The sequence below is a fragment of the Pongo pygmaeus genome, chromosome 8 (genome assembly GCF_028885625.2).
Source record: "Pongo pygmaeus isolate AG05252 chromosome 8, NHGRI_mPonPyg2-v2.0_pri, whole genome shotgun sequence".
NCBI lineage: Eukaryota > Metazoa > Chordata > Mammalia > Primates > Hominidae > Pongo > Pongo pygmaeus.
Window position 1 is genome coordinate 101,480,834 of NC_072381.2, and position 115,483 is coordinate 101,596,316.

Below are 115,483 nucleotides of genomic sequence, written 5' to 3' on the forward strand. Positions count from 1 at the left end.
CTAAAAATACAAAAAAATAGCCAGGCGTGGCAGCGTGCACCTGTAGCCCCAGCTACTCGAGAGGCTGAGGCAGGAGGATGGCGTGAACCCGGGAGGCGGAACTTGCAGTGAGCCGAGATCGCGCCGCTGCACTCCAGCCTAGGCGACAGAGCGAGAGTGTCTCAAAAAAAAAAAAAAAAAAAAAAAAAAGGATCAGGGAAAGAGACAAAGAACCTAGATAAAGCTACAGACATCCCTTGTGATCAGGAAGACTGTGCATGCTGAAGGCTGCCATCTCAGAGGACTGACCAGAGAGAACTTCTAAACTACAAGTTCCTGGCCAAATGCAGGGCAAACTTGTAAACTCCCTAAGTAGTGAAAGCAGTCTTCAAGCCATACATTAATTAGTCAAGCCAAGTCACTAAGGGAAGATGATCAGTATGCAGAGATCTGTTTTACCTAAAATGTCCAGTTTCAACACAAAAATTGAGATATGCAAAGAAACAGAAAAGTATGTGTCCTATATGACAGAGAAATGTAGGAAATATAAAGTTGTTTTGAGGGATACCAAATTTAGGATAAATGCTAAGCGGCTGTTATATGTTCAAAAGGCTGGGTGCAGTGGTTCATGCCTGTAATGCCAGCAGTTTGGGAGGCTGAGGTGGGTGGATCACTTGAGGCCAGGAGTTTGAGACCAGCCTGGCCAAAATGGTGAAACCCCGTCTCTACTAAAAATAAACTGGCCAAGCGTGGTGGTGGGCGCCTGTAGTCCCAGCTACTCAGAAGGCTGAGGCAGGAGAATCGCTTGAACTCAGGAGGCAGAGGTTGCAGTCAGCCGAGATTGCGCCATTGTTGTCCAGCCTGGGAGGCAGTGAGACTCCACCTCAAAATAAATAAATAAACCCAAAGGGCTAAAGAAAGCCAGATGTAAAGAATTAAGGAAAGTATTCTAATGTCTCACCAAGTAGAGAACATAGAGATAGAAATTTTTTTTAAAGAACTAAATGAAAATTCTGGAGTTGAAAAGTACAATAACTACAATTTTAAAAGTTACTAGAAAGGCTCAATACTAGATTTGAGATGGCAGAAGAATGAATCAGCAAACCTGCGGATAGATTGATAGAGGATGTGCAATCTGAAACTGAGGAACACTGAAGAAAAAGTGTTCCTCACACTATGTACTCAAAAATTAACTCAAAATGGATCATAGACCTAAATACAAGCAAAAACTGTAAAACTTACAAAAAATATAAGTATTTGTGATAATTCTCTAGGCAAAGCTTTCATAGCTATGACACGAAAAACAAAAAAGTGCAATAGATAATTTGTTTTAAAAGACAGCATTTTTATTACAGGAGATTGTAAAACTAGTCTGTTTTATCTCTTTCAGATTAACCTCAACTTAGTAATGAAAAATTTGCTCTGTATGCCTTCATTCTGCCCATGCTGTTATTGTCACAAACTACATCTTTATAATAATTATGTGTCCATCAACATAGTTTTTAATTATGCAGTTTTAAAAATCAGGTAGGAGGGAAGAACAAGAGTTACAAACAGATATACATTGTCTTGCTGCTCCAAAATCTGCAATGTAAAAGGCCCCATGCACAAGGGCGATGTGCTAATTCTGTTGGAGTCCTGAGTGAGAGGCCCAGAGGTTGCACCTCACTTGGCTGCTCACTGGGTCTTGGATGCAGGGTTCAACCACTTGGCCAGTGGGAATGGTGTGCCACGATCTGCTCCTTTATTTTATTTTTGCTCACCACACGGGAATTGCGATGCACCGTTAAATAAAGCATTTGTGTTCCAAGTTAAAAAAAAAAATACATTGTCTTATGTTTATTTGTGCTGGTGAATATATTTACCTTTCCAGTGGTTTTTTTTTTCCTTCATGTGAGTTCGAGTTACTGTCTAGGGTTCTTTCATTTTAGCTTGATACTCCCTTTAGCTTTTTTTTTTTCTTGTAGAGCAATTCTGCTAGCAACAAACTCAGCTTTTGTCTATCTATGAATATCTTAATTTTTCTTTTTGAAAGAATAGCTTTGCTGGATATAGAATTTTTGGTTGACAGGTTTTTTGTTTGTTTGTTTGTTTTTAATTTTCCATTCAACACTTCTAATATGTCATCCCACTGCCATCTGGCCTTTGTGATTTCTGATGAGAAATCAGCTGTTAATTCTCCTGGGGACCTTTGGATCTCACTTCTTTCTGTCTTGCTGCTTTCAAGATTCTCTTTTTGTCCTTGTCTTTCAACAGTGCGATTATGATGTGCCAGTATCCATAACTTTGAGTTTATGTTACTTGGAGGTTCTGGAGGTTTGTAGAATGGTAGATTAAGTTTCGTTAAATCTCATTTTTATTTCATTAAATTTGAGAGGTTTTCGGTTATTCAAATATTCTCCCTGATGAATTCTCTTTTTTTCTCTCTTTCTGAGACTCATCTTATGGGTATGCTGGTATTATTACTGACTTATCTATTTATTTTAGAGAGGCAGGTTCTTGCTCTGTTGCCCAGGCTGGAGTGCAGTGGTGCAGTCATAGCTCGCTGCAGCATTGAACTCCTAGACTCAAGCATTCCTTCCACCACAACCTCCCAAATAGCCCAGCTAACTTTTTAAGAAATTTTTGTAGAGATAGAATTTTACTGTGTTGCCCAGTCTGGTCTTGAACTCTTGGCCTCAAGGAATCATCCTTCCTTGGCCTCCCAAAACACTGTGATTACGGGTGTGAGCCACTGTGTTTGGCCATATGCTGATATTCTTCATGGTATCTTACAGATCTTTCAGGCTCTGTTCGTTTTTTGGTTTTCTTTCTATTTCTCAGACTGTATGTCAACTGATCAATCTTAGAGTTCACAGATTCTTTGTTTTGCTAGCTTATGTCTACTGTTGAGCCCCTTTATTGTATTTTTATTTCAGTTACTATGCTTTTCAACTGTAGAATTTCAATTTGTTTCTTTTAATAATTTCTATCCCTTTACTGATGTTCTCTATTTGGTTGAGCTGTAATTCTCTTTAGTTCTTTAAACATGGTTTCTTTTAGTTCTTTGAACATATTTAAGATAGCTGAGTTGAAGTCTTTGTTCAAAATGTACAGTGCCTTAGGGATAATTTCTACTGAATGCTTTTTTCTCTATGTATGGGTCATACTTTCCTCTTTGCATGTCTCATTTTTTTGTTGTTGTTGAAGAATTTAAAAGTATGAATTTTGTAATGTGACAACTGAAAATCAGATTCTCCCCTCCAACCTCTCAGGTTTGTTATTCTTACCGTGTTTTGTACTTGTTATCTAGTGACTTTTCTGAACTGATTTTGTAATGCTTGTATTCTTTGCCATTTGTGGCCATGAAAGTCTTTGTTCTGTGAGTTTAATGGTCAGCTAATAAGTAGACAGAGATAAACACCTGGAATGAATAAATCTTCCAGTGTTTGCTAAGGGACTTGTGTGTTTTCATGACACATCAACATTCAGCCAGGTGGCTTACAACTCTGCCTTCACCTTCAGCCTCCAGGTTGGCCATTGTGAGAGTTTAGTGCCTTCTCACATCTTTTCTAAGCACACATACAGCCCTGGGCATGAGTGTGACCTTCTAGATTCTCAGGAACATGTTAAAGCTTTACAAAGTCCCTATGGACATCTCATTTCCCGGCTTTTCTTCCAAGCTTTTTGGTTAGTCTGTTGCCTGCGCCAGTTGTTATCTGTCACCCCAGGCAGCAGCAAATAAAGCATTTGGCTGCTAATATTTTAAACATTACTGCTAGTCAGCAACTTTAGCTCTGGACCAACTCCAAGTTAGGCAAAATAAAGACCTTCTGAGCTGGCCTTCCAGGGAGCCACCAGACAGGTCAGTATAAATAGTTAAAGTATTTGTGATTGAAGACTCTTCTTCCTCTAGTACTGGGAATGAGGGCTGTTATTTTCAGTGCTGTTGCTGAGGTGAGGAGTGGAGAATGAGACTAGAGTAACTTAAAATACCACAAAGCTGTTGTTCTGAGATACAGTCATTTTTCTTGGATAAGCACTTCCTGGGATGCTAAAAGCTTTTGATTAGTTTCAAAAGTTCCAAAAAAGTTGATTGTGACAGTTTCTTTGCCAGACTTTTAATTGCTTTTATGTTAGGGCAGAATTTCAAAGTCTTTGCTATTTTCACTGACACCACATTATAGATAAATTTAACTTCATTGAAATTTGAAAAAAATTATTGCTTCAATGGATATCATCAAGAAAGTGAAAAGACAACCCACAGATTGGGAAGAAATGTTGTATATCATACATCTGATTATGCATTTTAATTTAGAGTAATGAACCCTTACAACTTAGAAGACGTAACCCAATTTAAAGTGGGCAAAAGATCTGAATAGCATTTTTCTAAAGAAGATATACAAATGGCCAAAAAGCACATGAAAAGATGCTCAACATCATTAATCATTAGGTAAATGAAAACCAAAACCATGTGAGGTACCATTTTTTACCCTCTTGGATGGGTATTAAAAAAAAAAAAAACCCCAGATAATGAGGCCAGGAAGAGTTTGGAACCCTCCTACACTGTTGGTGGGAATGCAAAATGGTACAGCCATCTTGGAAAACAGTATGGCACTTTCTCAATAGGTTACATGTAATGTTACCCTGTGGCCCAGAGCTGCTTCTCCTAAGTATATACCCCAAATAATTTAAAACAGGTGTTCACACAAAAATTTATACAAGGATGTTCGTAGTGGTATTATTCATAGTGGCCTTAAAGTGGAAACAACCCAAAGTCCAGCAACTGATGAATGCATACATAAATGTGATATATCTATACAATTGAATATTAATCATAAAAATAAATGAAATAGTAATTTATGCTACAACTTAGATGAATGTTGGAAACATTAGGTTAAGTGAAAGAAGCCAGTAACAAAAACATGAGTCCATTCATATGAAATGTCAAGAATAGGCACATTTACAGAGAATGAAAGTACATTAGTAGAGGTTGCTTAGAGCTAAAAGTGTTTAAAGGAAATACAGAGGGGACTGCTAAAGGACAAGGAGTGATAAAAATGTTCTAAAATTGTGATTGTTGTGTAATTCTGGGAATTCACTAAGAAACCATTGAAGTGAACATTTTATATGTGTGAATTATATGGTATGCAAATGATAGTAAGCACACATAGACACGTATAATGTGGGACACCATTAAGGGCAACATGTGTAATGAAAAATTTTTTAAGTAGTCAAAGAAATAATGACTAGAAACTTCCCAAGTTTGGTGAAAAACATATTTCCAGAAGCTCAACATACTCCAAGTAGGATAAATGCAAAGAGATTCAAAAGTAGGCATGTTATTGTCAGAATGTTGAAAGACAAAAAAAAATATTGAAATTATCATGAGAAAAATGATGCATGGAACCCCCAATAAGATTAATAGCTGACTTCTCAGCAAAACCAAGAAGGCTAAAGGGAAGTTGATAATATATTCAAAGTTTTGAAATAGAAACAAAACTGTCTTTCAAAATTGAAGGCAAAATGGATATTTCAAATAAGCAAAATGAGAATTCATTGGTTGCAAACCTACCTTTCAGCAAATACTAAAAGTTCTTAAGACTGAAAGCAAATGACACCAGACAATAATTTGAATTCACAGGAAAAAAGAAAGACATTATATGAAAGTAATTAAGTAAGTATAAAAAAGAATATAATTGCATCTTTATTTTCCTTTCTCTTAAAAGGCAATCAAATAAAACATTATGCATATAATTGTATTTTGGGGCCAATAGCAGAAATGTTATAACAACACAAGGAAAGTAGATGGGAACAAAGCTATTTTGCAGTAAGGAAATGACACCAGATAGTATCTCAAATCCACAGGAAGAAGTGAAAAGAATCATAATAGTAAATAAGAAGGCTCATATGAAAAACTCTATAAATGTATACTTGTTCTTTTTAAATTACCTTTAAAAGACAAAATTATTAATAAGTATAAGTTTATTCTCGGGTTTGTAACATATGTAAACCTATTGTGGGTAACAATAATAAGGTGGGGGAGGGAATAGAGCCATATAGTAGTAAAGTTTTGATATTTCACTGGAATTAAGTTTGTATTTATCTGAAATAGATTCTGATAAAGATGTATATTGTAAGCCCTAGAGCAACCACTAAGAAAATTCCTCAAAAATAAAACATCATTAAAGGGATTAAAATTTATTTTAAAATAGCCAAAGAAGACAGTAAATGAGAAACAAATTAACAAAAAAGGAATGAAACCTATAAAAAACAAAAGCACACTGGTAGACATAAATCCAGCCATATTAATATAACATTAAATGTGAATGGATTAAACAGTCCAATCAAAAGGCAGAAATTTTCAGACTGGATAAGTAAGATTCATGTGCAGTAAACTCTCCATGTCTGTGGGTTCTACATTTGCAGATTCAATCAATCATGGATCAAAAATGTAGTTAGGCTTATGATGATTGTGTCTGAACATGTACAGACTTTTTTCTTATTCCCTAAACAATACAGTATAACAACTATTTAGATAGCATTTGCATTGTATTAGGTATTATAAGTAATCTGGAGATTAAAATATACAGGAGGATATTTATAGGTTATGTGTGAATACTATGCCATTTTACGTAAGGGATTTGAACATCCGTAATTTTAGTTTCCACAACAGCTTCTAGAACCAGTCCCCCATGGAGGCTAAGAGACAACTGTTTATATTATGGAAATTGGCAACAGATACAAACCAGGGCTTTTTACCACCCCTGACCAAGAGAGCTGATTTCACCAGCACCCTCTGTGGAGATCACAGTTCTAGTTTTTGTCCCATGAATCTGAACAAATCATTCTGTCTACAGGAGCGACACTTTAGACTCAAAGATATTTAATAGGTTGAAATTTTAAAAATGGAAAAACATGTTGTTTCAGTCATTTTGGGCTGCCATAACAAAATACCATAGACTGAGGGGATGAAACAAAAAAAATTTATTTTCAAAAAACATTACTAACTATAAAGAGGGAAATTTATTAACAGTAAAAGTGTCAACTGATCAAGAAGCTATAACAATTTTAAACATATATGCACCTAATAACAGAACCACAAAATCCATGAAGCAAAAACTGACAGAATTGAAGGGAGAAGTAGACAAGTAAAGAATAATAGTTGGAGACTTTGATACTCCACTTTGCATAAATGAATAAAATAACAACAAAAGATTGGCAAGGAAATAGAAAACTTGAACAGCACTACAAACTAGATCTACTATGTTTATGAAATCCACTCCAAAACAGCAGAATAGATATTCTTTTCCAAAGTACATGGAACATTCTCCAGGATATACCATATAAAACAAGTCTCAATGAATTTGAGAGGATGGGAATGATACCAGGTATGTTCTCCAACCACAATAGAATTAAATTAGAACTTAAAGGAAATTTTGAAAATTCATAAATATATGGCAGTTGAACAATACTCATAAATAATCAATGAATCAAGTAACAAACTTTCTTGAGGTTAATAAAAGAAAAAACATAACCTACCAAATCTTGTGAGATGTGACTAAAGCAGTGCTTAGAGGGAAACTTATATCTGTGAGTACATTTAAAAAATAAAAAAACTTACTGCAACAGAACTGTACCCTTAAAAATGGCTAAAATTGTGACTTTTATGTATATTTACCACAATAAACAAGAAGAAAGATTTCAAATTAATAACAACTTTATAAGGAACAAGAAAATAAGCAAAGTAAACCCAAAGCAAGCCAAAGGAAGAAAATCATAAAAATGAGATGAAAGGAAATTGCATTGAGAATAGAAAGACAATAGAGAACATTAAGGAAACCAAAATTTGGTTCTTATCAAAGGTCAACAAAATTGACAAGCTTTAGCTAGACTGGCCAAGAAAATAAGAAGACTCAAATTACTAAAAACAGAAAGAAACAGTGGACAATACTACTGCTCTTACAAAATGAAAATGAATGTAAGGGAATACTATGAACAATTGAATGCCCAGTAGTTAGATGACCTAGATGAAATTGACAAATTCCTAGAAAGATAAACTATTAAAAAAAATGGCTTAAGAGGAAATATAAAATCGGAAGAAACCTATGACGAGTAAGGTATTGAAATGATACCACAAAAATTGTAAGAAAAACCCAGGTTTAGATGGCTTCAGAATACATTAGTAAATTCTACCAAAAAAATTATAGATAGATCGATGATAGATAGATAGATAGCAATTCTTTACAAACTTACAAAACATGGAATAGGTGTTATATGTTGAATGTTTGAGTCCCCCACTCCCCCAAATGCGTATGTTGGTGCTTTAACCTCCAATTAAGGTATTAGGATGTGGGGCCTTAGGGAGATACTTAAGTTTAGATGAGGTCATGAAGATAGAGCCCTCACAATGGAATTATTGCCGTTATAAGAAGAGTAAGAGACAGCATAATTTTTTTTCTCTGCCATGAGGATACAACAGGAAGTCCCCATTTGTAAGGCAGGAAGAGGGGCCTCACGAGAACCCATCTATCCTGGCCGCCTGGTCTCAAACTTCCCAGCTTCCATAACTATGGGAAATAAATGCCTGTTGTTTGAGCCACTCAGTCTATGATATTTTTGTTATAGCACCCAGAGCTGATTAAGAAATGTACACTTCCCAGCTCATTCTATGAGGCCAAAGACATCTAGAGAAAATTTCCTTATGAATATAGATGCACTAAAGACTAGTAAATCAAGCCTGGGGACATGTAAAAATAAATCACTGCAAGACATTAGTATCTGGGCCACCACTTTGTACTTGGGGCAATTCATGCCTTACATACCCACAGGATGGGTCCTGATTGCCAGCTGGGTGATGAGTAATCTGGTCCCAAAACCTCATCTTTACTTCCTGCTTTCTTGGACTACTTTAGGTACTAACTCTGTCAGTTGGGTCTTCTGGATAAGATGCTGACATGGAGTTTGGAATGCAAGAAGTTTATTGGGCAGTAATGCTTGGGAAAATTTAAAGGAGAGGGAGGAGGATTGAGTTTAAGCAAAGCCTGCAAACCATAAGGCAGGTCTGATAACTGGAGAAAGAAAGGGGTTGGTGAGTGGAAGCCGCATTGGTTATAGAGAGTCTCAAGATTGTCATGCATCTCATATACAGTCAGCCAACCCAATGGGTATTTCAGGTCAAAATCTGTCTTTTAGAAGAGTTCCATGTTGGGCAAAAATGTAGACTGAAGGGTGCTCAGGAAGACCATATATTTGTCTTGAATCCTGAGACAGATTCTGAAAGCCCTAATAGCTAGTGGCTGTCAACCTAATTGCACTCCTTGCAGCTGAATTACAAGTATTCCCTCCCTCCCTCCCTATCTCCCTCCCTCCCACCCTTCCTTCCTTCCTTTCTTTCCTCTTTCCTTTCTTTTGTTTTGTAGAGATAGGTCTTACTCTGTCTCTCAGGCTGGAGTGCAATGCAATCATTGTAACCTCAAATTCCTGGGCTCAAGCAATCCTGCCTTCTGAGTAGCTAGGACTTCAGGTGCATGGCACCCTGCTTGGTTATTATTATTTTTTAAGTTTTTGTAGAGACAGGGTCTGTGTTGCCCAGGCTGGTCTTAGACTCCTGGCCTCAATTGATCCTCCTGCCTTGGCTTACCCAAAGCAGTGTTATAGATGTGAGCCACTACACTCAGCCTATAAATTTTTTCTTGAAGGGAGATCCAAGCTGTACACTTCCATGAATGCCACACTATAGGGCAATATCAAGTAGTAAAACATTTATGTAACTGGAGTCCCAGAAAAGGAGGAGAAAAGGGAGAAAAAAAATATTTGAAGCAATAATAACTGAAAATTTTCCCTAAATTTTATGAAAATGATAAACCTAAAGGTCCAAGAAACTACGTGAAGCCCAAGCAGGAAAAGCATGAAGAAAACCATCCCAAACACATCATAATCACGTTTCTGGCTGAGTGCCTATAATCCCAGCATTTTGGGAGGCTGAGATGGGAGGATCACTTGAGCCAGAAGTTTCAGACTACCCTGGGAAACATAGTGAGACTTTGTCTCTACAAAAAACAAAACAAGGGTGGACACAGTGGCTCATGCCTGTAATCCCAACACTGGGAAGCCAAGGCAGGCAGATCACATGAGGTCAGGAGTTTGAGACCAGCCTGACCAACATGGTGAAACTCCATCTCTACTAAAAATACAAAAATTAGCTGGGCGTGGTGGCAGGCACCTGTCATCCCAGCTACTCAGGAGGCTGAGGCAGGAGAATCACTTGAACCTGGGAGGCAGAGGTTGCAGTGAGCTGAGATTGTGCCACTGCATTCCAGCCTGGGTGACAGAGTGAGACTCTGTCTCAAAACAAACAAACAAAAAGCAATAAAAACAACTTAGCTAGGTGTAGTTGTGCATGCCTGTAGTCCCAGCTACTTCAGCAGCTGCAGTGGGAGGATACTTGAGCCCATGAGGTTGAGGCTGCAGTGAGCCATGATCATGCCACACTGCACCCCAGCCAGGGCAACAGAGTGAGTCTCTGTCTCAAAAAAAAAAAAAAAAAAAAAAAAAAAAAAAAAAAAAAAATCACATTTCTGAAAGCAAGTGATAAAAAATTTAACAGAAGCCAGAGGAAGAAAGTACACATATGTGTTGAGAAACAAAGATAAGAATTACTGCAGACTTACATGAGAAACTATGCAATCCAGAAGATAGTGGAATGATATTTTAAAATATTGAAGGGAAAAATAAGTCATCCTAGAATTCTATATCTAGTGAAATCATCTTTCAAGAATGAAGACAAAACAAATACAGTTTAACATAAGAGAAATCTGAGATAATTCAGCACAACTGCGCTACCTTAAATATTAAGATAAATTTTTTAGATAGAAGAAAAATGGTATCTTATCTACACAAAGGAATTAAGAGCACTGGACTTTTCCCTCATTGTTTAATTTCTTTTAAAGAAAATCATTGAAAGCAAAAATAATAATATATTTTAGGGTTTATTACATGTAGAAGTAAAATGTATGACAACAGTAGCACAAAGGCAGGGAAGGGGAAATGGAGGAGTACTGTTGTATTTGAAGATAGACTGTGATAAGTCACATGTGTGTATTGTATAGCCTAGAGGAACCATTGTAAAAAACATGTAATTACTAAGAGAATATTGAAGATAAAATAGATTTTAAAACCTCAAGCCAACAGAAGGCACAAAATGGAAAACAAAAACTGGTGGGAAAATATAGAAAACAGAGATGGCAGCTTTAAACCCAATTATATCAATGTTATAAACACTCCTATTAAAAGGCAGAAATTTGTCAGGATAAAAAAATGTAGACCAGAAAAAAATGATACTAGGGATAAAAAGAAATACCTCAGTGATAAAGAGTTCCATTCATTAAGAAGATATGACAATCCTAAAAGTCTATGCATATAATACCAAAGCTTCTAAATACATGAAGTAAAAGCAACAGAACTATAGAGAGAAATTGACAAATCTACAATTATAGTTAGCTATTCCAATACTCCTCTCTCAGTAATTGATAGAACAACTAGGCAAAAAGAAATCAGTAATGACATAGAAGACTAGAGCCATATTATCAGTCAACTTGAACTAAACGATTTTACAGAACATTCCATCTGAAATTAGCAGACTATGCCTTCTTCGCAAGTCCATGTAGAACATCCACTAAATTTACAATTTTCAATAAATTTAAAAGGATTGACTTCATGAAGAGTATGTTATGTCCTTAACAGAATTCAATTAGAAATCAATCTCAGAACAATCCTTGGAAAATTCCTGAATACATGGAAATTAAACAGCCCTTTTATGATTAACCCATGAGTTAAAGAAGAAGTCACAGGGGAAATTTAGAAATATTTTTAAGTGAATGAAATTGAGAAATCTATATTACAATTCATTGAATGTTACTAAACCTGTGTTTGGAGGGACATTTTAAGTTTCAAATACTTGTATTAGAAAACAATAAAGGTTTATAGTCAATTATGTAAGCTTCCATCTTAAGAAAGTATGTAAAGAAGAGCAAATTAAACCCAAAATGAGCAGAAGAAAGGAAATAATAACATTATTTATGGTAGTCAATGAGTAGAAAACAGAAAAACAATAGGGAAAATTAACGAAATGAAAACTTGGTTCTTTGCAAAGGTCAATAAAATTGATAAACCTTTAGCTAGATGAATCAAGAGAAAAAAGTTAAAGAGGGGACATTACTACAGATCCAACATATCTTAAAAGCATTATATTAGAATATATATTAGACTATGTTATACAAATAAATTTGGTATCCTAGTTGAAATGGACAAATTCCTTGAAAGACAAATTAACAAAACAAAAATAGAAAATCACAATAGCCTATATCTATTAAAAAATTGAAATCATAATTGAAAACCTTCACACGAAGAAAGCTCCAGCCCAGATGGCTTCATTGGTGAACTCTATCAAATGTATTAGGAATAAATAATATCAATGCTGCACGAATTCTTTCAAAAAATAGAGAGGGGAACATTTTTATATCATTTTATGAGTCCAGCACTATCCTGATACTAAAATTTGATGAAGACATTGCAAGTAAAGAAAACTACAGACCAGTGTTCCCTATGAATGTCTATGTTAAAATCCTTAATATATTAGCATTAGAAACCCAGCAATATATAAAATGGATACTGTATGTTAAATAGGGTTTACTGAAGGCGAGAAAAATAAAATAATCACAATACCTATGTCTGTCAAGGGACTTATGTCTAGAAAATATAACATTTTTACCATTTAATAAAAAGACAACCTAATTTTTAAAATAGACAAAGGAACAGATTCCTCAAAAAAGAGGACATATGGGCACATGAAAAGATACTCAATATCATTAATCATCAAAAAATTGCTAATTAAAGCCACAATAAGATACTACTACACAGCTAGTAGAATGGCTAAAATTAAAACTGACAATATCAAGTACTGATTAGGGTGTAAAGCAACTGAACTCTCATACATTGCTGATGTATGAGATAAACATCATGTATGGGGTTTATGATGATAAACCCCATAGAGTTTATCCAAAGTACATCCACTTTATAAACATTTTGGCAGTTTCTTATAAACATGTACTTTCTATGTGATCCAGGATTATACTCCTAAATATTTTTTCTAAGAGGAATGAAAACACAGAAACTTCCACACAAAACCCTAACATACATACTGACAGACATACAGCAGGCTCAATAAATGTTCACTGGTTGAATGAAAAAATAACACTTTTGAATCTTTTACAATTCTTCTTCTCCTTCTTCTTCTTCCTCTTCTTTCTTCTTCTTCCTCTTCCTCTTCCTCTTCTTCTTCTTCTTTTCTTCTTTTTCTTCTTCCTCCTCCTCCTTCTCCTCTCCTCCTTCTCTTTCTCCTCCTCCTCCTTCTTCTTCTTTTCTTCTTTTTTTCTTCTTTCTTTCGTTTTTTTTTTTTTGACATGGAGTCTCGCTCTCTAGCTCAGGCTGGAGTGCAGTGGCACAACCTCGGCTCACTGCAACCTCTGCCTCCTGGGTTCAAGCGATTCTCCTTATTTGGCCTCCTGAGTAGCTGGAATTACAGGCACCTGCCATCATGCCTGGCTGATTTTTTGTATTTTTAGTAGAGAGAGGGTTTCACCCTGTTGGCCAGGTTGGTCTTGAACTCCTGACCTCAGGTGATCTGCCTGTCTTGGCCTCCCAAAATGCTGGGGTTACAGGCATGAACCACAGCTCTCAGCTTCTTTTTTTTTTTTTTTTTTTTTTTTTTTAAATAGAAATGAAGTGTTGTTATGTTGCCCAGCCTGGTCTCAAATTCCTGAATTCAAGTGATACTCTGCCTTGGTCTCCCAAAGTGCTAGAATTACAGGTGTGAGCCACTGCACCCAGCCTTGAGCTTTCGCAATTTTTTTCATCTTTTTTTTATATATATACTTTAAGTTCTAGGGTACATGTGCACAACGTGCAGGTTTGTTACGTATGTATACGTGTGCCATGTTGGTTTATTGCACCCATTAACTCGTCATTTACATTAGGTATTTCTCCTAATGCTATCCCTCCCCCATTCCCCCACCCCACAATAGGCCCCAGTGTATGATGTTCCCTGCCTGTGTCCAAGTGTTCTCATTGTTCACTTCCCACCTATGAGTGAGAACATGCGGTGTTAGGTTTTCTGTCCTTGTGATAGTTTGCTCAGAATGATGGGTTCCATCTTCATCCATGTCCCTACAAAGGACATGAACTCATCCTTTTTTATGGCTGCATAGTATTCCTTGGTGTATATGTGCCACATTTTCTTAATCCAGTCTATCATTGATGGACATTTGGGTTGGTTCCACGTCTTTGCTATTGTGAATAGTGCCGCAATAAACATACATGTGCATGTGTCTTTCTAGCAGCATGATTTATAATTCTTTGGGTAGATACCCAGTAATGGGATGGCTGGGACAAATGGTATTTCTAGTTCTAGATCCTTGAGGAATCGCCACACTGTCTTCCACAATGGTTGAACTAGTTTACAGTCCCGCCAACCGTGTAAAAGTGTTCCTATTTCTCCACATCCTCTCCAGCACCTGTTGTTTCCTGACTTTTTAATGATCGCCATTCTAACTGGTGTGAGGTGGTATGTCATTGTGGTTTTGATTTGCATTTCTCTGATGGCCAGTGATGATGAGCATTTTTTCACGTGTCTGTTGGCTGCATAAATGTCTTCTTTTGAGAAGTGTCTGTTCATATCCTTCACCCACTTTTTGATGGGGTTGTTTGATTTTTTCTTGTAAATTTGTTTAAGTTATTTGTAGATTCTGGATATTAGCCCTTTGTCAGATGGATAGATTGCAAAAATTTTCTCCCATTCTGTAGGTTGCCTGTTCACTCTGATGGTAGTTTCTTTTGCTGTGCAGAAGCTCTTTAGTTTAATTAGATCCCATTTGTCAATTTTGGCTTTTGTTGCCATTGCTTTTGGTGTTTTAGACATGAAGTCCTTGCCCATGCCTATGTCCTGAATGGTATTGCCTAGGTTTTCTTCTAGGGCTTTTATGGTTTTAGGTCTAACATTTAAGTCTTTAATCCATCTTGAATGAATTTTTGTATAAGGTGTAAGGAAGGGATCCAGTTTCAGCTTTCTACATACGGCTAGCCAGTTTTCCCAGCACCATTAAATAGGGAATCCTTTCCCCATTTCTTGTTTTTGTCAGGTTTGTCAAAGATCACATGGTTGTAGATGTGTGATGTTATTTCTGAGGCCTCTATTCTGTTCCATTGGTCTATCTGTTTTGGTACCAGTACAATGCCATTTTGGTTACTGTAGCCTTGTAGTATAGTTTGAAGTCAGGTAGCATGATGCCTCCAGCTTTGTTCTTTTTGCTTAGGACTGTCTTGGCAATGTGGGTTCTTTTTTGGTTCCATATGAACTTTAAAATAGTTTTTCCAGTTCTGTGAAGAAAGTCAGTGGTAGCTTGATGGGGATGGCATTGAATCTATAAATTACCTTGGGTAGTATGGCCATTTTCATGATATTGATTCTTCCTATCCGTGAGCATGGAATGCTCTTCCATTTGTTTGTGTCCTCTTTTATTTCGTTGAGCAGTGGTTTGTAGTTCTCCTTGAAGAGGTCCTTCACATCCCTTGTAAGTTGGATTCCTAGGTATTTTATTCTCTTTGAAGCAGTTGTGAATGGGAGTTCACTCATGATTTGACTCTCTGTTTGTCTGTTATTGGTGTATAGGAATGCTTGTGATTTTTGCACATTGATTTTGTATCCTGAGACATTGCTGAAGTTGCTTATCAGCTTAAGGAGATTTTGGGCTGAGACAATGGGGTTTTCTAAACATACAATCATGTCATCTGCAAACAGGGACAGTTAGACTTCCTAATTTCCTAATTGAATACCCTGTATTTCTTTGTCTTGCCTGATTGCCCTGGCCAGAACTTCCAACACTATGTTGAATAGGAGTGGTGAGAAAGAGGGCATCCCTGTCTTGTGCCAGTTTTCAAAGGGAATGCTTCCAGTTTTTGCCCATTCAGTATGATGGTGGCTGTGGGTTTTTCATAAATAGCTCTTATTATTTTGAGATACGTCCCATCAATACCTAGTTTATTGAGAGTTTTTAGCATGAAGGCTGTTGAATTTTGTTGCAAGCCTTTCTGCATCTATTGAGATAATTATGTGATTTTTGTCTTTTGTTCTGTTTATGTGATGGATTATGTTTACCGATTTGCGTATGTTGAACCAGCCTTGCATCCCACGTATGAAGCCAACTTGATCATGGTGGATAAGCTTTTTGATGTGCTGCTGGATTCAGTTTGCCAGTATTTTATTGAGGATTTTTGCATTGATATTCATCAAGAATATTGCTCTAAATTTCTTTTTGTTGTGTCTCTGCCAGGCTTTGGTATCAGGATGATGCTGGCCTCATAAAAAGTGTTAGGGAGGATTCCCTCTTTTTCTATTGATTGGAATAGTTTCAGAAGGAATGGTACCACCTCCTCTTTGTACCTCCGGTAGAATTCAGCTGTGAATCTGTCTGGTCCTGGACTTTTTTTGGTTGGTAGGCTATTAATTATTGCCTCAATTTCAGAGCCTGTTATTTGTCTATTCGGGGATTCACTTCTTCCTGGTTTAGTCTTGGGAGGGTATATGTGTCCAGGAATTTATCCATTTCTTCTAGATTTTCTAGTTTATTTGTGTAGCGGTTTTTATAGTATTCTCTGATGGTAGTTTGTATTTCTGTGGGATCGGTGGTGATATCCCCTTTATCATTTTTTATTGCATCTGTTTGATTCTTCTCTCTTTTCTTCTTTATTAGTCTTGCTAGTGTTCTATCAATTTTGTTGATCTTTTCAAAAAAACAGCTCCTGGATTCATTGATTTTTTGAAGGTTTTTTTGTGTCTCTATCTCCTTCAGTTCTGCTCTGATCTTAGTTATTTCTTGCCTTCTGCTAGCTTTTGAATATGTTTGCTCTTGCTTCTCTAGTTCTTTTAATTGTGATGTTAGGGTGTCAATTTTAGATCTTTCCTGCTTTCTCTTGTGGGCATTTAGTGCTATAAATTTCCCTCTACGCACTGCTTTAAATGTGTCACAGAGATTCTGGTACTTTGTGTCTTTGTTCTCATTCATTTCAAAGAACATCTTTATTTCTGCCTTCATTTTGTTATTTACCCAGTGGTCATTCAGGAGCAGGTTGTTCAGTTTCCATGTAGTTGAGCGGTTTTGAATGAGTTTCTTAATCCTGAGTTCTAATTTGATTGCACTGTGGTCTGAGAGACAGTTTGTTGTGATTTCTGTTCTTCTGCATTTGCTGAGGAGTGCTATACTTCCAACTATGTGGTCAATTTTGGAATAAGTGCGATGTGGTGATGAGAATAATGTATATTCTGTTTATTTGGGGTGGAGAGTTCTGTAGATGTCTATTAGGTCTGCTTGGTGCAGAGCTGAGTTCAAATCCTGGATATCCTTGTTAACCTTCTGTCTCATTGATCTGTCTAATATTGACAATGGGGTGTTAAATTCTCCCATTATTATTGTTGGGTATCTAAGTCTCTTTGTAGGTCTTTAAGGACTTGCTTTGTGAATCTGGGTGCTCCTGTATTGGGTGCATATATATTTAGGATAGTTAGCTCTTCTTGTTGAATTCATCCCTTTACCATTATGTAATGGCCTTTTTTGTCTCTTTTGATCTTTGTTGGTTTAAAGTCTGTTTTATCAGACTAGGATTGCATTTTTTGCTTCCCATTTGCTTGGTAGATCTTCCTCCATCCCTTTATTTTGAGCCTATGTGTGTCTCTGCACGTGAGATGGGTCTCCTGAATACAGCACACTGATGGGTCTTGACTCTTTATCCAATTTACCAGTCTGTGTCTTTTAATTGGGGCATTTAGCCCATTTACATTTAAGGTTAATATTGTTATGTGTGAATTTGATCCTGTCATTATGATGTTAGCTGGTTATTTTGCCCATTAATTGATGCAGTTTCTTCCTAGCATCGATGGTCTTTACAATTTGGCATGATTTTGCAGTGGCTGGTACTGGTTGTTCCTTTCCATGTTTAGTGCTTCCTTCAGGAGCTCTTGTAAGGCAGGGCTGGTGGTGACAAAGTCTCTCAGCATGTGCTTGTCTGTAAAGGATTTTATTTCTCCTTCACTTATGAAGCTTAGTTTGGCTGGATATGAAATTCTGGGTTGAAAATTCTTTTCTTTAAGAATGTTGAATATCAGCCCCCACTCTCTTCTGGCTTGTAGAGTTTCTGCTGAGAGATCTGCAGTTTGTCTGATGGGCATCCCTTTGTGGGTAACCCGACCTTTCTCTCTGGCTGCCCTTAATATTTTTTCCTTCATTTCAACCTTGGTGAATGTGACAATTATGTGTCTTGGGGTTGCTCTTCTTGAGGAGTATCTTTGTGGCATTCTGTGTATTTCCTGAATTTGAATGTTGGCCTGCCTTGCTAGGTTGGGGAAGTTCTCCTGGATAATATCCTGAAGAGTGTTTTCCAGCTTGGTTCCATTCTCCATGTCACTTTCAGGTACACCAATAAAATGTAGATTTGGTCTTTTCACGTAGTCCCATATTTCTTAGAGGCTTTGTTCATTTCTTTTTACTCTTTTTTCTCTATACTTCTCTTCTCACTTCATTTCATTCATTTCATCTTCAATCACTGATACCCTTTCTTCCCTTGATTGAATCAGCTACTGAAGCCTGTTCATGTGTCACGTAGTTCTCATGCCATGGTTTTCAGCTCCATCAGGTCATTTAAGGTCTTCTCTACACTGTTTATTCTAGTTAGCCATTCATCTAATCTTTTTTCAAGGTTTTTAGCTTCCTTGTGATGGGTTCGAACATCCTCCTTTAGCTCGGAGAAGTTTGTTATTACTGACCTTCTGAAGCCTACTTCTGTCAGTTCATCATAGTCATTCTCCATCCAGCTTTGTCCCGTTGCTGGCGAGGAGAGGAGCTGCAATCCTTTGGTGGAGAAGAGGCGCTCTGGCTTTCAAAATTTTCAGCTTTTCTGCTCTGGTTTCTCCCCATCTTTGTGGTTTTATCTACCTTTGGTCTTTGATGATGGTGACCTACAGATGGGGTTTTGGTGTGGATGTTCTTTTTGTTGATGCTGATGTTATTCCTTTCTGTTTGTTATTTTCCTTGAACAGTCAGGGCTCTCAGCTGCTGGTCTGCTGGAGTTTGCTGGAGGTCCACTCCAGACCCTGTTTGCCTGGGTATCGCCAGCAGAGGCTGCAGAACAGCAAATATTGCTGCCTGATCCTTCCTCTGGAAGCTTCGTCTCAGAGGGGCACCCGGCTGTATGAGGTGTCAGTCGGCCCCTACTGGGAGGTGTCTCCCAGTTAGGCTACATGGGGGATGTTTAAGTCTGCAGAAGTTTCTGCTGCCTTTTGTTCAGCTATGCCCTGCCCCCAGGGGTGGAGTCTACAGAAGCAGGCAGGCCTCCTTGAGCTGTGGTGGGTTCCACCCAGTTCGAGCTTCCAGGCTGCTTCATTTACCTATTCAAGCCTCAGCAATGGCAGACGCCCCTCCCCCAGCCAGGCTGCTGCCTTGCCGTTCAATCTCAGACTGCTGCACTAGCAGTGAGCAAGGCTCCGTGGGCGTGGGACCCGCTGAGCCAGGCGCCGGATATAATCTCCTGGTGTTCCATTTGCTAAGACCATTGGAAACGTGCACTATTTGGATGGCAGTGTCCCGATTTTCCTGGTACAGTCTGTCACAGCTTCCCTTGGCTGGCTAGGAAAGGGAAATCCCCTGACCCCTTGCACTTCCTGGGTGAGGCAATGCCCCAACTTGCTTTGGCTCGCCCTCCATGGGCTGCATTCCAACCAGTCCCAGTAAGATAAACCAGGTACCTCAATTGGAAATGCAGAAATCTCCTGTCTTCTGCATCGATCACACTGGGAGCTGCAGACCGGAGCTGTTCCTATTCGGCCATCTTGAAATGGACCAGCTTTTACAATTTTTAATATGCTCATGGAACAATAACATAAAGTAGGTTGCTTTTTTTGTTTGTTTTTGATGGAGTCTTTCTCTGTCACCAGGCTGGAGTGCAGTGGCATGATCTTGGCTCACTGCAACCTTCGCCTCCTGGGTTCAACTGATTCTTCTGCCTCAGCCTCCTGAGTAGCTTGGACTACAGGCATGTACTACCATGCCCAGCTAATTTTTGTATTTGTAGTAGAGATGGGATTTCACCATGTTGGCCAAGATGGTCTTGATCTCTTGACCTTATGATTCACCTGCCTTGGCCTCCCAAAGTGCTGGAATTACAGGTGTGAGCCACTGTGCCTGGCCTAGGTTGCATTATTATCTTCATTTTACAAATGGAGAAACCAAGACAAATAACTTTCCCAAGTTCACACAATCTGTTATTGGTCAAGCTGGGATTAGAATTATTGCAACTCACACCAAATAACTTGCGCTAAACCACAGCAATATCCTTCTCGTCTAATGGAGGAGTTACTTTTAGGGTCATTCACATATTTAGTAGAATAATATGTCCATCTTGATGCATCAAAGGTTAAGAAAAATGTTGAGCCCTTAGTCTTGGATGTTTGGATCTTTTGTCCATGGATAGGCCCCAGAGGCCCAGGAATCTCATGATATTTGATGTGAGTTCCCGTGTATATACATAAATGAATTTTTCCTCAGGCTGAAGACCCATAGTTCTCATCAGATTCTCAAGAATTTTGTAACTACTAAAAGATTAAGAACCACAGATGTAAAGAAAATATTTGAGATTTTCCTAATACACAATTATAATTACTAAATGTTCTAAAATATTTATAGATGGGTTCATTTGAAGAGTTATCCACAGATCACTTTTTATGTCTGCAAAGAAGATTTTGGTTAGGGGACTAGGAGGTAATGTTTATCAGGCACAACTAGCTTACTTTAGCTCTTGAATCATTACTGGAAAAATATTGTTTACCCTTACCTAGAAATAGAGGCTGAGTTATATGGTGTCTTAAGACCATTTTGAAGGAGAGGAATTCAGTCCTGTTTTAAGAACATGTCTCAGGTGGTGCTGGTTTTGCCTCACATCACTGAATTCTGTTCTCTGGGACTTCCTTTTAGGCAAGACTATCCCAGCTACTACAGTAAGAGTAGTTTAGCTCCCAGAGTGCAAGGTCCCCAAACCATTGCCCTGGCTAACTAATGATAACACAATTCAGGCTTGTGCTGGACACAGGCCTAGCTTTTTCATGTCTATTGTCCTTTTGAACAAACTTGAACAGCCTTCCTACTACCATAGCTGCAATCTACTTTGCAACAGAAGACAAGAACTGGGGTGTGTTTTTTTTTCCTTCTTCAGCTGCTACACATGTACTTCTTGACTAGTGTCTCCTATTCCACCACCTAGCTTGCCTGAAAATTTCTTTATGCAAAACCATTTGTTTGTCAGCCATTGAGACATTGAGATCACAGACAGGTGTTTTGAAATTTCTTATTTATTTATTTTGAGACAGAGTCTCACTCTGTGGCCAGGCCAGAGTGCAGTGGCATGATCTTGGCTCACTACAACCTCCGCCTCCCGGGTTCAAGTGATTCTCATGCCTCAGCCTCCTGAGTAGTAGCTGAAATTACAGGCAAGTGCCACCATGCCCAGTTAATTTTTTCTAGTTTTAGTAGAGACGGGGTTTCCCTGTGTTGACCAGGTTGGTCTTGAACTCCTGGCCTCAAGTGATCCACCTGCTTCGGCCTGCCAAACTACTGTGATTATAGGTGTAAGCCACCATGCCCAGCCTCTTAAAGACTTTTCTAATCTCACCAAGAATACCACCTGCAGAGATGGGCTTTAGAGAAGCAGGTGGGATCACCCTCAGTGGACTCTTCTGCAAGATGAGGGAAAAGACTGGCATGTTGGATTGGGTATTTCTCCCAGCTTTGGGGAGGAGTAGAGCCCTTAGCAAAGAATGGCCTATCTCTCAGAAATTCTCCCAGCCTCTGCTCCAAGAAATCCACCACACAGTACTGTATGTCAACCAACTGAGGATTAGTATAATCTTAACAGCTATGCTGATCACCTAGCTGGAGTAGGACACTTGGAGGAGGAGAGGAAGAATGAGGCAGAAGAGGTTGTTATAGAGCCAGGGTTGCTGTGGTAGCAGTGGGAATTAATGAGGATTTACTTAAATAGAAAATAATTCCATGTAACACTGAGGAAAACTGAAACTAGAGAGCTGATGCCACATACTACAAACAGTTGCTTTGCTTTACCAAAAAATTACCCCAGTTTCCCAGTTTAAATTGTGAGTCATCCTTTCTAGTACATTCAAAATGATTCAATGGTTTTCCTAAAAGGAGAAAAAAAACTTTCCATACAAAATTTCCCAAACCTCTATATACCTGAATGTAAAAAATGCATATAAATTTTATTAGGTTTCTATGGCCGTCATAATAAACTGGGTGGCTTAGAAGGCCAGAAATTTATTGTCTTCAAGTACTGGACACTCAAAGTCCAAAATCAAGGTGCCATCAGGGCCATGCTCCCTCTAAAACCTGGAGGGAAGTCTGTTCTTGCCTCTTCCTAGCTTATGATGGTTTGCAGGGAATCTTTGGCGCTCCCAGGCCTACAGATGCATCACTCCAGTCCCTCATCTTCATGTAGTAATCTTTTTTTTTCAATAGAAACCGTGCTACTTTATTAAAATGCCGAGTTTTAGTTCACATGTATATTTTTGTCTCCCCACCATTTCCATGTCTGACCACTGCTACTACTATGTCCTGTCATAACATTCCATACATATTTAAAACAAAGCAAAGGGTGGAGTTCCATCTTTAATAATGAAACAGGCATTTTGGACAACACATTCTTGGCAATGGAACCTGGACAACATTTATTAAACACGGTAGGGAAAGTTCTCACTCTGCATTATAGAAAGGACAGCCAGATATTGACTGTTACAGAAATGAAATAAGATGGAAAATTTTTAACAAATTGTTTAAACTATTTTCTTAAAGAGACTTCCTCCACTGCCAGGATCTTGAATAGCCTCCTGGTCAGTTGTCCGGAAGCAATTCTTCACATAATTGATGAACTTGGCTTCCACTTTGGGCAGAGAACCACCTTTTTCTATACTTCTTGCATTTTTGCTTTAATGTCTTCTACAGAACTAGGCCCTTTTGGTGTCTTACGAGTTTTTTCCTGTTTTTTGAAGGATTCTTGTCCTTTTGATCTTGGTGTTGATGATGGGTTTGAGTGTTTTCCATTCTGATTTGACTTTTGTACATTTTTGTCTGGAGTATCTCATATAGATTTCTTCACTGGTGCTTTTTCTTCAGTTTCCTCATCATCAAAATCATCATCATCATCATCATCAGCATCATCATCTTCATCAGCAGCAAGTTTTACTTTTATTCTCTGGAATCTTGCTACCACCTCCAGGGAAAGATCGCTTTCCAGATATCCTTAAGACTTTCACATCCTCCTCCTCTTCATCTTCTGACTGCATCTTCCTCCACAGCTACTAAGTGCTGTCCACTAATATGCACTGGCCCTGAACCATACTTCAACCATAAAAGCACTGGTGGTGTTATTTCAAAGCCCCCAAGGGAAACCGTTGGCTGTACACACATTTTCAAAGTTGCCAGTGTTACTTTAATTGGACTGCCTCTGCTTCAACAATATGCAATTCATCCTTTGCACCAGCCCCTAAGCTGACCATTCCTAAAGATAACTGGTGCTCATTTTCATCATTATCTATCTTAAAGTGATAACTTTTGTCAGCCTTTAGTTCACAACTGAAAAGATAGTTCTGGGCCTCAGGGGGCTCATGTCCATGTCCATCGAATCTTCCATCAGGTGGTGGCACACACTTAGGTGGGGGAGAAAGCAGACGGAGATAAACCACCACTGCTCAAGAGAACAGCCGTACAGGATGGAATCATGCCAGTAGTATTCTTCCTGTGTGTCTCTTCATATAGTCTTCTTTCTGTGCCTGCATCCAAATTTCCTATTTTTATAAGGACACCAGCCATTGTATTAAGGCCCACCCTACTGACCTCATCTTACCTTGACTACATCTGTAAAGACCTCATTCCCAAATAAGGTCACATTCTGAGATATATGGCCTTATGGATTAGGACTTCAACATATCTTTTTGGGGGGACCACAATTCAATCTCTAACATAGGTGGTAATTATGAAAGTGTATGACATTTAAATATACAATTATCTTTACAAGTGAGTCATGAGTTACCCAGAAATTATTACCTTCTGGCCTTTCAAAATACTTTCATAGATTGCTATCTTATGCAGTGGCCAAGTGTGTTCCCCATTTAATTATTAGACTTAATTAGCTGCTTTATCATTTCAGTGCTGTCTGAAGTACACAGTAGAAATAGATGACAAAGTATGATACATTTCTGGGATGATCTAAGACCTTGGACCTGATTCTCCATGATGGTATCTCTTTTATTCCTTGGCGTTCACCAATGTCTGCTTTTCTGCTCCTGTTTTGTGGGATATTTCTCTAGGAACTGGCTTTTAGTCTAGGTTTGCTGTCCTTCCACTTTGAAACTTGATATGGTTTGGCTGTGTCCTCACCCAAATCTCATCTTGAATTGTAGCTCCCATAATCCCCACGTGCCATGGGAGGGGCCTGGTGGGAGGTAACTGAATCATGGGGGCGGGTTTTCCCATGTTGTTGTGATAGTGAGTAAGTCTCATGAGATCTGATGGTTTTATAAAGGGCAGTTCCCCTGCACATGCTTTCTTGCCTGCCACCATGTAAAACATGCCTTTGCTTCTTCTTCGCCCTTTGCCATGATTGTGAGGCCTCCCCAGCCATGTGGAACTGTGAGTCCATTAAACCTCTTTTTTTTTTTTTTTTTGTAAATCACCCAGTCTCGAGTATGTCTTTATTAGCAGTGTGATAATGGACTAGTACAAACCTCATTCAAGTTTAGGTTCTATTTGATAGACATGCAGATCAAAGAGGGTATAATTATCTTTAGTAAGCAAAACTAACAGCATAATCCTAGACAAGAACTTATAGAAAGTTCATATCCATATATATTTCCCATGGTTGAGAGTGCTCACAAAAAGGAACCATTACATCCTTCTTGCCTGTACTTACAGATATCATACATTACCTGTAATACCTTATTTTCTACAAATTAAAATTTTAACCGAGACTTAATTGTCAAGCATTAGCAGTGGAGAGCCCAGCTACATTAGTGTACCAATGATCATTGCGGAGGTTTAAATTTCCAGCCACTTTGTTTTATGCAAGAGCATTATTATTTTGATAATATACTTTACACTTATTTTTAAAAATAAAGATATTTATTTGGAAAATATTAGTAGCATGATAACTCATCCTCACCAGATATTAACAGTTCATCAGGTCAGGCAATAGGTAGAACAAGTCCACGTGAGCTTCTTAAAAAGAAATGGATGACCACCTCAATAGCTGACTCTATCTTCCATTTTATTATTGGATGATTCATAATCCAAAATATGAAGTTTTGGGACTTTTTCTCAAAAGGAGAAACTTGGGGAAAGTGTCTGAAGCAATGGTATTGATCTCTTTTTTTTCCTTTATGAAACTTTAACTGCATACTTCAGTCTGGTGGAATCTTTTGTGTTATTCTGACTGTCAATAAGAACCAAAGGACTATGTTGATGATTCTTGATGATTTCAGCAACACTTCCAAAGTACTAGAGGAAGAAAACATAGATGAATTATACATTGGCATTTGTGTTAACTTTGAGCTCCACTCCTCCCATCTTCTCTCATTCTCAAGTTAGTAAAAGTTATTACGCCCCAGCTGACATTCTGCACAAAAAAATCTAGTTTAACAAAGGCTGTAACCTTCAAGGTGGCAGACCTTGGACTTTGCTGTATTAAGTACGAAGAAAAACACACTGACAGCCTCAATTAGCATAGCTACTTAGAGAGATTACTTCACTGAGTTATGATAAAATATTATAGTATATTGCTTTTTATTTACTGTTAAATGTAAAACTATCATACAACGCATTTTTCTACATTCTTTACAAAACATAGATCATCTCTTACTTTGCACAAGTCTCAGATTCAAGAATTGATGTAATAAATTAACCTTAGAATTTAGTACAAGGAAATAGTCATCTCCTAAACAAAATTATGTTTTGTTTTCTTTTTTAAACAAATAAAGCTTTATAAACCTTCATATTTCCATTTTTACTTGGTTCCTGGTAAGCTTAGAGTTAACTTAGTGCCTAATTAATAATGAAATTTCATGCTAGGCTCTCTCCATACATACTTATTTTTCCAAATTTTGATCCTGGTTGTCTATGGGTTTTAATTTAAAATTATCACAAATTTTGTTCTGAAAAATAATTAAAGTTTTGAAGGAAAGATAAAAACAAGTGTAACACAGATCATGGAATTAAATTCATTGAGTATACAAAAGTGCTACAAGTTCACACTCATTAAATGTATTTAGAATCACTTTTTTAAAGTGGTGATTGTTTTACAACAGTGCCATGAGTTTAGCAGTTACTATCAATTGATTTTATTTTCTCGATTTTTTAGATAAAGACAAACATCTGCAGTAACATTTTTAAGTGTTTATTAATTGTTTGGATGACTTCCAAGTATCTACATATTGAATAAAGTAAAATATTCAGAATATTGGCCAACATTTTCAAATGAAATACCAGTTGTCTTTTAGATAATTGGCTAGCTGAATATTGAGTCAGGGAGAGAGGTAAGAGACAGGGACTTTCAAATACCTTTAGTCTTTATTCTTTACTTGCTATTCAATCATTCAGCCATCTTGCAATTGCCAATGAAACTCTTTCATTATAAATCCCATTAAACATTCATTCTGCTTGTTTGGCATAATATGTTGCTAAACCAAATGCAGTTGAAAGTTAAAGTTATGGACTCAAGGGCCAGAAAATGAAATAGCACAATCTCTTTGAAGTGGATTACAAGGGAAAAAGTGTGTCCTGAACCTAGGAAGCATAGGAGAGGATTGCTGTACTTATACAAACAAATATCTCATTCCGTCCCTCTAGTCCCTGAATATTTGTGAGTATTGCCTTGTTGTGGTGTTTGGGGATTGAAGTGTTTGCAGTAGGGAGTTGAGCTGAGTTGAAACATTTGAAGTAGGGAATGAAGTTGAAGAATATTTGTGATTTAATTTAAAAAAGAATTGGGCGTAACATAGTTACAGCTTCCCTTCACTCTCCTTTTTTTCTGTTTTTATTAATTCAGTGTATTTGAGACAGATACATTCAGTGTATTTGTGGACAGAAAAACAACGTATTGGCCAATAAGATAAAGCAGACAGTTGTCAAAACTGTAAAATTACTCAATATTGTATCACACAATGCCAAAATAGCCGCATAAACAGTTAAATAGTTAATGAATTGGTTACTTTTTCTAGCCATATACACACAAATACACACAGACTTTTTAAAAAACATCCACATGATTGACATCATGTAACCAACACTTTTTTTCCATTCAGATGTTCAGTGTATAGAGGACATAATCTTTTTATTATAGATACTTTAAGTAAGAGTTTTAATTGACTGTCAGTACCTCCAGATGCTATTACAGTAATATATTACTTATTTTGGAATCCATAGGCTGAATATGTTGGAAGTGAGGTGAAGCTCTAGTCTATTCATTCTAAAGTGGAGATGAAGATTCATTAGGCCAAGAGGAATTCCTGTTTACCAGAGTTTCCTAGCAGGACAATGAAATCCAGAGCCCCTCAGGGAGTTCAAAATTTGTGAGAGAATTTCAGGGCCTCGAAATAGGACAGCTTCTTCACCCACCCTTAAGCCTCTTATGCTAGACTGCTGGAGAAGCTTTAGGATGTTAAATGATAATACAGTCTGCATTTTAAAACCAAAGATTGGTCTTGATTAGTGCCCTTAGATTCAAGAGTTTTGCATTTTAAAATTATCTGAGACTTTGTTAAAAGCAAAATAAAATTCCCCCATATAAAAATTCTAGAAGAAAATGTAGGGGGGAAACATCATGACACTGGATTTGGCAGTGATTTTTTGGATATGACATTAAAAGCATAGGCAAAAAAAGCAAAAATAGACAAGACAATATCAAGCTTAAAAGCTTTTGCTCAGCAAATAACACAATCAACAGAGTGGAAAGGTAACCTATGGAGTGGGAAAAATATTTGCAAATAATTTATCTGATAAAGGGTTAATATCCAGAAATATAAAGAACTCCTAAAACTCAGCAACAACAAAAATCAAATAACCTGATTATAAAATGGAATAGACATTTCTCTGAAGATGACCTACAAGTAGCCAAAAAAGCATATGAAAAATGTTCAACATCACTAATCATCAGAGAAATGCAAATTAAAACCACAATGAGCTATCACCTCACACCCATTTGGATGGCTACTATAAAACAACAACACAATTCAGAATATAATGAGTGCTAGTGAGGATGTGAAGAAGTTAAACACTCGTGTGCTGTTGGTGGAACTGTAAAATGGTGCAACTGCTATGGAAAAAAGTATGGGAGGTTCTCAAAAAATTAAAAATAGAATACCCATATCATCCAGCAATCCTACTTCTGGGTACATACCCCCAAATAATTGAAAGCAGTGTCCTGGAGAGATTTGCACACCCATGTTTATAGCAGCACTATTCACAATAGCCAAGAGGTAGAAGCAACACAAATGTCCACTGATGGATGTTAGACACACAAAATGTGGTATATAGATACAATGAGATACTATGCAGCCTTAAAAAGGAAGGAAATCCTGACACATGCTACAACATGGATGAGTCTCAAGGACATCATGCTAAGTTAAATAAGCTGGTCATAAAGGACAAATACTGTGTGATTCCACTTGTATAAGGTATCTAAAGTATTCAAATTCATAAAAATAGAACGTCATTGCTAGGGGCTGGAGGGAGGGGGAAAAGGGAAATTGTTGTTCAGTGGGTATAGGGTTTTAGTTCTATAAGATGAACAAGTTCTGGAGATGTGTTTCACAACAATGTAAATATACTTAACATTACTGAGCTGTACACTTAAAATGATTAAGATGGTAAATTTTATATGTGGTTTTTTAACCACAATTGTCTAAAAGGCAAAATAAAGAATACACATGACTTTTTCAGTTTGTTTTGCAAATGCTATTCTCCTGCCTGTAATCACTCAACCAAATCATTCAGTCACTTAATAATTATTTATCAAGTGTACACTGAAGCCAGTTACTGTGCTCTGATTCTGGAAATACAGAGATGAAAAGACATTGTCCTTGGCTTCATGCAGTGGGGAAGACAGACACTTCAGCAATCATGACACTTTCCAACAATTCAAATATTTTCTAGCAGGTGCTGAGTTTGGAATGGTGTCCCTTTTTCTGAAGGAATCTTGAAAGTAAATATTTCTTACCTTGAATTTGTTTATGCTATTTTCTCTGCATAGATTGTTCTTCCCATTTTTCTCCTTCTCCTTCCCTCCAACTTACATTCTACCCATTTAAATTCAACCCATAATTCAAAACCAGAATAAGTATCACTGTATTTCTAGACCATTCATGGGTTACTCCAGCTCATATTTCAGGGTTCATTTATAGAAGCAGGCTGGCTAAACTGAGATATGGTAAGCCTTGAGTTTGGTCCAGATTAAAGAGGCATTAAAGTTAATATTTGGTTAATATTTAAGACCCATGTGATTTTTTTTTCTTGCCCCAGGCCCATAAGCTCATTCTGGTACAAGGGCTATAGTCTAATGTTTTAACTCAAGTTTCTGCATCTCTTCTGGATCCTTCCCTAGTAACCTACCTTGGTACTTGAGTTGAGATTTTAGGTCTTGACTTTGGAGGTCTGGAACTTGACCTTAATTCTTACAACCTTAATTCAACTTGACATTTCAACTTTGATTTATATTTGCCCCTGGACTAAAATCTTGGGTCAGACTGACCTCATTAAATAACTGAATGAAAGGACTAGGATGTACATCACATAACTTTTTCCTTGTCTGTGTTCTTATAGGATATACTGCCTAAATATAGTATTTTATCTTGTTCTCTATGAAATTTATGCAAGCATTAGAACAAGTACTTTTGTATCCTTTCTCCTCATCTCTAGCATCTAATACAGTATTTGATGTCATTATACTCAATGCATAGTTATAGAATTGAATTTAAAAAGAAATCACTGACCTCTTCACCATTTTTCTTTCTGCCCAAGGCATATTGTTTCGTTGCTTCAATAAATCGCACAGGAATATTATATACTCGCTTATTAAAGAATACAACCAGTGTATATGGTTGTTTGGAATCATGGCCAGAGCTTTTCCGAATAAGAAATGATCCATCCTGTTTAATTTTTTTTAAAAACATAATTATGGTTAGTGTTACTTATATTTCTACAGGTTCAAAAAATCATTTTGTGAAGAACACCTATATTACATTCCAAAGGTAAATTATTTAGCTACATTATTTTTATTATTGATTAGCGCTTGTCCTCTTATTTTCTAAGAAAATAGTCCAGGAAAATATATACTCATAGAAAATCCCGAGTGAGATCAATGCTTGCCATTTTTTAAAAAAAGGTAATAATTAATTTATTATTTTTAGAAACAGTCTCACTTTGTTGCCCAGGCTGGGGTGCAGTGGTGCAGTCACAGTTCACTACAGCCTGGAACTCCTGAGTTCAAGCGATCCTCCCACCTCAGCCTCCTGAGTACCTGGGACTACTGGCATGCACCACCATGCCCAGCTAAATGCTAGCTTTTTAATGTGCTAAATGAGGTTTTATGTTTATAAAATTTAGAAATATGTGAAGGGACACATTAAGATCAAATCTAGAGGACTCTCTTGAACTGGGAACCATAGCCACCAGTTGTCTTTGAAAAAAATGTAGCAAACAAATTCCATTCATAAGTACTATAAGAAGAAAACAGAAGTTGGGAATCAAAACTTTCATTTTATATTTGCCCCTGGACTAAAATCTTGGGTCAGACTGATCTCATTATGAAAATTCTCTCCTCAAAGAACTTTTATAAGAAAAAAATCCCTAGCCGGGCATGGTAGCGGGCACCTGTAGTCCCAGCTACTCGGGAGGCTGAGGCAGAAGAATGGCGTGAACCCGGGAGATGGAGTTTGCAGTGAGCCAAGATCATGCCACTGCACTCCAGCCTGGGTGACAGAGCGAGACAACATAAAAAAAAAAAAAAAAAAAAAAAAAAAGAAAGAAAGAAAGAAAGAAAAAATCCCAAAACTGTAACACAGTAATTCAAATTTTATTAATTTTTTTATAAAAATATTTAGAGTCATAAAATAAAAAATTACGAACAAAAGATGGACAAAAAGCAGAATGAAATGCAACAAGAGTTGATCAAACTCAGGAAAGAAACTGAAGAAAAAGACAAGCCTATCTCAAAAAAGAAAAAATTATAAGATGTCCAAGGGACGAGAGCTTCAAATGAAGATTTAAGAAATGACACTTGAAGGAAGGTGTGGAAACAACCAGGAGAGAAAATGGGATTTAATAAAATAAATATCATAGAATCAAAGACAGTGATGAGAGAAAAAATGACAAAAAAGATCCAAAATGCATATAAATTGAGTGCTTGCAGAAGAAAAACAAATAAGGGAACAGAACAACCCTTTAAGACTACGATCTAAGAAAACTTACTGGATATAAGAGAAAACTTAAATCTACATATTGAAAGGGCTTCTGTCTACTTGAGAAAATTGATTTGGAATTATCAACTCAGATATATTCTGGTAAAATGATTAGACTTTAAAAACAAAAAGTCTGCAGAGCCACCAGACTAAAGTATCAAATTATATAGAAGGGCAAGAAATTCACACTGGTATCAGACTTCTCAAGAGCTTCATACAGAACAACACAATCTAGTGGAGCAACACTTTTCAAACTCAAATTAAGGATTTTATAGCCAGCCAAGATTTCTTCCAACTACTAGGATATGAGAAAACAGTTTTTTAACTCTCTCTTTTTATTCCCCCACAGCAGTCTCACTCTTGTTGCCCAGGCTGGAGAGCAGTGACACGATCTCAGCTCACTGCAACCTCCGCCTCCTAGGCTCAACCGATTCTCCTGCTTCAGCCTCCCGAGGAGCTGGGATTATAGGCGCCTGCCATCAATGCCTGGCTAATTTTTGTATTTTCAGTAGAGATGAGGTTTTGCCATCTTGGCCAGGCTGGTCTCGAACTCCTGACCTCAAGTGATCCACTCACCTCGGCCTCCCAAAGTGCTAGGGTTACAGGCATGAGCCACTGCGCCTGGCTGAGAAAATAGTTTTGAATGTGCAAGAACTCAGGGAATAATGTAAACACAGTTTTTCCTCAGAATCTACTACAGGTACACTTCATCAAAGGAAGGAGACAACGGTGGAAGTCCACCAAAGGACTGATGGAACACACTAATATATTTACTTGTAGAGCTAGGACTAAAACAAGGGTGAGGAAGAACAGTATGTAAATGCTATATATTCTGACAAAGTAGGGTTCAAGAAAACAAACAAACAAAAAAAAAGGGAGGAGAAGAGAGAAAGAAAAAGTGTCACTTTAATCTTGAATTGTCCAAGCTGTCCCTGGTGTTCCTACATGATTGAAGTTGGGCTCTCCAAACATTTACTTCCAGGTACTTTTTGTTTGTTTGTTTGTTTGCCATCTTGACTCAAATTTTTAATCCTGCACATTGATCCAAAATAGCCTGTCACTGTTCACTCCTCAGTGGAGCTCATGCAGCACCAAGCCTTCCATAGACCTCCCCTGGAGCTTTCTTCTCTCCCACTGTTTGGAGGGCAGTGGAGGCTGTGGGTCCTTGCAGAGATAAAAGGACAAGTAGAAATGAGATGGAGGAACTTGAAAGAGAGGAGGGGATAGCAGTTTCTCTTGAGTAAGTAAAGGAAAAAGATCCTTGCATCTACACTTGTTGCAATTATTTAATTAGCATATCATAAGGACGACAACTGTGTCTATTATAGGCTGAGGGCAAAACGTGTGATTTAAAAATGATCAGACCTTGGCCGGGCGCCGTGGCTCACGCCTGTAATCCCAGCACTTTGGGAGGACAAGGCCACCAGGCAGATCAACTGAGGTCAGGAGTTCGAGAGCAGCCTGGCCAATATGGTAAAACCCCGTCTCTACTAAAAATACAAAAATTAGCCAGGTGTGGGGGCACAGACATGTAATCCCAGCTACTTGGGAGGCTGAGGCATGAGAATCGCTTGAACTCGGGAGGCAGAGGTTGCAGTGAGCCGAGATCGAGCCACTGCACTCCAGTGAAACTGTGTCTCAAAACAAATAAATAAAATAAAATAAAATAAAAATAATAAATAATACAAATGATCAGACCTTGTTTGATCTGTGCAATGCCTCTTCAGCAGACTTTCGATCACAGGCTCCAGCATACCATGGCTTGCAGAGAACGCCAGCTTCCTGTGAAATGGAGGGCACTGGTCAGCGTGGGATGGTCCCTACTTAACTCTAATTTCTGTGTACTAGAAACAAAGACCTATTTGCATTACCAAGACAGGCCTCTACATTTAGACCAATAATTTTAAGATGAGTTTTATTTTTCCTTTGATCAAACACAAGGATTATACCATTAACTTGTTTTTTGTATTTTTTTTTATTTGGCCTTAGCTAGGTTCCTGAATTATTTCTTTCTTTCTCCTAAATAAGTAATAATCCCCCTTTCCATTGTGCTCTTATTGCTTAGTTTGTGGAGTGCTTTACAATTTCCAAAGCATTTTTACAAATATTATCTTATTTGATTCTTGCAAGAAAGGATATATGCCTTCTCTGAAGGCAAGAAAGACACATGCTATTATCCGTATTTTACATTTTTACATATATTTTTATGGAAACTTAGAAAGACTTGCCCAAGGGCACACAGAGTCCTTTCTCTGTCCCTTTATAAACTGTGCTGTCTTATATGTGATTTAATATTATCAGCCTCTACAGATGTATTTGGAGGAAATTACAAAGTTTAAATAAAATCTATGTGAGAGGAAGAATAATGAAAACACATTTCCTTGCTAGTTTTGAGGAAACATTAACTGGAGCAATGTCTTAGTCACTGAAAAAAAACAACTGGGTATTCTGTCTCTATCACCAAATGACAGTTCACATAATGATGTAAAATACAGTCTCTGTTCTCAAGGTTCACTCCAAGTGCCCTCTTCTCAGAAGACATGCTCTTTCCTGCAGTTTCCTGGTAACAATTTAGTGACATCAAGAGTTCATTTCATACCTGTTCTGAAATAGTGGAATTAGATGAAAAGCTGGGTAGGGGCCCATCCACAGTTGGGTTTCCCCCTTCTGTAAATCCTGAAAGGGATCAGAAAAGTCCTTCAATTAATCTTCATATTTCTTGAACTCTTTCTTTGCCTATACCCTAACACTGTACTAGGTGCTGCCGGGGACACATGCACCAAAAAAAATCCTTAAGGCAATGGTTCCAAAAGTGTGGTCCAAGGACCCCTGGAAATCCTGACAATCCTTTCAAGTGGTTCAAGAGGTGTTTTCTTTTCGAATTACCTATCACTATGAAACCCAATCTTCTTCATGTAGTTCCACCAGAAAAACATTGCAACAGATTAAATGTAGAAACAGAGATGAGAATCCAGCAGTCTCTGTTATGTTGCAGTAACATACATTAAAGAGATTTACAAAATGTAAACTAATGCCACTCTTTTCCCTAAATTGTTTTTGTTTGGAAAATATAGTTATTTTTCATAAAAATATTATTTATGTTAACATGTAATGAGTTTAATATTATTTTTTAATGGATTAATAAATGTTTTAAATGTCTCAGTTTTAATTCTTAAAATACTAGGTATCAACAGAAACATGTAAACCAAAGCTCTTTGGGTCTACAATTATTTTAAGAGTGTTAAAGTGGTTCTGAGACCAACATGTTTGAGAATTGCTGACTTCAGGCATCAACTCCCTCAAAGAGTTTACAGTCTAAATGTGGAAACATGTGAAATACGGAAAAGACTTATCTGCATTCATTCATTCATTCATTCATTCTTGTTTCTCTGCCGTGGGTCAAAGGCATTGGGGATATACAGCAGTTAACAAAACAGCAAAATGCCCTGCTCTCCTGGAACTTAAATTTTAATGGATTGAGATGGGCAATAAAGACATAAGTAAAAAATATGTATATAATATTAGAGGGTCATAAATGCTATGAAGAAAAATAAATCAGGAAAGGAAGAATATTTGGGTGAGTTCTGCAGGTGGAGAGGGAGGAGGCACTGGACATCCCAGGAAAGAATGTCCCGGGTAGAGGGAGCTGTGAAGGCAAGGCCTGGCATATCTAAGGAATAGCAAGGGCGCCACTGTGCCTGGAGTACAGTAAGAAAAGGGGAGAGGAATAAGAGAGACAGTCAGACAGGAGGCAATGAAGGGACCAGATTTATAGGACTTGGTGGACCCTTAACATGACTCAAGAGCCGTAATGAACATGATAAGGGACGCTTTTGGAGGGCTTTGAACGGGGGGTAACATGATCTGCCTGTCTTTTAACAGGGTCATTCCAGCTGCTGAGCTGGAAACAGAGGGTGGCAAGAGCAGAGTGGGGGAGGCCAGTTCGGTGTTCTTGCAGGAGATGACAGTGGCTTGGACAGATCACAGCAGTGGAAGTAGCGAGAGTAGTTGGATTCTGGATCTATTTTGAAGGAATAGCTGGAAGGCGTGTGAAGAAAGCAAGTGAGAAGTCAAGGGTGACTAAGGTTTTTGACAAGAGCAACCAGAGTTGTCCTTTATTAAGATGGGGAAATCTGCAGGAGAAAGAATTCTGGATAAACTAAGTGCTTCAGATAATTGTGCCCTGGATGTTCAGAGAAGGCAGCCACCATTGTAAGAGGAGGGGGCAGTGAGGGCTTGGCAGGCCCAACAAAGATGGGCCAAAAGGAAGGATATATTCTAATAGGAGGGGAACAGTACTCCCAGGTGAGAGCAGCAAAGGTGAGTGAGCAAACAGACTTTCCCTAGGTGCACAGTGCAGGGCGGTTGGTGGTTTCTGCAGTTCTGGCAGTTGGAAGAGTACCCATGGCTAATATTTTCTGACACCTGAATGTGCTAGGCCTATTCTGTTTTCAACATGTGCGCATCTCGTCCTTTCACCAGCTCTTTGTGGAATGACCTATTATTCCCATTTTATAGAATAGGCCTTCTCAGACCACCCTGTCTACAGCAGCAGCCCTCCCTGCCTCCGTTACTCTCCGCCACCCACCCCTGCTGCTGTGCTGTATTTTTCTTTATAGCACTTTAGCATTTACCTGATATGATATTATTTGTGCGTTTATTTTTACTCTCTGTCTCCTTCAATAGAATATAAGCTTCATGAGGACAGGGTCTTTATTTGTTTTGTTCATCCTTGTATCTCCTGTGCCTAGAACAATACCTGGCACATGGCATATGGTCACTAACAACTGAATGAATGACTTGGTTTGAAAAACGGTAAAAGGTATAATAAAGCTTTTTAAATAATGAAAAATAAATTTCTGTAGCCAAATCATTTTCACTTTGTGTTGTCAGAATTTTTTTAAAAAACTAGTAAAAGTTTCATTTATTTAAGATGAATATTATTAAAAATCTAAAAAGCCAATTTATGTTTAGTAAAAAAAATGCATATAAATTTTGCATGTGGACAATTACTGTTTATTTAAATGGATTTAAGCTTGATTATTTTGGAATATACCCCAAATTATCTATGTAAAGCAGAGTTTTTTTCTTCCTTTTTTCCCAGATTGAGTTGCAGGCAAATTAAGGTTTGGGCAGTTACGTTCTGTGAGCCTGACTTATCCGATTCATATATTTTTAGGGTGATGTTTGCCTTGGAAAAATTATCCAGATATTTGCTGTATCTTCTTTTTAAGGTACCTTTTGTAGATATATTTTGTGATCTTTAAAATGTATTTTGACTTAATTTAAATCGGGATTATTTGTTTAGAACCAAACACTATAGCTGGTGCTTCCCATATGTTGTTTTACTTGATCTTATTATTTTGAAAACAGCTGTATTGTTTTTGTAAAAAAAAAAAAAAAAAAAAAAGTTAAAAAAGGATGCATGATCAGTAAAATATTAAATCGCTACTAAAAAAAGTAAAAATTGCCTCAAATATATTTACTTTTCGAAACAACTCTGTGAAATAAACATTCTTGGCCCCATTTTACAGGTAAGGAAACAAGTGGGAGAAGATGCCAGGATAACGCAGCTGGAAGTGACAGTGCTGTGTTAGAACCCAGGCCTATCAGACTCTAGGATCCAGCCTTGACCACTCCTGATACACTGCATGGCTTCGTTGTACTTACTTGGCAGAGGTATGGGTTTCTGGTGGATTTGTCTGCAAGGAAGAATTTCAGATAATTAAAGGACAAAGCATAATATGAGTAAGTTCGACTTTTTGTTTACACTGATGATGCTGTGAACAGGCACATCACAAATAAATCAATATAAATGGCCAATAAAATGTATCTAAAGATAAAAGAGGCACCAGAACCTTAAAGATAAGTAAGAGTCTTTCTTTTAGTTTTGAAAAAGGAGGAAATCTTGACTAAAGTATTGTATTTTAGTCAAGTTCAATAATTAACCCAATTAGTAGGTCTCTGCAACTCTACACAGTTATTTTAAAGTTGCTTAACACCTATTAACATGTAACTGCAAAACAATGAAATGTTGGATTTTTACCTAGCACTACAAGTTGGTGTCACTGTGCAGTGAAACAATGCACATGTTAATTCCTGCAGCAACAAGAGGAAACTGATCTTTAAAGGAAAGGATTCTTACTTCTGGGCAGGAGGAAACACTGGTGACTGCACAGCTTCTTGTCTGTGACTTGACCCTCGGTGGCGTTCAGCAGGTATAGGTTTTTCTGGATCAGGAAAATTATCATATTAGGATTAGAGTGAAATGTCTGTCCTCATCCCAAAACCCAGCAACATCAGCTGAGAAGAACCAAATTTGATCAGAAGTCTTCCCGGGAACATGTCTTTTACTGAGATGGCATGGATCTGTGCACTTGCCAGTCTGTTGAAGTGGTTGTGCTATTAGGACCAGGACTCCCTCCCAGCGGTGTTACAGGTACATCCTACCACCTCTGCATTCATCCACTGGCAATGTACATAGAGACTGAACCCACAGGCCCTGAAACTTTAGGTGTGTGAGTATAGGTGGAAGCCAGAAGATGAGAACATTTTAGCCACCCTCGAAACAACTCACCCTCTACTTTCCATGTGGCCTCCACACAGGTGGAGACAACACCCTGGTGGGTCTTGATTAGTCATAAGACGTGGTATAAGCAGTGTGTTACTGATAAGAGGCACACTACTGAGTTCATAAATGATCTCTTTTTGCAAAATTAATTGGATCAAATTCAAGGTTATCCCTATAATAATGTAAATCTCACTTGCATTTCAGTGTTTTCCTGAGCAGAAGAGGAAAGGGTGGGAAATGAGCATAAACCTGAAGTGTAAGAAATTTATGTTGAAGCCCATAGTGAACTCTACTGCTGAACCATTAATACATGTGATCACAAATTATTTTAATATTTACTCTCCCTCAAATTTGTCCTTGGGGGATGGGGTGTGTTAAAATCTTGGTATGTTCATGTGTGAGTCTGCATGGAAGAAAGGCTGAGAACTACAGAAACCTCAAAGAAATAAAAGTAGTAAGAACTCAAAGATTCAAATAAATGGTAAGATAGACGTCAGGGTTTCTTGCCATTCAGTTGTGCACTAAAGCTTGGAAACCTTGACCCTCTGAAGATTGTATTTTGAATTTGTGGCAAGCTACTTCAAACCTCTATGTTAGATGTTTTGCTCATGACATTAAAACTTGGTAATTTCAGAAGGAGAAACAATGAACACCTTAGGTCTTGCCAGCCTATAAGCTTTGACCACACCTGCTCTGCCTCCGCCATCCCGATTCCTTCCTAGGCTAGTAGAGGCCACTCATTCACTTTGCGTTTGGATAGTAATTGCCTATGCTCTTGAAATAAATAACAAAGTTGGGGGCATGCCTGGCAGGCTCCTGTACTGGGAGCCCTTTGAGAATGAGGACACCTAAGCAGCAGGGGACATGCCTTGGGCCCCGCTTCTCTCCTGGGTTTTGGAGGCTCTTGTAGCCATGAAGTCCGCACAGGGTTGTACTTACTTCCTACAGATGCTCAGAGCCCCTGAAGTCACTATCACTCCACAACCCGGACTCAGCAGGTCTGAGAGGCTGCAAGGAATGGAAGGACAGAAAAGACAAAAGCCTCAAAGGGAAGGCAGAAGAAAGCAATACAGCAGAAAAGGGGTGATGCCTCAGAAATAGCCTAGGGAAGCAAGATATGGGAGACAGGATGAAAAAACCTAATGGCATCATTAAAGCAGAGAGGTGAGTTGTAGTGCATGCTGAGAAAAGATCCACTGTCCATCATCAGAGAAAGGAGAGTGCTTTATGTAGATATACGCACATCAACTCAGGGAAGAGGGAGAATACTCACTATATTTTTAACCCTGGGTATCTTCAAGTATGGAATTAAATGGGTACAGGGCATGAAATTCTATATAATGTTTTAAGTGCTGATATTATAGATGATTCTTCTATTTTTTTCCGGTAATTTCCAAACACAATTTTTTTTAACATGAGCAGTTTCTAAAAATATATATAAGATTTTTGAGTGATGATAAAGGAAGAAATTCTAAATTACCCAGGAGGCTGAGGCAGAAAGACAACTTGAGCCCAGGAATTTGAGGCTGCAGTGAGCTATAACTATGCACCACTGCACTCCAGTCTGGGCTACAAAGTGAGACCCTAACTCACAAAAAAAAAAAAAAAAAAAGGAAGAAAAGCAATTGAAGATGTACTAAGAAGACAGACATTTGAACTTTGAAAACGTTATCTTGAAAACTTAGCAAAAGAACTTGTTCAAATAAACAGATTTTTAAAATTTTCATTACTTTAAGTAAGCTATTAGTTCTAAAACATGTGACTGGCTCTACATTAGTTTTCACATCTATGTAAGGTCCTAGCACTATTGCCTGGCAAGTCATATCTGTCTGCCAACAGGCAGGTTTTTGCATGCATTCTGTAGCCTACTCTAAAGATGCTGAGGTTCTGAGCTAGTTTTGCTGTTCATTGCTCATTGCAAAAACTATTTTGTTTAGAAAATTGAGTTTCATGTTTACAATTGCCCCAAAAATAATGTAATAAATGTGTATATACAAACCCTTAATTAAAATAACTTTTAGAGGACATGCTTATCCTTCAAAATAATAGATTTTACCTTCACAAACACTTGAAGCATTCTGTTGAGAGGCAACTGGAGTCTATGTAAAAGAAAAAGAGGCAAGGATATTCAATATAGCAGAATGTGGAAATAAATGTCAGAGCAATATTATTAAAATAAATATTTTGGCAGCACTTTTCTTTGATGCATTGCTATTCTTTCAATCATGACAATTACAAACCCACAGTCCCTAGCCCAACCTTTGCATTAAGCAACAAACAGCCAGAAGTGTCCTATGAAGGAGCAATGTCACTGTGGTGCAGAAACCTCCCTGCCTTGTCAACAGGGTTGATGGAAATCATGACCCCCCAGCAGCTGCCACATAGTAGCCCATGTACAGCAGGCATCTGGCATCTGCTTTGGTCTCATGACCCCCCCTTCTGTGTGTTTGCTAAATGATTGTAAATGTCAGGCTTCACAGTAGGGACTAGGTCCAGGTGGGCTCCCTTACGTAGTGTTGTGGCCCAGGTTCACCATGTTCTGGCCAGAATCTGAGTTTAGTGAGGCCTATGTGTGCCTGGTACACAATGGTCTACCATTAGCTGTGGTGGGGAGTGGACACAGGGGCTTCCTGTGGGGAGGGCAGGGAACCTGGCTTCCCCTCTGATCTGCTGCACACACTCAGTGAAGCTGCCAGGATCAAGAGAGGATGAGCTCCTTCTATGCTCCAGGGAGGAGCATCCTGCCTGGCTACCTGAGGATTTGAAGCTTCTCTTGGATTGCTTGGGCAGCAACTTCAGTTGCTAAGATTTCTGTGTTCACCATAGCTGGAAGCATTTTCAACTTTAAATAATTGGATAAGAATAAACACTGCAGGAAATACGAAGCACTTTTAAATGCAAAATTAACTTACTGTTTTCAGTGGTGTCATTGGTTTTTTCCTGGGGAATAAAAAGAGATGAGCTTTGTTAAAACATAACGAAGACAAAATGGAGCTATTTACCATTATTTTAGTCTCAAATTTAAGCTAGAATTATGAAAGCGATACGAGTGTGTAGAAGACTATCCTTGCAGGGTGGAGAGGGATGGAAGTGGGATTTAGTTATGATCCTCCTAGGCTCAGATGGAGTCTGCTGACAGATGGGGAAGGGGTCAACTGGGGATAAAGTAGGGCACCAGTTGCCAGGGAACCGGCAGAACTGGACTCTTGCACCAGTTGCACTAATTACTCCACGGGTGATCTTGGGCCTGTTTGTCTTGGGTGTGAGGTTAGATTCCTCACCTGTCAATTGAGGACAAGGATCAGTATTTTCAGTGTTTCTGTGGAGCCCCCTCTTCCCCAACAGCTCCCTGTGGGGGTTACTGTCCAGGACAGAGGGTAGAGGTAAGAGGGTGGTCCAGCAGGTGAGGTTGCAGCTGCGCTTGCCCACTCCAGCTTCCTCCCTGTCTCTAGGGACTATTCTCCACTGTCTTCTGTGCAGGCTTTCTTTCAGAGAGATGCGAAACCAAAACAAGTTTGAAAACCACTAATGTGTGGTCCTGAAGGTACTTCCCTGCACTAATATTCTAGTTTGCAAAATGATTCAGGTGCTGGAGCTTCTGAAAGTCGGGGTGTCTTGTGGAACACTGTAAGTCAATGAACTCAAGATTCCAATAGAGACTGGAGTCTAATATTGGTAAGGTTGTATGCGCCTTTTCTGTGTGTTAAATTTCTTAATTTAAAAACCCTCACCATATCTCTCTCTCGCTTTGTTTTTGGCTGAGAGCTGAAGTGTGGGGGAAGAACACTAAGAATTCCTGAGCACCTGTAAGATGCCTGGCACTGGGTTAGGCTCCTCAGATGTTATTTAAACCTTACAGTGACATTTTAAGGTGAGGAAACTGAGGCTCAGAGAGACGAAGTAGTTTGCCCAAAGTGATACAACTGAACTAAGAGTGACGTGTGCAGAGTTTTGGTTAATAAGCCTTCAACATGGAGGCTTTCTTTGGTTTACACAGAGACAGAAATAAGCTTAGAGCCATTCAGGCCAGCTTTAGACATATTTAAATTTGCTTTCCAAATAACCTGTTGAGCCAATATAATTTTACGGGGTGACGTTTGTAATATTAACACATTACAATCCTCACCTGACTGTTTACAAAGCCCTTCTAAATTCAATAAGAAAGAATGACTGTCACTTTCGAGAGGAACTTCAGTCGTATGGCTTTGAGGGAGTGCCCTGGTATGGCCAGCACATGGTATATAGCTACACACTTATTTACAGACCATAAAACTGAGCAGTAGTAAGTAAAGACAAAACCTGCTAGAGGCTCTGAAAATGATTCAGGTGCTGGAGCTTCTGAAAGTCAGGGTGTCTTGTGGAACACTGTAAGTTAGTGAACTCAAAACTTAATTAAACTTCACAGGAGGAAATACTCCTAGATTGATTGATTGATTGATTGATTGATTGATTGATTCATTCATTCATTCATTTAGTTATTTGAGATGGAGTCTTGCTCTGTTGCCCAGGCTGGAGTGCAGTGCTGTGATCTCAGCTCACTGCAACCTGCAGAGTTTCAAGTGATCCTCCTGCCTCAGCCTCCCAAGTAGCTGGGATTACAGGTGTGTGCCACCATGCCTGGCTAATTTTTGTATTTTTAGTAGAGACAGGGTTTCGCCATGTTGGCCAGGCTGGTCTTGAACTCCTGGCTTCAAGTGAGCTGCCCGCCTTGGCCTCCCAAAGTGCTGGGATGACAGGCCTGAGCCACCATGCCTGGCTCATTTGATGTTAGCAGGGCTCCTTACTCTTGGTCCAAGTTGCAGCCTGCCATGGGAAGAACTTCTAATGAAGTCAACAGGGCAGTGGGGTATCACCATCCTCACTCCCCAGATCTCAAAAGCTGCTTCCTGCAACAGGTACTTACCCAGCCCGTGGCAACGGGGATGGTGCAGCTGGTGAAGGTGACTTGGTTTCCCAGGCCCCACTGTTTCGACCTGCGCAAACATATACACTACTCAGTCCCCAAGTCCTGAACCGGGGGCTGATGGTCACAGTGAGGCTGGCCTTTCTGGCAGACTCAGAAATATTTGCACATATTGTGTTGCTTTCAGTTAAGCACATATAGGTAGTTATATTGAAGCTATTAAGGAAAACCTGTGGGCAAAGTTGATGACACATTTTAAAAGTGTCAGTGTATAAGCTCAGAGCTGGGATGGGGGTTAAGGACTCCACCTTAACATTTCTAAAGGACCTTCTCCTTACCCGCCCCCTGCCCCATGGGGCAAGTCCTGAGCCCACTGATTCTGAGGACTCAGTGAGGACCCCCACAGAGGTCCTTCAGGAAGGGAGCCAACAGCTCACACCTGCATCTGTGCACACTGCACAAATGTGCATGGCAGAGGTGCCCAGAGACAGAGGCTCCGACCCACCACTCCTGACACAGACCTCAGACACTGCTCCTTTATAAGCACACTTAAATACAGTAAATGCCTCTAACTTCACATTCAGAGGATATTTACTCATTCATCTCTGAGTTCTCAAGGGCTTTTGCTGACAGGTTTTCCTTAATGGACAAATTGAGACAAGTGTAGGCTGCTGCCCGAATCTCATCTTCTCAAGTCATAGAAGGGACCCAAAGGGTCTTGTCCCCTGCACCCAACCTCCCTTCCTGTACCTGAAGATGGATGCCAGACAATCATTATGAAGGAGGAAGTGAGAGAGAAGGAAGATGGATCTTCACTGTGGGACAGAGGGCAGGCTGGGAGGGGAGAGGCCAGAGCTGAGCCAGCCCCCTCAGCATCCCCTGGCTGCCTCTGACATGATGCTCACCTGCTTGGACACCGTTGCTCAGTGAGACCAAGGGGGCTTTTCATGAGGCTCTTCATTAATTTAACTGAACTGAATAAATATTTTGTTAAGAACTTACTACACATACAAGTCCACAATTCCCTTTTTTTTTTTTTTTTTGAGACAGGGTCTTGTTCTGTCACCCAGGCTGGAGTGCAGTGGGGTGATCACAGCTTACTGGAGGCTTCAATCTCCTGGACTCAAGTGATCCTCCCTGCTAAGTAGCTCCTGAGTAGCTGGGACTACAGGCGTGCACCACCACACCTGGCTAATTTTTTGTCAAGATGAGATTTTGCCATGTTGCCCAGGCTGGCCTTGAACCCCTGGACTCAATCCATCCACCTGCCTTGGTCTCCCAAAGTGCTGGGATTACAGGCATAAGCCACGGTGCCTGGCCTACAATTCCTAATGGATTTATAGGGCATTCTGTAAGTACAGCCTGGACCTGCTGCCCTCAGTCTGTACTTTTTTAGTTTATGAGATAGAGCACAGATAAGCACATATTGAAGTAATGATCCATTACCAAGGATTATCGAGGACTTGGTACATGTAAAGCACATTAAGGCACCATGTTAGGGGACGAGGAAGAGGTGAAGAAGCATACATAGGCCTCTGCCCTCTCAGAATTTATAACAGGGAAGATACATGCACCCCCATATCATCTCATCCAAACACAAACAAGAAAAAGAAAAGGCCTCAAAAAGTATTGAAATAGAGATCAAGAAGTTCCTTCCCACGTATGTCACTGGAGAGAGGCCCCCAGGCTTCCACTCAGAGCCCACTGACTCTTTTCCTAAACCCTCAAGGGTGGGAGCAACAGCAAAGAGTGGGTGGTGTGGATTGTACCCGGCAGCCTTCCCTAGCACCCTGGGAAGCCATGCCCCCTCCATGACAGCTGTCTTCCACAGTACCTGAACTGGCTCTGATTTTTTGAAACATTTTGGAAAAGAGATTGCATTTGGAATGTTTACATTTCATGTGACAACACGAAAACAATAAACTGAAATGTCACCTGAATGTGTAATAGGAGTCTCACTGTGTTTAAGTAGCTGGTGTATCAAATTGAATACTTAAGACTGACACCATTAAAGTACCCTTGACTACTCATAGAATTTGATGGAAGATCTCGGGGGAGTGGAACAAAATCTTGTCTGAAAAATAAGGAAGTAGAAAGAAGGTCTAAGTCTGAATTTCATCCCAGGGGTTTTCCCTCTTCTGAAATGTTAAGGGCTCCTTTGGCCACTATATTATCTTTGTCAGACCTTCCTCCTGACTTTTCTACTATGCTTCCTTTTCTTGCATATCTCAGAATTGTCTGCCAAAACCTTCCTTTTCCTTTCCCTCCCTATACATAACTTCTGGCAATCAGAGGATAGCATGAGCACTGGTGGAAAGCCTATGGTCTTGCCTCAGGAAGACAGAGTTCTAGGGAAGGATGGAGCATGACTCTTCTATTTCATGGGCCAGTGACCCATGAAACAATATCGTTCCCTGATAATATCTGCCAGAATGGTCATGGATCAAGGCAGGTTGAACAAGGGATTCTGAATAATAACAATAATAATAACAAAGCACTAGCATTTTATGAGTGCAAGTCATCTATATTGAGTCACTTAATTCTCATGATATCTACTCATGATACCCCTAGGCATAGGTGCCATTTTTTCAGAGGAAGAAACTAAGAAATAGAGATGACTTCACTTGTTCAAAGTCCAGCACCTAGCAAATGTCAGAGCCAGGACCTAAACCTCTGGCTTTGGAGTTGGCTAAATCCATTCTACTGGCTTCTCAAGCACAACGGGGAGGGCAGGGGCTGTCACTACACCAGATTTACTATATCATCCTCGGCAGGCACCTTACTGGCTATCAAAGGACCAAGAGCAATATTGACCAGAGGAAATTGATGTGGTGTGGTGCTTTGACAGAAACACCAACTAGGCACCTGATGGACACTTTTGTGATGCCCACTGGGGGACTATCTGAAGCCTTTAAATGGGAATGGATGGTTATTCAAAGACACAGGCTAGTAGTCTGATCATTTCTTTTGTAAAAATAATCTCTGAAGGTTCCACTGTTTGCACACTCGGAAACTCACTCGGACCATTTAGGCTTGTCCCTTCAAAACTATTTCACTTCTTCCCCCCTCTTGTAGGTGTTCCCACCTGTATGTGACAATCACATAACTAGGACATTATTTTCTTGTTTAGATTTTCTTTCTTCATCTGATGTCTCTAGTATTAAAATATAGCTATACCAGGTTAATAGCAAACTTATGAGTAATAAATCCAGCTGGCTAATGCCCCCTTGGTGATTCTTTAAATATTTAATACAACCAGTGTTTGAGGACTCATTCACCCTCTCAACCAACTGACCCCTCCACAGTCTCGGCACCTCCCCTGAGCCAGATCCTGGGGTAGGCCCTGGAAACAGCTGTGAGCAAAGAAAGAAATCTCAGGGCATGTGCAGGGCACTAGAGGGATCTGTCCCAGCGTGGGGCCAGGTAAAGCCTCCTGAACAATGACATTGAAGGCAAGGTCTCCAAGGAGCTTGCAATGTACTTAGGAAGCGATTAGACTGAGACACAAAGTAATTAGGGAATAAGTACAGGCTAAGTGTAAGGGGGAAGAGACTTCCTGCAAAGGAGAGCTCTCTGAGGGCTACAGAAACCAGAGGAGGCTTCCTGGAGGTGGAGGCCTCAAGCTGGGCCTTGAAGGATGAGTAGGATTAGGTGTCCTAAAAGTGAGAACACAAAGACCAAGAAGAAAAACCCGTGAAATACAGGCTGATTGGAGTACTGGGTGTGTTTTAGGAAGAGGAGGTCCCTGTAAGACAGTGTATTTTAGGAAGAGGAGGTCCTTGTAAGGCAAGTAGAGCTTTGTAAGAGGCAAACACCAGATATTAGTAATCTATTTCTCTAAAGGAGGGTTGAGGTCTTCATTTATTTATTTGTTAAAGGTTTTCTATTCCAGTAACAACAGCCCTCATCCTGAGTTATCGGGAGTTAGGAGTCTCCATTTCGGCTAGGGCCTAAGCAACCTGGTCACGATGTTTTAGATTGGCATGTTTGACCTTTGTCTCTCCAGAGGGTAAGATGAGCTGGCTAAGATGGCTCTGAGCTCCACTCCCCACTTACAAAGCGCTTGTGGGTTCTGAGGAGAGGATAAGAAAACCAGAACTTGTGAAGAAAGTGAATAATTTCACAAGAAATGAGTCCAGGAAAAGATTTTTAAAATACTCTTCTTTCATTTTCTATGAAGGAGCCTGTCTCTGGAAGCAGCGCTCAGCCTCTCAATGACTTGTGTTCAGCTCTGTGAGAGAAGAGAGTGTGTGTGTATGAATGCGTGTGCGTGTGTGTGTGCGTGCATAAGTGTGCCTAGGGGAGAGGGACAAGGGGAGAGAGGGAGAGGAAATGCCCGTGAGAATGCTGGAGAGCATTCTCTGTGCTGTTAATGGGGGTCATGGGCACCCCTCAGTATCTTGCGCTCAGCCTTGCGGGTTGCCAAAACCTATGGGAGCAACCAGGAACATTCATGGTTTGGGGGTAGGGGTGACATGGCAAAAACTAGCTTTGTGGTGAGATGAAACTGGTAACATCTGGAGGAGTTCAGCGGCTCAGTCGTTGTCACTGAGGAGAGAGCCGAGAGGCAGGGGTGTGGCTGCTGGACAAGAAGGTGCAAGGTGGCTGAGTGAAGAAAGCCCAGACTAGGGTGGTCACAGCTAAAATGGAACAGCAAATTCAGGAGAACAAAAAGCAGGATTTGGAGCATGTGGCCTGGAGGCTTTACGCATTGAGAAACAGGGGTGCCCGCAGGGGAGGGAGGAGTGAGTTTAGAGTCCTGCGTGGGAGCATCAAGGTGTTCAGAAAGGAAGTCAGGTCGGGGTTGGAAGCCAGGGAGTTACCAGTGTAGACTTGAGACATGAAGCCAGATTAATCGATGAACCCTACAGAAGTGAAAAATCATTCTCTCTCCTCAGCACTTAGTGTGTACCAGGCACTCATTAAGAGTTTTGCATTCACATTTGCAGAATTCTCCTGTCACAGAGTAGGGGCTATGAGCACCATTTATAGACAAGAAAATCTGATGCTTGGAGAGGTGAAGTACAAGCCCAAGGTGGCATAGCTGGTAACAGGGCACACTGGGGTTCCAACCAAGGTCTGTCTGGCTCAAAACCAAGCTTGTAACCATCATGATGTTCTGAAAGAACTGTGGGTTGAGGGTTGAGGGCTAAACTCTGGGACCCCCTCAGTCAAGGGAGGGGACACGGAGAAGCCAGCAAGGTGCCCAGGAAGGTAGGGTGAAAACCAGAACTTGTCTAGCAGATGCCAAAAGGCCTGGGGAAATGGCCGGTTCCACACACATGCCACCAGACAGTGCATGAGGATGAGGACTGGCCGTCTGTTCCCATTATTAAGACATTTGGAAATACAAGTGATTACTCTTCATAGTTGATCTGTTTTTCTTATTTGAAATAGACATAAAACTAAACCAAAGCACACATACACTTTACCTGAAGCTGTTCCTGGAGGAGAGGCGGGCGTTGAGGAATTTGGCTTGGTTGATCTATTCACCATGGGAGCTTAAACACAGAAATGTATGTATGTATATATATATATACACATAAAACCATTACAGATACATGCCATTGAGGAAAATTCACACTCAGGGAAAAATGATGACCAGACCAGAGAATTTGCAAAGAATGAGAGACGCACTTATTAGACACACAAACCAATAAAAGAAGTCTTCTCAGAAGAAACATCTTTAGAATGGAAATATCAGTGACAGATTCATAATTTGATATATTATTATTTGATTATTTGATGATAGAGATCTTGTTAAAGTGAATAATGGCTTCGAATTTCATTTGCCAAATGGGAGGTCTAAGAGATAAAGGAGTTTTATTGTTTTTGTTTTTCATCAAGAGTGTATTGAACCCCTTACTGGAGGGGCCCAATTAATAGCTCCACCTCCCCTACCAGATGCAATACACACCATTGCTCTGGGATTTCATGGGTTTTTTTCTTTTCTTTTTTGTTTTTTTAAAGAGGGGTTGGTAAGGAGGGAATGTGTATTTGTTGTTTTGTGGTAATGGGTGGCTTGGGAATTCAGGTGGGTCTTGAAGCTGCTGGTGATAGGTACGGAGTACGGGAGAGGGTTGCTACATGATGGCGGACTGAAACCTGAATATGGCTACCATGGAGTTGAGAGTAGTAGATGAGTAATGTTACCTGAAGAGGTATCACTTGTACTGGATCATATTCTCCATAGTGACTATATTCAGAGTAAACATACCCTGTTTCCATGCCTAATCTTATGCAGCACTGGCTTTTTAAGGTAATTCATTCGTCATAGCATTTGCTGTTCTGTGAAGGGTTTACGGATGAAATGTTTCATAGGCCTAACATACTACTAAATTTAAAGAGCCAGGACTCAGGGCATATTTCACTCTTTCATTTTTTCACTCCTCTGCAGAAACTGTTCTTGGTGCAATGTTTACAAGGCCAACATGGTGGCTTGCGACATTGTATTAGGTTTTATGAGAAATCCATTTGAAGCGAGGGCAGCTGAAGAGAACTACCCAGGTGCTTTCATAATGTGAGATGGGAAGATTAAATCATGGAAGAGGAAGGGGAAGGCAGGGAAGGGCTATGACACACAGAGATGGGTTGTCACTGATGCTGTCTGCCCAACCAGCCAAAGAAGCACACACTGTGGCCCAGGGGAGAAAGTCCTGGGCACTGTCATTTCTGAGCCTCTAAGTGCTTACTACCAAATACTCTTGAACATCCTGATCAACTGCTAAAAATTTTCAGGTGCTTAAGGCGACAAACTCTTACCTTTTTCAGGTGGAGGTGAACTGCTTTCTGTGGGATGAATATAGTTTTCATCATTATCTTCCACGGGGACCACATAATCAGCCTAACAGAAATATAAAACTGAATGAGAAGAATGCTGTACATTCATAGTTGACTGTATGGGAGGGAGTGATTTTTTTAAAAAGCATTATTGAGATGCAATTCACACACCATAAAATTCTACTATGTAAATTGTACAATTTGGTGACTTTTAGTATATTCACAGATGTATACAACCATCACCACAATCTAATTTGAGGACATTTTTATGACCCCCAAAAGAAACCTTGCACCCATTAGTCACTCCCCATCCACCGCTCCCTTGACCTAGTCGACCACAAATCTACTTTCTTTCTCTGTAGATTTTGCCCATTCTGGACATTGAATATGCACGGAATCACACAATCTGTAGTCTTTTGAGACTTCTTTCACTTAGTATAATGTTTTCAAGGTTTTCCTGTGGTATAGTATGTATCACAACTCCAGTCTTTTTATGGCCAAATAATATTCTATTTTATGAGTATGCCACATTTGTTTATCCATTCATCAGCTGATGGACATTTGAGTTTTTTTCCACTTTTTGACTGTAATGAATAATGGTGTCATGACTATTCATGCACAAGTTTTTGTGTAGACATGCATTTCTCTTGGGAATATCCTAGAGGTGAAATTGTTGAGTCACATGGTAGCTCTAAGTTTAACAGTCGGAGAAACTGCCAAACTGTTTTCCAAAGAGGCGGCACCATTTTTCATTCCTGCCAGCAATGTATGAGGGCTCCAGTTTTTCCATATCCTCACCAACACTTGTTATCATCCTTTTTATTACAGCCATCCTTGTGTGTGCAAAATGATATCTCATTATAGTTTTGATTTGCATTTCCCTGAAGACTAATGATGTTGAGTATCTTTTTATATACTTACTGTCAATTTTTGTATATTCTTTGGAGACATGTCTATTCAAATCTTTGCCCATTTTTAATTGGGTTGTTTATCTTTTTATTGAGTTTTATCTATATATTCTAGTTATAAGTTCTTCATCAGATATACAATTTACAAAACTTTTCTTCCATTTTGTAGGTTGCTTTTTTACTTTCTTATTGGTATCATTGGTGGCACAAAATGTTTAAATTTTGAAGTCTGTTTTATTTATTCTTTTATTGCTTGTACTTTTGATGTCATATCTAAGAAACCATTGCCTAACCCAAAGCCATAAAGACTCATACCTGTGTTTTCCTCTAAGAGTTTTACAGTTTTAGCTCTTACAGTTAGGTCTATGCTACATTTTCAGTTAATTTTTGTGTATGGTGCGAGATTAGAAGTCCAGTTTCATTCTTTTGCCTGTGGATACATCTAGCACCATTTACCTAGCACTATTTGTTTTAAAAAAGTATTTCTCCATTGAATCGTCTTAGCACTTTTGTCAATAATTAAATGACGATAAATGTGGGGAGGGAAAGATTTTATATTGACAAGACACAAATGAGGTAACCAGATCTCAAAACTGGTTTTTACCACCTGCCCTGGTGGGCAGCCAAGAAGGGTACTGGGAGAAACAAAAACAAAAATTTATTGCCAGGTGTTCTTCTAAGTGCTTTACATGTTTTTTTTTTGTCTCATTTAATCCTTCTAACAACACAATAAGAGAGCTATCACCATCGGCTCCATTTCCAGATGAAGAAACTGAGGCACAGAAAAATTAAGTAGTTTGCTCAAGTTGTCAAGTTTAAAAGTGGTAGACCCAGAAGGGCACAGTGGCTCGTGCCTGTAATCCCAGAACTTTGGGAGGCTGAGGCAGGTGGATAAATAGAGTCCAGGAGTTCAAAACCAGCCTGGGCAAATGGTGAAACCCTGTCGCTACAAAAAATATAGAAAAATTAGTCAAACATATTGGTATGCACCTGTAGTCCCAGCTACTCTGGAGGCTGAGGTGGGAAGGTTGCTTGAGCCCAGGAAGCTGAGGCTGCAGTGAGTTGTGATTGTGCTTGGCAACAGAATGAGACCTTGTCTCCAAAAAAAAAAAAAAAAAAAAAAGTGGTAGATCCAGGATTTGAACTCAAGCAGTTCAGTAATTTAGCACCCATACTTTTATCCACCACATTCTAGTACCTTCCATCCTCCCCCTCCTCTTTCTGTCTTATCTACCCTGTCTTTATTTAATTGCTATTTCTTATCTCTTTCTTCACCTCTGAAGCTGGCCGAGAGGCACCAGAGAGTTCTACTCACACGTCTCAATCTGCAGTTATATTTAGAGATGATCTGGCTGAGGGAGATGAGGCTTTGGAATCATACAGACCTGGGAGGAAATCTGTGCTTGAGTCTTTTCTAGATGTATGACCTGTGGGGGAGTTAATTGCTGAATCATCGGAAGTTCTCCTGGATTCTGCCATTCAGAGGTGGGCACTTGCTCCTCTGTGGCACAGGGAACCTGGTCCTCATCTCTGCTTCGTCTCTGGCCCCACAGTGTCAAACTATGAACTCCTGAAGGACAGGGCTTTCTCCTTCTCTGTGTTTGTGTTTCCAGTGCCTGGCCAGTCAAATGCCTCACTAAATTGAATTGAAATTGCCTAACCCAATAGCCAAGGCTGGGATGGGCTGACTTAGCAGCTTTGAATAGGATGTTGAGTGGCTGCGGTATCCCTGCAGGACCTTTTTGGTTCTATGGGTTCACCTTTTTGGATTCATTAGTAGCCAGAGTGACATGCTTTATAAGAACCCAACTTCTCTTCTAGGCGTTAGTTCCTATAAAAGGAGAGGCTGAGCCCCTAGGAGGCATGCCACCCTCTTAAACCCTGTAGTCAACAAAATCCTTAAATATCTTATGTCTGAACACAGAATATTGGTATTGACACTTGGCAATGATGCCTGAATGGATATAGGGAAGTTGGAAGCTCCAGGCCCTAACGCAGTCCTACTTAACCACTTCAAAATTTATTCTTTCCTCTGTATTCTTAATTTTGTACTTGTTTTGTTCTGCAGTGCTTGATTACAGAAAATGTTTTTATCTGCAGTGTTTAGAATCTGAGCTGTTTAGAGTCATGATGATATAGGAGTTAAGAAAAAATTACTTAGGCAGATAGTGAGGGTAAGATGTCGTTGGTAAGGTTTTCCTTTTAATAAAAAGCAGCCCCAAAATCATTTTCTTTTCTAACAAAGAGCAGCCTGTAAAATCAAGCTGCTGATATAGACAAGCAAGCTGGAAGCTTGCATGGGTGAATGCTGGCAGTTGTGCCAATAGGAAAATGCTACCTGTGACTAGGCATGATCAAAATGGTGGCTCTGTCTTCCCCTCTCTTTGCCAGCCACCTGTACAGTAAGGAGCAGACAAGATGGCACTGGCCAAGTAGAAAACCCATTTGTATAATAAGATTAGGGTGGGGCGACCAGCCTCTTCTGCACCATGTAAATGTCACTCCTGATCAAACTAATCTGTGGACCCTATGTAAATCAGATATCACCTCCTGAAGCGTGCCTCTAAAATCTGCTGTGGTCCACCTCAGGCCTGGTTTTCCCTTCAGTTTCCACTGTCTTGCAAGAGAGAGAAAGATGCTCTCCTCTCTCCTTTCTTCTGTCTATTAAACTGTCTGTTCCTTAACCCACCCACACGTGTCCATGTCATTAATCTTGTCAGTGCGAGATGACGAACCCCAGGTATTTACCCCAGACAACGATGCCACTTCAATGATATTTCTGGAATGGAGACATTTGTATTCCCAAAGAAGAATGATAGGAAAAAAGACTTGATCCAATCTCAACAAATTCTGTTTGTAGTGTCTGCCCAACTCTCTCATCTTTATAGGGTTTTAGGAGAAGGAATGTACAACGTATATTCCCAGCATTGCGATTCAATGCTTTAACGTTGTTATTGCTGAAATAAGTAAATGACCAAGAACCATCACATTTTATATCCTTTATTAGGACATAATGTGGTCTTACTGACCACTTTGACATTGCTGCAGTGTTTTAATATCAACCCCCTTATTTCATGAACAAAACACAAAAACTTGACTTTAGTGAATCAGTGATTGGTCTTTTGAAGCCAGATAGATTATTACACTACCATGACCTACAGGTATTAGAAATCCTTCTTCAATTATTACAATGACATGATTCAAAATTAAAAATAGATTAAAAATCATCTAAGATCAACTCTAATGTTTAGATGTTTCAGTATTAATAAGACATTTGTCATAAGTGTTTACATGTTTGCCTCCCCCTAGGACTACAGATTTGAAAAATAGGAGTAGTGTGAATTTATCTTATTTTCACTTTCCTATTGGCTCATACCCTATTACTTAGCAGGAGTCATTTTGATTAGCTATTAAATGCCCACATGAGCTGCATCCTCATTACCACTCATATAAGCATTTAAAAGCTTTCCACACGTTATTTTATTGAATTCTTATAAAAATACCCTCTAAGTATATTCCCTCTGTGACCTTGGACAAGTTTTTTAGCCCCTTTACACCTTTGTTTCCTCATGTGTAAAGTGGGGCTGATGATGGACTTCATAGGGTTAGTGTGAGGATTTAATGAGATAATGGATACAAAGTGCTCAGAACACCAGTGGATACACAGCATTCACCAAGTGTTAGCCTGTCTCATTATAGCACAGATGCTCCTTCCTCCTAAATGTCTTTGCCCCACCTCCAGCTCTCTGTTTAGCCTGTATCTCTGTATTTTGCCTATAACCTGTAGAGCAGGGTTAAACACTTTTATTTATGCTTGTACTTGACTTCTTCTTTTCCCAACTAATGGTTCAGCCATATCTTAATGTTGGCTTCTGTTTGTTTGTTTATTTGTTTTTACACCTCTTTCTTATATTGGCTCTCTATCTGCCCATTCCAGAATGCCCCCACTTTCATACTTCTCTTTTTCCCACTGGTGCAGACTTGCCTGAGCCACCTCCACAAGGCTGCTATTAGCAAACCTCTGCCCTGCCTCCCTGGGGTCCATTCTCAGTTATTTACAGAAATGAAGAGCCTTACATAACCCACAGTATTCATTTGCATTCTATATCTGAATTTGTGTCTTCATGTGGAATTGTCAAATGCTGAAATAATTTACAGTAAGACCCTAACAGCTGGTCTCCCCATCCTGTCCCCTCCCCTGCTCAGCTTCTCTTTGCCACCCTATTCCCACCCTTGAAAGGACAACATCGCCTCTCAGATGGGTAGGTAATAGTAAGAAGGAGTGTGTGCAGGGTGAGGCTGTGTACATGCACTGTGTGCATTGTGGGAGCTATGACAAATCAAAAAAGAGACCAGGATTCACAGCTGAGAGAGAGGGGGATGCCCTGGGGCCCAGTTGCTTTGAGGCCACGGCTGGCCTGGTGTTGCTAGATCTTCAGTTTTCAGAAGAAACTAGAAAACTGGATTTTGTCAAGACTCTAGAATATGGTAGAAAGGAATCTGACATGTATTAAACCCCTCTGTGTGTGAGGCACTGTATTTAGTGCTGTACATATGTTCTTTTATTAAATTCTCAAAATAACAGAGATGAAAAACAGACTCAAAGAAGTTGTCTAGCTTGCCCCAAATCATACACCTAGAAGGGCCAAAGCAGGAATTTGGGCCTAGATGCTGCATCTATTTTGATTTAAAAGTCCATCTTTTCCATCTCCTGCTGGGCTGCAAATTTTATAAAGGCGGAATGAAGGTCACTTCACATGTGTATAAGCCATAAGTTTTATCCTCTACAGGCGAGTTATTTCTTAGAGAAGCTGCAGGCTGGTCTCTGTCCTTATTTAAAATGCAAGGACCTCTGGGAGCCATAACGCATTAGGCTTTATCAGTTACTACAACAGTTTGGATGAGTTTACCTATTCATTTTCAAATAGGAGCTATTTCATCGGGAAAATGACACAAAGGGCTAGGTGCTAAGAGAGGGGAGATTGAGGAGGTAAACCCAGAGTTGGATGCTGGGCCATCTGAAAAGGTGGGTCTCTGGACACCTGGTGGGGCAGGGCAGCTGTGGGGAGGGAGGAAGTGAGAAGCAAGAGCTGTCAAAGGGAAGTGAGGGATTAGCTCCTCCACAGGTTGTGCGGGGTACCTTACAGACTAGCTATCTCCATTGTACATCCTGGCCCATGTCACCCTCTGCATCTGAGAAGAGGGAAGTGGAGGAGCAGAGAGAAAAGAAGGTGGAGGAAAGAAAGCAAGGTGGCGACAGTGTTACAGTGGATATAATAGCTAGTCAGGCATGAGCAGGGCAGGAGAGGGCTCCCCTGCCCCAGGAATGTCAGGAGACCATCAGGTGATTGTCAGGTGGTTGTTAATTGTCTCTCTAAAATAATAATTGGTTACAGCCAGCACCAGGGAAAGGCGGTCTCCCAATAGATAGAAAAAACCTGAAACTGGTGATGAGCAGTTTCCCGATTAAGATCTCAGGAGTTGAGCAAGTGGGCTCAAGCATGCGCATTAAGAGGCAAAATGGCAGAGTTTAAGTGGTATTTGACCTTCCAGAAACATTCAGCTGGTAAGGCAAGAATGCTTCAAGGGATCGTGCGTACAACTCCGGTAAGCACACTGCACATGCTCACCTCCCAAATGCTAGCAGGGCACTGCACAAGCGGACAGGCCACACAAAGGAAGAATCAGGGGAGAAGGGACACAAGACCCCGGAAGTGTGCCAGTGTATAAAACCCCAACTCAAAGGTCAAACAGCGCACTGGATCTCTCAGGTCGTCCACTTGGCCCTCTTCTAAGTGTACTTGACTTCTTTTCATTCCTGCTCTGAAACTTGACTTGGGCTCTCCTTCTGCCTTATGCCCAGGAGGCAAGAATTGAGGTTGCTGCAGACCCTTATGGATTTGCTGTCAGTAACAACAGGACAGAGAAGCAAAGGAGAATAAAGAGAGGAAGAACATCTTAGGAAGGAAGGAAGAGATTCACAGGAAACCACAGGGAAGAAGGAGGGGATAATATGAGGGGCACAGACTCAGTATTGATATTTTACCATACACCTCTAGTAAACTGACATATTTACAATAAGCCATTTTGGAGAAAACCAAGTCCCTTTGATATAATAGTGGAGAGCAGCGGGCAGCCAGCGGGCAGGCTGTCCTGGTCGCTTGTCCTGCCCCCTTCTGTGTCCTGGGAAGCCTTTGGCACAGATATACTTTACCTCATCCTCAAGGAGGCCTTTGGGTTTGGGTGGGACTTGAGGTTTCTGCAGAGCAGTCAGGGCCGGCAGGGTGGAGGTGAGCCTTGCTTTCTCTGAAGGCCAGCTGGGCTTACTGGGAAGTGTCTTGCTGAAGGGCGGGGAATGCCTCTGGCTTGATCGATTGTCTTGAAAGGAACAAACAAAAAACATAACATAAAAGAGGCTCCAGATCATTTCCTGGGTGGAAGCCATTGAGATCTAGAAAGTATAAAACCACGGGTGTCTATGTAGCCACAAATGATCCACGGGGCATTCCCTTGGAAGAGTAAAGTGAAATGTTAGGCCAAAAATTTCAACTGCTCATTGACTTAAATGACAAAAACTGGAAGAATATCCTCATTAAAAACATCCTTCTGGGGCAGTGATGGACACCCAGAGGTTCAGGAGAGCCAACAACCCAACACTTGGCCACACAGAGGGGATGGAAGCTGCACTGGAGGGTGTGGGGTGGGGGTGAGGTGGTCCTGGCTTTTAAAAATGCCAAGGCCTAGGCTCCACCCCAGCCTGACAATGTTTGAACTCCTCAGGAGGAGCCTGGCATTACGGGTTGGAAAAGTTCCCCAGGTTATGCTAAAGTGTATCCAGGTGGTGATTACTCACGTGGATCAACTTCCATACTCCTTCCCTCAGTGATTTCGCTCCATTTACAGGGAATCTGTGGGATCCCTTTGGTCCAGGACTGTCCTTCTCAGCAGGTATCAGAAAAGGAGTCAGGCTCTAAGGCCAACTGGATCTGAGTTCTGTCCCTTGCTCTGTCACTCACTAGCTGTGCTCTTTGGGGCTGGTTATTCAACCTCTCTGGGACTCACATTCTTCATTGTTATTTTTAATTTTCTAATTTTTTATTTTTTTGAGACAAAGTCTTGCTCTGTTTCTCAGGCTGGAGTACAGTGGCGTGATCTCTGGTTACTGCAACCTCCTCCTCCCAGGTTCAAGTGATTCTCCTGCCTCAGCCTCCCAAGTAGCTGGGATTACAGTCACCCACCACCATGCCTGGCTAATTTTTGTATTTTTAGTAGAGATGGGGTTTTACCATGTTGGCCAGGCTGGTTTTGAACTCCTGACCTCAAGTGATTCACCCACCTCAGCCTCCTGAAGTGTTAGGATTACAGGCATGAGCCACCACGCCCGGCCAACATTCTTCATTTTTAAAATAAGGATCCTAATATCGACCTTAGAGATCTTGTGGGGATTAGGAAGATGGCAGTGAAGGCAGTAGGTACAGTGTGTCTGCCTAATAAATAGAACTTATATCACCTGTGCTGTGTGAGAGAGGCCTTAGGCAGCCTCAAGTCTACCCAGCGATTCAGTGAGCTGGGCATAGATTCAGACTGATGTGTTCTAGGAAAATCTTAGCATAGGAATAACCTGGCGTGTTCTTGATACTGGGAACAGCACAGGTGGTAGCACTGGCCTCTGAATTGCATCACTGGCTTCTTGCTGCTTCTTCCTGTGACAGCCCCACCTCGCCTGGTGCAGCTGTCCTTGCCTGTTAGGCCTCCGTCTCTGTGCTCCTGGTGCCTGCCCCTGCCCTCGGCCCTCACTCCTTGGTAAGGTATGTGATTAACTTCACCTCCGCTGCCTCCTCAGAAGCCTCTTTCTGGTGGTGTGGCTGTACTCAGGCATGAGGGCATCCTTCCTTTTATGCCTATAACTCTTGTCAGTTTTATTTGCAGCTCCTGGAGTTTACTCCGATTTCTGAGTAAGCAAATATTTAATGTAATATTTAAGCCCATCAGAAGTAGCAAAACACAGGAGACAGGCTTTGAAGAGTGTGATTTTTTTTTTTTTTTTTTTTTTTTTAGACAGAGTTTCATTCTTGTTGCCCAGGCTGGAGTGCAGTGGTGCGATCTTGGCTCACTGCAACCTCTGCGTCCCGGGTTCAAGCGATTCTACTGCCTCAGCCTCCCTAGTAGCTGGGATTACTGGCATGCACCACCATGCCCAGCTAATTTTTTTGTATTTTTAGTAGAGACGGGGTTTCGCCATGTTGGCCAGGCTGGTCTTGAACTCCTGATGTCAGGTGATCCATCCACTTTGGCCTCCCAAAGTGCTGGGATTACAGGTGTGAGCCACTGCGCTCGGCCAAGAGTGTGTTCTTGAATGGGCCACTTAACCACCCTGAATTTCAGTAGCCCTTTCCTCCCCAGGGTTGTTGTGATGATTGAAAAAGGTCATTCACCAAGTGTGGTGAGTGGTGCATAGAGCAGAGTTGTGATGATACCTGGCTTGTATCCCAGCTCATCACTTAGAGAATCTTGGCCCAATCAGTTCACTCCTCTGACCTCTTTCACAGGATTATCGAGGAGGTTAAGTAGACCCCCAGGGGAAAGCACTAAACTATAAATTAGAAGATCTCTGGGAATATGTGCATCTTGCGTGCAGCTGAATGCTCAGTGCTTAGCATACTTCTGGTGCACAGCAGGTGCTCAACAGATCAACTGTGGCAACCCAGTAAGCCCAGCTGGCCTTCACTTTACTTTCATTCAGTGAAGCAAGGAACAGTGCCTGGTACAATGAAAGGAGGGGGTTAATGGCAATGAGATGTTACATGTAGAGCCGGTCCATACAAATGCTGGCATCGCCATGACCATCACGGACATACTTGCTCTCTGAACCTTTGGGGAACTTAGTCACCTGCCAAGACTGGAACAAAGACAGGCATTAAAATGCATACTTGGGGCCAGGCGCAGTGGCTTATGCCTGTAATCCCAGCACTTTGGGAGGCCGAGGTGTTTGGATCACTTGAGGTCAGGAGTTCGAGACCAGCCTGGCCAACATGAGGAAATCCTGTCTCTACTAAAAATACAAAAGTTAGCCAGGCATGGTGGTGGGTGCCTGTGGTCCCAGCTACTCGGGAGGCTGAAGCAGGAGGTTGAACCCATGAGGCAGAGGTTGCAGTGAGGCAAGTTCATGCCACTGCACTCCAGCCTGGGTGACAGAGTGAGACTCTGTCTCAAAAAAAAAAAAAAAAAAAAAGCATACTCAGCCAGACCCAAGCTGTGTCCGTTATTTAACCCATGAGGCTGATTCTAGGCTTGGGGCTCCTGACCACCTGTACCCCCTGATAAAACCCCCACAGTCTGGACTAGGCATGGGAGGAAGGTGAGGCAGACCCTGGGATCCTTGAAGGTCATTGTTCTGTATAGACTTCTTAAGAGAAATCCCAGAACCTTGAGCACACAAAGCCCTAAAAGTGAGACTAATCTCAGGGTTGCTTTCCCTTGGAGTGTTGGGCGGGGGCGCAACCATCAGGGTATGCTGCATTTGTTTGTTTGTTTATTTATTTATGCCTGCTTTCAATGTTCCCGATCTAGGAAAGACGCCTCTTCCCCTGGAATGGGAAAGCCCTACAGCTTGGGATCATTTACCTCAGAGCCCAGATCCCCTGCTTGGAGGTGGTGGGAGCAGGAGGCAGGCAGAGGCCCTCAGGCAGCAACCAGGTTTGTCCCCACCCTGCAATCTTGGCCACCCCCACCTCCCCATGGGCCTGGAAGGCAGAGTGCCCAGGTCTGCAGGGAACCTCACCTATATATTCGCCCCTGGCGAAGGGCAGGGCTGGGTGAACCGGCCTGGTTTCCTGCTCTACTGGAGGTGGCTCGTAGCTGTCATCAGCGTTCTCCTCGGCGGGCATCACGTACATCTCTGAGTCCGAGTGCTCATCTGGATTTTCATAGTCGCTGTCCTGTAAGTGCAGATGCAGACACTGTGCTCAGCGTCCCTGTCTGTGCTGCCTGGCCGTCAGGACCATTCCTGCCTTTGGAGGCCAGAGCAGTGACAGGAGACAAGGCTTGGAGAGGTTGACTTCATAAGGCTAGGCAGCCGATAAGAGGCAAAGCTGGGGTTTGAAGCAGATCTTTCTGCCTCCAAAGTTTATTGTCTCCACCACTGCGCTGTCCTAGGGGGACACAGGAACTACTTAACGCTAACGGGAGCTGACACTCTGTAGATCCACAAACAGTAACAATAGGAAATAATAAAACATATTTTTAAAAGATAGAAAAAGGACCCAATAAAATAGAATAACCAATGGGTTTTATCTATTATGAATGCTGATCACTGAAGAGAAAGTAGGTTTAATACAAAGAGGGTGAGGAGACACATAGGGCCAGCTAGATATCTTTCAGATGAGATTTTTTAAAAATTTCAAGCATAGTTGGTAAGCTGCAGGGTCAAGCCTTCAAATGGACTCTTTGTTTTTGTTTTTTCTTTTTTTGAGCTAGAGTCTCGCTCTGTTGCCCTGGCTGGAGTGCAGTGGTGCAATCTCAGCTCTCTGCAGCCTCTGCCTCCTGGGTGCCAGCGATTCTCCTGCCCCAGTCTCCCAAGTAGCTAGGATTACAGGCATGCACCACCGTGCCTGGCTAATTTTTTTTTGAAACCGAGTCTTGCTTTGTCACCCAGGCTAGAGTGCAGTGGCAGGATCTCAGCTCCCTGCAACCTCTACTTCCTGGGTTTAAGTTATTCTCCTGTCTCAGTCTCTTGAGTACCTGGGATTACAAATTGCACCACCATGCCCGGCTAATTTTTGTATTTCTAGTAAAGATGGGGTTTCACCATGTTGGCCAGGCTGGTCTCAAACTCCTGACCTCAGGTGATCCGCCAACCTCGGCCTCCCAAAGCGCTAAGATTACAGGCATGAGCCACTGCACCTGGCCTGTTTTTTTTAAATCCACGTTTTATTTAAGTCCACATTGAAAATACATTGTCATGGTCTGAAGTACAAATGGCTCAGAAGGATATAAAGTACAGTTTCCTTCTCAGCCTCTCTGCTTCTCACCACAGAGGCAAAAAGAGTTACTAGGCTTCTTGTGCATGTTTTTCAGAGGCAGTTTATGTATATACCATTTGTACATACATTAATGTGGAGGAAATATTTGACTCAGGACATAAGAGGTCCTCTGGCCTCTGTGTCCACCTCCCCCACACTCTGCCTATCACATTGCATGATCCGTACATGACTTTCCACTTGCTCTTTGGCCTGTCGCCTTTCATAAGCAATTTTATATAGCAGGATTTTTTTTCCTGTTGGTCTTTTAAAAAAAAGAATTGTAGGGGTACATAGTAGGTATATATATGTATGGGGTATATGAGATATTTTGAAACAGGCATACAATGTGTAGTAATAATGTCTGGGTAAATGGGGTATCCATCACTCAAGCATTCATCTTTTTTTGTGTTATAAACATTCCAATTATATTCTTTTATTTTTAAATGTACAATAAATTATTGTTGACTGTAGTTACCCTGTTGTCAAACACTAGGTCTTATTCATCCTAACTATATTTTTGCACCCATTAACTGTCCCCATTTCCCTCCCCCACCTGCTGCCCCCTCGACCACCCTTCCCAGCCTCTGGTAAACATCATTCTACTGTCTGTCTTTATGAGTTCAAGTGTTTTAATTTTTAGCTCCTACAAATGAATGAGAACATATAGCAGAATTTTTTTTTTTAAATCAAGAAATCCTGGAGACTTTATTAACAAGCCTGGATTTCATTCTGCGTGCAGTGGGGATCCATCTACTGAAGTCAAAAGAGCTGTGAGTGAATGCTTACTCAGTCTTTAGTACGGCTGGTATCTTCATTTTGGTTGTTTGATTTTGGGGCAAGTAATTCCCTCCTCTCCAGGCTGATTTTACTTTGTGCTTTCTAAGTTCCCTTGTGTGCTCTTTTTCATCCAGCCACGTTGCTCAGTTTTCTTCTCTTACCTCTGGATGTGGACCAACCAATTTCTTTGCTTTGCGTGTGTGTGTGTGTGTACCAACCAATTTCTTTGCTTTACGTGTGTGTGTGTGTGTGTGTGTGTGTGTGTGTGTGTGTGTGTGTGTGTGTGTGTGTGTGTGTGTGTGTGTGTGTGTGTGTGTGTGTGTGTGTGTGTGTGTGTGTGTGTGTGTGTGTAGCCAGCAGGGGGCGCAGCTGCAGTGCATCTCAGGGAGCTGCGGCCGCTGGGCCCCAGGAGGAGCTCCATGACCAAGAGATGGGCAGAAAAGTCACTCCTTCCCTTCATTTTTCTTTTATTTTTCTGCAGTTGAAGAAGGAGGAACTCCTGTCTTCTGAGACTCTGCATAAACTCCAGGTAGTGTGCACAGCCCAGAGCTGGGCACAGGACTGGAGGTCTGAGTCCTGGGTTCTCATTCCACTGAACTGGGTGATTTTCATTCTTTTGGCCTCAGTTTTCTTACCTGTGAAATGGGTATTTGGTTGTATGGAAGGCTTCTTGGGTCCCTTCCAGATCTAAAACTCACAGGTTGGAGCAGGCTAACATCCTGGATGAATTTGATATAAGTGAGGAATAATTATTGTGAAGAAAAGTTTTTAGGATGTCAGGCCTTGCAGATTTCAGAGCTACCTCAAAGAGGTAATTCTGATACAACATCCCGAGTGTCATCATGGCCATGTCCCTCTGTGGCTCCGGAGCTCTGCTAATGTTCTGTTGATAACAGCAAGGTACCTTGGTGGCAAAAAGCCTGGTCCTGAGATCTGAGGGCCTGGGTCTGAACTGTGGAACTGCAAGTGACTGAAACTTTCTATACCTTGGTCCTGGAGGCCCCCTGATGTGCCAGACACTTATTCTTCAGTTGCTGGTTTGTTTGGGGCTCCTGGGCAGGGGTCAGGCAGTGATGGGCACTGGGGAGTTTAGGGCAGAGGCATTTGCTAACTGATATGGAAATATTTAAACATTTTTACACCTGTTTTGGATGTGCTGGTGAGTACTCTGAACACCAGCACTGAAAGTGGGCATAAGAACACCTACCTCAAAGGTTTAAATGAGGTTATGTGTGGAAAGCTCTTAGCCAGGCGCACACTGAGTGCCAGTCAAGTCAGCTGGTATGCAGTGTGCCTTGCCTGTAGGTGACCTTTCCAAGTCTTCCCTCTTGGGATGTGCGGCTGACCACCAGCATGTAATTCAGAAATAAGACCTTCAGAAGGCCTCCCATGGGACCCTGATGCCCTCCTGGTCCCAGGAGCAAATACTTACAAAGTCATCGGACCACTGCTCCTCTTCGTCAGCGGGGCTCTCTGCAACAGCAGGGGAGAAGCAGAAGGCACAAGTGTGAGCCTCAGCTGGCCAGCCCCAGCCCATCCACACACATTTTGCACCTGCCTTCCCTTCCCTTTGGGCTTTCTGGTGCCATATATTTGACCTTGGGTTGGTTACTACAATCATATGTTCACTTGCTTTTGACTTTTTAAAAAATATTAATTCTCAAAGCATAGAGAGAAGTCCCACTGGGCAGAGCAATGTGCGTCTGATCCATGTGTGGGCTTTGTTAAGGGACATTTCTGGGTCCCCCAGTAGAGACCTACAATTCATACTATGTGGCTTCTAAGGACTTCAGAGGATGGCGTAGTAGGAACAGCACCGGACAGGGAATCAGACAGACCTAAGTTCTTATCCAGGCTCTGTTCCGAATGCGTTGGAGTGTGGGCAAGACCTCTAACATCTCTGAGCCTCAGTTTCCAGATCTATACAATGAGGGGATCATTTCTGTGATCCTCTCTGGCTCTTACTTTGACTTTTCTTGTTAAAAAAAATTATCCAATGCCTTACAATATTATCAGAACTTTGCCATCTTTTAGCCCTCTCAAAGACCCTGTGAGGGGCTGAGCGTTGGGGCTTATGCCTGTAATCCCAGCACTGTAGTCCCAGCACTTTGAGAGGCCAAAGCAGGAGGGTTGCTTGAGCCCAGGAGTTCAAGACCAGTCTGGACAACATGGCAAGGCCCCATCTCTACAAAAAATAAAATAATTAGCTGGGTGTGGTGGCCCGTATCTGTAGTTCCAGCTACTTAGCAGACTGAGATGGGAGGATTGCTTGAGCCCAGGGGGTCGAGGCTGCAGGGAGCTGTGATTGTGCCATTGCACTCTAGCTGGGATGACAGAGTAAGACCCTGTCTCAAAAAAAAAAAAAAAAAAAAAAATCACCTAAACCTTGTGAGGAAACTGAGGCCTACAGCAGATAAGTCACATGCCCAAGGTCAGATAGTGTAATAAATGGCAGAGCCAGGAGTTGAACCCTACAGGTTGCCTTCCACGGGCATGTGCTGAGCCCCCACATGGTGCTGCCTCGCTCCAGGGGCAGGAGGTGCTGTCCTGGGCTCTGCATGGGCATAGAAAAATGGATATGACAGATTGTGGCCCTTAAGTAGTTTATGAGCTTGTAGAATAAAATAAGTCTGAATTATGACAGCCCAGCCAAATATTTGACCCCTTTCCCTCCAAAACACATTTAGAGTATGAGAAACTTAGCATCTAGCCTATCACATAAACTGACCTTAGAGGTTAAACGGGATTCACTCTGCTGTGTAGGAATCAAGCAGACACAGGCCCATGTGGCAGAGTGGCTCCATGACAGTACCACAGAGGGTCCCAGCTCCCTCCTGCCCTGCTGAGCAGCCACTGCCACAGAGGACCCAGTGGATGTTCCTAAATTCCCCAGAACCTCAACAGAACATTTTCTAGTTTTATTTTTATATTTTTGCTATTTCTACCCCTGCCACAGCAGATCACCGGACTCCAGACAGTCAAACATTTGGGGTCTCCAGAGGCACCAGCAAGGAATTGCAGAGGTGAAATGGGGTCAGGGAGACTGTGGGATCGGAGTGGCCACATTTTAAGCAATGGCGGCAGCAGCACCCTCTTTTGGGAAAAACATGATAGGTGCTAAGAAAGAGCCTCACTCTACAAGCCAAACATGGGTCACACTTTGACGTGAACAGAAAAGAATTCTTACGTTATTCTTTGGGTTGACTAATGCTGAATTAGAGTGTACTGCAATCACTGGGGTTGGCCAAGAAACTCTAGAAGATTGGGTGAATAAATCCTCTTCCCAAAACGATTACCTGGCACAATGGGGGAGTACGTTTCTTTTTCTTTTCTATTCTTTTTTTTTTTTTTTTGAGACAGAGTCTCACTCTGTTGCCCCGGTGGGAGTGCAGTGGCACAATCATGGCTCACTGCAGCCTCAACCTCCTTGGTGCAAGCGACCCTGCTACCTCAGCCTCCCGAGTAGCTGGCACGTGCCACCATGCCCAGCTAACTTTTGTATTTTTTGTAGAGATGGGGTTTTGCCATGTTGCCCAGGCTGGTCTTGAACTCCTGGGTTCAAATGACTCACCCGCCTCTGCCTCCAAAAGTGCTGGGATTACAGGCATAAGCCACCGCATCTGGTCAATATGTTTCTAATACCTTAAGTTGGGGGATCACTGAAGATCAACACTTAAGATGGCAAGAGTTTTTGTAACAACCATTTAAATAGAAACCTTTATAAAATGCCTTTATGAAATCCACTTCCCTGCCTGGATAACTGCATTTGCTCCACCCTTTCTCAGTGAGTGGGGGCCTACTTTATGATCAGTCACTGGTGAAAGTAGTGCATTAGCCATCTAACTAGTGTCCCTATCTCCATTATCTTTCTTCTCCAATCCATCCATCCTACTGTTTGTAGTTATTTTATTAAAACAAAGTTTGGATTATGCTGTTCCTTTCCTTAAGAGTCATCAGTGACTCCCTATGGAATCAAGTCGAGGTTCTGTGTCAACACATTCCAATGCCTCCGCCTTCTGTCCCACCACCGACTTCTTGTGGTAGGCTCCCACGCTCACTGACAGTAACACCAGACAGCTTCCTCCTCCCATCGTGCACTTTGCTGATTCTCTGCTCTGTTCGTGCCGTTCCTGCAGCCCATCTTCCTTCTTCCATGGAAATCCCTATCACTCCTCCTCCACAAAGTCTACCACAGTCTCTTGTCATAATCAATCACTTCTTTTTCTGGGCCCTCTTGGAAGCTGGTGGCACCGTGATGTCACATGTATTTCGTTCTGTCCTGTGCTGTGATTAAGTTGTTTGTGTCTCTCTATACTGAAAAGTAAGGCCTGTCTAATTTATCTTTGCATCTGGACAGAATTTTGCATTTGTAATTAATGTATTAATAAAAGTGTGAACTAATAAATGACTCAAAGGAACATTAGGATAGCAACAATAGATTCCATTTACTGAACACTTCCTATGTGCTAGGTGCCAGGCTAAGTGTTATAAAAGTATATTCTTACAACAGCACTATGTGGTAGGTGTTATTTTTATCTCTATTTTACAGTGGAGAAACTTGGTTTTGAAAGAGGTTGTAAAACCTGCCTGAGGCTACTTGGCTAGTGAGTCTGGGAGCTGGATTGGAAGCCAGGCTGTGTTGGCTCCTGCAGCTGAAGTCTCATGTGAGCCACTTAGCCCTCTGTTGAGCACTTAGATAAAACTTTGGTGAAACGAGAATGACCCAATCCAGACATCTTGGCACATGGAGACAGAAAAGAGAGAAAAGCATCATATGGTATGGGATAGAGGTTGTTTGTTGGTGCCCCATTGATCCCTAGCTAGACTATCTACTTCAGGTCCCAAGTGCAGCTTACAGCATCATATTCATAAAGTTACAGCCTTGCAGGCAATTGCCAAGACTAAAAAGCATGGGAATCCAAGGTATTACGTCCAAAACAGTAGTCAGTTTTCCAGTATCTCAGGGAGCTTCCCAAAGTGCACAGGTGGTAGTTTAGAGCCAGGCTTTCTAGGTTCAAATCCTGGCTCTGCCCTTTACAAGCTGCTTGGTCTTGGACCAATAATTTAATATTGTTTAAAGCTTCATTTCCTCATCTGTAAAGCAAGGATAAGAACAGTGCCTGCATCATATTTTTGTGCGAATCAAATAATAAAATACATCTGAAGCTCTTAGCAAAGCCTGGCACACAGTAATGATTTAGTAATGTTACCGTCATCTTGAGCATTGCAAAGAATGCCTCAATTAACACTCAAAACACCACTGATTCTAATTTACTCCCACATCCATCACACACTATGGCTACCACAAAGGCATGGATCCAAGAAAGCCTCTATTGTAGTGAGTAAAATTTGGGGGAGGAGAAGTTCAAGCTTCATGTGGGCCAGGTGCTTTGATTTTGTGTGTGTGATTCCATAGTCTCTGCCAGGAAGGTGAGATCCTGGGCGGGCCCTCTTGTCAGGCAAAGCCTTTTCTATGGTGTGGTTTACCTGGTTTGGGGTTTATGCTCCATTTACTATGTCATAATCCCATGCCACACAATAGAGGGACTCCTCCCTTTGCCTGACCCAGGTTTTAAGATTCATGTAGCCCTCCCCAGCCTGTGAGCACAGCACCAGACACGAGGAGATGTGAGAATGGCCACAGCGGCCCACATTTGGGCTTAGGCTCTGGGGTCAGACTGCCTAACTTAGAATCCTTATTCTGCCATTTTCTAGGAGTGAGATCTTAGCTGAATTGCTTCACCTCTGGGCCTCAGCTTCCCCTTTGCTAAAATGGACATTATTAATTGTGCTTAGAAGAGTATCTGACATAAAGGGCTCAATGAATGTTAGCTATTACAATGAAGTTACAGTCTCTGCAATTCTCAGAACAATCTAAAGGATAGGTATTCTTATCCCCAGGTCAGAAATTGGAGGCTCACTCAAGTTACAAAACTGTTCCAAGTTCACACAGTGCTTAGGGAGCAAAGCCAGGATTCCAACCCAGGCCTAAAGGACCTCAGAGTCCAAGGTCTTCTCACCAAGCCACGCTGCATAATACAAATAAAGACTAAGGGCCAGAAGAACGACCACATGAGACTGAGGACAACTCAGGGCCATGTAGTTTTCTGAGAAATGTCCCCATACCTGGAATCATTGCCAGGAGCAGGGAAAGTTCAGAGAAAGATGTGCCCAGTGATAGCCAAAAACTTGCATGAGGCCATGTGCCCAAGGTGGGGCCGAATGGGGCCTTGAAGGATGAGCAGGATTTGGGTGAGAGAATAAGGATGAAGGAGTGTGTCCTCCTCCATCATCTGAGAGAGGGGCTTATGTGTCAGCCCCAGAAGCAGGGCTTAGAGGCAGATGTGTGCAGAATGCATGCGCTGGGCTGGAGAGGGACAGGAGATTCTGCTGAGCGCTCACACAAGCCTGATGTGCTGCCGGCCAGTGGGGGCTCCAGCCATAGTGGACACTGCAGGCTTCCGTGACAAGCTGAGATGGGGAGGTGATGAGGTTGTTGTTTAGGAACTCAGGCATGGAAAGATGAAAGCTGATCCAGACCAGGGGGTCTGGGAATGGGAAGAGATTGCTGGAAGGACAGTACAGGACTCTGTGGTGGTGGCTGGGGCAAAGGGAGTATGAATCCAGCCTCTCAGTTCTGAGTCAATAGGAGCACCAAAGCCCCTGGGGCAGATGCTGGTGGCATCACAGCATGTCTGACATTCTGCCTCAGCTGCAGCCCTGATCCTGCTCTGGAGGCTACCAGGCCGCCAGACCCTGCCCATCTCTCCCCCAACAGAGCAGGTGGTGGCATGCAGGGAATCAGCGGGAAGACCGCAGCAGGACACAGAAGGAAGGAAAGAGGGAGGGTGGGCCGGTTGTGGTGGTGGGGACAGACACCGAAAAGGAACAGAAAGCAGAACTACAGAGGCTGCAGGGGAGGCGGTGGGTGGCCAGTCCCACCAGTGCCACCCTAAGAGAAGAAAGGGACATGATTTAATGTAGGGAACTGAGGACAAGACCCAGATTCAGGCTGGCTGGGAGAGGTGTTCTGAGTCTAAATACTTAACATCTTAGGCCAGGCGTGGTGGGCTCACACCTGTAATCCCAGCACTTTGGGAGGCTAGGGCAGGAGGATCGCTTGAGCCCAGGAATTTGAGAACACCCTGGACAACATAGTGAGACATTGTCTCTACAAAAAAGATTTTAGAAAATTAGCCAAGCACGGTGGCACATGCCTGTGGTCCCAGCTACTCAGGAGGCTGAAGCAGGAGGATCACTTGAACCCAGGAGGTTGAGGCTGCAGTGAGCCATGATTGTACCCCTGGACCCCAGCCTGGACCCCAGCCTCAAAAAAAGAAAAAAGAAATACTTATCATCATAGAAACTCCCTTTGTCTGTATGTCTATTCATCTCTTCACAGGATCATTAACAGAGGGGTGGGGGTACAGCAATGGGGGACATAGTCCTGGCTCAGCCGTCACCTTACTGCATGACCTCAGGAGTCACTTTGCCTCTCTGGTCTCCAGTTATTCCTAAAATGAGAAGCTTGGGTTGGGCAATCCTTCAAGACTTTCTAAGCTTTAAAATACCTTTGAGCCCAAGTGTCATTCCTCTATTCTTAGTTCCCTGTGGCAGGACTGATGTTGGATATAGCTCTCTGTAAGACCAGTACCTCCAGGGAAATGTGGACAGGGAGACAGAAAACCAAGTAAATGCTGGCTCTACTAGAAGCACCAGGCCCATGACAAAAGCAATATTAAATCTCACTTCTTTAGTGGACAAACGATCGTTATGCATACCTCATACTTCTGTGTGGGCATTTACCCAGGAATCCCTGTCCAAGTGCCTTCTCTGCTCTGGATTTTTATTTTTTCCATGTAAGTGTGTCTGCCGCCCCTCCACCCCATATTTGCTCTGATCTCCTCCCTGCGTGATAGCAGAGCCAGAGGAGGAGTCACAGGTGGACCTCCCAGGGATGCCACCCCATCAGAGCCCTGGACATCAGAGCCCAAGAGTGCAAGAGAGGGGCTCTGTTCAGTTCTGACTCCTCAAGGACTTGTGGGGTGACCAATGGGGCATCTGCAGTGATCCCAGCAGACTCTCAGGCACCATGACTGGTCTCCCCCTGACCTCCATCCCTAGCCAGACCTCAGACTTCAAAGATACCGAAGGCTGTTCAACTGTGAAAGCTCAGGAACTGGGAAGCGAGTTCTTGCGTTAATGTCAGGAGCTCTAGTGCCTTCAGAATAAGAAAAAATTTCCCCCAAAAGCATAAACACTTGAGCTTGGGTCAAAGCAAGGAGCTGCAAAATGGGAGTCTGGGATGGGTTTTTCTCTTAGTGGCTGCAGTCACCTTGGACAGGATACTTAATGTCCTTGAGACATATTTGCCTCATCTGAAAACCGAGATCGTAATTTCTATATAACGGTGCTAATGAGAAGATTAAACGAGAAATGTCTGTGAAGAGCTTAGCTTAATGAGAACAGAGTCAATACTCAACAGATTTTGGATATCTTCCTTTCCCACAGCAATGCCAGCTGCTTGGGGCAATGCACTCTGCCCAGTGGGCCAGCAGTTCCTTAAGGGCGATGTTTCCTCCTCAGGAAAAGACTGAACTGGGATTGCTGGGTCTGAACTGAAGGCAGCAGGCTCCACACTGGCCTGACCTGCATCCCTGGAGGAGACCCAGGTCTCCATTCTTTGTGTAATTCAAGCTTTGTCCTTCTGTACTCTAACTAGGGAAGAGGTTATGGTGACTCTTTTACTGACCTCCTGCGGGGCAGTGGTTGGTCCTTTCTATCTTCTGCTCTCTGAAGGTCAGCATCACCAAGGTCAACACACTCTTGGCTTAGAGGGTTTTGGGAAGCCATTTGTTTCCAGAACTGGAAAGAGGACATAAATCCAACGTGTAGGGGGAAAATGGCTGGAGCATTTCAGGAGCCTTTGGTGGATCAAGTGTTCCATAGGGCATGTGATTGGCCTCCCAGGCTCAGGAGGTCTGGTGGGCTCTGGCGTCCACACACTACGGTTTCCAAGATCCTAAAGACTCCCCAGGTTCAGGAGGAGCTCTCAGGGCTAATTTCTGACGCCCTGGACATGCAGCTGTGCAGAAACCTCAAGGCTCAGGGGAAGCAGCTGGAAATGCTCCTGGGACGTGAGCTGGGGTGGGGGAGAGAACGGCAAGGGAGGATGCTAACTGCAGGTGGTGATGGTGGTTTTGGACCATTTCCGGGGATTGAGTGTAAGAGCAGGGGAAACTGGGCAAGGCCCCAGTCATCTGGCAAAGCAATAAGATGCATTTCTGAGACCCTGGAACTTCAATGGATTTGCAGGGGTCAGGGATTGAGGGAATAAAATCTACTTGTCTTTCAGTTCAGGAAAGGCAATAGGGACAGAGATGGTGGTTTATAGCAGGGTTTCTTAAGTGTGATTTACGTTCAGATCCCCTGGAGATCTTGCTAAAATGTAAGTTCTGATCCAGTAGTTCTAGGGTGGGGCCAAGAGTCTGCATTTCTAACAAGCTCCAGATGAGGTTGATGCTGTCTTGCTGGGAATCAAACTTTCTGTTGCAAAGGCTTAGAAGATCCTGTTGGGCCACACTTCTGCATTCCAGGAGAGATTAAATGTTCTGACATCAAGACTATTTGGAAGGGTTCCAGGAAAGGGAGCAGGTGTCTGAGGCCAAAAACAGAACACTTCAGAGCATCAGGGATATTGGAAGATGTGAATTCCTAAAGCCAGGGAATGTTAGGAGAGGCTCACTTCATCAATGGGCCCTGAGTCCCAGAGATCTGTGTTTCTGCAGGAGTGCAGAACAATTAGTATTAGAGGGGACCTGACAGATCTTCTAGTTCAGGTCTGCATAATATAGATGAGGAAAGGAGCATGAGATGCCCAAGTTTACACAGCCAGTTAGTGGCTAAGCTGAAAGACCTTGTATGTGGGCTCAGTGGTTTGCAGTTCCTCTTGTTGGCAATGTAGAGCCATGAAAAGATTTAAAGAGAATTTTATTTCAGAACAATTTTGTGGTGGAAGTTGAGAGGACCACATGCAATCAGGAATTAAGCAGATTACTTAGAGCCTTCTACCCTAGGACAAGCAAGAGATGATGAAGGCCTTAGCTGTAGCAATGGGAATAGAGAAGGAAAAAATATTTAAGAGGCATTTAAGAGCAAATCAATGAGATTTGGAGATTAATTTTTGTAGAAGGTGAGGGAAAAGGAGGCATCAAGGTTGATCCCAAATATGTGGGTTAGGCAAAAGGATGAATAATAGATGGATGCTACCTCCCTTTTCCCCACGCAGAAATAGAGGGAAAGGAGAGGGCCTGGGTGGGTGGATCAGCAGGCAGACAGGTGAGTGTGAGGGGACAATCAGGAGAGATGTCCACCCTGAAATCAGATATGTCAGTCCACTTAGGTTTCCAACAATTGACTCTGAACTCCTGGCATCTGTGTCCAGCATCTCTGATGCTGTTGGTTCATCTAAAAGTGGCAAATATTCCTGCACATTTGTCCCCGAATCCTCAAATTAAATGTCACCTTTTCAGACAGACCTTCCCAGACCACCTAAGCTCTTCTCCTACCCCACACTGATTCCCCATCACTGCACTCTTCGATCTTCCCTCACAGCAGGTACCATGTTTGCTAATTTATATTTACCTGTTTGCTTTCTTGTTTCTTATCTGACTCCCCACTAGTCATTCAGCACTGTAAGGTCAGGGGTTGTATTTTGTTCCCCACTCCAGATCTAGCACAGTGAGAGTCACACAGGACACACTCATGAAACACGTGTTGAATGAATCAGAAAATGTGCAAAACAGCTGAAGCACCTGGAGGTGTTTATCCCAGAGAAGAAACTACTCAGATGGCCTAACTTCTTAATTCTCTCCTTTGAAGTTGCATAGGACAATTCTATTTCTATTTTTCTTAATATTTTTTTCTTATATTTTAAGGGATGGGATCTCGCTATATTGACCAAGCTGGTCTTAAACTCCTGGCCTCAAGCGATCCTCCCATCTTGGCCTCCCAAAGTGCTGGGATAACAGGTGTGAGCCACTGTGCCTGGCTGTACTTTTCTTAATATTTAAAGGCTTGAACTGTGTGGCCATCAGGATAGACATAGGAAGTCACAAGGAAATGGATTGTATCTATAACCAGCCAGGGCTGCCTGTCCCTTGCTAGACCATGGGAAACCATCACAGAAAGTGTCCAAGCAGAAGCTGGGCCTTGTGTGTGGAGGTGCATGGTGGTGGGATAGGGGTTAAGCCCTGGATCAAATATTGTTCTACATGACCTCTGGAGTTCCTTTTAAACCCAAGACTCCATGATTTTATAATCTTCCCATCAAACTTATTTAGTTCTTTAACAGGTTGAGTCTGCTTTGGTTTCTTTTCTTTATTTAGAACTTGGAAGGAAGAATGTGTTTGTTCTCATGTAACTAGGAAGCTTCCTTGACTTATTGATTAGGTAGATATGAAAGCCCAGAACAGAGTCCCTCTTTTAGTGCCAGACTGTACTGGCATCCCCTGACCAACTGTCTAAACTTGCTGACTGATTGGCAGGATGATGCCAATAATTACTCTGTGAATTAGTGAGTGGTCCAACAGGCCTGTAACCAGACTTGGGCAGGTTGGTCAGCATTTCTCAGTGTGATAAGATTCCCTTAGGAGGAACTGCACTATCTGACTTATTGCTATCTTGATTAGTGGCAGAAAAAATAAAATAAAATAGTAAGCGTCATTTAAGGTTATGGTTTGGTTTTAAGACTGTTGCCCTGTTGAGAATCATCAATGATGTCTGTAGCTCTGTGGTTTTCACTAAGGGATATTCAGGAAATCTTTATAATTAATGCTATAGAAAGATTTTAAAACTATCCTCCAACGTATTTGTTCTAATAAAGAAATGTGTATTGAATATTTTACTTGGCTCACCACTGCCAGAAACACTACAAATCTCAAAACTAACCCTTCTTTCCTGCCAGAGTTGATCCTAGTTGGAACGAGGTTGCAGGCTAAACTTGGAGAGGACTGAGTGTCAGCAATGTGCCAGCAATAATTTATTACCCCCACCCCTTCAACAATCCTCAAGTATCAATTTAAACAGCTTTTGATGGAGGAAGTAGTCTCTTCCCCACTTACCCCACACTCCCAGCCACAGATTAGATTCATTAGTGCTGCTGTGGAATTCCACAGAACTTTGTGCTTCCCCTGTCACTGAATCGTAATTACTTTTCTTTTCTTTCTTTTTTTTTTTTTTTTTGAGACAGGGTCTCACTCTGTTGCCATGGCTGGATTGCAGTAGCATGATCACAGCTCACTGCAGCCTTGACCTCAGTGATCCTCCCACCTCAGCCTCCTGCATAGCTGGGACTACAGGTGCATGCCACCACACCTGGATAATTTGAATTTTTTGTAGAGACAGGGTTTTGCCATGTTGCCCAGGCTGATCTCAAACTCCTGGGCTCAAGCAATCTGCCTTCCTCAGCCTCCCAAAATGCTAGGATTGCAGGTGTGAGCCACTGCACCTGGGCCTATAATTACTTTTAACATAATTGATATGGTTTGGCTGTGTACCCCTCCAAATCTCATCTTGAATTGTAGCTCCCATAATTCCCACATGTTGTGGGAGGGACCTTGTAGGAGATAATTGAATCGTGGGTGCAATTTCCCCCATACCGTTCTGGTGGCAGTGAATAAGTCTCACAGAATCTGATGATTTTATCCAGGGTTTCCCCTTTCTCTTGGCTCTCATTCTACTGTGCCTGCTGCCATGTAAGACGTGCCTTTTGCCTTCCACTATGATTGTGAGGCCTCCCCAGCCGTGTGGAACTGTAAGTCCATGAAACCTCTTTTTCTTTATAAATTACCTGGTCTCAGGTATGTCTTTATCAGCAGTGTGAAAACAGACTAATACAATAATCTATCTTCCCTTCTAGACTATAAATTCCTCAAATGTAGACTCTATCTTTAACTTTTAGCACTGTATTCCTGCCTCAGATCTGTGTGTGCCTGGCACATGGAAGATGTTTAATAAGTGACCAATAAATAGGTGGGTGGATGGATGGATAAAAAAACTACATCTCCGCTGTAGTCAAAATGCCTAATAGATTTAGTCATTCTTGAAATTAGAAAAGATACCTTTTGTTTTCAAATGAAGATAGCATATTTCCCTTTCCATAAGCATAAATGTAAATATGAACATTAAATTAGTCAAGAGTCAGTTAAAGTATCTGAGAAATACTTTACCTGAAGTGTAGTCCCTTCGAGGAACCCTTGGAGGTGCTTTGACTTTTAGCCTGGAGGTAACAACCATGAGACAAAAGGTCAGTGAGCAGAATAATGATGGTCAAAGCCGATGCTAGAAGCTGATATAGAGAGAATAGATAGACAACTAATAGCATAATGGCTTCTCTTGGACCCATCAATGGACAGATTTGATGTATTGTAAATGTAGTGAAGCCATTAGTCAGGGGTTTTCCACCTCTCCCCATCTCCCCAATGCATGCACAATGTGGCTATGACTTGGCAAAAGTGAAGTCAGGTGGAGAAGGGCTCAGAGAGGTCAGAATATGATAATAGTAAGCACTGAGTTCAGAGGTTCAAGGAAGATAAGTGTTGATTGGTTGGTAAGGTAAGTGTTGATAAGAAGGTAAGATAAGATGAACTGTATTTTAATGACTTACAAATGTTTAACAGGAAAAAATCAGCTACAATAAGCGTTTTGGTTGTAGGTTGGGCTAAAATCATGTTTGCACCATTTTAAAAACACAAATAAGCCAGACACACTGGCTCATTTCTGTAATCCCAGCACTTTGGGAGGCCAAGGCAGGAGGATCACTTGTGCCTAGGAGTTCAAAACCAGCCTGGGTAACATAGTGAGACTTCATCTCTCCAAAAAAATAAACAAAATGAGCCAGCCATGGTGTCATGCACCTGTGGTCCCAGCTACTTGAGGGGCTAAGGTGGGAGGATCACTTGGGCCCCAGAGGTCAAAGCTGCAGTGAGCCATGATCACGCCCCTGCACTCCAGCTTGGGTGACAGAGCGAGACACTGTCTTTAAAAAGAAAAAAAAGCCGAACAAGTGAACAGTGAGTGTCTCAGGATTGGAGATTATGAGACTTAGCATATTTAGTATTCAACTTGTTTTAAGCACTCTCAAAACTTTACTAAAGTAAAGGTACTTTAGTACCTTTATGCACATATGAAATGTGCTAAATAGTCACAATCCTTCTTCATTCAATAAAAGAAGAAAATTGAAATTACATTTTAGAAAACTATTCCAAGTTTTGTAAGTTCTGATACCTCCCTTTCCACTACTTGAAATGAGTAAGGTTTATAGTCAATTATTTTTAATAATTATTACCCATTTTAACTAAGAATTATTTGCTTAATGAAATTTAAAATATACATAAATAAAACTTATATCCAGTAGCCTTTATTTACTAAAATATCATATCCTTCTATAGAAGCAGTATAACTGCTATTATATACAAACTTTTCATGTTTTGAAAAAAAAAGCATAGAAATTTGTGTTTGATTAAAAAACTCACACAAAAAGAATTTACAAACCAAAATTGTAATTTGCAAAAATAACTATACGTATATTTACATAGAAATTCTGGTTTTCTTTTTCTCATAGGCTCTCAATATCTATTATTTCATTCAATTCTCTCACAAGCCAGCAGGGTGGGCTGGGAAGATACTATCATTAGGCCCATGATGAGGTATAGAGACAGAGATCATCCAAGGTGTTACAAGAAAGAAAAACAAAAACAAAACTGGGTCTGGTGCCCAGGTTGGTTCAAGGAATAGTAAAATTTCCAAAAGCACAAACTACCTGTTATCCATTATTACTATCATTTCATAAAAGAAAAGGAAGGGTATTTTAACACCCCCAAATCATCTCAGAATAAAGGAAAAACTCACTAAAGGACTGTTGGCCACTCAACACTAGGAGTAAAAGGCATAGTTGAACTTTACTCTGTAGCTGGCTGCTGCACACAACCCCCAACACTTCATGGTCCTTATTTTCTCACGCGGCCATAGACCAGTGAAAACTCTGTCACAGTCTTGTGTTAGGGAACCAGCGTGTTCAAGCGTGCTTCCTCCGTTCAGGGAAGCACCTGTGGCCTGGCTTCAAGTAAAAGTGTAACTGCAAGTCACTTTGAGCTAAAGGGCCCCTGACGTCACCCGGGGTAATGACTATGGTGGCCATAATTTCCAGGCTGAGAAGAAACATGGTTTGTCATGTAAAAGTGCTTTGGTCATCCAATGCGCAGAATGTTTGAAATAGAGGCTGTTAGAAAAAACTTGAGCTCCACAGCTGCTGTAAATATGACTGGCCATGGAGTAGAGAGACATTTTATGCAGAGGCTTCATGTTATTGAGAACTGGTGTATTGTAAAACTGGCAACTGGGGGCCATGGAATAGAGAAGCATTTTATGCAGAGGCTTCATGTTATTGAGAACTGGTGAATTGTAAAACTGTCAACTAGAATTGCTAGTGATTTTAACAAGGACTATCTCATAAAGAGTGAGATTCTATCTGTAGCAGAAATAATAAGCGAAAATCATCACACACCTCTCCCACTCATCAGACAGAACATGAAGCCAAATTCTCCTCCTCTGTAAGACGACCACCACCTCACAAGCAGAAGGCCATTTATGTTTTATGATGATCACTTATGCATAGAGACTCATTTACATTTCATAGTCTGGAAATACCACCAAAAGTGATTTCTTATTTTTAATTTTAGCATAGATTAAAAAAAATAAGGATGCTCTTTTGAATGCATAGAGAAATGAACTTCTATAAACTATTTTTTGGTCCAAAATTTGGGGAGAAAAATTTGGTAATAGCAATTAAAACTTTAAGGACACAGCTTCTTCCATTTGGAAATTTCATTTTAGGAATTTAGCCTACTGGTATATTCAAGATCTGCAATGAACATTTATTAAAGTATTATTCATGACATTTAAATTGGAAGAAACAACCAGAGAATTTTGATTGCTATTATCAAATTGCTATCCAAAAATGTTGTACCAGTTTAAATTCAAATCCCCCCTTAAAGATGGCCACCAATATATAGCTAGTTAATTGAATTGTAATATATTTAAGGTAGACTATTAAATCATCTGCTCAGAAACGAATATGGTTAATTTTTACTTACTAACAAATAAAGATGTCCATGAAATAGCTTAAGTAAAGCCAGCAAAGCAAATTGGTAGAATGGCGTATGCACTATGATGCCATTTATGATGAAAACGTATGTGTATAGTATGTACAATGTCAGTGTATGTATGTATGTGTTTAAGCACACACATACATATATACATACTTATACACACATACATACATATATATACACACACTGAACTTACCATGACAGTGTCCCTTTCTGGGGAGTGGGTTAAGATGGAGATATAAGAAAATGGGAGATTTTGACATCATACAATTCTGGCCTTTTTGATTTTTTTCCCTGGTGAATCTGTATTAGTTTTATTTAAAAAATTTAAAGACTTAACAGAACACCATTTCCCATTTTCTCTTGAAAGAGACTTACCTATTAAGGTATATAAGACCTACTAAGGTACGTCTACCTTAGATTTTGAGTGGCAAATGCAGATATGTACAATTTTTATTCTCTTTAAAAAAAAAAAACTTTAGAGTTTTTGATGTACAAGGAGTTTTGAGATGCTAGCTTTCCTCTCCAAGTGCCAATTGAAAAGTTCATTTTCAGGTAATAATTCAAAAAGCAGAAATCAAAATATGGAAAACTGGCTGAGCACAGTGGCTCATGCCTGTAATCCCAGCACTTTGGGAGGCTGAGGCGGGCGGATCACCTGAGGTCGGGAGTTCAAGACCAGCCTGACCAACATGAAGAAACCCTGTCTCTACTAAAAATACAAAATTAGCCAGGTATGCTGGCACGCGCCTGTAATCCCAGCTACTCGGGAGGCCAAGGCAGGAGAATTGCTTGAACCCAGGAGGCAGAGGTTGCGGTGAGCTAATATTGTGCCATTGCACTCCAGCCTGGGCAACAAGAGCGAAACTCCGTCTCAAAAAAAAAAAAAAAAAAAAAAACCACCAAAAAAGGAAAACTCACATGGCATCTTGAAGAAGCTAGGGCTGTGTTTTGTAACTTTTCATTTGGATTTCTCCATACATGTTTTCATAGCCCTTAGCTAAATGGTTATAGAAATGATTTTCCTCCTTTGACATTTGTTAGGCACCTTGAATGGGCATAGCTCACCTTCCCTGCAGTGAGAAGGAAAATCAAAGTCCACTGAGTACCACTGCACTCACTTGTCCTGTTCCAGAATGTAGACCTGGCCACCATGGATTCCAGCCAATAGTAAAGAAGGGTTACATGCTAAAGAGGTTGAAATTTCTCATCCAGGTAACAGAGAAATTTGTTTTCTTCCATGTAGCACATATTGACTTATTTTATATAATTAAGTATTTAAATAGAGGCGAACTTACTTTTTTATTTTATTCATTATTCCACCTTCATTGTTTTTAATATCATGGACCATCTTTTGAAGCTGCCTGTAAAAAACAAAATTAAACAAAAGATATTAATAACCAGTCTGACTTTTTAAAAAAAGTCTTCTACTCTTCTCTAATACAAAAAAGAAGGGGAAAAAACCCCACCAAAACAACCTCCAAATGGGATGAATTATATTGTATTTAATTAAATTGACCATCTGCTACTTTAGCAAAGGAGAAGCATGACTGATTCTATAAGGAATATGGTCACTGGGCTGTGTCCCCCTCCGTTGGGATGCCTGGACCAGTCTCAGGCTGTGAAGAAAGATATTCTGATTCCTTGCTCATTGTCTTAGAGCATCCACATTACAAAGATAGATGCTACTCTGTGGACATAGCAGAGGCTTCAATCAGGCCCAAGGTTCTTTTTTGTTAAATGTTAGTAGGTAGCATCTATTAAAACTTCCGTTTAAAAGTTACTCCTACCTAGGAGTCATAAAGAAAATGACTATTAAATCTGGCTGATATTTGAAACTTCTGTAGAACAAAAAGTAATATTAAGGCAGGAGAATAGGGTCTGGAGGCAGGGAACCTAAGGCCAATTTGCACTGACTTCCTAGAACTGAATCAAATGGAAAACCCCACCTCTCCATGCACAAGTAACAAAAGGATCAGAGGCTACTACCTTTGCACTGTGTTATAGATGAAAAATGGAAAGTGCCTCTGATTGATCCCCTCCTGTAACCAATCAGACTGGTCCCAGGCCAGGTCTTCCTGTGTAACTTTGTACCTTAACTTCAGCCTCTGATTGATCACCTTCTGCAACCAATCAGACTGGTTGTGGGCCACTCCTTCATTTACATAGGATGTAACCAAGTAACCAATGGGAAACCCCTTGAAGGAAAATTCTGTAACCAGTGCTCTTGAGCCACTTGGTCAAGCCCATTCCCACTCTGTGGAGTGTACTTTCATTTCAGTAAATCTATGCTTTCATTGTTTCATTCTTTTGTTGCTTTGTTTGTGCATTTTGTCCAATTCTTTGTTCAAAATGCCAAGAACCTGGAAGACTCATGGTCAAGACCCTCCCCTGGTAACAATATGTATCAAGACCCTCCACTGGTAAGAATATGTACAAAATCAAAAGATAAATGACATGCTGAAAGAAATATTTGCAGCATATAGTAATAATAAGAAGAACTACATATTAGTTTGCTGCAAAAGTAATCACGGTTTTTGCCACTAAAAGTAATGGCAAAAACTACGATTATTTTTGCACCAGCCTTTCTCGATTTACAAAGAAATCTTACAACTCAGTAAGAAAAAGAGAAATAATTCAATAGAAAAATGAGCAAAAGATATGAACACACAGCTAACAGAAAACAAATACAAGTGGCCAATAGACCAATGAAAATATATTGAACATCACTTATATTTAAACAAATCTAAATCTAAACAACAGTGAGATGTCTTTTCGCCTATCAGACTGACAAAACATAACAAGTGTGATAATATCCAGTGTTGAGAAGGTAAATTGTTACAATCAAATCTATCAAGATTTAAAACATCCATGACTTTTGACCCAGCAATTGGACTGCTAAGAATTTGTCTTATGGAAATGGTCACAAAATGATATCAGTATATACATATAAGCATGTTTATTGCAGCATGATGTGTAAGAACTCTCTAATCTTCTCCCTGCTTCTTCTGCCCTCCCCACAACCATAACTCCGAAAACAACCCAATGCTCATCAATCATTAAAAGGGAACTAGTTAAATGAAGTCTGATAGATCCATGCAATGGAATGCCACAGACCCCTCAAAAAAAGAGGAATATACATCTATATTGCTGCCTGGAACTTCTACTTTCTAAAAAGGGGATTATTACTTTATGATGCTTTAAAATATTTGAATTTTTATAGCATGTGTAGATATTTGTATTATCTGTGTTATATACAAATATGGAGAAAAATATTATAATGGGAGGATAGGGCCATGTTATGTTTTCCTCATAATAATTTTCTGACTTAAAAAATGTATAATAAAATTTCACATGGTTCTTCCCTGAAAGAGTAGGATGTTTTAATTCACCTTTCAGGTAAATGTTTCCTTTGTTCTGAGAAAACTATTTGACTGGACCCTTTAGATAATGAGCTGTACACAGCTATTGTTCTTGTAGGAAATGGTGATTTCCCCCATAATCCTGAAAGCAGATTTCTCTGACTCTGGGAGCTAGGCCTTGGGTTAAGTAATAGAAATAGTTTAGCATAGGTCTAGGAAACTGTTGGTTGAGGACATCTGGGAGAAATACTACCTTGGCCCTTTGTGAATTTAGAATGCCCGTGCGGCAGAAGGGTTACTTTTTGGTGCAGCAGTGGAGCAGTTTAGAGGGTAAGAGGACAGCTTCTCAGAAGAACTCTGCCTGGGCGGGCCTGTGGGTGTCCTCTACCAAGTGTTAATTTAAAGCTAAACAATGCAGTGATGCTGGTGCTCTGCCGGGTCTGCTCTATTGAGGGCAGGCCCTCTAGCACTTAGGGAGTGGAGTGAAATTTACTGGATAGGGAATTGGGAAAAGGGAGATTGCTCAAAGGTAAAATGGGAACTTAGGCTGCGGATTTTGGGGAGATCTCTCTCCTTCTAGGGCTAATGGCTGTTAGGCGCTAGAGTGCTGAAAAGCACAGACAAACCTGAGGGATTTTCAGTGGTGGGGGTTGGGGCGATGGCGGGGGTGGTAGCCCTGAATCTGAGGCTGGGTCTGGGCCTCTGCTCTGAGAAAAGCCATAGCCAGAGCCATCGCTAGCTATTTTCAACCACATAATCCCTCTCTGCTGTCCCTGAATCTTCAGTAAGATCTTGTAGTAGCTGCAGCCCGGCCTCAGCTGGGCCTTGGGGAAGAGAGTGTTCTACTGGCATGGAAGGGTGGAGGGAGGACAGGCTGGAGTGTGAAGTAGAAGGATAGGAGAAACTTCTTTTGGGACAGCCGTATGGCTGCATCTTGGAGAATTATCTACATAAGTGAGGGACCCACTGAGGGGCCCACGTTCAAATGTATGTGTCAGGGGTCTGGTGCCAAGTCATTGTAATTTGGGTAACAAAGGAAATCAGACCATATTTTATACTCCCTAGCTAGGGAGGCCGCGCACACTGATGATACAAGTGTAAGAGCTCAGGAAAGAGCCAGGCACATATTATGGGCTCAGTAGCAGAGAGAAAAGGATGATTGAGAGACACACAGAGGGTCCCTCAGATGGGCCCGTGAGTTGCCCCAGAACTCTACAGTTTTCTAGAATTTGTTCACATATACTTTATGCCAAACGCTTTTCTCCTTTTCCTGAGGAACTATAGAGAATCTTCGAGATAGAGGAAAGAAGGAAATGAAAATAAGGGGTCTGGCAGTGGGGAGAAAGAGAGAGTGAGAGACAGACGGGGGGCGGGGGAGAGAGAGAGAGAGAAGAAGAGAGAAAGGGAGAGAGAGAGAGAGAGAGGTTGAAGTGGACTGATTGCAAGGAAATTCAATAATTTCATGTGGAGGGCAGAGGGCAGCTCTGGTTGTAAGCTGACTGTAACTGAATGGAGTATCTTTAGCTTAAGTTAATGCTTAACCAGGTTGAGGAGCAAAATGAGCCAGCAGTGAAGAATCCTATCAGAAATTTGTCAAGAGTGGGACACAGTCAGAGTAACAGGGAACCAGGGGCCAATTTGCATAAGTGATTTTGCTGTGGATATAAATAAACAGATGCAAAATGTTGCAAAAGAATTGGATGCAATTTTGTCATTTGCTCAATTTGGCATTTGGTGCTTCTTGGCATTTCCTAATTACTTTTTATTGTGTATTATTATAACAATAACAATTATACTATGTAACTATATAATTACAGTAAGTTACTGAAGTGTTACATAAACTATACTTTTTAAAGTTGATGCATAATAGCAGTAGATATTTATGGATGCATGTGATATTTTGATACATGCATACAATGTGTAATGATCAAATAAGGGTAATTGGGAAACCCGTCACCTCACCTCAAACATTTATCATTTCTTTGTGCTGAGCACATTCCAAATCTTTTCTTCTAGCTATTTTAAAATATACAATAAATTATAGTTAACTATAGTCACCCTAGATAAATTATACTTTTTATATTTTAAAGTTTTCTTCTCTGTCTGTATCTCATTCACACAAATTCTGATGTCTATAGACTGCTTTGTTACAACTGCCAAACTTCTGTGATCTGGTAAGACATAGTGACCCCAAACCAAGATTTGCTGTGATGCTGTTAGCTCATTATGTCAACTGTCCACGCATCTGGTGACGCACAGCTCTGCTGCTGTCTAGTATTGGCCATTTCATTTTGGAGTGCTTTTTGCTCCTTATTACAACTTATAGCACATGCCATAGCAAAAGAATGCACAACTGGTCTGTTCCAGGAGGGGTTGTTCTGGATTCAAACAGCAATCCTTTTACTGAGATGAGTTGTGTGTAGGTAAAGATAGGTAAGGCATAAAACAGCTTCACTTTGATTATCTCATTCAGAGATATCCTTCCATGGTGGGGAGATGGATAATAAGGTCACAATGTCCTAATCTTCTAAAGTCATAGAGAGAGAGCCATGCTCATGTAACAAAATAAAATGAAGAACAAAGCTTATCTAATACATGTTTTAAAATATATAAGTATTGTAATTTTAAGTAGTATGGCATTTTGGTATTTAAAAATGGTGAGCAGGTCATATAAATAATTATAATACTTACTTGTGTAAACCAAATCAAATTTTATATTCTCTCTTTTGTTTTTAATTTTCAAGCTTTTGAATTAAGACACGTAACTTAGTCACACTGTAGTAGTGTGACCCTGGGTAAGTCTGAATCTTGAGAGATTTAAATTCCAGGAAGCACTGAGAGTAGAAAAGTCACCATTTGAAAGTTACTGCGGTTTTTTGCCTTTAAAGTGCCTTACTTTAGAATCCGATAGACCTCAAGAGGGCTGTTGGACCACAACTGGCTGGGCCTCACCCCTGGAGATTCTCATTGGGTTGTCTGTGGTGCGTCAGAAAATCTGCATTTATTTTTTTATTTTTATTATTATTATTATTTTGAGATGGAGTCTCACGCTCTTTGCCCAGGCTGGGGTGCAATGGCATGATCCCGGCTCCCTGCAGCCTCCGCCTCCCGGATTCAAGTGATTCTCCTGCCTCAGCCTCCTGAGTAGCTGAGAATACAGGCACCTGCCACCATGCCAGGCTAATTTTTTGTATTTTTAGTAGAGACAGGGTTTCACTATGTTGGCCAGGCTGGTCTTGAACTCCTGGCCTCATGATCTGCCTGCCCCGGCCTCCCAAAGTGCTGGGATTACAGGCATGAGCCACCATGCCCAGCCCCTGCATTTCTAACAAATTCCCAGGTGGTGGTGATGCTACCAGTTTGCAGACCATCCTTTGTGCATGACTATTATAGATCATGCCTTTTTCTATTGTGGGCCTTTTAGTTGTGCCCAAGTAAAGCAAATACCTGTTTGGGGGAAAAACTAAGTTCTCATTAACTCAAGTGCAAAGTTTCAGACAAATAAATTGGGTGGTCAATTGGAAGCATAATTTGGGTGTGTGCTTTTCCGTCTGCAGCTTCTTTGCAGGACTGTTGACTTTTCTCTGTATGAATTCAGACTAACCTCTGCCTATATATTTTAATTTATTTTATAGTCATGTACTTTCTTCTTGAGCCACAGTTTGCAAAAGCTATAGAATGGAGATGAAGTGACTGCAGGCAGAACATGCTCCTCTCCTTGCGTGACAATGGAAAAGGGACTAGCCCTTCTTGGAGCAGAGTACCATGGTCGGGACCATTTTGCCATTGCTATTATAATATGGTGCTCTAAGTGACTAACACAGAATGCAGTGGGGGTGGCACTAAGACTCCACCTCATCCCTGTTGGTGGGGGATGGGCTGTCTTTGCTGTCACTAATCCTGCAAAGACTCCAACCTAGAAAAAGGATGTAAGAAAATGAGGATGTGGCAGGCAGGCCTCAGGCTTGGTACTGTGATGTTTCCTGTCTTCCCGGGGCCTCCTGGTTGTTGGTCCCTGTGCTGCAGGTTGAATAGAGGAATCTTCTAGAAGGATTCCCATTGAATAACCTTCCAATTTTTACTACCCATGCATAAGATGTACAGATTTTACACAACTAAGATCACTCTTGACATTTTGAAATCTGTGTGTTCCACTTACTATATTGTGAATATTTTCATAAGTGAGCACCATCCTTAGACTTTATCTGCATCTTTCCTTCCTCTGCAAACTGAGGGTCTTTTAAATACCTGAAACTCTGATCCAAGTAGGCGTGACAAGAAGTAGTGAATCAGGACCCCTCAGCTTGAGGGAGCAGAGAGATGACCAGACCACATGGCAATCTGAGTCCAGGAGAAGCAAAGGCTGTGTGAGAATAAGTGCCGAATGCCTTGCTTCTGGGAGCCTGGGATCAAGAGGCTTGGACCTCAGGGGCAGGGAGGGAGGGGACAATCTCAGGTTCCCTCTCGTGCCTTCAAACCCAGCCTCTCTTCCAGATCACCCTCTGAAACAGTGTTTTCTGGAGTAAGGTCTAAAGATTGCCTGTATTTATTTATTAGAAATTCAGATCACTGGACCCTAAACCATATCAATAGAATAAAAATTCCAGATAGGGCCCAGCAATCTGCTTTTTAACAAATTTTCTAGGCCTGGTGACTCTTATGCACACAGAAGGTTGAGAGCCATTTTTAAAGGATTAGGCCAGGCTGGGTGCGGTGGCTCACGCCTGTAATCCCAGCACTTTGGGAGGCCGAGGCGGGCCGATCATGAGGTCAGGAGATTGAGACCATCTTGGCTAACACAGTGAAACCCCGTCTCTACTAAAAATACAAAAAAAAAATTAGCCGGGCATGGTGGCGGGCGCCTGTAGTCCCAGCTACTTGGGAGGCTGAGGCAGGAGAATGGCGTGGACCCAGGAGGTGGAGCTTGCAGTGAGCCGAGATCGTGCCACTGCACTCCAGCCTGGGCGACAGAGCAAGACTCTGTCTCAAAAAAAAAAAAAAAAAAAAGGTGGGGGAGAAAGAATTAGGCCAGGTTTATCCCCTTCTAGGCTAAGTTTAAATGGAAAGAGCAAAAGAGACGACTTCCCAACCTCCAGAGTATCTTCCCCCATCCACCATAGCCTGGAATAGCTTTAACAACAAACCTTACTCTTTTCTCCTTAATGAGTGGCCAAAGGCTTACCCAGGCATTCTCCCCAGGAAAGGAAAGACACTGGCAAGGGAATTTTAGTCAATGGTATGATGTCTGCTTTCAACAAGGGGAAGACAGCAGAAGGAATCGGCTGTGGTTGCCAATGGCCAGGCATTCACCTTTACCTGGACTCAGATTAATACAAGTTGGGCACAGTGATGCTTCCAGCCTGCCTGCCTTCTCTTCCCAGGCAGCCTGGTGTCAGAGCAGGGACTCTGACACCAGGAGCTGACTGTATACAGCCCAGCCTTCTTCAATGAGTCTTTTTTTTTTTTTTTTTTGAGATGAAGTCTCGCTCTTGTCCCCCACGCTGGAGTGCAATAGCGCGATCTCAGCTCACTGCAACCTTCGCCTCCCGGGTTCAAGCGATTCTCCTACCTCAGCCTCCCGAGTAGCTGGGATTACAGGCGCCTGCCACCATGCCTGGCTAACTTTTGTATTTTTAGTAAAGACAGTGTTTCACCATGTTGGCCAGGCTGGTCTCGAACTTCTGACCTCAGGTAATCCGCCCACCTCGGCCTCCCAAATTGCTGGGATTACAGGCATGAGCCACCACACCTGGCCCTTCAATGAGTCTTTTATGAATTGAAGTTTCGACCTTACATCAATTGGCAGTCTTTGTACATCTCCTTCTTGGATGAAAAGGCAGGTTAAAGAAATGGTCTTGACTTTGACAGCACATTAGAATCACTTAGGGGACTTTTAATAATCTTGACACCCAGGCCTTGCCCCCGACCATTTAAACCAGAGTCATTGGCTCTCAGGGGATCCAATGTGCAGCCAAGTTTAAGAACCACTGATAGTGTTATCAGGATAGGAGAACTTTGTACATACCCCAGGGAAGATCGTCTGGCCAAGAGAGCACAAGGAGAGGAATCCATAGTGAGAATCCACAGAAGGGTATCTGCAGACTGAGAACAGCCCCAGGCACATAGAAGGATAAACAAGTTCAGGAAGGATGGAGTTGGAAGACATTGAGCTCTTCCAGGGCCAAGAGGGCACGGGGAGGGCAGCTGCATGCAGATATTTTGGCCAGATCACCAGAGGTGTCCAAGAAATTACATATTTGACAAAAACACTTTTCCAATAATTTTTATTAAATACAGGAGATGATTTAACAGATGATGTTATCTGTAAGAAGTACTTTTAAAAAAAGTTTAGTAGAAATAAGAAGATCATAAAACATCTTATTTTCCTTGTAGCTCTTTAGTGCTGTCACAGAGGACAATGAAAGGCAGGTTTCAGGATTTTTTTTTCATTTGTCTTTCAGAAAGGGTGGAATGCAAAGCATTGCTAATCAGAGAAAATCCCTGTTTAATCTGCATGTAGGAATGGATTAAAGAGTGTCTCAGGTGAAAGTGACTCTTTGTAAAGAAACAGAACAAATAAATCCTTCCTTCTTCATCCCCCGCATCCTAACCTCAGGTCCAGTTCTTGAGTTTCATCCTTTCAGTGTTCATAGGGCTGGTCCTCCTCTTTGAGCCAAGATCTAAGCCTACACTTTCCCCTTTACAACAGGAAGATGCAGCAACTGGCAGCAGGGACCTCCCATCCATGCTGTGAGAGCTTGTTAGGGCCTCTTTCAGAGAATGTTTCTAAAAACCTGGATTTCAACAGATCACTCCTTCCTCAAGAGTGCAGCAGCTCCCCGGTGTCTACTGAATCAAGCCTGAGCTTTTTGTCATGGCTCAGTCACTCAGTCTCACCCTGAGCTCCATGCTCATATAGAAATTTTATTTTTGTTACTAAATTTTAAAACAGCTCGATGATAGAAAATTGAAAACTGCCAATAAGAAAAAGGAAAAGGGCCGGGCGTGGTGGTTCATGCCTGTAATCCCAGCACTTTGGGAGGCTGAGGAGGGTGGATCACTTGAGGTCAGGAATTCAAGTACTGCAAGAACCCCTGGAGGCTGCTGGCTCAGCCCTTTGCTTTATCCACATATACTTGGGTATCCTTAGAATACCTGTGCTGGTACAATTGACCTGGTGTCTCCAATTTATATGTTTCTAAAATCAATTTGGAGTAGAAATCTCTGTAATGTTTTCTTTGGCCTATATAGAAACAAAAATGCATCCATGAATACTTTTTACTATGAACGGATTTTTAGAAACACTTTTTTAAACTTAAAATTTAAATACATTTAAATGCATTTAATTTAAAAATAAAAAAATTAATGATCATCATTAGATCTGCTGATTCTCTAGTTGACTTCCTCCTTTTTTAGGTGTTTAATATAATTGACTCTGAGTTTCTTTTTAAGATGCTACTAATATAGTATATTTTATTTTTGTTACTAAATTTTGAAACAGCTATATGATAGAAAATTGAAAACTGACAATAAGAAAAAGAAAAAGGGCCGGGTATGGTGGCTCATGCCTGTAATCCCAGCACTTTGGGAAGCCAAGGAGGGTGGATCACTTGAGGTAAGGAGTTCAAGACCAGCCTGGCCAACACAGTGAAACCCTTGCTCTACTAAAAATAGAAAAATCGGCTGGCAGTGGTGGCGTGTGCCTGTAATCCCAGCTATTTGGGAGGCTGAGGCCTGAGAATCACTTGAACCCAGGAGGCAGACATTGCAGTGAGACAAGATTGCACCACTGCACTCCAGCCTGGGCAACAGAGTGAGAATCCATCTCAAAAAAAGAAGAAGAAGAAGAAGAAGAAGGAGGAGAAGGAGAAGGAGAAGGAGAAGGAGAAGAAGGAAGAAAGAAGAAGAAGAAGAAGAAGAAGAAGAAGAAGAAGAAGAAGAAGAAGAAGAAGAAGAAGAAGAAGAAGAAGAAGGAGAAGAAGGAGAAGAAGGAAGAAAGAAGAAGAAGAAGGAGAAGAAGGAGAAGAAGGAGAAGAAGGAGAAGAAGGAAGAAGAAGGAAGAAGAAGGAAGAAGAAGGAAGAAGAAGGAAGAAGAAGGAAGAAGAAGAAGAAGAAGGAAGAAGAAGGAAGAAGAAGAAGAAGAAGAAGAAGAAGAAGAAGAAGAAGAAGAAGAAGAAGAAGAAAAAGAAAATGGAGTTTATAAGCTGGCATCCTTGGATCTTCAGGCTTGAAACTTCTGAATGTTCTTTAACCCTTTCTCTCTCTCTTTGACTCTTCATCTCACATCTCTAGTCACATCAAAAGGGTGAGGAACAGCAGCCAGGTATCAGGAACAGCAAGTGCAAAGGCTCAGAGGTGAAACTGTCTGAGATGTTTCGGGTCCAGTGAGCAGCTGAGAGTGGCAGGAAAGTAGGTGTTGAGAGGATGTTTACAAGACGAAGATGAGACCGCTGGGAGCAGAGACAGATAGTCAAGGGACCTGTTAGGCCAAGGAGATGGGGGGTTACAGGCGTCCTGCTGGAAGCCCTTGGAGACCTTTCCTCGGGGTGTGTCATGATGCGGTTGGAAGAAAGGAAGACGACCTCGGCCTGGGACAGTGGTGGCTGGGACACCAGTATGGAGGCAACTCTGCCAGGCCCAAACCTCAAACTCATGACAGCATGGTACCAAAGGCAATGGAATAACACTAGGAGTGCCCTGTGGGCCTCAGCTGTGCGAAAGGACCAACAACTCTCAAAGAGGACATTACTGAGACAAAGTGCCATGTTGGCCATACTGGGGCCTGAGATAAAATAAATCAGCAGGACTGATTCTGTCTTCGTTTAAAATTCCGGTAGTTTCTTCATCATGGATTTTTGGGCATTCATTTTGATTTTTAAAATATTATATTAAATACTATTTGTATCAATTTATTAATGAGGGTTACCCCTTAAAATTTAATGTCATGATTTGCTGTTTTATACATGACTCATTTTGTTTTATTCCACAAATATTCAGTGTGTGCACACTGGGCATGGCACATGCAGGCTACAGAGCTAACCTGAACACAAACCTGACCCTCTTGTAATGCAGGAAAGGGGCCCCTTTCACCACCTTATCACATGACAGAAACCTTCTGGCCTATGTGAAGCCAGGGGACAGATATAGGCAGACTGGAGAATTCTCTGATTCACACAAAACCTCCTCCTGTCAGGTCACTTCTGTCTTAAAGCTGAAGTCTTCAGCCACCAACCCATCGTTTTGAAGCAGCATGATACTTTTTAGTGACTATCCTGTTATTTGCATGCAGCAGGACTCTTACGACAACTTCTCCCCCTCCACTCTTTCTAAAGCCTTGTCCATTTCTGGCACCGGCTTCCTAATGCTCACTTCCTCCAGCCTGGCCTTGCTATGAAATAACAGGAATTATATTTAGATTTGCAAATTCAGCACTGGAGGCTGCTTCCTTCTGGAGAGTGAGCTCATGGTGGAGCTGGCAGAGTTTTGACAGCTTTGGCAGTCCATTCCATGGTGTGATAATGTGAACAAGCCCCTCAAGGTCGAGTTAGTGGCCTTCTCCTCCATTTCACAGATGCAGATACTGAAGCCCAAAGAGATCAGAGATCATGAGCGTCTCAGACTATACAGCCGACTCCGAATTTTGCCTATAATTAAGGTAGTCACAGAAATTTGGAAGTGAGAGAGACTTTGGGAATATCCTGGGTCAACCTCCTCTTATGCCAAGGGAGGAAATTAAATTCCAGGGAAATTTTGTGATTGCCCTGAGATTAATTTAGTTGAGGACTCCTCCAACTCTTTTAGTCATACCTTTCCTTGCCCTTCCACACAAGGCTCGAGCCCCCTGCTAGAGAAGGTGGGGGGTACCTCCATGGCCAGATGTAACCCCCACCTTCTTATGCCACAGTTCAGAGCTGTGATTATAGTACAGTAAGCCATTGTTGAAAGAAGCGTCATGCATGCCAGTGATCAGACTTGGAAAATCAATAACGGTAAAAGCCAGCATTTATTGAGCATGTGCTATGTGCTAGGTACTTTGTGTGCATTATCTCATTAACCCTCATAACTACCCTGTGAGGGAGGTCCTATTATCCCCATGTTTATATTGTGATAAAAAACACATAACAAAAAATTTAGCATCCTAACCATTTTTAAGCGTCCAGTTCAATAGCATTAATATATTCACATAGTTGTAGTTATCCCTGTTTTTATAGATGAGAAAATTTGACTTAGAGAGGTTAAATAATTTGCCCAGATCCTACAGCAAATAAGTGATAGAGCTGGAATTCAAAATCAGGTCTGATTCCAGAGCCCATGCTCTCAACCCACTCTGGATGATACAGGCTAACTTCTTTCAACTTGGCCCCTCACCAGGGCAGGCGACTGGCTTCAGCACCTATGGGCCTCTCTGGATACCTTCCTCTCTGCCCCTGCAGACAGCATCCATTCCCTCTACCAGCCCAATAATCTTTACTGTGACACATGTGCCCCCACCCCTGCCTTGCTATTGGTCCCCAAGGTTAGACATTGTTCTAGAGGGGAGCGTCGGCTCTTAAGGGCCTGTTTCAGACTTTGGGAGGAAGAGGGAGAGTGGAAAGAGGAAGGGACAGATGGCACGGGAAATGGGAAGGAGAGGGGGTAGGGCATGTGGGAGTCAGGAGGGTATGCGGTAGCGGCCCTCTAGGGTTTAAAATGTGCTCAGAAGTAGGGTGGCTGAACAGAGGAACTGGAAGAACACCACCATAATCCATGCATCCTTTCTCAACACCCAAGGCAGAAAGGCCCCCTGAGGGTCCTGGAGTGGAGGAGCTGTGTTCCCTTACACACAAGCATCTTGCTGCCAGGGCTGTTTCTTACTATCCACTTATTAACCGTATAAAGTAATTTATAAGTTTCTCCAAGCAGTTCACACCCTACCTTTTTTTTTTTTTTTTTTTTTTTTTTTTTTTTTTTTGGCTTGTTTCTTTTTTTCCTACTGAGATCTGCAAATATTTTGTGGTAGTCTTTGGCATGTCTGAACAGCTGAGCTTGGTTATAAGCAGTCAGAAACTGGGCTGACTTGGCACAAGCAGGAGTAGGGATGATTCCACTAATACCCTGTGTCCTTCAAAAACCCTGGTACGATTTACCCTATCAGAGGCAGTTAGGCATCAGGCGCACCACCCTGAGACTGATGAGATGGCAAGGAAATGATGCTATACCTGCCTTAAGAAGTTCTTAGAAGCTTTGTCACTTGATTTGACAGCTGAAATTGGCATGGCCCTTCCCCTCTCTGACTTTAGGGGCCAGAGGTCCTTGGGGCTTCCAGGGATACAACACTTTCCTTTCCTTTAGCACATTGGAATGCTTGCTGGACCCTGCTTTCACCACCCATCTGGCAGAGGTCTTGGATAAAGGGAAACTTCCTCATAAAAGCAGATTGCAAAAACCAAAAAAGTTAAGGGAGACTCCTGTGTTCATAGATGACACAGACTCTTGGGTTTGGAAGAACACTAAGAGGTCATGTCATTTAGTCCCTTCTCTGTGTCTGACTCTGATGTGCTCATTGTTCTGATGAGGTGCTGACAGCTGCACTGTGCATGTGTTCACTGTCTGTCCTCTACCAGCATAAAAATGCGAAATTGACGTCTCTTAAATCGAACGAGCTGCCAATAAGTTTGTAAAACCAAGCGACTGATAAGTAGTTCTAGTCATGTTTCTGAAAATGCAGTTCTACATAATTCCAGCAAATAAAAGTGTCTTAAGAATTTGAATATGTTCTTTTAAAAAATTAACTTAATGGGGGAAACAGGAACTTTGGCTATATCTACATGGCATGATATATATAGTATTGTCATCTACTTGTCCTGGCATCCATTTCTGCAGGTAAAAGCAAAGATATTTTCAGGAAGTAAAGAGTGATTTTGAGGGATGGCATTTCTCATATATTGAAAAAGTTTGACCCAGTTAAATTCTTCTTGGCTCTGAGAAAACAAAGATATTGGGAATGTCTTATATGTAGGGGTAAGGGTGAAAGGAAGCATTGTAATTCATTAAAAGCATCTACAAATGTTTGTCAATAATACATTTAAATAAAAACCTTGAAACAATATCTTTTTTTTTGAGACAGGGTCTCATCTTTTTTCTTTTTTTTTTTTTTTTTTTTTGAGACAGGGTCTCACTCTGTCACCCAGGCTGGAGTATAGTGGCGTTATTTCGGCTCAGTAAAGCCTCAACCTCCCTGGCTCAAGTGATCCTCCCACCTCAGCCTCCTGAGTAGCTGGAACTGTAGGCATGTGCCACCATGCCCAGCTAATTTTTTGTATTTTTTGTAGAGACGGGGTTTTGCCATGTTGCCCAGACTGGTCTCAAACTCCTGAGCTCAAGGGCTTTGTCCACGTCGACCTCCCAAAGTACTGGGATTACAGGTATGAGCTTCTGTGCCCGGCCAACAATATCTAGTGGGTCAAAAAAATATATAATCATGGGTCCCCAAAATACACTCGTTTATGGTAAATATAGGAAATTGTTTAATTATCAATTTTTAAATTGTGGTGAAACATACATAATGTAAAATTCACCATTTCACCCATTTCAAAGTGTACAACTCAGTGGCATTTAGTAAATTCACAATATTGTGCAATCACCACCACTACCTAGTTCCAGAATATTTTCATCACCCCTAAATAAAACCCTAGACCCATGAAGCAGTCATTAGCAATTTTAAAGCAGATTTTCAAAATAATTTACTTTTGAGGTATTTTCATGAATAGCTTTTGTTTTCGTCATGCTAAGAGGTTGTTAACAGAATTTACCCTAATAGGTAGCATCGGGTATATTAAGCCCAATCATCTAAGGTTGGTTTGGCAACTGTGATGATCTTCGAGTATGAAGATGATGTGAAATCAGAAGTCCTGCCATGGTAAAAAAGAGAACTTTGACCCTGAACAGGCTGTAAAGATCATCTAAAAGCCAAAACAATCATATATATGTAGAGAGTTCATTTTTTTCAATGATTTTGTATTACATTTGCCATTTTCTTTTTTGAAATTATAGTTCTCATGTTTGTATGTGATTCTCATAGTTATTTGCACTAAAATGAAATATTCTTTCCTTCCTGGTATGTTCAATATTGAGTAGGGACATTAATACACTTTCTATGCTTAAAAATTATTTTTCATACTGAAGCTTTTTATACTTTGAACCAAGTAAAGTTGTAAAATGAAGGGGAAAAAATAGAATGGAGCTGGGGGTCATTTCACTCTAGGTATGAGCTCAGACTTTCTTGTCTTCTACTCCAAGGACCCTTGGTCATAGCCTCCCTCTGGAGAACTCCCATTTACTTAGGTGTGGTCTCCCACCTCTGGCCTTTCCCTCCTTCTTATCACCATGTTCCTGAACAATGTTCCATTTATCCAGCTAAACTATTGATTGAACCACCTCTGTGAGTGGGTAGGAGAGTTCTCTGCCCCCTTGGTCTGAGTTGGTTATCAGATAAATGAGTCCTGCGTAGGTTCTTGTGACAGATGACTCAGTGCCTGAACCTATTACACTTAATGATGTTTAATTTTGAACCAGAACATTGAGACACTGCCGTATCCCATGTAGATGCCTCTCTAACAACACAATCCAGGGCACCAGGGAAGCACAGACCAGGAGGAAGTGGACATTCATTGAGCTCTTACTCTCCAGTATACAGAGGTACCGTTCTAATACCCCTGCTTTATGTTATATATTATTGAGATATTATGATTCCCATTATTCAGATGAAAAACCTGAGGCTAAAAGGGATTAAGTGATCTTCTCAAAGACCACGAGCTTAAGTGCAGAGCAAATGTTCAAATCCACGTCTGCCTGATTCTTTCTTTTCAGTAAGACAAAAACACCTTCCAGGGGCACCTCTTAAAATACCACGTTGGTGCCATGTGCTTGGTCTGTATATAAGACCAGCTCTGCTCTTCATAATTATAACTCACTCTCAGATTACCTGAACGATTGTGGGAGCATTCTTTGCAAAATATATAGCAGTAGGATACCAGACACGCCTGAGTCAGTGTGGAATTCAAGTTTGGGCCTGGAACACACAATTGCCTGAAATACTGACAGCAGGAATCCTCAGAAGGCTTTCTGACTAGTAAGTGACTGCTTTTTTAATTTTAAAACAAACGTCCATGAAAAGTAAAGAACACAGACAAAGCTTGAATGTTACATTGGCCAGTAAATTACACAGGCAGACATGGAGGGGTCATTCTAGAGCTTGAACAGGTGACCTGGCCTCTCTGGGCCTCAGCCTTCTCATCTGTGGAATAAAGGGGCTGGAGAGATGTCCTTTCAGTCCTCGCAAGGCGAATCTCTGTGCTTCTCCATGGAAGCCTGTGTCTCTGCACATTGTAGCAGCAGGCAAGGCCCGAGTCCTCATGGAACCCACGACCAGCACTGGCTGCATAATTTCTGGGGCCCAATGTAAAATGAAAATGCAGGGCCCCTTGGTTGAGATTGTTAAGAATTTCAGGACTGCAACAGCAGAGCATTAAACCAGGCACAAGCTCTGAGCACAGGACCGTGTGCGACTGTATGGCCACACGCCCAGGAAGCTAGGGACCTGTGCTGCGTGTTCCCTACAATGTGTGAAGGAAGGGAATCTGGAGTAGGTCTGGGGCCCCCAGCCAGCATGGGAGGCAGGGATGCTCCTGGGGTAATGAGAGCCTTCCTTAGGAAACTGGCCAACAGAGAAGTGTGGCTCAGCTAGCAGTCACCACATGTCCTTCAAGCTGGCTTCTTTGTCTTGCTTTTGAAATTAGCATTGAAATAGCCATGCTGGGCTGAGGGAAATGATCTGTTTGGAGGCCTAGACCATAGTGCTGCAAAAGGGTTGTGAAAACATCAGGTTAAAAAATAAGGCTGCAGGTGTAGCTTCTGGTGGACTCCCTTTCAGAAGGGAGGTGAAGGCAGGACAGGTAGGAAAAGGTGGTGAAATAAGGAGGAAGGGCTTGTGGGGAGGGCTCTTTATGCGGGAGCAGATAGCCCTCAGCTGTGGAACAAAGCACAGGGAGGAAGGAGGTGAAGTCAGACTTTCTTGCTCATTGCTGGATGGAGACAAATACGCCAGTAATGAGGAGGCTCAACACACAGTGAAGAGGAGCAACCTCCTGAGAGAGGGTTTCCACCGCAGCAGCCAACCCCAATGTCCAGTGTCAGCCCAACACAAAAGCTGCTTCCCTACAGCTGTGCTGGGGAACCCTGAGGTCATGTGGGACCTAGAGGACGGCAGCCAGCATCACACTTCAGGGTGCTCTGCTCTCTTGATCTGGAGCAGGGACTTGGGTAGGGGCTGGAATTCCACCCCATCAGCAGGTGAGGCCCATTTCTGGAGCAACAGGTGAATCATACTCTTAATTCCTAATAATGTGCATGGTTCCTAGGGGCCTAGGAAGCCCAGCATAAACGTGGAATGAAAAAACTAAGGCTGCCTTTGAGCGCTTAAACCTCAACATCTGACAGAGCAAACACAGAGAAGCAAGGTCACCCTCAAGAAGCAGAATGGCCCCAAGTCTGTGAGATTTAAGGGGGACCTGATGGAATGTAATCACCAATCCAGAGACACAGGGTGTCCAATGGGAGGCAGTAGCGGTACCTCTCTGACCTCCATTCTGCAGAGACAGAGTCTTGGTTAGGTGGACTTAAAAGGCCTCCTTAGTGAGGCTCTGTCTACAGTGGGCAAGAGCAACGCAGCCCTGCAAGCCTGGAGGCAGGATTACCCAAGAGCCTTGAGCATCTGACATTGCAACAGACAGCACAGGCTCTTCTGAGCACAGGACCCTGGGTCCTTCACATAGACCTCCTCTCATCATTCCTAATATGCAGAACAATCACAAAAAGCGTTTCCTGAGATCCAGATACAATCAAAACCAATTTAAAGAGTTATTTTGGAGGGGGACAGGGGAGACATAGAAATGCTTAATAGAGCTGGAAAAAAGTCTTTAATGAAAAAGATTGAACGCTTAAAACCTACCCATTGGTTTCAAAAAAACATATACACACTGGCCAGAGGGAGACCAGACAAGACAGGGTGAATCCTGCTCCAGAAACTCTCCCAGCTCATGGAAGAATTATTCCAAATACATTCCTCTTGGACACTGCCACAGAATTTTCATATATAACCAAGAAGATTAAAGGATGGACAAGCAAACGCATTTCATCTCTTCTCCACCAGCTGCTTTGTCTTTTATCCAATGTCTTCAGGCAACATATTCTGCTCTAGGACAAGCACAGTGTGTGCACCTCTGTCCAGAATTTGGCCTTAATATTATTAATATTATTTTTGAGACATGGTCTCATTCTTTCACCAGGCTGGAGTGCAGTGGCATGATCTTGGCTCATTGCAGCCTCAACCTCCTGGGTGATCCTCCCATTTCAGCCTCCTAAGTAGCTGGGACTACAGACACATGCCACCACACCAGACTTATTTATTTATTTATTTATTTATTTGTTTATTTATTTTTGTAGAGATGGGTGTCTCGTTATGTTGACCCGGCTGGTCTTGAACTTCTGGCTCCAAGCAATCCTCCTGCCTCAGCTTCCCAAAGTGCTGGGATTGCAGGCACGACTCACTACACCCAGCCAGAATTTGGCCATTGGATCAGACTCACAAGCCCTTGAACTTCTTAATGGCTGTGTTATCACATAATATGCTTTTTACCTCAACATTAAGAATTTCCACTCCAGATTTTCTCAGTCCACTTGAAGAAGTGGAAACAGACTATTTATTCCAAGATGACCTTATGTCTGGAAATCTTTTCCTGCTCTCACTTTTCTACCCAGGAGAGAGCAACTTATACCTCAATGGTGCATATAGTTCATGGGATCTAGTTTTGTTTGACACAACTTTTTAAAAGGAACATCAAATTGAAATGCAGGCCTAAGGATTTATTGCCCCTCCTCTAGGCAATCCCTCATCCAAACCATCCCAGACAGGAAACCCAGTGTGATCTGAGCAAAGACCACAACAATGGCAAAGATATGTATTGCCTATTCTGAATTTTAAATACATATTGTCACTATAAGCAAATAGAAATGAATATTTGCTTATTGTTCTGAAGAGAACATTTCACTTAGTCTGAATCAGGGTTTCTCAACAGTGGCAATATGGACATTTTGGGCCAGATGATTCTTTGTTGTGGAGACTGCCCTGTACAATGTAGGATGTTTAGCAGTATCTTTGGGGACTAACTACTAGTGTCTGTAACACTCCCCAGTTGTGACAACCAAATGTTCCCTAGGGGATAAAATTGTCCCTGATGGAGAACCATTGATCAAAATGATCCAGCTATGTCTTGCAGGAGGCTGGGGAAGGATGCTTCTGTGGAGTCTATTAAGAAGCCAAAGAAAGCCAAGTATTTTAATTTCCCTAGAACAAGTTAGCCTTTAATTTTTCTCTCCCTTTTTTTCTTGCTCATGTAAGACCTTCTTTGAAAATGAACCAAGCTGATAAATTCTCCCAAGAACAGATGGGGTTAAATCACCTGTAGGGAGAAAACAAGAGATCGTCTGTAAATACGTGCCTGAACAGTTTGGCACCAGCCCAGTTCTTTTCAATCCAGTAATCTAGGAGGCAGGGCTGGAAAATAACTGTGATTTGGTCCTTGGAAACCTAATCGATTGTATCATAGTCCATTTGGAAACATGCTGTGTGAAAAGGAAGGTGCTGTTCAGCCATGGTACACAATCATTGGGTCCAGAAGAGAGGTTCCTCGGACATGTGGACTCTGGTTTAGGGTTTTCCTAGCACAGCCATGCCCAGAGTGGGTGAGGAAGTTGCCTTGCGTTTTCTTGGCTGATGACTCTGAAGTCCACTCGCACTAAGCCAGTTTCTGATAACGTGGCTCCCATGTGGCTTGCCCACAGGGAGGAAGAACCCTTCTCAGCTGCTCTGGGTAGTCCATCCACTGGTGTGGCACAAGATGGTCCAGTTAAGTGGCTTCTCATCCAATGGGATGCAGGTAGGCAGTGTGAGGGGATGGGAAACCAGACTGTCCAGGAAGTGGATCTAATCTCCACCACTACATGCTGTGCCTCCTGCCTGCAGCTCCCCTGAACTTTGCCACCCCAGTTAAAAGGAGTTGGAACCACAAATAGGAAGAGCAAGAGAGACAGCAAATGCCACTCAGCATGGGTGGGTTGAGGTACTGGTGGTTGTGTTTGCTTTTTATTGACTTGGTATACTGACTAAGTGGCAAATACTCTTCTGGGAACTTCAGTCCATGTTGTCTCACTTAGTCTTCACACAAGCCTGTGAGGAAGGCATCTCTAGTTTCGTCTGGCAGCTGGGAAAACTGAGGTGTAGAGAAACTGAATGGCTTCAGCTAGTAACTCTCCATTAGAATCAGCCCTGTTGGGCCCCAATGGCATGGTCCTTCTAAATATATCAAGAAATATTTCCTGAGAGTCCTGAGATAAAATGGTAGCCTTCGAGAATGTAACATAGGTCGAACATGGTCTCTGTGCTTAAAGGATCACAGCATCAGAGCTGAGAGGGACTTTGGGAAATGTTCTCATTTTGTAATTTGAACCAAACAAACATAGGGGACATGGGGGAGCTAATAACCTATCCGGGATGTTGTGGAAGAAAAGGAAAGAAAAGGCATATATGGAAAAGCCATAAAGAAAACCTGCAGGGTGTGGTAGGTGAGTGGGTATCAGCTGAGGTGGAGAGGGAAGGGTGACTCAGTGTGAGGGCTGACGAGGATACCATCGACCAAAACAGGGAGGATCTGAGAGGCAGCTAGTTGTGGAAAGGTGAAAAGAAGGTGAATTTGTTTCTGAAGAACTGAACCAGAAAAATCAAGGAAGTAAAAACTCCAGTTGAAAACTCCAAGCCCTGAGAAGAGAAGGCATGTCTCAGAATCCATTAGATAAGGTCTCAGTGAGACCCCTACCAGGAAGACCCAGACACCCACGGCAGGGCTCTGTCATGCTTAACATTATTAGTCACTTAGATGAAGGCAGAGAAGGAATGTTTGTCACATCTGCAGTCCATGCAAAGCCAAGTGTCACAGATGTCAGAATCAATAGACAAAATAGTCAAAATAGCCAGAAAGAAGAAATGGAACCAACATGAAACTAATCAGGGATCAATGGAAAGTCCCTGTTTATCTTCAGAAAATCAATTACAGAACTATAGAATTAGAATAACAACAGTAATGATATTAATAGCTACTATTTTAAAAATCCTATAATCACTATGTGCCAGTTGCTTCACAGAAAAATTTATTTAAACCTTACAATAGCCCTACGACATTGGTACTGTTATTATTATCTTTATCTTACAGGTGAGGAAACCAAGGAGATTAGGCAATCTTGCCTAAAATCACAAAAATCTTGATTTTTCTAATGGAAAAATGCCATACTCTTTAATCAATAAGATAACTGGGGAGACCCGATTTGACCACACTTGTGTCAAAGACGTTTTCTAGTTGTAAAAATGAGCAGGAATGTGTTTGTTTATGCTACAAAGAAAAATACACAAGCACAGATGATGAGTCAATTGGGAGGTTATTAAAAACTAAACATTTCATTTTCAAGTTAGTTTTACTAATTTGAAAAGGGATATTTGCAAAGTGATTCAGGATTGTAAATTTTGAAGTGTTCCCCTAGAAAGGTGAAGTTTTTATGATCATAGGAATGTTTACTGTGGAACGATTAAGAACCCAGGGCTTAATCAACTGAAAGAATCAACTGAAAGAACCTAAGTTGATTCAGTAGGAATCAACTGAAAGAACCTAAGTGTCTATGGACTCCTACTAACAGAGAAGCCTACTTTAGCAGGCCTCGGTGGGAGCAAAAACATGAGAATCTGTGGTCACAAGCAACTTAGCCATCTCACCTATCTCTATTCTTATACAGCAGAAACTCTCAAGGTGATGACCCGTCCCCAACTGGGTTCATCCAGAACATTCCCTTTCTTCTTCATTTTGAGAATTCCTTGTCTCCTTCCAATCCTGCATGCCCTCCTTTCCTTGGATGACTCTGCTTCCCCTCTCCTCCTAGTAATTCCTTCTGCTCCACTCTCTTTTCAGTCCTGGGAATATACTCCCTGGATCAAGGTCATTTCTTTCAGTCCTCTGGATGGACACTCACTGTCTTTCTATTTTTGTGGCTAAGAATTTGAGCAAATTCTCACCTAAGCCTAAGAGTATAAACATAACTGTCCACTTTTATGGTCATCTGGTGCCAAATAATTACACGGTTAATCAACCTTCAGAATTGATGTCAACCAGTCAGGACAGAGGACACAAATCACAGGAGCAAGTATTTCATCTATTGACTCCTCACCATCCCATCTATCTAATTATGGAAAAGAGTTAAGATGGTGCTTTGAGCCCATTGAGTTTACAATTTCATTTCTTTGAAAAGTTCCACGTCAACAGTACATTTTACCACAACAGGATGATTCTATAAAGACAACTGAGTAATCAAGTGGAAAAAAAGTTACTTTTATGTAAGCAGATGAGTGTAGTGTATGATTATCCATGGTATAATTTTGGTTTTCTATCCCATAATCTATGGTTGTATGTTGCCCATCAACTGCTCTGTGATCAAGCTGGACTTTGTCGCAAAGGGAGGAATCATAAAATGATTTAAGTTCTAGCACCTTTACTTAAATTCCCATCTGGATTCCCTGAAAGAGAATGCGTTTCTGTATAGAATATGTCTGAAAAAAAAAACATTTGGAATCCTCCTGTTCATTCAGAGGAGGGTGCCTAGTTAGTTTCTTTGCCATGTCTTTCTGCCCTCTCCTTCCCTCTTCCTTCTCACTGCCATGTCCCAAGTCCAGGCCTACAACCCTGGATGCTTGGGTTACTTAAGTGCTCCTCCCTCCCACCAGATCCCTGCCTCCAGTGTCCCTCCCACTCCAACGCATCCTACCAGGCTCCTTTAAGCCTACTGTCATGACATTGCTAACAGCTAACAGCATAACCTGTTCTCCAACTCCCTATGGTCAGGGCACTCACCATCCTTTGCAACCTGGACCCACCCTATGTGTCAAATCATACCAGGACCTTCAGGTCCCACATTCCCTACTCTTTAGTTTCCGCTGGACAGAAAACTCTCCTCACCATCCCACAAATGGACCATACTTGTGTTAAGCTTTGAGTGACAGCCTCTGTATTTCCTCCCTCCCAGCATATAACATGTTTCCTCCAATTTTCCAGTATTTTATAATTTTACCCACCTCTCAAAGCCTACCTCTTAAAAGTATCTTCTCTATGAAACCTCCTCCTGCTACTCTAAGTCTCTTCTTATATTCCTTCAGTCACTTACAGCTTCCATTGTATCACCCCCGCCCCTCATGAGGGTGTAGCTATTTGAGACCAAGGGCAAGAATGAGGTGCCTTCTTGTCCCGTCAGTGCTGATCACACAGCAGCACTCAACAGCATGTTCTTGAAATGGTTGAATGCAGCTGATGTTGCCTACTGATCCCAGATCATTGGTGCATTTCACATTACCTTTTACCAAGCACCTCCTAGGCATAAGACCTGTATTCTACTGTGAAGGTTGTCCCTCTGCCAATTCCAGACTTTCGCTTAAATATTGTCTCAAAAGCTTCAATTCTCTGGCTCCTTGTTATCTGTGATTACTTGTCTGCTACATGTGTCACATCACCCCCTGAACATTTGGCTAAGTTCCAATATGTAGTCAGAATAGAAAACACTCCCTGAACGGAGGGGAACATCACACACTGGGGCCTGTCAAGGTGGGGGACTAGGGGAGGGAGAGAATTAGGAGAAATACCTAATGTAGATGACAGGTTGATGGGTGCAGCAAACCACCATGGGACGTGTATACCTATGTAACAAACCTGCACCTTCTGCACATGTACCCCAGAACTTAAAAGTATAATTAAAAAAAAAAACTGTTTAAAAATGTGAAAAAAAAAACGCACTCCCAGAACTTTAAAAGTTCCAGTCTCTGAAAGCCATGATGCCATTACAATGAGACAAAAAGAAGATCTTCAAAAGCAAAATTTGGGGAAGTTGTCTTTTCCATAGCTCCTTGACTCATGCCCATGGGGCCGCTTCTGGTTTATTCTTTTTAAGAGGCTTGTTATAGATCACTGTTACGTTGACATGAGGGCATTGGAAAGAGATCTAATCCCTCCAAACACACTTGTCATATACACCCACAAAATAAATGAGACAATAAAACAATGAATAACAAATGATTATAGCTATCCTTAAAATTAAATAGTAACCGGCAATAAAATGGGTGAGGACTCAGTTTAGAGAAACCCTTCCTTAGAAAAGTTGGTTGCATTCAGATTCTAAAAGTTGACCTTCAGTAGAATCTAAGCCCTTGGCATTTGTTTTATTATCTTTCCAGAGCTTTACACTTTATTGTAAGAGGCAGCTAAAGCAAGTCTCTCTTGTTCCTACACATTTCTTTAAGAACTCAGTCCACTTCCCTATAGTAAGTGCCACCCACTGGAAACTAGCAAAGCATTCCAGGATTTCAGTATTTCTGAGATGCCATAAGAGCACTGGGGGGGAAAAAAAGGAGATGAAGAAGGGTATTGGGTGGGGAAAATCTTACCTCAACTTCTGACTGGCGGGGACGGTTATTTTATTAAGCTTGTCCATTCTGTTTGGTAATTGTAAGAGACAAGAATAACTGTCCAGTGGTCCCGTCAGCAGTTCCTGGCCCTCCTAGGGAGCAGCATGGTAAGCCTCTGGTCTCAAGGGTTCCGGCCACTCAAGTCTGATTTCTGAGAGTGCAGGCTGCTGGCAAACACCCCTGCTCTAGGGAGAAGTAAAACTTGCCCGAGCACATAGTCAAGTTTCATGTTTCTACATAATCATGTGATCTGGATAGCCAGCCAGCTTGGTGATTACTCCACTTTGTGTAAACTTTAATAATGAAACCTATTGGGCATGCAAATTTCTTTCCAGCTGCTTTCTTTTACAATCAGATTTGTAACCAGGTTAGGACAAGTTTCTGGCTGGTCACTACTTCCTGTTTGTCCCAAACACATATAGTCTGTTTCCAGCAGGTGCGTGCTATAACTGGGAACTTCCTGGGCTCAAGGAAAAGCAGAGTAATCAAGTCCATCTGAACCTCTCTTGGAGACTTTCTGCTTATTTGCATAAAGTCATGGATAAGCTTTTTCTACTTATAGAACCATTATATAAAAATGGCATTTTTGTGCTTTTTCCTACCCCCTGATGCAGGCAATACATTTAAAAATAAATATCAGGTTGGCAGTGGCATGGTGGTAACAGTTTACTCAGAGAATTAGAGTCTCTCTTTTTCTGGAGCTCTATTTAAAATGGGATGGGCAATTCTCTGTTCATCTGGGGGTAGGGATGGATGACTCAGGAAAGGGGAGATGAACTCCATCGTCAGATGTGCAGCCTCCTTATTGCCTGATAGAGTCAGGAGTTACCTTGCCGATAGCCAGATGCTTTCAAACAAACCAGGATGTACCCAAAAGTCAGATGAGAACAAATCTAACAGTTTCACAACAATGCAATTCCTACATCAGGCCATTCTGAAGTCCTAAAAGCAGAACGCCACTCCCCTCCTTGCATTTGCCTCTTCCTGTCCTGTCCACCACTTGCTCATCACACCCAGTGACAACGCCAGACACGAGGCCATCTCAAGCTCTGACAGGTGGGGTGAGGCTGGGAGGAGGGAGCCATACCTGCAGGGGCTGAACCTATTCAGAGAACTCTACTTCCCTCCTGGAAGACTTTATATTTCCTTCTGCCTAATCTGAAAAATGCTGATTTATCTGTTGTTTAAAGAGCAGCCCGCAGTCCAGGGTCAGGGAGGAAGAAAATGGCAGGGAAGGGACCTTTTGTACCTGGACACACTTTTCTGCAGCCATCGAGAATGCCCTGCTCACCCTTGTGGAATAAAGTACACATTTCCAACATTTATCAAGGGAACCAGTCTTCTCCTGGGTCAGAATACACAGCGGGACAAAGTAAAGAGCTCTCAGTTACCTCTCCTGTTGCAGACCCAAGATCTGGCTGAAGACAGTGGGGAAAGAGGAGAAGACAGAAGAAGAGAAGGAGGTGGAGGAAGAGGAGGAGGAGGAAGAAGCGGAGGAGGAGGAGACAGAGGAGGAGGGGGAGAAGGAACAGTGGCAATAATAGAGGTGGAAACCGTGGATGGATTTCTTCCCTCCTGTGCCTCTTCTTTGCACAAATGGATGTTCTGTCTTTCTCCAGGTAACCTTGATTATTCACATTCATCACTGCCTATGAATTTCTGGTTTGACCAGATGTTTAGGAGCAGAATCTTCAGAGCTATTGAAGGGTGGCGCCCTTCTGCTTGGCCAGGACACTGACTTGGCCAGGCCAGCAAGAGAGCAGACAATGTTGCATGAGAAAAATGCAAGTGCTTGTCTCCTGCCATCATTCATCTTCCCCAATCTGGCCGCTCAATTTTCTAGCAGTGCATCCTGAAGGAGCCCTAGACCCTGCCTCCTCCTCTCCCATAGTTCCTAACTGAAAGAAACAAGTAGACTAGGATGGTAAAGGCACATACAATGTCATCAAAGATCAGGAAATTCAGGCTTCACTGAATGAGATGATAATAGTCAGCTCGTTCTTTCTTAATTATTGTAAAATGCACCCCATAAGTCACTTGACTTTTCTCTCCACCAACAACTTTGCTCAACACCTGGCTGACAACTTCATATTTCCCCAGAGAAAAAGACCAGAGGCAAAGGTTACACTTCTGCTTTTTCTTTTTACAGCCACTTGTCTTTCTTCTTTTTACTGTATTTAGTCTAACATGATGAAAATGAGAGACTGCGTTTCCAGACTGGACATTTTGCCCCATGTGAAATACAGTGTGACAGCCTAATGTTCCAGGCCTGCCACAACTGCTTTGGCTTCTAAGTTGCTCCATGACTAAATGAAAATTTTAAATTATTTGACTCTAATTTTGAAGCGGGGAAAATCTTTTTTTTTTTTTGAGACGGAGTCTTGCTGTCGCCCAGGTTGGAGTGCAGTGGCATGATCTTGGCTCACTGCAAGCTCCGCCTCCTGGGTTCACACCATTCTCCTGCCACAGCTTCCTGAGTAGCTGGGACTACAGGCACCCGCCACCATGCCTGGCTAATTTTTTGTATTTTTTAGTAGAGACGGGGTTTCACCATGTTAGCCAGGATGCTCTCGATCTCCTGACCTCATGATCCACCTGCCTAGGCCTCCCAAAGTGCTGGGATTACAGGTGTGAGCCACCACGCCTGGCCGGGGAAAACCTTTTTAAGCAAAACACAAAAAGGAAAAACAGTGATAAATCTAGATATATATAAATTTAAATTTTTATGTGACAAATGCACCACAAATGAAAGTCAAAATACAAATGACAGGCTCCCATAACTGGATTATCAAAAAGGTTAATGCAAAGATGGAAACTGATACCAAGTCTTAGTTGGTAACTTATAAAAGGAATAGACCACACAACGTGGTTCCACAGCGCACACAGAACAATATACCATGATAAGCCTTCAAGGTCAGTCTGCATAGCACAGTGGACGTGGAAATTAATGATTCACTAGATTCACAGATGAGAAATTGACAATCCCAACCTTAAAGAAAATTTGGAGTGCCTATACACTGTTGCTAAAAGTATAAGGTGCAATCACTTTGGAAACAGTTTGGTATTTTCCAATAAATTTGATGGCATGCATACCTATGACCCAGCATGGATCACAGATGTTGCAGAGCACTCCTAACTGTGTATATCAAAGCATGTGCTAGAATTTTCACTGAAGCACCATTTCTTTTCTTTTCTTCTTCTTCTTTTTTTTTTTTTTTTTTTAAGACGGAGTTGCACTCTGTTGCCTAGGCTGGAGTGCAATGGTGCGATCTTGGCTCACTGCAACCTCCGCCTCCCAGGTTCAAGCAATTCTCTTGTCTCAGCCCCTGTAGTAGCTGAGAATAGAGTTGCATGCCACCATGTCTGGCTAAGTTTTGTATTTTTAGTAGAAACGGGGTTTCACCATATTGGTCAGGCTGGTCTCGAACTCCTGACCTCAGGTGATCCACCTGCCTCAGCCTCCCAAAGTGCTGGGATTATAGGCATGAGCCACCATGTCCGGCCTAGCCACCAAGCCCAGCCACCATTTCTAATAGGGGAAATAATCCAATTGTCCATCAACTGGAGAACAACTAAATTAATTGTGACATCTTTTCATAATGGAGTACTATTCAACAGTGAAAATGAGTGAACTCCAATTGCATCAGTATGGATAAATAACAAAAATAATTTGAGCAATAAAGGCAAGCTAAAGAAGTGTATGATCCCATTTATATTAAGGTTAAAGACATGTAAAACTAAGTAATACGTTATTTAGGATAAGTACATCTATGGTAAAACCAAACAAGGGAATGAAAAATGAATGTCACCAGGGAGCAGGATTGGAGCGAAGGGACATGCAGGGCTTCCAAGCAATTGTAGTATATTTCTTAAGTTGAATGGTGGGTATAAGTGTTCATTTTATTGTTATTCTTTATATCTTATACATATTGTAGGTATTATATATTTAACACAAATAAATTTTAAAAGGTCTGATCTATCTTTGAACTTGTGTTGTAATAACAACAATAACAACAACAAAAAATCTGGTCTAGAATTATGGGGCAAAGTCAAGATAGCATGCCTAAACCTAAGTCAGATGGTGGTGATCCACCATCTCTGTGAGATGAGACTTGAGAACAAGAAGATGGATTGTACTGCTTCTTGGGGTTGAGACCCAACCAGCCCTGGTTTTTCTTGGGCTCTTTGCCTTGCATCTGTGGATGACAACTACAACACCATGTTTATTGAATGCTTTCTGTGTTTCCTTTACTATGATGACATTCATTTTACATGTGAAAAAATTGATTCTGAGAGAGGCTAAGTAAACTGGTCTAAAGTTACACCACTCATCAATGGAAAAGCTGGGATTCAAACCCCAGTCTATTTCCATAGTCTAAGCTACTACTAATCATAGACTCTGCCACTGCAGGAGAGATTTTCTGTGATTCAGCAGACAGGCCTGCTCTGGCATCAGGCACCAACTTAACCACGAACTTGGGCAAGTCTTTTAGTCTTCCTCACCTCAACTTCTTACCTCTAGAGCAAGGGATTCAAAGAGGGGCTGGGGCTCCATCTGACTTGGAATCTGGACATTGCCAATGTGCACAGAAACTGGTTAGTGCCAGTGGAAACATTCTCAGAGTTTTTAGAAGAGAAGTCTTTAATTCTCTTTACTAGACTGCTTCCCAAAGAAGGGCTCAGTGGCTGTGGCAGTTTACAGTGCCTTGGAGGGAGTCCAAGTCCTCACTGGGACTGGAAAGTCAGGCACAGTTCACTATCTTCTCTGCTACCCACGCACTGATGGCTTTTCCCTTGCCAGGGCCAGTTTAGGCAAACTGCCACAGGAAGTTGGCAAGGTGTGATGTTGGTGCTATGCAGTCTGGTTCTATGCAGAACTATAACCTGTTTCCAAGAGGCTCAGCTTCACAACAACTCCATGGGGGTAAAGGGTACTATGGTCATTCCCATTTTATGATGTGAAGTCTGATCCTCAGAAGGGTGACAAAACTTACTCAAGGCCGCCCATCTTCTTGACATCTGAGCTAGGGCCTTTAGCCCCCAAACCATTCACCCTCCTTTCCTTTCTTGTGCTGGCCCCCTTTCTCAGGGTTGGGACAGGGATGCATCCTGCAGCAACCACAGACCCAGTAGCTTTCTCACGCATGCGGGCCAAAGTGGCAGGAGCTTGCAGATGGACAGGCCCGTGCCTGGTTTTCTCAGCCAGTGCCAGTGAAGAGCCAGAGGGAAAAAGGTTGGGAGGAAGCTAAGGAGCCTGGGTAAACCAGTGGAGGAAAACAGCAGAAGAGACTAGGGAAAGGCAAAGACAGACAAGGAAGCGTGGCAGATGCTGGCAGTGGTTTTTCTGTTCTTCTTTTTTGTGGAGACAAGGGAGAAAGAAGGAAGAAGAGAAGACATCTGAGACTTGAGCAAATGGGCAAAGGCCCTTTTAGGCTCAAGGCTTTACTTTCTGTGAGACAAATTAGTTCCCTATTTTATCTGTTCAGTAAACTCAACATTCTATACATCAGATTGGCATGGAGTGGGCATCTATTTTATTAGGAGAATGGCTCAGATGAAAACACCATTTACTCATTGCATCCAGCCCAGCCTCTATTGGCAAGAACATTACAATAGCCTAATATTGGGATGGACAACTCCTGGCCTACGTGTCATCTTTACCTCCTCCCTTACCTTCTGTCCTCAGAGCCGATCTGCCAACAAGATTCTCCTTGGAAATATTTCCACATTTACCCTGCTCTAACTATAGCCCAGGCCCCCACTTGGTTCACTGATCAGCCTCTTGCTACTTCTCGGTAGTGAGATCCACCCCCAGTCTCATCCCCATGCCTCCAGCTACTGACCCTTCTTAAGGACCTCAGAGGAATTTCCTTTCTTCTAGAACCAAGTACCAATGTCATTCATGCCTCACTGTGACTGAGTCTCCTTGATGCTCCATCTTATTCCTCATTAATTCCCAGCAGGTGACCATCCCTTTAGCCAGACGGGTCATCAAACACACTTTTCTCCTCATCAGTCACATGGCCCAGCGGCTAGTCAGAACCACGACCCAGAAGTGAAGAAGCAGATACACAAGGCCTTAGGAAATCAGGAGTCCAGGTAATTTCCATCAGTCAGGGCCATTATGGAGCCAAAGAGCAGGCAAGGGTGGAGAGGCAGTTTTCGGTCCAAGGCATGGATGTATCGGAGATGTGGAAAGCTGAGATAACACTCATGGCCTCCAAGAGGTGAGGGTCTATGATATGGTTTGTCTGTGTCTGCACCAAAATCTCAACTTGAACTATATCTCTCAGAATTCCCACGTGTTGTGGGTGAGACCCAGGGGAAAGTAACTGAATCATGGGAGCTAGTCTTTCCCATGCTATTCTTGCAGTAGAGAATAAGTCTCATTAGATTTGATGGGTTTATCAGGGGTTTCCACTTTTGCTTCTTCCTCATTCTCTCTTGCTGCTGCCATGTAAGAAGTGCATTTCGCCCTCTGCCATTATTATGAGACCTTCCCAGCCATGTGGAATTATAAGTTAAATTAAACCTCCTTTTCTTCCCAGTCTCAGGTATGTCTTTATCAGCAGTGTAAAAATGGACTAATACACTCTATCTGCTCTATGTCCTCTGTAGCAAATGCTGTGGCTGTTGATTATCATTTTCTGTTACCTGTTATCTGATGAAGCTTGACTAGTCTCCCAGTCTTTCTACTTAGGCAGTCCATCTGGATTCAAAGGGCCCCCAAACAAAAGCAGAGCAGCCTTGAGCAAATATTTTATGTTCTTAAAGATTCCATTGTCTCCAATTCAATATATGTTTGTGATCCCAATCCCATCATAAAGATATCATAAAGATTTCCCTTATCTCCAATTCAATATATAAATTTAACGTGATCCCAATAAAAATACCAAGAGGATCCTCTCCCTCCTCCCAACCCAGATCTAGACAACTTGGTTCTAATGTTTCTGTATAAAAATAAACAAGAAAGAATAGCCAAGAAACCCTTGAAAAAGAAAATCAAGGAATGGGAAGGGACTAGTCTTCCTAGACATTAAAATACAGTATGAAGCCTCTCTAATAAAAACAGCATGGTATTGCTGCATGACCAATGGAAGTAATGAGAAAATATGTAGATAAATAGAAGATTATAAGCAAATTAAGTATATTATGAATGTGGCATATCTAATGGGGAAAAATAGGCTTTTCAATAAACAGTTCAATTGCACAGCCATTGGGAAAAGTACAAAACTTAGATTCATACCTCAAATCACTTGCAAGAGTAAACTGCCAATGGATCAAAAATCTAAATGTAAAACATGAAGCCATAATATACCTGAAGAAAACACAGTTAAATTTCTTTATAACCTTATCTATGATTTAAAATCTAGAACTAATAAAAGAAAATCTTAATAAATTTAACCTGAGAAACATAAAATTTTTTTCATAGCAAAAAACACCATAAGCAGTATCAAAAGCTAAAAGATAAATTGGGAGTCAAGAGTTGCATCATATATCACAGAACTGAAGGCTAATATCTCCTTAATACGTACAGATCCTAAAATTTGAGATTAAAAAAAAAAAACCGACTAGACAAAAAGTGGGCAAAACCATGAACATGAAAGGCAGGAGGGCTTTAAATGGATGAAAAGTATGCTTAACCACACTCCTATTAAGAGAAAGATTATTATAATCATGCTGAAGAAATATTTCAGATCAGCAAAAATCTAAAAGTCTGATGATGCTGTTGTTAAAGCTGTGAGGAAAAGACACCCTTTGCTTGCAAAATGTTACACTCCCCTAGGAGAGGATTTGGCAATGAGGTAGGAGGTGGGGCTTAGACACCAGACCAAATTGAGGACTATATAAAACAAGTCAGGATGGAAGCACCTCCCCATAAGACACACCCACCAGTGTGCCGTGTCAGTTTACCATTGCCATGGCAACACCCAGAAGTTACCACCCTTTTCTCTGGCAATGACCTGATAACCTGGAAGTTACCACCCTTTTCCTAGAAATTTCTGCATAAACTACCCCTTAATTTGCATCTAATTAAAAGTGGGTATAAATACGAGTGTAGCTCTGCCTCTCAGCTGCTACTCTGTGCACACCGTCTATAAGTAGCCCTGCTCTGCAAGGAGCAGTACTTCTGCTGCTGCTGTAGGCTGCCGCTTCAATACAAGTTGCTGTTTAACACTATTGCTGGCCCTTGAATTCTTTCCTGGACAAAGCCAAGGACCCTCTCGAGCTAAAGCCCCGATTTTGGGCTTGTCTGTCGTACATCAGCAATACCTAATAAAATTACTTGAATTTACCTTATGACCCAAGCAACCTCAATTCTAGGAACCTATCCTGAAGATACACCTACATATGCAACATCTGCACACATTTATTGCAGTTTTATTGGCAATAGCAAAAGATCAGAAACACCTAAATGTCTAGCAATGGGAGACTGGTTGAATACATTTTGTGTATTCACGCACACACATACACAGGCACTTGTTATTGCAACAATAAACACCGGAAGGTAAGTCAGAAGCTAATGAAAGTAGTCACTCATGGGAGGCAGAAGGGAGCTGGAAATAGTGGGGATGTGATAGTGATTAGATAGATTCTCTGGATCTATCTGGATCTATCTTTTTTTTTTTTTTTTTTTTTGAGACAGAGTCTCATTTGTCACTCTGGCTGGAGTGCATCAGGCTCACTGAAGCCTCAACCTCCTGGGTTCAAGCGATCTTCCTACTTCAGTGCCCGAGTAGCTGGGACCACAGGCAGACACCACCATGCCCAGCTACTAGTTTGTGATTTTTGTAGAGATTGGGTCTCACCACGCTGCCCAGGCTGGTCTCAAATTCCTGGGCTCAAGTGATCTGCCCGCCTTGGCCTCCCAAAGATGTGATTACAGGCATGAGCCACCATGCCCTGCCTGGATCTATCTTTTTATTAAGTTTTGTCTTTTAAACTATGTGACTGTTTGACATAAACTAAAAAAAAAAAAAAAGGCAAAGAAAAAAAGGCAAATCTAAAAGACAAAAATGAATTTAGATGGTAACATATCACAGAGGAGAGAATTATTTCAAGTGACTCTTGAACACAGTCCTCTGAGCATTCTCTGTTAAACTTATTCTAAGAATAAAAATAACTGCAAAGAAATCTTGAACTTTACTCAGTATTTTTATTTTTAGTAGTAAAACTATGGGTTTTGCTGTTTGAAGTGAAATCTTGTATATGGTATGAAAAATTAGTGGGAATGAAGATTTTTGGTATAGGAGAGGAAAGTAAAAATATAAAATCAAAGAAGAAAAAAGTGGTAATCTCAAATTTAATGGAAAATATCAATCTGAACTTATGATTTTTCTAGCACCAGACACTGAAAAGTCCTAGAAGTAATGACGGTCCAAATTTTACATACATCAAATATGTTCAATTACAAATATAGTAAGAAAAGGATTCTCCACTAAAAGGAACCAGGTTCTCCTTGAAGAAAGAGTTGATTTCAGGGAAAATAGAAGGTGAACCTGGACTACCTTGTGCCATAAAAGTAGTCACCCATGGGAGGGAAAAGGAGCTGAAAATAGTGGAGAAGTGATAGGGATTAGATAGATTCCCTGGAATTTTTTTTTTTTTTTTTTTTTTTTTAAGACAAGTTCTCACTTGTCACTCTGGCTGGAATGCAGTGGCGCCATCGTGACTGACTGCAGCCTCAATCTCAATCTCCTGAGCTCAAGCAATCCTCCCACCTCAGCACCTGAGTAGCTGGGACCACAGGCACGCACCACCATGCCCGGCTAATGTGGTGCAGATCTTTGAAAGAGGCACATAGGAGCAGATCCTTGAAAGAGGGTCCAGTAGACAATTTTGGGACAATTTGAGCATTTATAAAAAATGACTGTAATTTATTTTAAAACATGGAACAAATAAAAATCCACCAGTCCATAAAAACATAACCAAAAAACAAAGTCATTTGCCAACACTGAAGGTAACTATTCCATCAACTTTTTAATTGAAAATGTAAAAAATTAAATCAGTTGGAAATTAAAGAAGAATAAAGCAATTTTCCTGATGCTTTTAGGAGAAATTAAAAATCCTCAATTTTCACAGAATACTAGCTAATAAATGTAGAATGAATGATAGAATTAGAAAACTACCATTTTGCAACCCCAGATGAAGAATTTATTTAGGCAAGGATCATCAATTAATGCTAAAACCAGTAGGTAAAATGTTGTTGGGGAGCATCGTATCCTTATGACATCACAAGGTATCAAAGTCCCATGCCCGAGGCTGCTGGCTGATTGCAAAGTTGACCTTTACAGAGTTGACAGCTGACTGGTACTCACGTGATCAAATTCAGCATTATCTATATTGCTTCCTGATGCAAAATGAAGTACATCTCACCTATGAAATATCTCAGTTTAATCAACTTTTAAATCTAACTTCCAGCTTATACAGAGTGAACATATAATGAATCATCCAAAGTAGGGCATCTCTGGGAGTGAAAGAAGACTCAACCAATAATTATAGCAGGACTGCAGGTGTAAACAGAGAGGACATTCCTAGGCAAACTGGAATGTGAGATCCTGCTAGGTTTATAGGAAATAAAGGGGATACAGGAACACGTTGAACAGCATTAAGAGAAAACAATTATAATAATTTAAAAATCCAGATGTAGAAATTCTACAAGACTACCACTTGGTCTTCTTAATGTTAGGAGACCAGGAATGCTAGATGGTATTAAGGAATTGTTAATGTTCTTAGGTATGGTAATGGTACTATGGTAATGTAGAGGAAGATCCTTATTAGGATACTTTTGGGAGGTGCACACTGATGAATGTAAGGTTTAAGTGTC

The 115,483-nt window shown here is 41.5% G+C and overlaps 1 protein-coding gene, 1 long non-coding RNA gene and 1 pseudogene across 2 annotated transcripts; 1 reads left to right on the top strand and 2 right to left on the bottom strand.

The window, feature by feature from the left end:
• Positions 1-22,916: 22,916 nt before the first annotated feature.
• On the bottom strand, positions 22,917-23,760 carry LOC129006425 (nucleophosmin-like; annotated as a pseudogene).
• A 1,722-nt stretch (positions 23,761-25,482) lies between these two features.
• On the bottom strand, positions 25,483-104,869 carry BLNK (B cell linker). Its single transcript, XM_054436076.2, has 17 exons — positions 104,635-104,869; positions 80,004-80,069; positions 75,766-75,815; positions 63,969-64,009; positions 60,520-60,676; positions 56,953-57,116; positions 49,813-49,894; positions 48,483-48,551; positions 43,051-43,120; positions 41,060-41,087; positions 40,204-40,246; positions 37,722-37,806; positions 37,247-37,278; positions 34,176-34,252; positions 33,275-33,358; positions 30,110-30,265; positions 25,483-25,622 (listed from the first exon to the last, which is right to left on the bottom strand). The coding sequence occupies exons 1-17, from the start codon at positions 104,679-104,681 to the stop codon at positions 25,503-25,505; spliced, it is 1,371 nt and encodes a 456-aa protein (XP_054292051.1). The 5' UTR covers positions 104,682-104,869; the 3' UTR covers positions 25,483-25,502.
• LOC134740176 (uncharacterized) lies at positions 36,681-40,055 on the top strand. Its single transcript, XR_010127453.1, has 2 exons — positions 36,681-36,810; positions 37,111-40,055. It is a non-coding gene; the product is annotated as an uncharacterized LOC134740176 (long non-coding RNA).
• Positions 104,870-115,483: the final 10,614 nt, after the last annotated feature.

What these genes read in the sequence shown, in the direction of transcription:
- BLNK (XM_054436076.2), bottom strand. Translation starts at nt 104,681, where the DNA reads ATGGACAAGCTTAATAAAATAACCGTCCCCGCCAGTCAGAAGTTGAG. An exon ending in TCGAAGGGACTACACTTCAG is followed by an intron (nt 64,010 to 75,765) that starts GTAAAGTATTTC and finishes CTGCTGTTGCAG; the next exon opens with AGAGCCCCGCTGACGAAGAG. An exon ending in AGCAGTGGTCCGATGACTTT is followed by an intron (nt 60,677 to 63,968) that starts GTAAGTATTTGC and finishes CTGCACTTACAG; the next exon opens with GACAGCGACTATGAAAATCC.